The sequence below is a fragment of the Anthonomus grandis genome, chromosome 3 (genome assembly GCF_022605725.1).
Source record: "Anthonomus grandis grandis chromosome 3, icAntGran1.3, whole genome shotgun sequence".
NCBI lineage: Eukaryota > Metazoa > Arthropoda > Insecta > Coleoptera > Curculionidae > Anthonomus > Anthonomus grandis.
The window spans coordinates 28,334,400-28,478,578 of record NC_065548.1 but is presented as its reverse complement, the minus strand read 5'-3'; the positions used below and the strand labels follow the sequence as shown (position 1 = coordinate 28,478,578).

Here is a 144,179-nt window from a genome sequence, read left to right as displayed (position 1 = left end):
ACCACTTGAAACTTATCTTTTCTAATGTTAAAAGACATGAAAGATTTAGAGACAATTTGACAAGTCTCTTCATTTAAAATAGGCACAGATAATTGTGGTAAAATTGCAGACACTATATACTTATCCATAAGGCGTCTTTTTTTGTCTCTTTATTTAAACCTTTTAATAGCTAATTGCTTTATCTAGATATAAGAACTTTATAAAGCCCTGAAGCTTTCAATTTTTAAGGTTCTGGATCCTACTCTTAAAAATTCATTCAATTTCTTAAAATCTTACTCTGGGCCCTCGGACTTTCCTGGTTGAAGAGAAAACCAGAGGAGTAAACTCATTTCCTTATTACTAGAAGGAAGGCCCTTTGGCAGGGGCTCCTGTTATTATTATTAGTCAAGATAGATAAGATACCTACTTCCTAAAGAGCGGCAGATGCTACTCTAAGACGGGGGGTGTGCTCTTTGGAGCCATCTTTGGATAAGGGGCTGAGAGGTGTGACTCCTCGATTCATGTCTCTCTAAAGACCAACCTATACATAACTAATGATGCCCTATGGCGTTTCTAAGTTCTATAGCTTCCAAAGAAGTAGATCTTCTAGACTAATGCCTCTTTTTTCGACTTAAATATTCGCTCTCAGTCAAAATCATATCTGAAACACTTATGTTTTCCCATATTACTCTATTCTAAAAAGTAATATGATAAATTAAAAACAGTTTTACAAACTAAAAATTATTTTACGTGAAACTGCGTCGAGCAGACAAAACCGGAAACGGATGTAAACTAGAGTTAGAACTTAAACATTTTTTGTTTGCAAAATGTATTAATTTAATTTTGTTTCTTTTTATTACTTTCTTTCCTTTCGACTGTAGTAAATTTACTGTATATATTAATTTAAAAAATTCTATTTTTCTTGCACCAGCAAAAAATTTTAGAATTATCAATATTTAGAACGTTATAAGGTCATAATCTAAAACTAGGACACAACTATCATGTAAATATCCTCAAATTATAATAACTCTTAGTTTTTTTCAGATGACTAATTTGTTGATAATGAAATTCAAGTTGCAAGTTAAAGACTATAGGACACTAGTGGTATGTCCACTTCAACTATCTTATCAGGTAATGTCAAGTCAAATTCAGACTTTATCAGCAACTTATTGATGGGCCATGTATTGCATACTAAGTCTTTATTCTTATATTAATTTTTATAGAAATAAGACTGTAAGACTTTATATCAGTTATATCACGGAAAATGTGGAAAATCTCTCAGATTTAGGTAGAAAATAAAAATATATGAAACTTTCTTATAAAAAAAAAATCCTATAGCCCTCTCTACGAAGATACGACCCCTTAAAGACGCCGCTGAAAATCGGTTTTTCTTGATTAACTTTTGAAGTATAATATATATAACTTATAGGTATAATTTAATAAAAATTTTATGTGATCAACACTACTAAAGATCTCTTAAAACGTAGTTCAAGAGATCTTATATGATACGATTAGTAATTAACTAAATTCGTTTTAATGTGATCCCTACGGATTCCGCTGCGGATTTCACTGCGATTTTTACGTTACGAATCCGCTGCGAAATTTACGCGTTGGTTTAAGATATCCTTTACTTTAGCCAAATGTCAATGTCAAAGACGTCAACCCAGGCCGATAAAGAAGTTTCCCTATCAGTTCTTTCTGTTTATATTTTTGGGGGAAAATGGTTGGTTTTTTAGATTTCGATATTTTTCTTGAAATATTTAGTTAATCCTTTGATATTTAATAATTGTGAAAATTGGTTTATGTGTATTAGTAGTGACAAAATAAGTTTTAGTTAATATTTTTTGTAAAAAACATAATAGTGGTGTTTTAATTCGGGACTGACAACCTTTGAAGCAATGTATTGCCATTATTTTTCTAACCTTTTTTGAATACTGTTTCCCAAATAGTTTCCGAGAAATATAAAACTAATAAACATTTTTGTCACTATTAAAGGTTTTAGAATATACATTTGCTTACCAAATTATGTTTTTTTAGACGAAGGGTACTTCGAGTTTTGGTAAACGTCGCAACAAGACTCACACACTTTGCAGAAGGTGTGGAAGGTCTTCATACCATATCCAGAAGTCACAATGTGCCCAATGTGGATACCCTTCTGCCAAAATGCGTTCTTGTAAGTACTTATTTCATGTTGACATTAAGTTAAGAAAATGTTTACTCTTGATGTTTTCCAATGTCCATGAAACTCACTTACCGTACTAGTCTGCTTAATTCACTTAACACTTACCCCAATAGCGGGCTTAGTATAATTAGGGAATTTCATTTCAAAAAGTTGATAAAATGATACATTAATCTATGTGTGTGAAGCTAGCGTCCGATCGATATCCAGCAACCAAAATCGAGAACGCAGCATATGCCGGTTGCCAGCGACCAATTTATAGTCCGCGCTCCCTGTTATTTAATCAATATAATGCCCGTATCTCCAAAATATCCCAAGGGATTTTAATAATTTTTTGTCCAGATATTAACAATGAATACCTAGATCGACTGACGATGGTCTCAAACCTCTACAAACTAAGGTTTTGTTGTGAAAATTAATTAAAAAGTCAAATGGTAAAAAAATGAAAAAGGCTCTAACTCCCAAAATTCCCAAAGGATTTGGATAAAACTTTTTTTTATAAAAGATAATAAATATCTAAATTGATTTTAGATGGTTGCAAACCTCTACAAACGAAAGTTTTTTGGTAAAAAATTATTGAATTTTTAGATGTACAAAAAAAATTTAAAAGCTATAACTTCCAAAACTCCCAAAGGATTCGAATGAAACTTTTTTATACAACTAATAATAAATATCTAAATCGATTTTACATGGTTGCAAATCTCTACAAACGAAAGTTTTTTGGTAAAAAATTATTGAAGTGTTAGATGTAAAAAAATATAAATGGCTATAACTCCCAAAACTCCCAAAGGATTTGAATGAAACTTTTTTACGCAATTAGTAATAAATATTAAAATCGATTTTACATGGTTGCAAACCTCTACAAACGAAAGTTTTTTGGTAAAAAATTATTGAAATGTTAGATGTACAAAAAAAATTTAAAAGCTATAACTTCCAAAACTCCCAAAGGATTTAAATGAAACTTTTTTACGCAACTAGTAATAAACATTTAAATCGATTTTACATGGTTGCTAACCTCTACAAACGAAAGTTTTTTAGTAAAAAATTATTGAAATGTTAGATGTAGAAAAATATAAACGGCTATAACTCCCAAAACTCCCAAAGGATTTGAATGAAACTTTTTTACGCAATTAGCAATAAATACTTAAATCGATTTTACATGGTTGCAAATCTCTACAAACGAAAGTTTTTTGGCAAAAAATTATTGAAATGTTAGATGTAAAAAAATATAAACGGCTATAACTTCCAAAACTCCCAAAGGATTTGAATGAAACTTTTTTACGCAATTAGTAATAAATATTTAAATTGATTTTACATGGTTGCAAATCTCTACAAACGAAAGTTTTTTGGTAAAAAATTATTGAAATGTTAGATGTAAAAAAATATAAACGACTATAACTCCCATAACTCCCAAAGGATTCGAATGAAACTTTTTTATACAACTAATAATAAATATCTAAATCGATTTTACATGGTTGCAAATCTCTACAAACGAAAGTTTTTTGGTAAAAAATTATTGAAGTGTTAGATGTAAAAAAATATAAACGGCTATAACTCCCAAAACTCCCAAAGGATTTGAATGAAACTTTTTTACGCAATTAGTAATAAATATTTAAATCGATTTTACATGGTTGCAAACCTCTACAAACGAAAGTTTTTTAGTAAAAAATTATTGAAATGTTAGATGTAGAAAAAAATAAACGACTATAACTTCCAAAACTCCCAAAGGATTCGAATGAAACTTTTTTATACAACTAATAATAAATATCTAAATCGATTTTACATGGTTGCAAATCTCTACAAATGAAAGTTTTTTGGCAAAAAATTATTGAAATGTTAGATGTAAAAAAATATAAACGGCTATAACTCCCAAAACTCCCAAAGGATTTGAATGAAACTTTTTTACGCAATTAGTAATAAATATTTAAATCGATTTTACATGGTTGCAAACCTCTACAAACGAAAGTTTTTTAGTAAAAAATTATTGAAATGTTAGATGTAGAAAAAAATAAACGACTATAACTTCCAAAACTCCCAAAGGATTCGAATGAAACTTTTTTACGCAATTAGCAATAAATATTTAAATCGATTTTACATGGTTGCAAATCTCTACAAACGAAAGTTTTTTGGCAAAAAATTATTGAAATGTTAGATGTAAAAAAATATAAACGACTATAACTCCCATAACTCCCAAAGGATTTGAATGAAACTTTTTTACGCAATTAGTAATAAATATTTAAATCGATTTTACATGGTTGCAAACCTCTACAAACGAAAGTTTTTTGGTAAAAAATTATTGAAATGTTAGATGTAGAAAAATATAAACGGCTATAACTCCCAAAACTCCCAAAGGATTTGAATGAAACTTTTTTACGCAATTAGCAATAAATATTTAAATCGATTTTACATGGTTGCAAATCTCTAATTTTTTACCAAAAAACTTTCGTTTGTAGAGATTTGCAACCATGTAAAATCGATTTAGATATTTATTATTAGTTGTATAAAAAAGTTTCATTCGAATCCTTTGGGAGTTTTGGAAGTTATAGCTTTTAAATTTTTTTTGTACATCTAAAAATTCAATAATTTTTTACCAAAAAACTTTCGTTTGTAGAGATTTGCAACCATGTAAAATCGATTTAAATATTTATTACTAATTGCGTAAAAAAGTTTCATTCAAATCCTTTGGGAGTTTTGGGAGTTATAGCCGTTTATATTTTTTTACATCTAACATTTCAATAATTTTTTACCAAAAAACTTTCGTTTGTAGAGATTTGCAACCATGTAAAATCGATTTAAATATTTATTACTAATTGCGTAAAAAAGTTTCATTCAAATCCTTTGGGAGTTTTGGGAGTTATAGCCGTTTATATTTTTTTACATCTAACATTTCAATAATTTTTTACCAAAAAACTTTCGTTTGTAGAGATTTGCAACCATGTAAAATCAATTTAAATATTTATTACTAATTGCGTAAAAAAGTTTCATTGAAATCCTTTGGGAGTTTTGGGAGTTATAGCCGTTTATATTTTTTTACATCTAACATTTCAATAATTTTTTGCCAAAAAACTTTCGTTTGAAGAGATTTGCAACCATGTAAAATCGATTTAGATATTTATTATTAGTTGTATAAAAAAGTTTCATTCGAATCCTTTGGGAGTTTTGGAAGTTATAGCTTTTAAATTTTTTTTGTACATCTAAAAATTCAATAATTTTTTACCAAAAAACTTTCGTTTGTAGAGATTTGCAACCATGTAAAATCGATTTAAATATTTATTACTAATTGCGTAAAAAAGTTTCATTCAAATCCTTTGGGAGTTTTGGGAGTTATAGCCGTTTATATTTTTTTACATCTAACATTTCAATAATTTTTTACCAAAAAACTTTCGTTTGTAGAGATTTGCAACCATGTAAAATCAATTTAAATATTTATTACTAATTGCGTAAAAAAGTTTCATTCAAACCCTTTGGGAGTTTTGGGAGTTATAGCCGTTTATATTTTTTTACATCTAACATTTCAATAATTTTTTGCCAAAAAACTTTCGTTTGTAGAGATTTGCAACCATGTAAAATCGATTTAAATATTTATTGCTAATTGCGTTAAAAAGTTTCATTCAAATCCTTTGGGAGTTTTGGGAGTTATAGCCGTTTATATTTTTCTACATCTAACATTTCAATAATTTTTTACTAAAAAACTTTCGTTTGTAGAGGTTAGCAACCATGTAAAATCGATTTAAATGTTTATTACTAGTTGCGTAAAAAAGTTTCATTTAAATCCTTTGGGAGTTTTGGAAGTTATAGCTTTTAAATTTTTTTTGTACATCTAACATTTCAATAATTTTTTACCAAAAAACTTTCGTTTGTAGAGGTTTGCAACCATGTAAAATCGATTTAAATATTTATTACTAATTGCGTAAAAAAGTTTCATTCAAATCCTTTGGGAGTTATGGGAGTTATAGTCGTTTATATTTTTTTACATCTAAAATTTCAATAATTTTTTGCCAAAAAACTTTCGTTTGTAGAGATTTGCAACCATGTAAAATCGATTTAAATATTTATTGCTAATTGCGTAAAAAAGTTTCATTCGAATCCTTTGGGAGTTTTGGAAGTTATAGTCGTTTATTTTTTTCTACATCTAACATTTCAATAATTTTTTACTAAAAAACTTTCGTTTGTAGAGGTTTGCAACCACGTAAAATCGATTTAAATATTTATTACTAATTGCGTAAAAAAGTTTCATTGAAATCCTTTGGGAGTTTTGGGAGTTATAGCCGTTTATATTTTTTTACATCTAACATTTCAATAATTTTTTGCCAAAAAACTTTCGTTTGTAGAGATTTGCAACCATGTAAAATCGATTTAGATATTTATTATTAGTTGTATAAAAAAGTTTCATTCGAATCCTTTGGGAGTTTTGGAAGTTATAGTCGTTTATTTTTTTCTACATCTAACATTTCAATAATTTTTTACTAAAAAACTTTCGTTTGTAGAGGTTTGCAACCACGTAAAATCGATTTAAATATTTATTACTAATTGCGTAAAAAAGTTTCATTGAAATCCTTTGGGAGTTTTGGGAGTTATAGCCGTTTATATTTTTTTACATCTAACATTTCAATAATTTTTTGCCAAAAAACTTTCGTTTGTAGAGATTTGCAACCATGTAAAATCGATTTAGATATTTATTATTAGTTGTATAAAAAAGTTTCATTCGAATCCTTTGGGAGTTTTGGAAGTTATAGTCGTTTATATTTTTCTACATCTAACACTTCAATAATTTTTTACCAAAAAACTTTCGTTTGTAGAGATTTGCAACCATGTAAAATCGATTTAGATATTTATTATTAGTTGTATAAAAAAGTTTCATTCGAATCCTTTGGGAGTTTTGGAAGTTATAGTCGTTTATTTTTTTCTACATCTAACATTTCAATAATTTTTTACTAAAAAACTTTCGTTTGTAGAGGTTTGCAACCACGTAAAATCGATTTAAATATTTATTACTAATTGCGTAAAAAAGTTTCATTGAAATCCTTTGGGAGTTTTGGGAGTTATAGCCGTTTATATTTTTTTACATCTAACATTTCAATAATTTTTTGCCAAAAAACTTTCGTTTGTAGAGATTTGCAACCATGTAAAATCGATTTAGATATTTATTATTAGTTGTATAAAAAAGTTTCATTCGAATCCTTTGGGAGTTTTGGAAGTTATAGTCGTTTATATTTTTCTACATCTAACACTTCAATAATTTTTTACCAAAAAACTTTCGTTTGTAGAGGTTTGCAACCATCTAAAATCAATTTAGATATTTATTATCTTTTATAAAAAAAAGTTTTATCCAAATCCTTTGGGAATTTTGGGAGTTAGAGCCTTTTTCATTTTTTTACCATTTGACTTTTTAATTAATTTTCACAACAAAACCTTAGTTTGTAGAGGTTTGAGACCATCGTCAGTCGATCTAGGTATTCATTGTTAATATCTGGACAAAAAATTATTAAAATCCCTTGGGAATTTTTGGAGATACGGGCATTATATTGATTAAATAACAGGGAGCGCGGACTATAAATTGGTCGCTGGCAACCGGCATATGCTGCGTTCTCGATTTTGGTTGCTGGATATCGATCGGACGCTAGCTTCACACACATCATTAATCTTGACTTAAACAAGCTCAGTGGATTTTCAAACTAAAATTTAATTAATTTTGAGAACTAAAATATTGTTTTCCTAGTCATTCAAAGAAATAATAATATTGCATCAATTTCTTTTTAAAATAAAAGGTTGCCTATATAACAGTAGCAAAATAACATTCCAAAAGCTATAAAATATATCTGAAGAATCTTTTTTGCTTTATGCTGTGATATCCTGCAGAACATGTTCAATTAGATACTTTTCAGCTGATTAAAAAGGATCATGTTCTCAGAATTCCAAAAAAAAATTAAGGGAAATATCACATAAATATGTTCTCGAGAGGTCTTTTACATCATTTACTTAATGTTGCTGATTGTCAGTTTTTAAAAGATTCCCCATTTAGTAACGAAAAGATTAGTAAATTGGATTTTTCTGAACCAAATGTCCCCTATTTTGGATTTTTTTTCAGCATATTTATTTTAGAACCAAAAAACTTATTATTACAGTAAAACTTAAAAGAACCGGAAGCAATTCTCTGTCACCTAATATGAAATTAAAGAAAACTGCTGTTTCTAATTTTAAGTTTCAACCGAGGTACAAGAATTATTTGACACAATATAGGCATTTGTTAAGATTCCTAATCCATGATTTTATTAACTTGTCTTTCAATCTACATTTAAACTCCTAAAATAGCCTTAGTAAAACTATGGCTATTTTAGGACTTTAATGTTACTTTTTGCAAAATAATGAATTTATCAACATATACATCTGAATCTACAGGCAATAAAATTGGTATATATATATTTTTTCTCATCAATGACATTATGTCATTATTCATATCTTTAATTACCTCCTGGAAGATTTAGTCTTTAACATAAACCTAAAAACCATTATATAAACTTTGAGTTAATGATGAATAAATATTTTAACTTTAATTCTTTCTTGACCAGCTTTAAGAAGTAGAGTTAAATATATGTTTTGTAATTAATAAATTAGATAATTAATTATCAAGAAAAAATAAGACTATTTCAATATGCCTGAAATAAAATTATTCATTGATTCTTTTTCTAACTGGCCATTTTTTTAGTTTGACTCTTATTGTATACAATATGATATGCCACTGACATCATTTTCAAACCTCATAAAATACTTTTATCAATTCTTTTTGCAAGTATTTTTGGCTACCTATTTTTAAAGATTTGATAAGTACTTTAAATGTATAGACAATCTTTGTTTGTAGACAATTGGTCAATCAAAGCTAAGAGGAGGAAGACCACTGGAACTGGCCGTCTTCGTCACCTTAAAATCGTCCGCAGGCGTTTCAAGAATGGTTTCAGGGAAGGTGTCAAACCTGCAGTTAAGAAATCCACATAGATTATAAGTTGATCTTTCTAAATAAAAGTTAATTTTATGTTTTGGGTATTCTTTTAAATTACACACATATTCTCATACCTTTATTAATTTTTATACAATTAACGATGAGGTATGCAATGCTGATACTGAAAACATGGATAATAAATATATATTTGTTAGTAGTAAAAATCTTTCAAAATATCAATATTAATATCGGAATGTAGAAGACTTATCTTTTCATCCATGTTTATAAAGTTTAGTTTAAAGAAGAAATTTGCCAATTGCAATTTATTTTGAATGTCTAGTTGAGGAATAAGTTGTGCTACCTTTAAAGAAATATATAGATGATTTTAAAGAAATATATAGATATTTCTTTAAAGGTAGCAACACATTAGCCCTTTTAATTACTTAATTCCTTTTTTAAGAGGATTATTCACCCATAAATTTCTGTTTCCTGGATAACTTTTTTATTTTACAATATTTTTTAATGCGGTTTTCACTAATGAAATGTACATATTTTTGTCAAGAGTTGATAGGTGCCAGTTTTTCAAATTTCTAAAATTTTGATTTTTTATTTAAAAACCAAAAAGATAAATAAAAAAAACCTTTCCATATGTCTCTAGATACATCGATTTTAGAAACATTATATTAAAAAATCATTTCAAAAAAAATAATAAACCTTTGAGAATGGAAATACAAAATTCAGGCATTTTTCTTATAATTTCTTGAACCGCCGATAAGTTTAGTATCATATGACAACAACGCACGGCCGGGCTACCGTGAATCAAATCAAGAAACGCGCGACGCTTGTTCGGCCCGATCTGTGCAAGCGACGGTATCGGCTACTGTTCAACAGCAATAATTCAATATTATGCAAAATTGAAATGTTGATTGGCATTTCACTTAGAAGTATTTTATTGCGAAGGTGTTCCAATTTTCTGCACGTTGTTCTTTATACTATTAGGTTTTTTATGTTTATTTTTAAGAAATGGGAAGAAGGAAAGTCAAAAGTTTATTATTCTAAACGAAAAAGTAGGAAGCCAAAAAAGGATTAGTTTAGGCCTAGAATGGCTGCAAATATGGAATAAGAATGCTCTTACTATTGCTGCATTGCTTTTACTATTTATATATAAATGAAAATAAATGATTCATTTTGGAAAGAAAAAATGATAGAAAAATAAAGATTTTTTATTTTAAATGTCTACTGCCTGTAGAATCATAGATCCTAGGCATAATAGAGGCATGGAAATTCGAAACCCATCTAGAACTTGAGCTGTAAATGACAATTTTTGTATTACATTTGTTTGGTTTTTCTATTTTCATTAGAATATACCACTTCGTTGTATTATAATTTTCATTTTTGTATACTTACTTATATAACTGTTTAATATTGTCTTATATTTTATACAGCTTGTTCTAAAACATGTACCTACGTCATTATAAGTACACACAACATCCATAAACACAAAAAAATAAGTGTAATCTAATGTAACGAGTTCAAAACTGAGACACACATTTTTTTTTTTTAATTAATTGAACTTGGGGTTTATTTTATGCCCCTTTGATGAAGCTCACGCGTATGTTATAATTTACTTTTTGTATTCTGATTGCTAAGAACTGTTTAAGACGGCATATCTAAAGGCGATTAACATTAAAAGAAATTAATATTTATTTATTTTTTTATTTCTCTTTGACGAGAGCTGTATATACAGGGTGGGTAAACGTAAACGAAACGGCTATGTCGGACTCGTAAAGATTTTAAAAAGAAAACGCTCGGACCCGTCAATTTAGATTACCACGAGGAAACATTTTCAGAGTATAATACCACCCCTATCTGTCATCCCTTAGCCAGGGTCGAACTAACCTCAAAAATTTTAAATGGAATAGTGGCTCGAGTTATATCTTGTTTGAGAGGTCTTTTGATTTTCTTTACGGCTACGCCTAATTTAAAGGATTTTACTTCAGCGGTTCTCAAACTATTGACTATTTTAACATTTAATATAGTTTTTTGGAAAACCTGTATTAAATGTTGGGTGTTTGGAAAAACTGTATAAAATCGCAATTCTTTATCGACCTATTAATTTATAACAATCATACATAAACACTAGTCCAACAAATACTGAAAATGGCCATCGTTATAAGCCATGCAATAATACAGATTTATACATACCGGGTGGTGCGTCGCCGAGCGGAACATAGGAAAACCCATGTAAATTTTGAGGGGGTCAATTATTGGCTTCCCTGTACATTATATAGAAAAAATTTAAAATAACTTTTTGAAGAGACCAATCTGGCAAAGCCTTGTGCAAAGTTTCAAAAAATTTTAATAAGCTAATCTTGAATTATTCAATGTAATGTAATTGCAAAATTAGCAAATTTTCAGTTCAGGTAAAACCATACGAGCACCAGTAAAGTGAATATTGTCACTGACGTGAGGAAAAGTGTCGATAAATCAGTGACGATATTTGAAAACAAGTATGAATTATTCAATAGACGAAAAAATATTCATAATTAAGTGGCATTATGCGGGAAACAGTTTTCGAGCAGTATCTGAAGTTTTCAGTTTATTTCCCCACCAAGCCCATTCCGTCCATTTCAACTATTAAACGTGTTGTCAATGAGTCCAAAGGTACCGTAATAAATAATTGTAAATGTTCAGCTCAGGATATCGAAAATAGAGCCGAAGAAAGAGAGAACAGAGATCTTAATATTCTACTGAGTGTGGAGGAAAGCAAGATGGTTAGTACGAGGGTTCTTGGGCAAGAGGTAAATAAACAACATACAACGGTATTGCGCACATAAAAAAAACACAAATATTATTCGTATAAATTCGAAAAACATCAAGAATTGCAGGGAGGAGATGAAGAGCGAAGAATGGCATTTTGTTTTGAAATGATGGAAAGAGCAAATAATAGGAATTTTTTTTTAAATATTTGTTTTACCGATGAATGTACATTTACCCTCAACAATGAACCAAATGTTCAGAATTGCCGGTATTGGAGCCAAAAAAATGAACATCGCTTTGTTCATACTCGGACACAATATCCCCAAAAAACAAATATATTCGTGGTAATTATCGGACACCATATCATTGGACCCTTTTTTATGGACTATAACCTAACAGCTGAAACCTATTTGAACTTATTTCAAAATCAAATTGGACCCGCCTTGGAAGAAGTTGTTCAGGAAGATCAAATGATCTGGTACCAAATGGATGGTTGCCCGGCCCATAATGCCCGTATGGTTAGAGAGTGTTTGGAAAATGCTTTTAACGGCAATATTATTGGTCCACGGTACCGGATACTTTGGCCAGCCAGGTCACCTGATCTTTCACCGAATGACTTCTTTTTGTGGGGTCATTTAAAACGTGTCATTTATAAAAGTGTAAAATTTGAGAATCTAAACCAGTTACAAAAACGCTATTTCGTTAGAATGTAATTAAATGTCCCAATATCAACTTAGTAACGTTAGAAATGATTTTATGATCGGTTAGGATATTGTTTAGCTGTTCATGGGGGGTTGTTTAAACATTTGATGTTTTTATGTAATTCTCTATTATTTTTGCACTCTTTCAATGGGTAATAGCTATCCGCAATTATTTAAATGAGAACTATCCTGGTCGCTGTATTGGACTGAGGGGCTCTGTTTAATGGGCCGTGCGGTTGCCTGACCTCTGGATTTTTTTCTGTTTCTGTTTTAGTAAAATCTATGCTACCCAACCAGCTTCAATAGAAGAATTGCGCGAAAGCATTACATTTGAATGCCAACAGATAACTCCTGATATGCTACGAAATGTACGACGTCGATTTGAACAAAATCTGTATTATTGCATAGAAGTTAACGGTGGCCATTTTCAGCATTTGTTGGACTAGTGTTTATGTATGATTGTTATTAATTAATTGTTTGACAAAGAGTTGCCATTATTTTCTAAAAAACTGCATTAAATGTTAAAATAGTCAATAGTTTGAGAACCGCTAAAGTAAAGTCCTTTAAACTAGGTATAGCCGTAAAGAGAATCAAAAGACCTTTCAAAAGAAGCTATAACTCGACCCACTATTCCATATATAACAAATTTAAAGGATAGTAATACATTTTTGAGGATAGTTCCACCCTAGCTAAGGAATGACAGATGGGGGTGGTATTATACTCTGAAAATGTTTCCTCCTGGTAATCTAAATTGACGTGTCCGAGCATTTGTTGAGCTCGACATGGCCGCCGTTTCGGTTAGCCCCCCTGTAATATATACAGTGTATCCCAAAATGTATGTCTAAATTCATTTAAAATTCAGGGGTGTGTTCGAAAACGCTCGGACCCGCCGATTTTTATTTCAAGTTGCGCATTTTTGTACGTGAAGTTTGTATATACAGGGTTGCTCAAAAATAAATTACGACCATCAACTTAATTTTTTCAAATGAAAGCACCTTTTTTTATTTCATTTTTGAATTTCGCGTGGAATTTTACGTATGTTTCATGCATTATGTCCTATACCTAAAGTCAACAGTTATCGAAAAAAAAAACGACCAAACATTATTATTGAAGTTGACCTTACGAGTCACCTTATCTCTGAGATTTTTTATACAGAGCAAAATTCTATTCATTCGTGTTTTTTTATTGTTGGCTGGGTCCCTTTTTCTTTGAACAAACTTTAACGGGACAAGTGTATCTCGATTTTCTCCAATTTGAATTAGTTCCAGCATTACTAGCTTTATTTCCAAATCCATTGAACCTAGACTATCCTGACAAAGAATTAATTTTCCAGCAAGATGGCGCTCCTCCGCACTATGATGCCACTGTGCGTACATTTTTGGATGAAACCTTTCCCAATCGGTGGATAGGAAGGAGAGGACCCATCGAATGGCCTGCTAGGTCGCCTGACCTAACATCAATGAACTTTTTTTGTGGGGATACCTCAAGTCGAAGGTATTTTTTAATAGGCTAAATAATCTAGACGACTTGAAAGAGAGAATTCGCAGAGAAGTGGGTGCCATAACTCCGGAAATGATTGGAAATCTGCAATGAGACTTTATTGATCGCCTTGTATATTGTCAAGCTGTGAATGGCAACCATTTTGAACATTTAACTTAATTTTTGTTCTTTTTTTCTTTGTTACAGGAATCGTCTTTTTTTTTGATAACTGTTGACTTTAGGTATAGGACATCATGCATGAAACATACGTAGAATTTCACGCGAAATTCACAGATGAAATAAAAAAAAGGTGCTTTCGTTTAAAAAAATGAAGTTGATGGTCGTAATTTATTTTTGAGCAACCCTATATATACAAACTTCACGTACAAAAATGCGCAGCTTAAAATAAAAATCGACGGGTCACACCCCTGAATTTTAAATGAATTTAGACATAACTTTTGGGATGCACTGTATATATATAATAGTGTTAGGCATATTTGGAAATGAAATAATTTCTTTTTTCGATCTATAGGGTTGCTTCTACCCTTTTTTGACGGAAGTCTCTAATTTATTATTTATATCTTAATTACTAAAACCTGTTTTAGGTACATATATTTGAAAGTGAGACGAAATTATAAACATTTTTATATCTCATTCCTTCTCTCCCTAAATTTGTGATACTAATACCCTCCTATATAAAAGCATTTTTTATGAATAAATTAAATCCGTTAATTTGAATAGTGAATAAACTGTATTACCAGAGGAACATGAGGATATTTTGATTGAACTTATACAAAAATGTTATTTTCTTTACTGAGACAGACGTCGTGAAATACCAAAATACGCGTGCGACTTATTTGTTAGTAAACGCAAAAAAGTCCAACCGCATGCAAACTAAAAAATGCACGAATCGGTTCCACCCGATGAACCTCTCTGGTAACATTGACCCATAGATAAACAGTTTATAGGGGTTAATTGAAGTTTAAGGTCACCATCAGATTGATTCCCCAAAACTTTTGTATTTAAAGATTTTTTCTAGCGCCCATATTTCCCAAGATTTTTGGGTGCGTCCATACTTTTGGGACACCCCGTATATATATATATATATATTTTATTATATATATTTTAATTTAATTATTATATATATTTTATATAGAAACGCTTGCTAGGCTTATATTATAAATACATATATAGTATATATATATAAGTATACAAGTATAATTTTATTTTAGGATATTACAAAAATATAATTATAAAGGGGTAACACAATTTTTCGTTTAAAGTATACATTAAAAAATTATATGCAATTATATCTATTATTGTATAGTTGAAAAACAATATAAATTTGCTTCATTTTTTATTCATAAGGGCCTCGAAGCGTAATAGTGCTTATAAGAGAGAAAACTCGGATTCTTTGATAATTTATGTAGTAGACGGTAGATAATGTTAAAAACACAAAGCACCACTCTCTTAAGAAATTTATGAGACAATCGCTCCATTAAAAGAACTTATTACCAATAGACTCCTACTCTCTCGCTGTCTCGGTGAATTCATGGAAAATTCAAATAAAAGTTTCAAAACAACTGTGTGGGCTATGGCGCCGAAATTAATCTGCGGTGGAAAACAGTAGTGCAGTACATTATAGTACGAGTAGGCGTATACACGTTTCATATATTACGTTATATGTTTCGGAGCGATCAGTCAAGTGATGCATCGAGAAAGATGCGATTCTTCTTGAAATCGTTCAGAAACGAGCAAGAGAAGGATGTCGATATGAAAGGTTGTCAAATGTATGGGCAAACACCGCAGATTAAGAATAAATTGAATTTTTGAAAGGTTTAAGTAGTTCTAAACATTTAAATGCGTTTTTCTTGAAATAACTCTTTCTAAATCGAGCGGACTTGCTGTTCAAATTGAAAAAGGTTTTTTGAAAATCAAACTCGTGGATTTCTGCAAAAATCATTAAAAAAATTGTAATTTTAATATATACTTAAAAATGTGTGTTGTTTGAATCGTCTTTACATACCGTTTTTTTTTTTTAATTTTAGGGTCTGCTCAGAGATTTAAAAAAAAATCTAAAAATATTGTTTTTTTTTACCGAATTTCATTTTACCACATAAAATAAAAAAAATTCACCTTAAAGGTACTACAGGATGAAATATCTTTAGTTTTTACGCCACCAAACGTTTTGTTTCCAATCAACAAAATCCACCCTATATCGCTTTTCCACTACAGTGTAGAATTCCCTAACCCTTTCGGGTGACGACATTTTAATATTTCTTTAAGTTTTTTTGTTCTTTCTTAAATTGTTTTGTTCTTCAATTGGATAAATTGGACGCAACAATATGCTATATAGGATTTAATGTATTTAAGTAATTGATTTTTCCAAACAGGTCGATTTTCAAATAATATTCGAACATAATAATATAAATAATAATTAATGATGAAACCCCGTAACTCGACATCATAATTTTGGTATTTCAATCTATGTGATGATAAATTCGGACTAAAAGATAGATATAGAAGAACTTTTCATTGCATTTTTTCAGAAAATATATTTAATCCTTTGAGCAATGACTCATTACTTCAAGAAATAGACCTGTTTCTTGTTGAATAAAGAAACTATTTCCATGAGTAAACTAAAATAAAAGGAGTACTGCCAAAAGACTGATCGTCAATTTGCCAGAAGTTTGAGTGTCAGCAAGATTTGAAGTTCTTAAAAAGTAGTTATTATTTAAAAGTCAATAATATCAATAATTCTTAATTGATATTTAATTTTTTATTACAAATTCAACGATGTATCACATGTCACTTTTGCTTTGTTTCTCAAAATGAAAAATCCGCTTTTTCTATTTTCCTTAGTAAGTTTAAGGAAATAATAAATGAAAATACATTTTTGCTGTATCAACTACTATTTTTGTGGCACAAAATGTAGCACGTCAGTATACCATTTTTTTCTTGACAATGACAATATAACATTAACTGTTATATTGTCATTGTCACTGTTATATTGTATTGTAATAATAAACAAAATCAACAATAATACTAAAAAGACAACTCAATAATCACAGTAAGAACAACCTCTTCACATTTTATAAGATCAGTGATAGTTATTAACTTAAGAGTGTCAAAGTATCTGTTTGCTATGCATACTTCTGATACATCCTTGCATTCACAATAAAAACTGGAATCCAGATGCATTTTTCTTTTGGGCCTTTAAAAGACAAATCGTCGCCACAATGATGAATTGTCGATTTACTGAAAGTGTTTTTATAACTTTTCAATAAACTTTTAATTTTGAAAAAGATGTGGTTTATTTTTATGTTATACATACCTATACTCGATACCAAACAGAATATCTTAAGTTAAAAGTTTTAAACATAACAATAACAAACTTGAAACACCTCCGTGGAGGACGAGGAATGTAAGAGATGGTGTTGCATGTACAGATGATACCATTAGTGAAACAACAATCTGCGTGTTAGTTTAGGATAAATGACCTACGAATAATATTAAAACCAAACCTAAAAATGTGTGAATTGTAAAAAATCTGCTTTATGAAAGGATATTTTAAATTTTCAGTAAATTTCTTCAAGCAGATTTCATAAACTGGAAACATGGAAGAACTTGTGTCAAATGGTATGGCAGTGAAAACATAATAGCTAACCGAATAAGCTCGTCATGTAGTTAGACCAAAAAACCACAGATTAATAACAATCTTAATCAAATCAATTCCTTGAGAGACCAGATTTGTCTAGTATGGGAGTCCAGAGAGGCACAGGATTGTAAGACTCACCAAACCAAGAGTTGTAAAGTCAGGAAAGGAGATGAAAAATTGTCGAATATAAAATCTAAAAATACTCTCATGTAGTACCTTAAAAGGGCCAATGAAAAGGGGTTGTTACTTTTTTGATACCTCCAAAAATAGTCACAAAAAATATAATCGGTATTATCAAAATTTCGTTTTTACGAAGTATCATTTTAGGACATGAAGATTTTTAAAGTTTTTCATCGCCATGCAAATACGCTTCAAAGGACGCAATTTTCTCGTAATTTAACCTAAGCTGTATCTGCAGAACGTACCGAACTCCCCATGCTTAAGATTTTTATCTTATGCACCTTGTAGACAAATATTTAAAAAAATAATAAATAGATTCTTTATATTAAGCAATATAAAAAAAACAATAAAACAATATTTCGTGCAGGACGTTTTGGTATATACTATAAATATACTCGTTTTCTATTTTGACACACTTATCTATATTCTAATTAGTATTTTAGGAAAGGAATATTTTTATTATCAATGCATCTCTGATTATATTCAATAATTTAATTTTGATACACACCTAAAAACCTAAACAATAAACTTCGCATAATTTTATTTTTTTGGATGCCTATAATTTCACATTGTCTTTTATCTTAAAATCTGTGCCGGTCCCAACAAATTTTGAAGTTATTCTAGTCTGTATAAAGTAGTGAATTGGACGTTTATAGATAAAAGAATAACAAAATGTTTTTTAGGATGTATTTATGAATGTATTTTAGAATGTATTAATCTGTGATTATATACAAGGTTGAGTTAATGTAGCAAAAATCACCTACCACACTATTGATTTTTTTTTAAAACTGTATTAAGTTAAATGGTTACCGTTTAGACAAAAATTATTCGAAATTGGCCTCATTTATTCGATTAACATCTTGCTCGGCAAATCACGTAGAATCTACATATTCTGTCTCATATGTAGAGAAGCATCTTCTACTAAAATTTATAGTCAGTCAAGGAAGTTACAGGGTGTTTTATGAATCATGTTAAAGATGGTTTTTTTGTTAATATATCCGGAACGCCTAGTTGTAATCTTTTGAAATTTTCAATATTTACTATTGGTTTTATTAAAAACTGATATTGCAACCATTTTTGCCAAAATGTATACAGGGTCGTGTAAAATAAGTGGTCGGTAAAGTTTAAATTGTTAAAACTTTTTTTCTAGCAACTTCGTGATAATTTTGGTATTAGAATTGAAAAGAACAAACATTTTTACATAAAAAAGGTGCTCTTGTCTAATTTCGATAGGAGCTTCCGTTTTCGAAAAAATCAATTATTAATAAATCATGAATTGGTATATCAAAAAGTAACTACAAATAACATCTTGTAAAATAATAGTTGGCTATGTTTGTTGACAATTAATTATTTGTTAAATTTTGTTTAACGTTTTGTTGACATTTCACATTTTTTAAATTTGCTTTGGCAAAGTAAATTAGTTCTTTTTTGTGATTCATTTTTCAAAAATTATGGATAGATTTACAAACCAAGAGTTAGCTGACATGCATTTTGTTTATGGTTTATGTAATGGCAGTTCTTTAGTGGCTGTCCATGAGTATCGCCGAAGATTTCCCCTAAGACATGTTCCAGATCGTCAAGTTTTTATAAACACTCACCGAAATTTATGCAATAACGGAAGTTTTCAAAGAGCTCGTGGACAAGGCAGACCACAAGAAGATTATAATTTAGAAAATGTTTTAAATGTTGTTGAAGAAAATCCGGGGGCAAGTATAAGAAATGTGTCAAGAACCACACATATCCCTCGCTCTATAGTAAGTAATTAAAAAAATTACTTATTGTTACGATAGTAATTTAATTTTTATTAGATTGGAAGAATGATAAGATTCCAAGGGTTACATCCGTTTCATTACCAGCGGGTCCAAGATTTAGAGCCAGACGATTTTCCGTTGAGGATCCAATTTTGTCAATGGGTAATTAATAATCCAAACTTAATTCCTTCCATTTTATGGACGGACGAAGCCACTTTCACACGAAATGGTTCATTTAACATGCATAATATGCATTTTTGGGCAGATCAAAATCCAAGAGCCATAAGGCGTAGTAATTTTCAAAGAAGGTTTTCGGTAAATTTGTGGGCGGGATTAATCGAGGACCAACTTATTGGCCCGATAGAATTATCCAATCAGCTAACTTCGGAGAATTATCTTCATATGCTGGAAAATAATCTTGTAGAGCTTCTGGAAGAAGTTCCTCTTATCTTACGCCAAAACATGATTTTTCAACAAGACGGAGCGCCTGCTCATTTTGGTCGCAATGTGCGTGAGTGGATGAATAACCATTTTCCTGAACGTTGGATTGGTCGAGGTGGTCCTATAAATTGGCCTCCTCGATCTCCAGATCTAACTTCGTTAGATTATTATTTATGGGGACATTTAAATGAGTTGGTATATGCCTTGGAGATAAATACCCGTGAACAACTGATGCAAAGCATTAATTGGGCTGTTAATGAAATAAAGAGAAATCCATTTTTTGTTTTAAGGGCTACTCGCGCAATAACGCGTAGGGCAAGATTGTGTTTTCAGCAAAATAGAAACCACTTTGAACATTTGTTGTAATTTGTGTTTTTTTGTTTGGTGTTTTTATGTTTTTTTTTTTACGTAATAAATTAAGTGTTTTTTTTTACCTATTCAATTACATTAAAAAAAAAAACAATTGAACTCGAAAAACAATTTTTGATCTTAAATAAAGTATTTGTGATAGTCTTAGGTCATGTTTATCCCCAACGGATTTTTAACATGCTTTTTAATTTTATTAACTGTTACCAAAATAACTTACGCGTTCTCTTTGCAAAACATTTACATCTAATTTTTTCGAAAACGGAAGCTTCTATCGAAATTAAACAAGAGCACCTTTTTTATGTAAAAATGTTTGTTCTTTTCAATTCTAATACCAAAATTATCACGAAGTTGCTAGAAAAAAAGTTTTAACAATTTAAACTTTACCGACCACTTATTTTACACGACCCTGTATACATTTTGGCAAAAATGGTTGCAATATCAGTTTTTAATAAAACCAATAGTAAATGTTGAAAATTTAGAAAGATTACTACTAGGCGTTCCGGATATATTAACAAAAAACCATCTTTAACATGATTCATAAAACACCCTGTAACTTAAAAACGATGCACTTTTCAACCATACCAAAAGTCCATATACAGACCTTTTGTCTTATTTTTAGACAAGGATGCGGCTGAAAAAATAATTCGATGTAATTTCGGGACACCCTGTATACAACCTGCATGCTGCAGCTGGATTTTGTAGGCTCTTTTCAGTGGTAAGTATTATGTTCACTAGTTCATTGTTTTCATAAATAAGGGCCATTTTTTGGCACAAAATAATCAGACAAATGAAATAAGCACTAATAAAAGACTCATACAAATGATCGAACCAAAGATTTATACTGAAAACCACACAATAACACAAATTTTGATAAGTGCTAAGAGCAGTAAAACGGAAGATTTTGCACTGCATTCGCTGAGAATAACAACAGATTTGTCTATTAACATTCTTATTTTTCAAATTTCTGTTCAAAATGTTTCACCATCTCTTTTATTATGCAAGGTTTATATAGGAGATTTTTGGTATATCAACTCCTTTTGACGAGTCCTACAAGCAGTTAAAAGAACGGACTCAACTTTAAACACACATGTGTAAGAAGTCAGTTTATAAAAGCACTTTTTTAAAACGATTCTACTTTGTTATATATAAATTTCCATCACTTTTTTTGTTTGTTTTTTAACACGTCATTCATTTTTTTTTCTTTGTTTGTTTGATTGCTATTTCAAAGTCAGTTTATGTCTAATTAAAGTTTGACACCTAATTAAAAAATGAAACAAATTCATTAATTTTTTCCATATTTATTCCTTCAATAACTTTAAACAGCTTTAACACTGTCCAAAGTTACAAAACTTAAATAGTATCTCGGGCATTAATGCCTAAAAGTAAACTGTAATTGCTAAGAATAAATGAGAAATTAATAATATTACACGAAAACTCATAACAAATATTATAAGAACCTATAATAGTTTACAAGTTGACCTATTATACTTTTACACATATTTTTTTAAATTTTTAATATTTTTTTTTAATTTCCGTCAATTTATATTATTGTAGTATTTATTATATTATAGTGGGCCATTAAAAACGCTTGTTTCTTAATGTATAGACGGAAAATTATTGGAAACTGCTTAAAAATAACCTAAACAAAATGTAATCAGAGAGAGAAGAACTTTACTATGAAATACGCCACAACTGTACTTTAAAACTTTTAAATAGTACACAATATTTTGTAAACTTGTTCATTTTTATCACTAACGAATAAACTTTACAAAACATCTGCGCTATGTACACCGACAAAAGTAAAATCAGAAATTTTCTGGCATACAGAAGCACGCAAACTTACGTTACTTTAACTCTAAATGATAAATATAGGATCTAACTCATATCTGTAAAAAAAACTGTGTATTAAACAGAAAACAATCACAGGAAATTTTTTGTCAAATCAATAGAAGATATATATTTACAAGTATCTCAAAAAAGCATAATTAATATCACAAATAAGTGAGATATATGTAAACATATATTTTTAAATTTGAAATATTTCGTAGAAATTTAATTCAAAACCTCACCTTGAAAGTGTTGAAATCCCTTGGGTCAAAAATGTCTCGTGGTTATTTGAAAAAATTGCTCACCACTTAAAAACGAATCCACAACGATATAGAAGCACTTTTTATTAAATAGCCATACATAGAACAAACAAGGTGCGATGTTAAGACTATTTTTCATGTAATCGAAAATATATTTTAAGTTGAACATTGTGAATTTCCTACAAATTCACCTGTGAAGTTATTTTTACAAAGTGTTTGCCACCCTACAAATGGGGGAAAGTTTCAGGCTAAACGGTTTACTACTACATTTTGAGATGTAAATATTCCTTAGGCCAATTTATTTAGGAGTTTAGAAGAACAATGTCTATTATTATTTATTACAAAGAGGTTCATTGAATTCATCCATGTTTATTAGTAGATCTTATTACATGGTTTATGTATTGGCTTTGATTACATCCTAAATAAAACAATCTAGACTTGTTACCGTTGTTAACTATAACATTTACTTTTTTGTTGCTTCACGATGACACCATACTCTACACAAACTATAGAAAAAATCTTTTCGGAAAGATTTAAGGAAGCTGTTTTTTTTTTAATTTTCATATATATTTCATTTAAATATTGCCGTTCTTGCCTTTTTCTAAAATGATTGCAGTAAATAAACGAATTTTCTAAAACCAAAATACACTATTTAAATACATTAACTGTCAAACGGTACAGTAATATCTCACGAGACAAAATCCAGCAGTAAATGTAAAGCCAACCTCTAACTACTAATTAAATATAAACAGCCAGACTTGCATTCACTCTCGCTCTCTTCGCTCTGTCATACATTTAGCATTTATTCGGGTCGCAGTTTAATTTATTTGTGACGTTATTATTAATCTATTATTATTTTTTTTGCGGAGTGATGTGGGAGATGTAGGGATATTGCTAGTACCTAGAGGGAAGAATAAACACCATGCAAAAACCCTAATTGGGCTTATTTGTATTGCACGTTTGTTTTTTTTTTAATAAATACATTCTTTTCAAGAATCTCTTTATTATCTGTTTTAAAGGTGGTCCAAATTTAACACAATTATCGAATTATCTAATACCAATCACACTTTTCTACATTCTCACTCCATTTTGTTAATTATAAATACGACTTCAATATTATACTTGAAACCTCTAATAACAGACTAAACAAAAAACTATTAAATGTATGCTCACTTATAATTTTTTTTAAATCCTTTAAGATTATTAAGTGTTTAATGATTTTGTTTTATATAAAGGTCTTAGGATCCTCGAGAATACGAGCCTAAAGTGGGTAGAAACGGATTAGGTTTTTTTAGTAATGGGGTTACATTTCATGTAAAGATTATTGTGTGAGATGGAAGAAAGCCTCAAAATACCCGCTACTTTAGGTCGAACAGAAAATAATATTGTGTACAAAAAAAATGAACAAATATGAAAAATGTGTGGATCCTCGACCAACATGGATGGTTGGCATTAGCCCAGTCGATGCGTTGGTGCAACAAGACGGATCTTGCATTAACGGTTTCCTAGTAAAAAAAGAAAAAAATATGTTAGAAAACTACATTAAAATAAATAAACATGAATATATTAGTCAAGTGATAACATAATTAATTAATAAATAATGAAAATATAGCTTTATAATGAAAATAAAAGTGGTGAAAAAAATAAGAATAATAACGCAAGAACTTAAAAGGTTGAAATTAAGTTTTATTAGAACAATCAGCATTACACAAGATTATTATTGCAAGTTAGTATTAGACCAATGGTGGTAACGTTATTTTATTAGAAAATAATTCGGCTATATGATGAAGCAAAAAAGAAATAAAAGTATGCAAATCAGTTAATAAAAAAACATAACCATAACAAAATAAATGTATTCTTAGGCCTCTAATTTCTACTTCGGTCAGCCGTTTAAGACATTTTTACAAATGTTTAATCCATCACTGTTTGTAAAAAATCTTATAAATACTGAAACAAAAGCATATTTTTGTATCTGTATTTCAACAAAAATATACAGCCAGCAACCACTGTCGACAACTCAGTTTTGAAGACTAAATAGTAAAGTATTCATGTAAGGTAGTCTATAATAACGAAATATTTTTTTTCTAATAAAGAAACATTTCCCAACATGTTTTAATTAGCATCTTTAAAAAACTTATTCGGCGAATTTATCAATATTTTTTTTTTAATCGTACTGTATGGTTGAAAAAATCTACCCCTTTTTTTAGATTAAACACTGCACAAAATATTGTTAAAAAAATTGAATGAAATTGACGAATAACGGTCTTAAATAGTGTTTTTTGAAACAATATTAATTTACAAAGGGGTTTGATAAATTGGCGCTTTATATTAGTTCTAAGGCCTATTTAAAATCACTATTCGAACTCATTTATTTAAATCTCATTTAATACTCTTTGGTTTTCACGAAAATCAAGTCCAATCTCTGGAAAACCTTATGATATATATGGCGTTCTGTATTATATGCGCCGTACTCAGAATTTATTTGTATATGGGCCACGATTTTCCTATGCTGCTATTTACTTATGGACACAAATATTAAAAGTAAACTAGACTATTATCGTGGACTAATCACTTTTATATTGATCTAAAATATTTTTACTTTATTCATATATTAAATTTTAAAAAATATAATGATTAAAAACACAAAATTTTTCCAAAGTTGTTTACGAAATTGCCTCGTTTAATTTAGGAACGTTGACATTTATAAATAGTTGTCAAGTTATTGATATTTGACACACAACCTATTCAGGAGAATCAAACTACAATGTTGCTGGATTGTGAAGCTATTTTCTTAACATTCAATCCTTATATATTATTTTATTACATAAAGGTGTCAGGTCAGTTGGTCTACTTTGTTTAGTTTTATTTCCATGTCGATTTTATTATACAAACTTTATAGTAACTTGTGTCACCATCTTACATTTTGTTGCATGAGCCGCAGGCGAATGCGACAAATAAATTGAAATTATTTCAATTTATTTGTCGCATAATTGGGAAGGGATGGGTTGGGTCGAGTTGGTTTGGGATGGTATGGGTTGGGTTAAACACATTCTAGTCTTATATTATTACATTTCAAATGAGATTCTTACCAATTAATTTAAAAAACCATGTATAAACAGATACTGCATATTAAAATATAAACATTGAACAATAGGAAATCCACTTACAACTTGTAAGTTTTCCAATAAATTCCAAGTGAAAACCGAAATTTATTCCTTCCCTTAACTTTGTTAATAACCGCTGACTTTTATCTAAACTTTATGGACTTTTGTCCAGTATGGCAACACTGCCGTATATCCTCGTGCAAATTTGACATATTGGAGAGTTTTCGCATAGCAATGTCTTGAAAATGACGTCATTTAAGTTTTTTTGATTTTTTAGAGCAAAATATGGTTCATCCAAAAAATTTTTTGTTTAAAAATGTTCTATAGACTGTACCCCTTCTACTAAGCAAAAAAATGTTTGCAAAATCGTTGGGTCTTAAATTGCTCAAGCACCCAAATTTATATATTCGTAATTAGTTTTCAATATGCAGGAAAGTTTTTTTATCTAAGAAATGTTGAAGATAGACATCACACCAAAATTTATTGTTAAATTTAAAAATTAAATGTTTAAATGGGACTCACTTAGAACATTGAAAGGCTAGGATTAGTAAACAACAACTTTGTTTCAGTTCAACAGGGGCAAAGGAGGTGTTTTGTTTACAAAAATATTCATCAATTCTCTGTTGTCAAGTTTACACTCATTTTCAAAAGAGGAAATTTTCAGCTATATTTTAACTTATTGATGTAAGAGTTTGGATTAAAAATAAAAAGTAACAATAGATATATGTTATTCTAAGCGCAAAAATAACAACTTTTAAGCAAAAAAAAATTAACATTCTTATTTCTAAAACCGCTTCTAAAAAATGTTAAATGGCAACACCGCAGGCAAAAGCTGAGGTCGTGTTGCGAAATGTCATCTTGACAAAGCGCTTTGTGTTTACATTCGACATTTGTGAAGTTCTATGTTTTTTCTTTAGTTTTTGGTTGAAAAAGGTCTCATTTGAGTGTTTTTGTGAACTGTTACGATAGTAAAAACTTGCCGTTTGTGCCACACCGTGAGAAAAAGGCGATTTACGGCGATCTTTTCCCAAGTAAATACCGATATTATCATAACATCATATCAAGGGACAACCGTCGACATAAACATAGAATAATAAAGTTATATTAAAAAACTTATTAAGAAATGTATAATAATTATAAAATAACTCCGATAAAAATTATTTTTATTAGATAGATAAGTACCATTACTCTAATGAAGTACGTAAAAAACGCATAGAGCTCATAACCGGTAATACTATTTCTATTACTTCTGTCGATGGAATCAACAATGCGATCCAGCGGCGTTGGGACGTTGTTGCCTTTTTCTCTAATATAGGGACGTTATCAACATTCATTCATCAAAGTTAAGAATGTTGACTTCTTTATAGAGTATCTTGTGTGTTCTTTTTGGCATTTCGGGCAATGACAACTATGACATGAACCAGAGAGTTCATGTAAGAGGATAATGTGTCGACCTTACATGGAATGGTCGTGTTTGCAATAGACATGTAATCATACAATTTGACTGCAGTTTATGAGGAAACAATTTGATGAAGAACAAGAAACAAATTATATATGTAACTCGTATCTTAACTTATTATTTTAACTTCTGTCTTTAGTCAGTTTAAGAAACATGATATAAACAGGGTGTTACATATATTTTTTATTAAGAGAAATTGTTTGGTTAGTGTTAAGGTATTGTTAACCTAAGTATGTATTGTTTTTTTTTACTGCCTTGTAACTAAGTTTTTACCTGTAAGGTATTGTTTGTAAGTAAAGCTAGTCAATATAAGCAATATGTTATTTAATATGCAGTATTTCATATTCCAATAACTAAATTGTTTACTGCAGGATCTTCATCCATTCATCCGTAACTAAATCGTTTTTGTGAATTTATTGCTGGATCATTTAGATTGGAACAGCTCTTGATAGATTGAAATGGCTTTGGGGCTGCTCAAAGGCATTTAAGCCAAGAAAAATTGCGAATCCTTCAGATACAATAATGATTTTACTTTTCAAGGCTTGTTGAACACCTCTAGTGTGGCCTAGTATTATCGTCTAGATTAACCCAGCACGAGCAAGTGTATTGCGTAAGCATATATTTATTCCTATCAAGAATGATGAAATTCACCTATCATTGTAACGACTATTGTGAAGTAATGGAGTTCTTTTACAGAACATTCTGCTCTGGAATAGTTTTTAAGTCTCTTTGGACTTGGAGAAATTACACTAACTCCCGCATTCTGCTATATTCTACTTTTGATGCATTTGCACCAATTGCAAACGAGCTGTTCGGTGACGAGCAGTTAACTCTTTTGGACTGCAATTCTTGAATTATATATAGCACATAGTTGTTCTTCAAATAATATTCATTAATTTGGAAATGTGGTAGCGAGATAGCCCTCTTTGCCAGAGAGGAGTTACTTTAGTTCTGTCAAAACTCAGACAACTGATTTCTAGATACATTTCACCTTAATTGAACTAAGCGCTTTTGACAATATGGTATTTGAAATATATAAACGTGTCTGTTTTAGAATATTTTTTGATATGTTAAGATGTTTTAATGAGGATTTCTGGTACATATTTATATTTCTTGTACGGATTTTTATAATTCTCTACAACGGAGGCAAAACTTCTGAAAGTAAGTGTATTAATAACGGAAGGTAGTCTGAAAAGTTTCCGACCATACTGTGAAGATGACATCACTAGTCAATAAAAGTTAGTGAATGTTGTAGCCTATTTGACAGATACTCGCCATAATTTTAGGCATTTTGGAGGTAGTAGTTGTTTCGTTTAAGTGAGTAGATATATGATAGATCATGCTAATAATCAATATTTGTTTTTGAAAGGCAATACGCATATGCACATCAAATATGGTTGTACAACGTATATGGGGATTTTGTATCATCATTTACAACTAAAACTATAAAGTTTTGGGTAGCTAAATTAAAACGTGGCCGCACCCAGCTTCGGTACGTCAAAAGAAACGACGATATTATCGTTAGTAGATAATATTTATAGTGTCCACCAAATGGTGCAAAACGATCCTGGAAAAGAAAAGAGGCTATGAATAAGTAACATGTTCTTACGTAATAACAATATGCATTATGCATATATGCATTACAAAAGACAGAAACCGTGGAAAACATCCACATCTGGAGGGAAAAAATATGTTTGGCACAGACAATGACATCTCAGGTATACTTCAGCCATTGCCGCTTGAGCACCGTTCTTACTCACCAGATGCCCCAAGCAATTTGAGGACAGAGATTTTCTTTAAATGATAAAACAATAACACCCTTCGCAAACAATTATTTTGCAGAAAAAGACGCCGAGTACTATTTGGGTGGGTTAAAGGCATGGGGCCATGGTTGAGACAAGATAGATATATACATAGATATGCAAAAAGACATAGAAAATTGTAACTTTGTTCGTTCATCAACTTTTCAGACCGCCCTCGTAGATCTTAAGTATATATTAAACTTTAATGTATGTGGGCAATATCATACAATTAATATGAAGGTCTCATTCTTCATATTAAATGTATTCGATCTTTAAGTTTAATTTTTCTTGCACTTTTCCCACATGATGTTAAAAATACCTAATAAAGTAACAATTCAATATCTTTAAAAAAATCTCCCTTTCATAAAGACCTTGACAAAGTTTTTCGAAATTTACTGCAAGAGCGTCATTATGATATTCAATTTGATGATATCAGCGATATTCCTTGCTAAGTTTTAATGTTTTTCATATGTTATATGTAACTTCTTTTCAATGAAATTATTGTTCGGAATTGAACAGCGACTCTTACCTCAGAACTGTTTTTAATATTAAAAACAGTATATACCAAAACCAGAAAAAAAGGCATGCATGCATGTGCTTAAAAAAGCTAGAAAAAATATGGCTGGTTTAATTTTTAAATTAAGATGGATATGATATTCAAACATTTTAACGTTAACGAGAATACTATTATGGATTAAAAGTGTGTTAGCTGAAAACAAGCTCTAATCAATCAAATGAAGAAGTAATATTGAAACTTAAAATGTGCCCCTATTGTTCAACTCTTAAAACAATAATTGAATAATAATCCACAACTTTGAAATAAAATTCAACAATAAAGGCAATGGATGATGATAAGAACAATGAATGACTAAAAACCAAATGGTGAAACAAAAAGCAACTTAAAAAATAATAAAACGTGAACTAACTTTAAGTACAAGAGTATTATATTGCTTGTATTTGGCTTTGGCTGTAGGTACCTTTAGTAGAATTTTGCTTGTTCTTATCGTCGTCTTTTTTGGAAGCTGAAAAGAAAAGGGATCTTACTTCGGTCGAATCAATTGACGTTAATATGTTAGATAAAATTATTACTATACAATTTTACATTTTTTGTGTTTAATTTCAACCTCTTAGAACTCACTAGAAATGGTTTAAAATCTTGTTTCAAAATATACAGAATTTGAAAAAAAATATTTTTTAAATTATTTTTGTTTTTCAACAACATATTTTCCAGCGGCATTCCGTTCGTTTATTAAATGTTATTTATAGGGCGTCCCAAATTCGACTATTGGAATCTTCAAAATCGTAAAAGATAAAAGGTTGGTTACATTACGGTAAAGTTGCATAATTTGGTGCTTATTAAAATGCTACCCGAAATTCAAAAAAAATTACAAATTCTGCAGAAATCCGAAAAAAAAGAATTAAGATTCTTTATTTTTTTTCTTACGAGCAGTAAACTAATTTTTAAAAAGTACTGAAAAGATTTGGATACTGATCTATTTTGATACTTCCTACTATTGGAAATATTTGACCTCTTTACCAAAGAAATCCTTACAAGTTTTCTTGTTTTGGTGTTTAGGTATTTTGAAACGTTATATGATAATTTTCATTATTTTGTTTTATATGAAGCTGACGTGTTTCTTTACGAAAAAAGATATTCAAAAATCTATTATTTCGCGTACTTTCATAATACTTCTGAACGGAACATATCTATCACTGTTAACAAACGCCACTGAAATTTCTTCTTATAGGTCTATAAGAATTCTTTCATGCATGTCAAAAGTCTTACTCTATCTATACGTCTATTCTCAGTCAAGATTTTCTGTATTTTTAAGTACTACATTTGCCCTTTCGTACGTGCTCGTATTTTTGAATCTCACAAATATGCTGACGTTACTCAGTTATATTATTCATTCGGAAAATACGACTGGGAAACTGGAAATCAATTAAATACTGATCTATGTAACATTTTTGAGTTAACAGGCTCCGTTGCTTAATCAATCTAAGGCAAATCTACTTTTTTATGTAGTGATCAAAAGGTTTTAAGTGATTAAAATTATAAATCGATTTTCTATTAAAATGAATAGCACTAGAATTGCAAAAACAGTTTGAGACGCACATTTCATAGTTATTGCAAACTTAAAACTCTACATTCATAAAGAATTTTTAAATCAGCAAATAAGGCTAAAGTTGTACGACTCTATTTCTTTCCAAGGTACACTGTCGTCTAACATGTGACAATGGTTTATACGATATCTCCAAACATATTACGACCGCCCTATTTCAGTGCTTATTTTCTTACAACTCTGTCAAATGTAATTCTTTACTTTTATACAATACATAATACAATATGTGAATAAGTATTTAATAAGGTGCTAAAAATCTATTTTTTATTATGTAATAATTATGTCTATCACGTATCACGTGGCAATAAAATAGTGTCATGCAGATATTACTATGGATACTTTACGACTACAAAAAACGTCGAAAAAAATATTAAAAAGATTTAAATTTTCATTTCTTTTTCAGATTTCTTCTCAAATTAACGTTTTTTTTTTGTTAAATTGCATTTCCATAAGCATCAATATATACAACTTTTCCATAATTTTCCTCGAATTTGGAACACCAGGTATTATTAGAAAGGTCCGTTTTGTTTTGTACCACATGGAAGGTAATAGAGTTTAATGTTGGGGAAGATCTGCACCCACAAAATTTTGAAAATTGGTGACACCTAACCACTTAAGATATATATATATATATTTAAATGCTAATTTTATACAACACAGACTCACTCAAGATCAAATACTTACCGACAATAACATGCTGCGCCTGTTGCGCCTGCGCTGTTGGCTGAGCTTGGCCGACTGCGGTACTACTTCCACCGTTCGCTCCTCCCTTTTGTTTCAATAAGGTCCAATCGAACGTGTAATCGTATTGGTGGTTCAGCGTGCGGAACAGAATGCGGAAAAGCTGCCTCAGATACATGTAGTCGGGCGCCTCTTCGAAACGCAAACCGCGACAATAGTTTAGGTACATTGAGAATTCGGCTGGAAAACCCTAGAAAAACGAGTATCATTTATTAGGTAAAAGGAAAAATTCGCCAATTTTAAAAAGCACTGTATGTAAAGACTAATTTTTTAAGTTATAACTGACTTCATAAGTATCCTTCATATGAAAAGTTCAATGGAGTGGTGTGCTGAATCTTATAATATTTGCTGATGTACTGTAGTGTCATTTCAATCCGAACGCATTTAATCCCGTATGCATTTAATATGTGCAAGAAAATAATTAATGCTATTTTAATATTCTTCCATTTCACATTCATAAGATTTAAAATACTATATTTGTACATAATACAGGATGTTGCACCGCCAGCGGCACATAGGAAATCCCATAATTTTCATAATTTTCATCCATAATTTTTAATAGGGTCAAATATTGGCTCTCCTAATTATTTTAGAGAAATTTCAAGAGTACTAAAATCTGCAACCAACAAAAAAACTTTAATTATTTTTGGTTTGTCCGTTTAGGAGTAACAGCCAAAAATCTTAACGGAAATTTGTCTTTTTTTATTGCGTTGTATTCTCACGTATGCCAGCCAAAATTTATTACTTTGGTGATGAACATCAAATAATTTGTCATAATAAGTTCACCACATTAAAATTCTACATTAAAAAACTCAGCTATCAGTTAGACTACTAAATAAAAAGTACTAATGGTTAAATGGTTTTAACAAGGCAATAGGTACCAAGAAATTTCAGACTTTTGGATGGAGTAGTGTACTGAGCAGCTCTATAAAGATGCCCAATTCCTTCATATTGAGAAGATATACCTATTTAAAATAATTTTATACATACACTTTCTTGTAATCAGGTTAAAAAAATCTGTTATAAATTTTACTAATGTTAACAGTTTACATAACTATGAAACCAGACAGCAGAATCACTTAAATTTACCTGACCTCAATACATGTATGATACAAATCAATTTATCACAGAGGAATTAAATTATACAATGCTTTACCATTTTCCATTAAAGGAACAAAAGACAATAATAGGTTTAAAAGCAAATTAAAATCATTTATTTTAAGTACCTAAGACATTACTAATATTCAAATTTAATAGATTTGTAATAAGGGACAACTATAGTTCTGTGCATACTAGGATCGTTAATATATCGTTAAATAATATATGTATTTAAACCTATAAATGTGCAAGGTTTAAAAAAAAATCTGAAGACATCTATTTTAAGAGATATATATTTCCAAATTGCAATTTATACAGGGTGTCCGCTAATTAATGGTACATGAAAAAACCACAGACTCCTGATGTAAAAATATTACGATTTAACTATATTTACCTATATCCAAAAGTTGATATTAACTGAGATACAGGGTGTTAAACTTAAAACTTTTTTTTTTGTTTTTCCCCAATAACTTTAACAAAAGTTAACTTTTTTTCACAAAAAATTGTAGTTAGGGGTTTTTTAGGTCGAGAAATTCATTTTTTTAACAAATTGAGTGTACAATGTAGAGGGCGCTGTCTGCGACATCTTTTTCTCTTTCGTAAGGTCATAACTTTTTTGTGCTTAACTGTATTTAAGTTTTTATTAAAAATAATACTTTTTTCATATTTTTTACGTAAAAAAGGTATACTGAGTTGAAGTCGCTCAGAGTTACCGTTTTGGAGAAATTTGTATTTAAATTATTTAGTGCACCATGCACCTCGACCCCGGCTGAATAATTAATATAATCGGGAAATAATTCGCTTTTTTAAAGTAAGCTATGAGAAAGCAAATGAACTTTAGAGACGCAGTTGTTAGGAAACCGCCATGTTGTTGTTGTTTGTTGATTAGTTTAAAGTTGTCAGAAAATATTTATTTAGTGTTTTCTGTGATTTTGCATCCAGTTTACTGTTTTGTTGAATTTTTAAATTTTTCGTAAGTTGAGAAACAATGCCGAGGCTCAATCTTTTTTCAAATGCTGAAATGAGGGATATGTTGTGTGTATATGCGCAGGCAAATTTTAACGGACGCGAAGCCTATAGACGATATTCAGAACTCTATCCAAATCGAATACAACCTGATTTCAAGATCTTCAAAAATCTTTACGATCGATTAGGAGAAACAGGTACATTTCGTCCTAAACGGAATTCCGCAGGGCGCCCGAAGGTTATAACTCCAGAACAAGAAGCGCGGCTGAAAATCCGGAAATAAGTGCAAGACATGCTGCTGCGGCAACTGGAATAGGCAAGTCATCCATTTGTAAAATATTTCACGAAGAGGGTCATCCGTATCATTTCACTCCTGTGCAAAATTTATTAGAAAATGATTTTGCGCCCAGGATAGAGTTTGCCCGTTTTTGCCGTGCCCAAATAAATGCCGACCCCATGTTTCTGAATAAGATACTATTTACTGATGAAGCAACGTTTACACGTAGAGGCATTTTCAATTTTAGAAATAAACACACATGGGCATTACAAAATCCACATTCAGTACACGAACGTCATTTCCAACATGAATTCAAAATTAATGTATGGTGTGTTATAATCGATAATCATTTATTGGGCCCTTTCGAACTACCGCCCAATTTAAACGGGGAACTCTACCTTGAGTTCCTAGAAACACATTTACCAGATTTTCTCGATGATATTCCGCTGGACATAAGGCAACATATGTATTTCATGCAAGACGGAGCGCCAGCACACTTCTCTAGAGCTGTCAGAGAGTACCTGAACAACCGTTTTCCTAATCGCTGGATAGGTCGTGGGAGCCAGAGGCCATGGCCGGCGCGAAGTCCCGATTTTAACCCGCTGGATTTTTGTGTATGGGGCTATATGAAGTCGCTCGTTTACAAAGAAATACTGAATTCCAGAGAAGAACTATGGCAGAGAATTTTATATGCTGCACAAAAGCTACAAAACGAACAATTATTTTTTAAAATTAGGAGATCTTTCAGAAAAAGAACTGTTAAATGTATTGAAGTGAATGGTAGACATTTTGAACAGTTTTTGTCAAAAGCAGATCTATTTTTTTACTAAATCTCGTCACAGTTTCAAAATGGAAAAGTTATCAGTCGCATAGTTAAGTTTGTTTTCGTTAATGTTATTTTCTTTCAATAGATTTTCTAGTGTCATAGTTATTTTAAATAAATGATAATCCAATTTTTGTCTGCATTATTCTCAATGACTTATATACTAAAACATTATTTATGATGTAAAAAATGATTGGTAAAGAGTAACAAGACATTATTGCTTGCTTGAGCTGCTGTACTAAATAATTTGAAGGCAGATATCTCGAAAACGGCGACTCTGAGCGACCCGAAAGTAGTATACCTTTTTTACGTAAAAAATATGAAAAAAGTATTATTTTCAATAAAAACTTAAATACAGTTAAGCACAAAAAAGTTATGACCTTATGAAAGAGAAAAAGATGTCGCAGACAGCGCCCCTACATTGTACACTCAATTTGTTAAAAAAATGAATTTCTCGACCTAAAAAACCCCTAACTACAAATTTTTGTGAAAAAAAGTTAACTTTTGTTAAAGTTATTGGGGAAAAACAAAAAAAAAAGTTTTAAGTTTAACAGCCTGTATCTCAGTTAATATCAACTTTTGGATATAGGTAAATATAGTTAAATCGTAATATTTTTACATCAGGAGTCTGTGGTTTTTCCATATACCATTAATTAGCGGACACCCTGTATAGCAATAATAAGTGATCTTTATATTATTTTGGTTTACTGTTTATTTTAGTGAATAATCTTTTAAAGGATTTAATTACTATTATTGTAGTGTAGTTTCAAAAAGAAACGTTTTTATCATTATTAAAGATAAAAACTTTTGCCAGTCCTTGTTTTAGGAAATTCATCTTTTGACAACCACTTGACTCTATATACCTACTGCAACTTTAAGTAATATATCCTCTCACAATAGAAGTTACATTTTTAAATAAAAGCTGTTTTATCATATCTAAGAATTTTTAATAATTTGTCAAGTAAAATTCAGTCACAATAAACAATGTATACAAATGTAATGCCGAAATTAAACAGATTTTACTTAGAAGGACGCCTTATGGTTTTAATGGATTTTTTGACCAAATATTGTATATGTCCACCCTAGTACAATTATACTAGGGTATGTTACTTAATGCTTAAAAGATTTTTTAAGTGATGAATCAAAATTAAATTTTTCTTTTTGACCCAATGTATTAGATATGAAAAGAAGTATAGAAAACATGGTTTGATGTTTTGGGGTATTGTATCTTCATAAAATAGATGGTATTACGAATAGTCAAGTCAAGTCAAAATATACTTTATTTACTAACTTATTAAAGTCTAAAAGCTTGCTAATAGCGTAATGTTTGTTATAGGACCATCGTTTTTCAAAAAAATATCAGTACTGGAATAGCCATCATAATCTCCGGATATAAACAAGACTGGAAATTTGTGCAAATACCTAATATGCAAATAAAGGTAGAACTTTTCGCCACTCAGTAGAAGCAACTTTTTTGGGTAATCTGAGCTAGAATTTTTAATTCCTATATTACATTTGTAGATTAGTCTAAATCTGTGTGGTACTGTTGTTAAAATTCTTAAAAAAAGAAAGCGCTCAACAAAACGATAACTACTAAAAGTTTTATTTAATTCAAAGAACTTAACATAACATAACAAAATTCTTCACATCAAACGACCAAATTTTGAAGAAACAAACCAAGCTAGTGACGATTATTCACGTTAGTCATAGTTGTTAACCTTTACTGACAAATGATTACACAAAATAATTAAAATACTTTCTGGTGAAAAACATGCAATATTGGCCAAAAGGCAATACATCCGACCTACTTCAAATTACCAAAACATATACATTAAAAATAAATGTCAACACATATTTATAAAATAGATACTTATGCACTCATGGAACATTGCCAAAATCAGCTTTACAACTCATTTCCGGTAAATGATTTTCATACTTTCATAAGAAACTCCAATTAGGAACTTAATGTGTAATATGAGTTATCACGAATTAATAAAAAGATTTTTCTAAATTTGCCTCTACAATAGCTTTTTATAAAAAAATTAAAGCACCTCAAATAATATATAAGGTTATAAAATAATATAGATTAATCAGAAATATAAGAAAAATTATAAGAATATAAAAATAGTAGGTATATCCGTTTTGTACAAATATATATGAATATTGAAACTCGAATGCCGAAAAGATTAGTAATTCTTGTTCGCCGTAAAGAACTGAATATCAATTTCTCGAGTAAGCAAGTACACAGTCAATCAAACCATTAATGAGTTTAAAAATTAAGAACAAGCCGCCTAGATCAAGGGTCGAAATATTGATATTACAACTAATAAATAGAACACATACCCATATTTAGGAGCCAGAAGATCTGAGCATCATTGCATATATCAGAATTTGTATGTCTAACTGAAAATCTTCCAAGCATGTGGTGATAAGACCCTGAATTCCAAAAACCTCTTGGCCCTTGGGCAGTTGAAATAATATATTTATACTGTAATTAAGTCAAACTGTTTCAACGTTCTACAAAAAACAATGTATCTCTAAGTCATCTACAAACATTTAAATTTAGAGTAATGTATAAATTGCCAGATGTCATTAGTAAATAAAAAATAGCAAGAGACCACAATTGGATTCCTATAGGACACCAGAGAGAAAACCCTCCGTTCCAAAAACAAATCAACACAAAGAACGTCGGTGGTCCTTACAAAAACCCACTAATCTATCTTACAATAGAGTAGCCAATCATATACTCTCATGTTTATTGTTTAAAAGGTCTGATTCAATCTCTCAAATGCATTGGAGAAATAACTAGATACACTAATAACATATTAAGAGAACTAGAGAAAAGAAAAAAAGTCTAGAACTATTGTTGTGTCATTCAAGGTTTGTACTTGTAGATGTAATATGGTGAACAAAAACAAAGGAAATAACAGTACAGTGAGAGTTAAAGACGATTACAAGGACTTACTTGTCTGAGAATAACGGCAGACATAAAAACTTACCACTCAGCAGTTCTTCAAACTTTAACTTGACCTTCCGCTGAACGGGTATATAGGAAAGGAAGCTTGGATAAGTGCATATAGAGTTATTCAAACAAGAACCAAAGACAGGAACCTGACTGGTCACCTTAAGATTGTGAATGTCATACAGACAGAGACCATAACAAACCCAACAGAGAAAATGGAAGCGGAAAACTAATTTAAAGTGGTGACGACCACCACAAAACAGCGGAATTTTGGAAACAGGGCCTTCATTCTGGTATACAGATGGTTTAGAGATGAAAGAGGGTCCGAAGTCTACGACCTAGATGCAAGATATCAGCATCCCTAGGAAACACTCCAACCACCTTTTAACCAAAAGTAGATGCTATCAATTATTACCCCAAGAAAGATATACTGTCTGTTACTGACATGTAATATTACTGTTATTGACAAACAGTAATAAACTCTGCCTAATGTGGGTACTAGGACATGGAAGGTAACGAAGTTGCAAACCAACTAGCCAAATGGAGCTCAGCCTTCTGTGGGCCTCAACCATTCTGTATCACTAGAGGACACCTAATGCAAGGACTCAAAATGTAAAAAAAAGAAATCTTAGAAGATAATAGGATGCACCTGGACAGAGATACGCAAAAAAGATTCAAATCTTACGCCTAAATACGTAAGAAAAGCGTTTTAATGTAGAGAAAAACAATATTAAAATGCTCATTGATCTACTCACAGTAAACTAAAAAAAAACACATTAATTAATTAATTTAGTAGTTTAAATAGTTTATTTATTGCAATTTTTTAATAACAAATGATTAATAGCAAAATCGAACTAGTCAAGATTTTTATTAAGGTTATCAGGGCGCCAAGAAACAAATAAAAATTTAAAAAACAATCAATCAAAATTGAAGATTTTATTGATTTATTAATATGGGTATAGAAAGTGTTAAATGTAGACATTTACATGAATATATAGGTCAAGTTTTCGATTATGATCGATATCGCTTTTGATTGGATAACTAATTCATACGACACAAAATAAAAATCAACTAGGTCTATTAAAGAAAAGATGTTGATTAAACAATATTTTTGGCAGAAATGAAGATTACTCGTATTTCATTATATATTGCAGAACTAGCAAAAATGCAAACAGACAACTTCCATAATAACATCCAAAGCCTTAAAAAAATAGGTATGGTGTCCTTAATAATATTTGTCATATCTTTTGTTCAAACGATCCCTTCCTTTTCTATTACAATAGGAGATCGAAATTTTTCACAATTGTTTTGTTCATCTTTTATTAATTTATTAAGACAATATAACGTACCTTGCAAAGCACTTCCACCGGTGTAGACATCTTCTTCTCGCTGATTTTTTCGTATTTTTGTTTTTTGGTGGCAGCTTTTAGCCCCTGCCATGGAAGACAACCTCTGTTAAAGTACATGAGAACGTATCCGAGTGATTCCATATCGTCGCGCCTCGACTGTTCAATACCCAAGTGAGCGTTTATTGAAGCATATCTGGGAAAAAATATATTTATTAAGTCAAGGTTTTATAAATGGCGGTAATTCCATATATGAAAAAATTAAAGTATGAAACTGAAAAAAACAGCATGTGTAGGTAGATATGTAATTAGGATCCCAACGGAAATAAAACTTTTAAAATATAACAACATTATTTCACAGTATTTCAAAATCCCTATTGGTGTCTGAATTACTGATGCATTTACAAATATGAAATTCAATACAATGTCAAAAAACAATTAATTTTTTCTGCTCTGCAATGTGACAGCTTTTATGGATATTTCCTATTGATAGTTTGCCTACCAAAAAATATTTCCCATTATACAATGTGCCATCAAATGAAGAGCATAAAAGGAAAAATAATTAAATTTAAAATATAAAAAACATTTTTGATTAGATATAACGAGTATATTAAAGATACATAAAAATGTCTGAAGGTTAAAACAGTATGTCAAAATTTATTAATAATTTCAAGATAAATATTCCGGTCTGTTCATATTTTTGAAAAAAAAGTATATAAGAAAGGTTCTCATGTTTCTTAAAAAACCCTATTTATTTTTTCAAATATGTGTTTTTTTTTTAAAATGACTGTCATAAAATGGATAATACAAATTTTGTGCAATTTATTTACAGGATGATACAAGGTTTCAGCACATTTGATTGGTATGAAATGCAAAATAAAATAAATTAAGAAATATTATAAATAATAAATTTTTAACACAAAAGAAAATTCCTAAAGAAATTCTTAGCTTCTAATATTTCAATTAATTTAATGTTACCAAATTTCTTGTATGTTGGATCCCTATGCAATGCCAATAAAAACTTGGTTTATTCCTTCGTGTAATAATTTACCAAAATTGCTTGATTATACAGGATTAAAATTTACTATAAAGAATACAAATTAAAAAAAACTATGCCAAAAAGATATCTATAATAGTTGGTCTATTAAGAAACACGTTATAACTATAAAAAGCATCTTCAATTAAAAAACTTGATACACGCTTCCTAAATTGAATCAATGGAGGTTGTCTGACAAGGTAATTTATTAAAAAACTTGGCTTGTACTCAAGTTTTTTAATGTGAAACACTCCGTCTTATGTTCAGTTTAAACGACAAAAATTTGAGTGCAGATTTGATTTAAATCGTGTATCATGTATCAAGAGCATACAGTTATGTGTTTAATTTTTTATCAAAAACTGAGATCAGAGACAAAGAATGCCATTTTATCTCCTCGAAGGAGCTGTTCCCCCTTCCTCAGAGCGGGATTTATTTTTAATATTAAAATCAAAAGATATGATGAGGGTACAATTACAAATAAAAACATGTGCCTAAAAAAGTTAATTTTACATCGGGATCAATGTTTAGGAAGTCACATTTATGAAATATTGATCTGAATGTCAACATCTCTATATACCTGTACAGAATATACCAACTTAAATTTCAATAATAAACCTTAAAATGAATACCAAATCCAGCCAGTTTAAGTCTTTCTGCCAGATCTTTTGGCAGCTGAATATTACTTAAAATTATCAAAAAGCAAGGAACCACTAATAGCTAGGTCATTGAGTACCTAAAATCTCAAATGAAAAGCCTGTCTCAATACTGCCAAATATAATGACCAATTTGGAGTTTCAAATGTTTCTTAAAAACTATTTTACTTCTTGGATAGATTCAAGATTTTGAACAGCAATGTCTAATATAAATGTGAGCATTATAGCAGAATAATTATTTAATCTCTAATAGATTAATTTAACAAAAAGATACCGGCAAAATTACCGTTCTTTCATTCATTTGTTATTTTACTTAAAAAAAAATCTTTCTAAAATTTCTCTTCACATGCTTCGCTAACTGTAGTAGCATCAGAAGAACAAAAGAAAGCTATACTAAGTTACATAAGAAATGTTTCTAAGGATGACAACACTAATATTTAAATGACATATAATGTTGGACCATGCCTTACCAGATGAAAACATTTATATTAAAATTATTTAAAAATCTGGAAATGATATTGTCTTAAAAAAATTAATAAATAAAAGAAGAAGTCTATACAGCTTTAAAAGGAGAGTAGGCCAGATATAGGAGGTATCACTGTTTATTTTAAGACTACTTATTCTCCGTAAAATTTTTGATTTGAATTTACTGTTTACATACTTAATTGATCATTTTGAGAACATTTTTTTCTTTAATGGGGGTCCCTATACTCCATACCTTTGCAATTTTTATCATTGATTTATAATCATCACCAGTCAACGCTGCTTAAGACTAAAATAGCTAGGAACAACACTAAAATTATTGACACATTAATTACAAAATGAAAAGCCGTTGGTTAAAAACAAAAACCTAAAAATCTCTACAACTCAAAGAGATCAGTTCTTTACTTATACTTTCGCTAAATTTTTCAAAACATTTTGACATAAGCTATATGTGATAACATGTTTATTGTCTGTTTTACTTCGCTAAATGCATTGGAAATGCATGACTAATGCTTAACGATTGTAATAATAAATGCGTAAAAGATGAAAGGATGAAAATGAAGGTGACAAAAACTGATTTTAAGAAACATATAGGTCCTTAAAATATGCAGATAGGGTTAAAATTGTTCTAATGAAGTGAATAAGTTGTTTTTCATATTATTAGGATAATTTTTAGAACCCAAAATAACATTTGAAAGAACTATATTAACCAACAACTAATACCATTGCTTTTTACAGGTAATATTATAATGTTCCATTACCTGTTTTATCCATTATTGGGCCATTAAATATTTGTTACTTCTAGAATACTAACTTCTCAGATATATTAACACATTCTAATAAGATATTAAAACAATAGTGCAATGCGACAGCAAGAGCTTGATATAATGTTGTAGAAACTAATATTTTGAACTTTAAATGTATAGTATCAGATGTAGTTATAGACAATGTTTATATAACAACCATAATTTTCTGAGAAAGTTTGATAATCGTGTGATGACGACAATGAAAAAGTGTGTGAACTCATGCAAGAAGTTGCATCTGCCTGTTATGCTGTAAGGGCAGCAAGAATGGATTTGGGACAGGGTATTTTTAGGCAAGTATATTTTACCCTAGTGGAGTCTCACTTACAAGTGTGAGGTTAAAGTTTTTGGTGTTTTGGAAGTGGCCGATTATTGCCGTCAATTTTTGTCCTTAAAAAAAAGCTCCAATTCTTAGGGGGAGTAAGTAAGTATTAGGGAGCACTGCAACCCTCTGTAGTCAGGAAAGTTTTTTCATTCTTAATATTATGACAGTAAAAAATATTGTTCACAAGAAATATAAAAAGTCAATTCCAGTTCGCATCAGTTACGGAACCAGGTTTCGAATTGATAATTTAGGACTACCCAATAGTACCTTTTATTCTCATGATGCATTTTATCATGACAGATTGCATTTTTTATTTTGGCTCCTCTTTGGTCTATTTGATGTATTGTGTGTAGTGTATAAACCATAGAGTAAAAAAGTTTAAAATTTCTTCAAAGTTTCGGAATCAGATTATAATAAATAATAGATTGTACCTTCATGCTACTAAGTACCAGGTTTAAAAGGACGGTCTTACGTGCCCAAACGAAGTACTTATTACGTACGTTTTCAGGGGGACGTTTAATTTTTTAGATTAAGAGACAAAAATCTCTCAATCACCTCCAGCTAACCTCACTTTGATATGAAAAATGGAAACCCCCATCCTGTGACACATCATCATTGTAAGCAGAATTAAAATGTCTATTCAACAGGGCCAAAAAAAATTAATCGGCTGATGTATCAGCAAATAGTGAGCTAAGATGTCTGGTAATAATAAATAAATTATCGATGCCATACTTTGGTATGTCAAATAACTATCCTATGGTGTGATATATCATTTTAAAGGGCATACCACCACAACAGTGTATAAAAAATGTAAGTATATAGGCTTATAAACAGTGAAAGGTGGTGAAAAAAGGTGTTTAAAAAATAAACAATTTAATCAGTTCACAGAATTTATTTTATTAAGTGCTTAACATGTGTTCTGTTATTCGCGAGACAATAATAAAGTCTGTTTTCAAATTCCTCACGAACATTGGCAAGTGTTTGTCGGCTAATATCTCTACATTCGCGAGTAACTCGATCCTTTAAATCATTAATATTTTCAGTTAGAGTTTTATAAGCTTTGCTTTTTAAAACCCACAAATAAAAAAAAATCTAGTGGTGTTAAGTCTGGCGACTGTACGGGCCATTCAATTGTCCCACGCATACCAATCAACAATCCTGTAAACCGTTCATTAAGCCACTCTCAATTGCCAATGCGTAGTACGATGGAGCTCCATCTTGGTGGAAAGATTGTGGAAGATTGAAGGATGTATTGTATTTTCGAGGTCTACAAAAATTTGTCCAATTAAATTTTCTTTAAAAAAAAATTGCCCGATGAATTCGCTACCATAAATTCCTGCCCATTCATCAATTTTTTCATGATGTTTCATGTGTGGATTTTCATTATCCCAGTATCTACAATTATGCCTGTTTACCAGTCCATTTAGAAAAAAAAATCAGTTGTCACTGAAGCAAATGTTCCTTACACTAAATGGAGGTCCCCATCAATTCGCTGGCACATCAGTTCGCAAAATTCAATTCTCCTATCAAAATCATCTTGTCCTAGTTGTTGAAGGTTTTGAATTTTGTAAGGGCTTTTTTCAAAATTTTGTGTACAGAGCTGTTGAAATGTTAGTTAACTGTACTTAAATATTAGTTAATTATCACACATTTTTGCTTACTCACCACATACCACACATATTCGCTTATACATCAACCGATTTTGTTTTTTTTGCAGTGCTGAAACATTTTAACACTGCTCGCAATGTGTCACACGATGGAGGTTCCCATTTGACATATCATGGAGGTGAGTAGGTGATTGACAGAACTTTGTCAAATATAAAATTAAACATCCTCCGGTACATCTAAATTGACGTTAACAAATAAATACTCGTAAATAATTCTTACGTATTTAAGAATAATTTTTAAACTGCAGAGCTAAGTTTTAAGTGTCAGAAAGTTTGCCTTAAAAATGCTTCTTTTTATAAAGTAATTTATTTGAAAATCTAACTAACTTACCTGGCAGTTCCAGTTAAATTCTTGTCTTCCCTATACATAATATGCTGACGTGTACGGGCGTCCCTAAACTTCTTGGCCAGTCCGAAATCGATGAGGAACAGCTTGTTGCAGTGTCGTCCGATTCCCATTAGGAAATTGTCTGGTTTTATATCCCTATGGATGAAGGATTTACAGTGAACATATTCAATGCGCCCGATCATCTGATCGGCCAACATCAGGACCGTTTTAATTGTAAATCGCCGTGAGCAAAAATTAAAGAGATCTTCGAGGGATGGACCAAGCAGGTCCATGACGAGGACGTTATGCTCCTTTTCTTGGCCATAATATCTGAAAGAAAAAGAATATTAAATTATATTATGCACTGCATGTCCTGACGGAATAAGAAAATTTCAATAACAATCCAACTAAAAGATTTTTCAATCTAGTAATATAATAGTATATCATTAAACTTATCGCAAATTCGTTTCATTTATTATAATTACTAGTTATTATTATTCGCAATAAAGAAATCGGTTGCAATTTTATTAATAATGTGTCATTATTCAAGCATCTGAATCGCTACTGCGGCCATAAATGGAGGGAAATTTTATAAATACAATGGTAAAAATAACTTTTATATCAAAATTAAAATTAACTCAGCAAACATTTATAGCGTATTATTGTAATAATTTAAAAATGCGGATTGAAAGTCTATAGAAAAATAAATAAATACATGAGCACTCTACTCCTCCAAGGGTATCAAATTGTATACAGAAACATTGAATAAACTGCAAAAAAAGCTTTTGAATAATATAATCATACAGGCTTATCCACAGTGAGTGAATACTAAAAGAATGAGAAAACATCTTGTCGGACTTGCATTGTCTTACCAACCGAAACGTCGTGTTACAATAAATAAATAAGACAATGCAAGTCCGACAAGATGTTTTCACTGTACCATTGTCTACCACCTTCAAAAAACAAAAGAATGAGAAACTGGCAAATGCAAACTATTATATATATATTATAGGAATTTGTCTAACGGTAAAAAAATATTATATTTACTTTTATAATTATTTAAATAATACAGAACAGCTTTGTATTGCAAGTAGCTATAGCCGTTAAAGATTATGTCTTATATTACGTAGGTATTAGTTTCCTAAAGAATATATATTGCATGATGTAGCCCACAAATTATGCAATAAACATTTTGTGTTATTGAAAAATACGCAGGTTTTATAACAAGTACCAACAAAGCAGCTCTTACAATTTTTCACATTCAAATGCATCAATATTTTTTTCGTCTTTAAACACAGAAAAGAATGACAAATAAGAACTACTTATAACATAAGGGATAACATACGGGATAACATAACCGGATCCACAAACCTCGTTTATCTCGTTTTATGATTATAGTAGGTATTATAATAATACCGAATTTATGCGATATTTGTATTATTAAGTTAACAAAGAAAATAAAATACAATTCTGGTATATATGAGCGTAAGTAAACGAAATAATTTATAAATCCTATAGACAAGAAGTGCAAAGGTAATCAAAGGAAAGCACAATCCCTGTGCTCAAGCAAAAGAAGCAATGTTTTGGTTGTTAAAAACAATTTATATTTTGTTGTATATTTATATGCTGGCATTTTATTATTTTTATACGATCCTAGTTTTTATATACCTAAAATCACTTAAAGTCTGATCTAAAACCAAAAAAGCATTTAATCCTAACATGCCAAAACAAAATTTGCTGAGAAACCAAATTCATCATTCTCTAATCTAGGTTGAACATCCCTAATATTGTGCTTTTTGAGAGAAACCCCATTATAGAATCGAAGACAGATTTTTTTCATTACATCCTCACTGGGATTAATTTACTATCTTTAAGACATTTCCTGTTTAAGGTATCATGTCAAACCGGATATTCTCAAGACATTCTAATTTCGCTTACTTCATAAAAACTGAAAAAAAGCGAGTCGTTAAAAAGCAACAAGAGCTGAAACATGAACCATTTGAATGTAATAGTATACAGTGTAAAGACATTCTGGGGGTACATCTAATAAAAATATGGGTACATCTAATAAAAAGTTATTTCCTACTTGTTTTAAATTCAAAAGACACTATGTTACTAGCATCATTATTTTGCTATTTTTACTAAAAAGCCTTTCCTGCTGGCGACTTTTTTAGCACACGGCTTTTGATTATCTCTGAAAACATTTGAATTTATTATTTACATTTTGTTGCACTTGGAATGCTAATAGAAAATGAAAGCAAAAAGTTTAAAGTTATCAAGAATACTAGGACCTTCTTATATTCAAAGTGCTTTAAATAGTGAATTTGTTGAAGGATGAACCAATAATTAGACACCCACATCATAACCATTCATATTCTCCAAACTTTTTGCATAATTACTAAACCATCAAGTTAGATAATATTTTTGAAAGTCATAATTTATTCTATTAAAATCAATTTTGTTTTGTAGTGGTAAGTCCACCACGCTTGTCGCTAATGATCGAGCAACGTCAGATCTTGGGGGTTTGAGGTTACTTGGTTCTATTTTGGATCAAACAAAATCGTTTGATTTTGTTTTCAATTACATTCTGCAACAAAAACGTACATTTTATAATTATTTAATTTACTATATTATTTTTTAATTTACAAGTGGGATCACTGTCGCTCGCCATGATGTAGTGTGTGAGTCTAAGTCGTGAGTTGTCACGGTCGCAATGATAAATTGCTCACGGAGTTTTCCCTATTACCCAAGACATGTTTTTTTTCTCTCTCTCTCTTTCTTTCTCTTTATACCTTTAGTGACCTAGGAAGGTCCGAAGGTCCGTAAGTTCCCTTATACTGGGTGACACAGAAAAAAGGGAACACTTAATAACTTTTTTACTTTTTAAGATAAACAAAGGAAATTTGATATATCGATAGAATAGTTATAAGAGCATATTTTGACATATTTTATTGTTCTCCATCACTTCCGATTTAACAGGAAGAGACTAACTTTCTTATTTTAATTTCCCATTTAAATTAATAAACTTGGTATATTAGGTATTACGTATTTCGATAGAAAATTATATTCTGAAAACAATGATACTCTATTTGCTACTTTATATTTTATACTCATAGATTTTTTTTTAAATTTTAAAATAGGGTGCTATGAATGCGTTGAAAGTTTTAATTTATAATCAAGTAATCACGGAAAAATATTTTTCTTTGCATTTTATATGACTTAAATCGTTTACACGCCTATTTAAAATGTCCAATCTATTAATTTTGGCATTTACTTTATTTTTTTTAAATAGCACATTATTAAGAACAACCACTTTTGAAATGCGGTTTCTTTGTCCCAATAATTTGATGATTTTTTAAATCTTTTAAATCGGTTGATAGATAAGCCCATAAGAAAAAATAATTAACAAAAATGAACGAACAGGAAGCATTGTAATGACATGCCTGCTTATTTTTTTCAACTGACATAACACATCATATTTTGTCAAACTTCATATTACTATTTGAGAATAAAAGAACAAATTTTTCAATGCAATATTTTTTCAGTATCTTAATACTACATATTTTATTTAACATTTACCTAACATAACATAGGTACACACAAGCGGTAAACAAACAGAAAAAATATGAGGTTTATAAATTATTTTAATATAAACTTTTTATATGTATTGTTCGAAACAACCACCTTCTTGTATAATGAAAGTACGTATGCGCGGGAATATAATAACATTTCATATTAGCAAATTTATTTAAATAACAAATAATAATTGCGTTTAACGAGATGTCATGTATTATGTCAATTGAAAAATAATTGATGAAGAACGCGTCAAAACGCAGCTTTATTCAAGAAGTCAAAACCTTCTATGCTATTTTTATTAATTAAATGCGTTTATTTATGTGAATTAGTTTTTTCTTCTTATGGACTTATTTATCGACCGATTTAAAAAATAATCATATTAAATTATTGGGAAAAAGAAACCGCATTCCAAAAGTGGTTGTTCCCAATAATGTGCTATTTAAAAAAATAAAGTAAATGCCAAAATTAATAGTTTGGACATTTTAAATAGGCGTGTAAACGATTTAAATCATAAAATGCAATGAAAACTATTTTGCCATGATTACTTGATTAAAAATTAAAACCTTCAACGCATTCATAGCCCCCTATTTTAAAATTAAAAAAAAAAAATTTTTCTATGAGTATAAAATAAAAAGTAGCAAATAGAGTATCATTGTTTTCAGAATATCATTTTCTATTGAAATACGTCTCTCCCTGTTAAACCGAAAGTGATGGTAAACAATAGAATATGTCAAAAGATGCTCTTATAACTATTCTATCGATATCCCAAATTTCATTTGTTTATGTTGAAAAATAAAAAAGTTATTAAGTGTTCCCTTTTTTCTGTGCCACCCGGTACTCTGAACTTCGTTAAAACTAAAAAAGGAAAAAAAAATGGAAATGGGTTAAAAGTACTTAACCCATAGTGATTAGAATATAAGCACCATTGTTACTAGTTTGTAACAAGTGAGTGAAGTTACCTGCTAAGAAGCAAAAGTGAGTGTAAATAAGGTTAAATTAAGTACACAGAAAGACAGCAAGGACAATCCCTAGTTTACAACTGCTTTAATGAATAACTTGCATTTTCCTGTTTTTGAAGGTGGTAGACAATGGTACAGTGAAAACATCTTGTCGGACTTGCATTGTCTTATTTATTTATTGTAACACGACGTTTCGACAGTTTACACTTGATAACGGTTGGAGATACTTACCAACCGAAACGTCGTGTTACAATAAATAAATAAGACAATGCAAGTCCGACAAGATGTTTTCTTTGCATTTTCCTATCTTCGGATATAATAAATGAGCATATTTTGCATTGTAAAGGTTTGTTTTATTTATTAAGTTAATTGGATCAGGGTCATATAAGCTGTGGTCCTTCGATGAACAAAAAAAGTAAATAAATACAGTCCCCTACTCTCCAGTGGCACAATTAAACAATTGTATCTCAAGAAATACATATTTTTCTTGATTCTCTGTGGTTGTTGAGACCATAGTCTTATGCTAAAAAGGATTTGTTGTCTTGATATAAATATAGATCAGATATAATATTACAGGTTTGTTACTACTATAATATACGAACTGAGGACTACACCGTTCACATGATGACGTTCGCCATTTTGTAACTAGTTATAGGGTTATTACTCTCATGGCTTCCACAGGCCTTTGAGAACCATGGATGGTACTAGTAACTTAGGATTAACCTTTGTTATCGCCTTTCTGATAATTGATGTTCTCTGCTGGAATATATAGTTAACATGTTGTAAATCACCAATAGGCAAGTGGTTTTACATTATAAGACCTGTATATTTAAGTCTTCTATAAAACCAAAACAGGCAAACAGAAATTATGTTTCTTGAGTATTTCATAGAATCTGTTATTTAAAAAACAGGGCAGATTTCTGCTTAAACCAAGATGTTTCGAAGTATCAATGCAATTTTTTTAACGTGCTTTTCTTTGAATTTTACAATAGGAATTTTTCCTGAGTCAAGGGAAAATTGATTAGCATCACACCAATTGTTGATATGTTTAATGTCCACAACGATACTGTTTTGTAGATCAGCAGTTATCATGGCACCATAGTGCAGTATTATCATCATCAGCAATCACTCCAAAGTCAGTACTTGTCAATATAAATAAGGAAAAAAAATAAATATAAACAAATTCGGTTTTATAACTCTGGTATAAATTCGAGTTACGTTGCTTATCTATACGGTTTGACGCTCGGAAGCCGGACTGGTTTTACGCGACCTCCATTTCACTGTGTGCGGGTGTCGAAACGAGGACAAAGAAACGAAATTTACCAAACTTGAGCCCACAGGAGTACTATTGTACAATGATCGTTTGAATTAAAAAAAAAAACAGAAATCTGCGCAACGATTTTAAAAACCAACAATTAAAGACGTCTGCGGCAATTGTCGGTATAAATTTAGAAACATAAGCAACGTAGATGCCTATACCGTCAATTTGTAAATCTTGCAAGGTTGTTTAGGTTTATAAAGCGGTTTTTTTTGTTGAAGTATATAAAATATTTTTTTATTTTACGAATGGAAAGAGAAGCCCTTGTTTCAAAGGTCATTGTGCGCCGAATATAACCAGGTGTTAAAAAGCCGTATAACATTTTTGTTTTAACCTATTCAAGGAAATATTATATTATGAAAACAGGTACAGGTGGAATTTATTAAGGAAAGCTATGCTGTTTTAATGAATATTCAAATTTCTTTGTAAAATTAATAGAGAAAGTTCATTTAAAACACTATGAAATTATTGAATACGAAAATATATCTGTGGCAAGTCCAAGGATACTTATTTACCATCAAGGTTGTACTAAACAAAACGCGTGAAATAAAGTAGACATTCTAAATCAATACATCCTTAGAGCTTTGTTGTAAGATTATTGCAAAAGACTCGATTGTATTTCCGTTTGTTTTCTCTCTTCCTACTCGCAACGTGGTAAGGTTCAACCATTGCCTCATTGTGAGAGATTAAATCAATATGCGACTTGGAACCTGGTTTAAATATTTACAAGAAAAAAATTATTACAGTACATTTTTTTACTTTGTGCCTCAGATCTGCAGCTGACTATAGTTCATTAAACCACGTTCTTTGGGGTACATATTGACTCCATACCTTTGGCTGTACAAGAAAATGTGCATGGTGGAAATGCAACTCCATAAAAGTTTAATCTTATCTTGGAAATAATTTATTCCATAGCGCAGTAAAAACTAGCAAGTTTTGCAACTTTCCCTTCACAATTATCTTATGCCTTACTTGTTCCCCTTTGAAAAAGATATTGTTATTAAGTGCCCGTGCTCTTAATAACAAAGATCTTTTTAGGTTTCAGAATATCATAACTAAAAATAGATTAATAATAATTAAGATGATAAAATATAACTATTCATGGTTTGGGGAGTGCAACTGTCTATCATCCTCATAACTAGCTTCGAAATCGTTAAAATAGCTCAAAAAGAAAAAGCGGCTAAGAACGTAAAAAAATATCAAACTAAACATTAAAATGTTATGAGAAAAAAATATACAAACAAATATAAAAATTGAGTTAAAAAATATGGTTTTTTGTGGGAAGGTTTTACATTTATTTGGTAATAAAAGGTAATGTAATGGAAAAAATATAAAATTATTGGAATTAAACTCCTTAGTCAAATTTTGATAATTTGATGAACAATAATAATGGTACCCTTAAAAGATGAAAACTAGGAAAATTTACCCAAAATTAAATATTAGTTAAGAACAGTTACAAGAAGTTAAGTGTAAAGTGATTAATTAGGGTTGAATTGGAATTCTATATTATTGTTTAATATATTTCATAAATGTTACAGAAAGATATAGTTTAGTTTGTTAGCAGCAGGAAAACAATTATCATATTTATTAATCTATTATCGATATTACGATCATTTTTAAAATAGATAAATGTTAAATTTTATAGGACACCAACGAGAAACAAAATAAGGTAAGGGTAAAAAGGATAATCTTTTGCTTTTTAAGGGACATCAAACACTTCTTTTTGAGAGAACAGCATAATGTGATAATTTTCTGTGTAAATCTCGGAAAGATGTATAGAATTAAAAAAACTAGATGTTAGAAAATGTCAACCAAATGCGCAATACGATCCAAAAAGAACAATTGAATGAGATTAATTTAAAGATATTTAGAGAGCTGGAAATGAGGGCAAAAAAAAATAGGATAATGTACAGCCATTAACGAAAGTTATTAGAGCTGCTCGTATATTAACTGCGGCGAGGGTTGGCTGGAATTACTATAACACTGAGACAAGCACACACATAAGTTTCAGGTAAACGATGTGTGTGCTAGCTAAATATTAAATATGAATTATGTGTTATACAAATGGCGTTAAAGTTAAAAAAACAGCACAATAGAGTTAATAAATAATAAGATTTAAAAAATTACGGAAGCTACAGTTACTTAAAATTCATTGCTCTTAACGATTTTTTTGAAAAAATTATTTAGGCTCCACATTATAAAAGCTCAATTTTATTCTTAACGTGAGTCCAAGCGTGTGTTCCTACTAAAAATATCAAATCAAATCCATCAAATTTTTCATTAATTCTTACTAATCTACAAACTTGCACTACTTAATTATAAAATAGGTTACAAATTGTTCAACACAGCAAAAGAAAAGTATTAAATTAATCTTTATTTCTTTATGAATAAAATTATTTAAAAGAAAACACAAAACAAGTGATTCTATTTCAAAATTTTTAATTTTATAGAAAATTATAGGATTAGAACATGACGTAATAATTTATAGTTAAAAAATTAACTATATTCCACTAACATACAAATAAGGGAAAAAAGTATTTAAAAAAATAGTCCTAAAAGTGGACAAATTATGCATATTGTTCAGTTTATCAATGAAAATATGAAGCGTGGGTTGTTAGTTGACTCGAAATACCCGATTCTTTTATGATTGGGTGGGTCACGGTCTGATGATTCATTAATTTAGTTTCTTATAATTGGAGATCCTGTTAGAAGATTTACTTAATGCACATTAGAGTTAGTCTTCATTATTTTGCTTAACTCCGTTAAGTAAAATAGAACGAATAGGAAAATATCTTGAAAGATATATGTAGTACACAATAGTCTGTACTATATAGGAAATGGAATATTATATCGGGTTATGGCATAGAATGGGGCATAATATGACTAAACTAATTTAAAAACGGCATAGAATAGACTTACTAGACGTACATTTTAAAATTAGTTTTATTGTATATCCAGGTGGTTCCAAAGTTCGTCAACACAGGATATTAAGAAAAATATATATAATTACATATATTATTTGACTTTTGGCTTCAACATGAATGGGATGAAAGGTACATTATATTTTATTAATGTTTATCCTACTAAAATTTAAAATTTATCTGACTATCACAGAAATTATTCATCTCCAATTAGTTGAACTATTTACTGTTTCAGACAAGCTGTAACATGCTTAATATTACAAATGCAAATACGAGCAAACGGCGACCGGTTTTTTAAATCAGAGTCAGTTTCTTGGGGTATTATTTGTGCATTTTATAAATTATGGTGACCATGTTTCTAGCTAGATATTTAGTAATAGAAAAAGGATCTTCACAAGAGCACCATATTTAAATACTTTAGTGGGATAGGTAATTAGAGATGGAAACTGTGCTTTTTAAGTCATTAACTCACTTAGACTTTTAGACTAGAAAACAAAAAAGCTTTAAATAACTCTAAATCATAATATAGCTTATTACCTATTATAATTTATATTTTGTTTGCAGAAATTTTGAGCTAATTTTTGAAAGTTTTACTTGTGATGAGTACATATTTGTCTATTATATGCATCAGGATGTTCCACTGATCATGTTACAAATTTCTAGGGTACATAGAAAAAGTGAAAAAAGGAAAGTTCATATTATGAACATGGGTACGGAAATGCTTCCTCAGGGAACTAGATCTCTTTGAAAATAACCTTTAAAAACTATAGTTTTCGTTTTATAGCTTCGGACCTACTTTAGCTACCGCAACCAATTTTGTGACATAAATTATTGTTAGTACGTTTATCCTTTTTAACCTATTAAACAAAAATTATTTTAACCAGGGACGTGCGAACCAAGAGTGGTATTGAGTAAATTTAATTTTTTAATAAAATAATTTTAAATTAGATTCTAGTGCTGTATCTTAATTTACTTTTAGTCAATTTTTACAAAAACGGTGATATTTAGTGATTTTTGCTAAGAGCACCTTTTTTATATAAAAGGCATAGGAGCGTCATAATTTGATACCCAAATAGGCACAAATTGAAGTGTTAGATAAATGGGGTTAAATTTACCAAATACCCCCCTGGTTAAATTTATTTATGTTTAATAGGTTGAAAAGAATAAACTTACTAACAATAATTTATGTCCCAAAATTGGTTGCACCTGTACATGTGTATGTATGTATACCCTATCTACCCTAGAAATTTGTAACATGATCAACAGAACACCCTGTATATGTGTACCATTCAAATAAATGTATATTTAAATGAAGGTATACAATGTAATTTTGAACGTTTAATAATCATTTTTTGAATTTATATCTACTTTGGAGAGAAAGGTATGATATTTAAAATAAATGACAAAAAGGATACATGTCACATAGCGTGTGAAAACTATATTTCGAACTCGTTACAAGTCATAACTCATTACATTACAATCTCATAAGTAACCATTAGATTCAAATCATTTGGTTTAATCTAAAATATATTCATGTATATATGATTAAATCTAATTTTGGGTGAATCATTATTTATTTTTATAATACTTTAGGATATATGAGGTGTTTTATTAACTACAATAATTACATAAAACACATATGAGATAATACAAATTACCATTCTGATTCGAAATTTTTTTATTGTAAATTATAAAATAGCAATTATACCCTATTGTCGAATGGGGTTGAAAAGAATTTTCAAAATAAGTTGCGTAAACCTAAACTTCATTAAACTAACAATAAAAAAAGCTCACTTATAATGTAAACAATTACATATTATAAATTTTAAAAAGCAGTTGCGATGTTAATGTGCTACTATTAAGGTCAAAGTAAATGTTTAGTTGATGGATAATTGAGAAAAAACCTATTAATAACGCGCTTTAGGTATTATGGTTTTTGTTTTTCGAATAACGTTGGCCGTGATATTATGAGTTTTTGCCTATTTGATAAAGCATTGAGGTTATCAATTATCATGCGTGTTAGTTAAAAAACCAATAGCCGTTACCAATTTTGGAGACCGTATTTCATTGGTGTTGTGGCGGCCCAATCAGAATAATATTTTTAAAATATCACTCTTCAAACCAGTTAATATTTTGTTCAGGAGAAATAAAATAAAAGTGATTTATAAAATGTTTCTGTATTTTTCTGTAATTTTAAGGGTTTGTAATGTATTGTTGTATTGACCTGGATGCTTAATATATTATAGTAATAATCTATAAATATAAAACTGATCATTCATTGATCTTTTATTGTTTTTTGTTTACATTTCGAATAATATATGTGAGGTAGGCTAGAAGGACTTTCAATGAAGTGTAATAGAATCATTGTGAAACAAAAACAGGCTAATAAATGAAAATTTGAATTTTTGACATTTTAAAAGACAATTAATATGCACAACTTCTTTAAAAATTATTAACTTCTTTCAGACACCCTGTATAATTTTTTCCAGGTCTTCAAAAAAAAAATTAAAAAGCAATATTAGTTGGATACATTTAAAAAAAAATTCAACACAATATAGTATGCTCATTACATTTTGAGAAATGATTGTCCAACTTTTTTAAGCCTTTATGAATAGTGTAAAACATATTTGATTTTTATCATTTTTATTATATTATATATTTTTTTTTATTTTTTATTTTAATATATGTATTCTCATTTAAAACAAAACTCTTTTAATGATCTATAATAATTCTATCTCAATTTAATTAATTCCATAATCAATTAATAACTTGATATATTTAAAATAACGTATATTGCTAAAGATCTCTAATATTCATTGAGTTAAGGGGACACCCAAAAATATTAATTGGGAGGCAGTCAGAAAGCAACGTTTTGAGAGAAATGTGTGTAAGGTGGTGTGTTGGAAAAAGAGTTGTGTTTACTGGTTAAACCAGGCTGCTAAATTTAATAGTGGTGAATATGTGAGAAATAGTTGATCTTGAGTAGATATGTGGCCATTATGAGAAGTTTGTACAGATCTGTTTGCGCATCTTGAAGATGCCCGCACAAGTAGGTGTGAAAGCCTCTGTTCAATTAGGAACGAATGCGCAATTCCTCGAGTGCTGTCTGGTAAGACTGGGGGCCTTACCTGGGGCTCGATTGACACGAATAAACAGAAGGATATAGTAGAAATATATCCTTTGTCTAATTCGTTGAGATGCTTGCTGTTTAGCGGCAGTGGAGCGTCTGGGGAAGCCCTTACTATTTTAGGTGACACTAGCTAGTCGTCAAATAAAGGAAGATAACATGTTTGACATATGTATATATTGAAATGTGACATTGTGTAAATTGATGTTGACTGAGATGATGCAAGGGAACGGAAGTTCCCCGGTGAGTATATTTTATTATTGCCAAAAGTTGACAGAACAGTAAATATTGTTTTTCTTAATTATTTTTATGTGATGTTCGAGTTTATGTCTAACAATATAAGAAGGATGACTGTTGAGTGAATTTGCATTGTAGAGACCCATTGGCTAAGAACAACTATGACAGGTAATAAACCACATTTTAAAGCGTATTTTACAATAGCAAAAAATTCCTGGCATTATCTAGGAGAAACATTTTCTTTACATAAAGACGATTTATTTTCAGAATACCTAACCCGACCGATGCATAATAATATCCAGTGATGGTCTGGTCCTTTTCCAAATAGTTAATGAAAATAGTACCACATGCATCCTAAAATACAGAAGCAATAAACTTTCCAGCTGATTTCAACGAATTTGCCTTCTTTGGAGCCCGTTCGCCTTTAACAATCCACTGTTTTGACTGTGCTTTTGTCTTGGGAGTGTAGTAGTATCCGTGCAGAAACTCATATAGGTTACGACGCATGCACTCCAAAGGAGAAATTTAAAATTCTAAATAGAGTAGATTATCGAAGATGTATCCCTTCGAAACACTTGGCAGTGTTTAAAAAGATACTTATAAGTTATTGTTGAGCAAGTTAATATGTCGAGGAAAGTCTTCCTTAGCAGTATTATTGGGGCGTATTGGCACATAAATACGCAAATGAAAAATAATACAATGTCATTGACAAAGCACGTGATATTGTCCCTTCCACCACCTTTAAAAAGGTCATCGATATAACATAAAATATATTGAATAAAATGGGACCAAGTACTGTTTCTGGATGAGTGCCACAATTTGCTATTAACGCATTGACAGTATTCGGCTAGTATCGATTTATTGTACTGTGGCTGCTAGGTAGCTAAAACATTTCTGAACAGCAATTTAAACTTTGAACAACCAATGTTTGTGATATGGTGTTGCACAAACACACACACAGTGACGAAGTATTTTTGCCAAATGTATCATATATGAAATCCGCGAAACCGCCCACAGGTAGATCTGCCGGGTATTGGTTGACCAACCAAAAATTCGCAGCAATTAATTCATTTTTTCACAGACTTTATAATATTCCTTTCTTCAAAAGAATTTCAAAAAGAATTAAAAACTATATTTCAAATTTCCAAAAACAACGAACATCCTGACAACGTCATTAATAAAATGTATTTTAAACTCGCTAAATAAAAAACTCTCATGTAAAGATAAAAAAAAGTCTCCGTTTATATTACATATTTCGATAAATTATCCAACCAACTTGTCAAAAGTTTTTTGTGACACTCAGACAATCAATTACATATGTGTTGATTTTACAATTACTTGTAATACTTCTTCTCCTTTCACTTAGCATATCATTGAGGCTAAACATATGTAGATTCGTACTAGAGCCAGACACAGAAGTTCTTCATGATTGTTAAAACTGCTTAAGGTAGGACCTTTTAGAGGTCCTCGAAATTAATAAAGCCATAAAATCACCAGATATTGTTTGTGTGGATGAAGTTTGATAGCAATATATTTTTTAAAGCTTTAAGTACTCACAACCTTCCTAGTTCTAACAAATAAATACTATCCTTCTTGAGAAATACTTATATTATTCATACCTCTTCCTCCCTTTTCGTCTTAACTCACTCTCTTCTTAAATATTCTCCTTTATAGTACACGCAAAGATATACCCTACTCCTACTACCATAGATCAATTAGACCATTTAGCCCATTGCGCAAGGTCCAACGTTTTTAAGAGGTAATAAAGGGAACAGGCTCGGCTTGAAAAGGATTCTAAATGAAACTTACCAATTAAATAAAGAATAGTATTTTATTAAAAAAGGTTAATAAGTACAAAAAATACATACATATTTATTATTATTTTAATAGTATTACTTAGTTCCTTTTCTAAGGTAAGGCAAAACTAGTGAAATGAGATAGTTAAATAATATTTATTTATAAAAGTATATAAGAGTAAATAAAATTAATCATAAACTGGGAGCATAATATAGAATACAAAATTCAACTATTTTTTATAAATTCAAACATTGTTTACTAACTTATTCTACCATACTCTAAATTTAATTCTGTTTCACTGCTACTATCATTATCTAAATTTATTATTAAGGGCTGAACGTTGGTATTTAGAGACGCGTAAGAATTTTCTCCCTTTAAAACATGTATGGAATTTTTCCAACTATAGGTTGTAATATTATTTACTATACTTTTTATTAATTCCACTACAGAAGCCTTTAATGTTAGAGAAGTATTATTTCTTCGATTATTCGATATAGTTATATGCCTATATATATAGGTAGATAAAACACTGTATTTCCATTTTCCATTGCGAGTTTATCACACACATACTCTTTATTTATTTTAAAAGCTGTTAGTACTTCCAAAAGTTCTCGTTATTTGTACGTCTTTTCAAAATATATGTTATTGTCTACCATGAAATATTGAATTTCTGCGTTAGTACAATTAGAACATGCGGTTACTTGACTACTTGACAACTATGGTAACCCGCATTCTCCAAACAATAACACCATTTTTTTGAATATTTTTAAGAAGCCTAGAATATTCAAACCAATTTTCAAAAAGTTGTGAGTCAGTGTCTTGGTGGTAATCAAGGGAAGAATGTGCTATTATAGTAGACAGTTTGGAACAAAGCCACTTTCTGAGCATGTATTATTGTTATCCCCTTCCCTTTATTTAAGTGTACATTGTGCAATATCTTTTAGTGTCGAACTAAATTTACTCAAGGTACATTCGAAGATTTTCATCGCTATATTGTCTTATAGCCGTTAAATATTTCTCACGCCATTCCCGTAATCGTTGAGACTCCATTATTGTTGGGCATTTGTTAATCGTCTTATATTTCAAACCCATTTTAAGCAAAATGTTTCTTAAGCTAAAGGTTAAGAACTTAAGTAGAACTAAATTGTCATACTCAATTTCTATTTTCTTTTCAATTTCTTATTTATAGACCCTAGGTAAGTAGGACTAGTACTTACAGACGTTAAGGTACGTGTAATACTTGCAGACCTAACATCACAAGTTTTAATTCAGATTAAACTTAGGTATAAATAAAACACATATTTACATTTTTTGCCATTAATTGTACCTACTTAATATTTTGCAATGCAGGTAAATATTAACTTTCAAATCCGGCTCTGACCACAAATATAATAATTTTGGGTCTTTTTATAACCCAACAGATAATTAGGGTTTTATTGCGGTCAAAAGATCAACGGTATATCTTTGAGTGAACTATATGAACCAGCATTTTCATTTCCACTAAATCCTCTCCCCGCGCTACTATAGTACTCTGGCGACCTTCAATAATAATTCGAGTTTATTCGCATTTATCGTTAAAGATTTATGATCTAATGTTTCAAAAAAAAAAACGCAGTTAAACCTTAGTTTTAATTACTTTCACTAGATTCAAAGAAGTAGTACATTTTTCTCAAAGAGACCTCTTAATAATAAAAGACTTTGTGTCCCTCCAATCTCTGAATTTTTCTTTCACTATATGTCGCGACTTACACCATTTGTTAATTTTATTATCATAATTATTATTTTTCATGTAAACATTTTAGCTTTGTAGTATAAAATAAGGTTTTTTTTTAAACTTAAAAAAATAATTAATAACTTTGACTTTTAATTGTAATTTCGTTACTTTTAATTTTGACTTAATGACTGTTATTTTAATGTGTTTCTCTCAAAAGAAAAAATAAATTTCAGAGTCTGATGAAGATGAATGAACTTATCGAAATGCATAACTATTGAGAAAAAGATTGGCATTTGCATTTGTGGAGAAGTCTTTCACCCCCTTCCCAACCCGATATATTTTTTATATTTTTTCAAATATATAAAAGCTGTGTGTACCTACTATTGCTCACTAGTACAATAGATCAATAATTTCATACTTCATAATTGTTTCCTGCTTTAAATATTTTAATTGCTTATTTAATTATATGTGGATAAACACTCTGTATAAATAACCTGCTGTTTAACATATATTTCTAACACTTTCTTCTGAGAATATATTTTTAATAAAATTAAAAGAAAAAAAATATTAACAAAATTGCTACACTTTTTTCACCATATATTTATTTCTATTTAGCACGGAATAAAAAAAATCGATGTTCAAAATGAAATACAAAATTTATTAATGATTACTTGAACTCTTAAGTTTTATAATGCAATAAATACAGCTACCTACAATATCATAATTTTTAAGACCAGACCTAAAAATTAAAACCGAGTGCAGACACGAAGTCGGTCGTCCCATGGTCAAACTGTACAAGTCTTTACCGTTGTATAAAATCGAATAAAAAGCTGCATGAAAGTGGACACTAAACCCGAAGTGAATTTAGCCGAATAATGGAAGCCCAACGCAACGAAAGAGCGAACAGTAGACGACCAGAGATTATTGTTTCTTACTGCTAGTTAAATATTTAATAATGAATGTATTATTAAATGCGAAAATAGGTAGACAGAATTTCTTATTCGAAACACGGCTATTAAATGGGCTGCAAAGTTGTTAAATATAGACCTCTTGTATTTACTTGAACGTGAATGTATAAATAAAACAGGGAATGAATATATGGGAGTTTTAGATTGATTTAATGAGCATTGATCAGAATACATACCGTTGTATGTTATGCAATGGAATTAATAGATTGCCCTGAGTAGTAAAACCAATTTACGTGTCTAGAGCCGTCTTTCTCTGATAATATGGAAAGTTTTTATTTATATGCAATTAGGCATCTTTGTGACATTTAAATGTAGAAGCCATTTTGTAATGGATAAGTTCTAAAATATATTTATTAGTACAACAATGTGAACAGAATTATAATTGCCGACTGCTTTTAACCAATTTGCCCAGGAGAAACAAGTAAACATCTTAAATAATAAATCTCAATAAAAATTAAAAAAAAACTAAAATAAAAATAAAACTTAAAACAGTATTTTGACAAAAAAATATAAATCTTACTAGGTGTTTAAAAATTGGTTTTAGAAGGCGTTTAAAAAATTGAATATGTCTTAATTAATAATGGTGATTTTTCAACTTAGGTTGTGCAACTCAAAAAGTTGCACAACATAAGTTAATTGATGGCTAAATAAGTTAATTAATCTTCATGACAATATTAGACTAATTTTGAATTTAAGTTTAATGCTTTGATTTTATCTTTTATATGTAACAATTTTGTAATTTTTAATATTATAATCATCTTGGTGAAAGTTTGTGCTACTAGGGGTCGCTTTGCGTTGTATATACATTTGACATTTGAAAAATAGAGCTTTATTTGAGCAACTTACCCATCAAGATTTGTATTTGATAAATAACTTATCTGCCTCTCATGCATTAAAATGCATAAATTATATTTATGAAAATAAAGATAAAGGACTATCAGCGACATAAGGCACATTAGAATTCCAGTGGTTCAAAATTATACTTGATTTTGTTTCTTGTTCTTTCTAATTTTAATTGTTGTAAAGTTATTCACAATGATTTTATTGATCAGGAGGATAATTGCCGTATTCAAAGATTTCAAAATGGTTGGGAATATAATATGCTCTTTAACATTAAAATAGAGTTAAATATTTTAATGTGTTAGAACTTAATTTTAGATTCTTTTATGCGTAAAAAATTACGATGATACGGCTTTTATCGAATTTAATTCAATTAAAAAAACTGCTAAATAAATCTGTTACATGCTAGTATTCTGTTACATACTAGGCCTAATAAATGTTGTTAGTTTTACATGAGTTCATTGCACTAAGATATTTAATCAAAATTCACAACTTCATACACTACTCTTTCCAAAATAGAACATGAACGACAGAAGTCCAAACTGCTATTTTTACTTAAAAGTAAAAGCCTAAACGTTTTAAATCATTAAAAATATTTGCTTGCATCTGGTTTTTGACTTTTTTTTTAATGTTGAACCATCGGTATATCCATCTTATAAGAAAAACGATTTAATGGCCAGGCAATGCAAGTTTTAAAACAAAGATAAAACGTATTAAATGTCAATTAGCGTCAATAAACGATACTAGAAAACCACTATTATTTATTTGGTGAAAACAAGTAGTCGTGCATTATACAAAGTAATTAATTATCAAGAGATTAATTATCTTTGAAATGTTTATTGTATTTATAATAAAGGAAAGTTCATAATAAGGTGAAACTTATCGTTAAAATTTTTTTTTGGGAATAAACACTATGCTTAGAGTTATCAGATTTACATTTTTGCCAAATTACTTTCATTTAAATGAATAAAGGAAAAACTATGAAATATTAAAGAATCTGATAAACTTTTAATATTTTTAATCTTTATTGGTTAATCAGCATAATACAGGGACATACCAAGATCTAAAAGCTCTTCAAGCAATAAATAATACGTAGTCTACCTGATCAAAGGCCTTTGTATAATCTATAAATGTATCCAAATAGTACAAAAGGTGTCAAATTAAAAAAAAAATATAATTTCTTTTAAAAGCTTGCTAAATAATTGTTCCTTTCTGGTAGTCAAAATCAAGAAGTTTCGGTCAATTTCAAGAAGATTATTAAAGTCGCCTTTTAATTTTTTTCTCTTTTCAATTGTCATATAAGATTCAAATGTTCCCAATCTCTTGAACATCTTAAAATCCTGTACTCACTGCCCCCAGAAATTACCTTCTTAAAAATCGGAAATAGGAAAAATATTTCCACTATACTTAGCTAGATATTTAGTGAGAATAAGAATATGAAGTGTACACCTATTTTATTATATTATTCTTTTCTTTTTATTTTCAATTTTAATAACATGTGTTTGTCTTTTAAAACCAAATTTTTTTAATCTATATTTATTCTATGTCAATAGAGATGCTATAATCAATAACTTAACAAAAATATATATATTTAATAAACTGCATATGGCTAAAGCTCTAATAATTCGTCCAGATGATACACAAAAAAGGTTGATGGGTGAGTCAGTCAGAAAGAAGTGTGTGAAAAAAAAGTTACTGGTGGCATGAGGGTGCTGAATATGAGAGAAATAGTTCTTAGAAGTATGACAATTATGAGAAAATTTGTACAGATCTGCTTTATATTGCGCACTTTTAGTGTCCGCACATATAGGTGCTTATTTGCGCACTTGTAGTGCCCGCACAATTAGGTTTCAAAGCCTCTATTCAATTAGGAACGAATGCGCATTTCCTTGAGTGCTGGCTGGTAAGGCTGAGGGCTTTACCTGGGGCTCGATTGATACAAATAAACATGAGGTTATAATAGAAATATATCCTCTGTCTAATTTGACTGAGATGCTGACTGTTTAGCAACAGGGCAGCGGACAAGGTTTAGCGCCTGAGGAAGCCCTTACTATTTTACGTGACACTAGCTAATCAAACAGAGAAATCCTATTGTCATATATCTAAATATTGGAATGTGAGTATATTTTAATATTCCAAAAGTAGACAGAACAATTGTTTGTGTTATTTTTATATGGTGTTCGAATTTTTGTCTGACTCTAAGGTGAGGATGAGTGTTGAGTGAATTTGCAATTGCAGACATCCATTGGCTTAGAGCAACTTTAACAGGTAATAAACTAAATTTTAAATCTGATTTTACAGAAGTGAAGTATAGTGGGAAAAAAAGAGTTGACATTTTGACATCAATCCTAATGCTTTTTAATAAAATATTGCTCTTGCAACTGAAGATTCGTTCAGATCTGTATAAATCAAATCGAAACTTCATAAATTACATTCTTATGTATTAACTACAATTTTGATAGGAGTGTTCGGTTTTTCTGTGAATATTATACAGGATGATTCGGGAGAAACGCACCGACAATGGTGCAATTAAAGAATCAAATTCGTTTATCGCCTCATTATAGTTTCGTTGGGGCATTTATGGGTCTTTAATGTCCTCATGTTTCACATTATTTCAAATTTAGAACTGGCTGTGATGATCTACAGAACCTAATATGTTCAAAACTAGAGTATTAAAAACTATTTAATGTAATGGTTTATTAACTATTTTTTATAGTCGATGTTTCATAACTGCAACCTGACAACTAGCAATCTGAAGCGGTGTCGATGAAATACAGTATGAATTTGACATTTTAATTGGCAGTTACTGCCCTTTTATGTCAAATTCATTTTCAAAAAAATCAATTTTGCTTTAGAAATTTTTAGTTCTTTAACTGGGTTTAAATACCCAGAGCATTGAATTTCGCTTAAATAAACTGTTTTTCATTTTAACCTAAATACATATGTATTATTTATATTAAAATGACAATATTATTTACACGCTGTTATTTATCATATTGCGGTAATTAAAAGGGACTACCCCTTCACGTCTATGTGATTAACAGTAAAAATAAAACGGTTATCATACTTTTTGTATTGTAACCATTTATAATAAATAAGCGCTTTATTTATTCTCTATACATTTAGTATATGAATCGTGATATAGCAGACCAAACTCTTCCCTCGCCGATAGAGTCTATTAAGTTATCCAACACGTATATTGCAACAAACACGTTTTTCCGGGTATCCATTTATCGGACAGTCAATACATATAGCCGTATAAGCTCAACCGAATAAGTAATTAATAAACACAAACAGTGCGTTTCTACAATCTCCAGTCGCTTTTATAACTCGATACGAATACGTAAATACGGGGCTCGACGTGCTCGCTGCCACGTGAAATTGTTGGCTACGTCACGTGCATTGGCCTGTGTTGATCAATACCGACCGACACACTATCTTATTTTACCTAATCTGTATAATCCGAAATAGAAATACAAGGTTTTATTTTTATTTATTATCAGGGTAGCACTAAGAGAAAAGCCTATAAATGATTTTAACAAAATGTTGAGAGCACCTTTGATGATAACATTACTCTTTACCTTCCTCTATGTTTGAAATTCCTTACATGATTCGAATTATATTTTTCTCCAGCCCATTACTGGAAAATCGAAGCTTTAACAAGAGTTTTAAAGTCTCTGTGGTTAACTCCCTACCCATTAGTTTAAATCAATGTGTAAAGTCTCATATTTGTTAAAGGGTCTTTCTGTCAGGCTTTTCTTTATTAAATAACCCAGTTCAAGATATAATTGATTTTAATTTAAAAAGGGGTTCCTCAGAACTGCCCAGGACCTTATGTACTTAAGGCTTCTATCTTGGATCTAATGGCTAGGAAGGATGGATTGAATAATGTTACAGTTATTGGAAAAAGTTTGGATTCAATTAGTCATATTCCATCAGTACATTAGTCAATATCAATGATGCATTGGGGAAAAAACAGAAGAATCTTTCAGGATAAGTGGAATTTTTTAGGTACGTTAGAATTTCTTACATGGTTGTCTGGGAAGTGTACATGCTAATTATTTTCTATCAGCTGTATTTTTATACCTTTGGCCATTATAGTGGTGGAACCGCAAACGACCAGGTTTTTTGCACCTAGAATTTTAGGTTTTGTGCCAGTTTTTACTTGTAAAATACAAATTAGAAATGTTATCCAATGTTCAAATCACTAAATCGGAAAAATAATATTAATTTAATTATTGCTTGTAAGAGAAGATATTCGTTAAGGCAGGATATATTAGAATTATGGTTAAGATAGGAAGCATGGCCCAATACATATTATTAATCTTGCACTTTTTCAGCTAAGTTTGCATTTCATTTTATAGTTCTTATTATTTTTATTGAACTTTTGGTAGTTAGTCAGAGTAAAGCTATAATGGTGTTCATTTTAAATCACTTAGAGTCTACCTATATTTTACAAATTTTATATTTTAATAAATATGTTTTGTTTTTTTTTTAAGAGATTATAGTGTCGCAAACCCTCATCATTTTTTTTCTGTAATTTTACGACAAAATCGCCACCTGAAGTCTTTCCTTCCCATATAATGGCTCTTAGAATCCTCATGTAAGTAAATGCAGCCACTGTTGTATAAATACGATGTTGACGAATTCAGTGATTTATTAATCGAACTTTAAACTTGCTCTGGTTCCGTGTCTCAATTGTTGAAAATGTTCAATTCTCGTGAAGAAAATTTTGAAGAAAGATTTATTGTTTTCATTGTGCTTTTCGTTAGTCAGTAAAGCCATAATGCTGTTCGTTTTAGATCACTTTAAGTTTATATGTATTTTATAAATTGTACATTTTAATAAGTAAGTGGTGTTTTAAGATTTTTCAACATGCGGATAAAAACTTCGCTTCAATCCTTAATAAAACCTACATAATAATCTTCATAATTTTTGTTGTCGATTTTCTCATTATTTGTATTTATGCTAACTCAATCCCTTTCTACCACATACATTAGACTGTTTCATCTGCAAATAAAATCGTTATTTTAGTAACATCGTTTATATAAATTAAAAACACTAAAAAAAGCAAAGATCCTATTTAGTATCCGATAAGTACACTGCTTTTAAATCTTATTTTCTTTCTTTTATATAGATCAAACTTGGACGACTTTAAAAGTGCATCTCTTTTTCCAATTTTTTTAATAATAATACCTGTAATAACAAAATAATCATTTCTGGAAAAAGTACCGTGTTTCACAAAAATTTTTTCGGCATCTACTCATAGATCGAACCGTCTTCAAAATTTTTAAAAATGATAAGCCCTAATCTAATACTGGTTTGCGCTTTAATTGCAATTGTATTTTTTTTTGGTTTACGTTTATTTTTTTTACACTTCTTAATAAATCATATGTCAAGGCTAGAATTTGTAAACAACAACTGAGTTCAACATGTGCACAGAGGCAAGGGGGGTGTTATGTCTACAAACAATAGTCATCCATTCTCTGTGGTCAAGTTTACATGCATTTTCAAAAGAGGACATTTTCAGCTGTTGATATATTCAACACATATAATAATGTTAATTTAACTTATTGATGTTAGATTTTGGATTAAAAATTAAAAGTAAAAATAGATGTTATTCTAAGTGCAAAAATAACATCTTCAAAGCAAAAAAAAATATTAACGTTCTTATTCCTAAAACCACTTCTAAAAAAATTTTAATCGCAACACCGAAGGCAAAAGCTGATGTCATCTTGACAAACGGCTTTCTGTTTACATTCGGCATTTGTGAAGTTCTGGGTCTTTTCTTTAGTTTTTGGTTGAAAAAGAAGGCCGAGTCATTTCAGTGTTTTTGTGAACTGTTAGGATGGTAAAAACTTGTGCCGTTTGTGCCGCACCATGGGAAAAAAGCTATTTAAGCCAATCCTTTCACAAGTAAATACCGATACCGATATTGATCATATCAAGGGACAACCATTGTCTTAAATGTAGAATAATGAAAACTTATTAAGAAATCTATGAAAATTATATACATTGGACTTCGGATATAACAAACCCGTTTAAATTGAACATTCAGTTATAGTAAACGCCTATTCAAATACCCAAAAAAACTACCATAAGAACAATGTAATTTTTTTCCGTTTATAGCGAACCCGGTTATAATGAACTCTCGGGTAAAGTGAACTAAATTTTATCAAGACCAAGAAAAATATTTCGCTTATAGTGAACTTTTCGGGGAATCCCACGGCAATTCTCCGAGAATTAAATTTAGCACGATCGCCGTTATTTTGTTTTCAGTGGCATTTCACTTCACGCGTTACTTACTGTGAGTTATTTATACGAGTGTTTTGCTGTTTTGTGCTGGGTGCTGGGTGCTGGAAGTCTTGGATAGTCAAAATGAAGAAGCAAAAGCGTAAAGCTTTAACATTAAAAGAAATTTATATTATATTATTCAAAAAATGAAAAGTGGTGTTAAACAGAGTGATATTTGTCGTGAATTAAATTTGCCAAAATCAACCGTTTGCATAGTTTGGAAAAAGAGGGAAGAGATTTTATCAGCATATGGTAAAGTTAATGCAAAGTGTAAAAGACTTCGAACTAGAAAATCGGCTCATGAAGGGGTTGATAGAGGACTTTTACAGTGGTTTACACAACAAAGAAAGGAAAACGTTCCATTAAGTGGTCCTATTCTTCAAGAAAAAGCTAGTGAAATTGAAGGAAAAACTTTTGAATGTTCTAGAAGCTGGATTGAACGTTTTAAGAAGAGACACTGTATTACTGGAGGGAAAATTATTGGTGAGTCTGCGTCAGTTGACATGGATGTTGTTAATAACTGGTTTACTACTGTTTGGCCCGATCTTCGTAAGAATTACAGCAGTAATGACATTTTTAATGCTGACGACACCGGACTTTTCTATAAACTAACCCCAGATAAAACTTTAAAACTTTGTGCTGGCGGAAAATTTTCTAAAGTTAGAATAACAGTGCTAGTCGCTGCAAACATATCTGGAACAGAAAAAAGAAAGTTGCTTGTTATCGGTAAATCCGCCAATCCTAGATGTTTTAAAAACAAAATGTTGCCAGTTAACTACAGAGCAAACAGTAAGGCATGGATGACATCTAATTTGTTTACTGAAGAGTTGCTCCAGTGGGATGCAGAGTTACAGAAGAACAAGAGGAAAATATTACTTTTAGTCGATAATTGTCCAGCACATCCCGAAGTTCCTCTAAACCAAATTAAATTGGTCTTTATGCCTCCTAATACCAGTTCAAAGCAGCCTATGGATCAAGGAGTAATTCATTCATTGAAGAGTCATTACAGAAAAATAATGATAATAAAAATGTTACAAGCAATTGATAATGGACAAGATTTTTCAGTGAATCTTTTAGATGCTGTAAACATACATCATTATAATAATAATAATACATTACAAGTAAGTGCAAAAACCATTGCAAACTGTTTTAAGCATGCAGGATTTTTTGAGGTCGAAGATGAATTTTATTCAGACGATGACGTGCCCCTAAATGAATGGTTAAAAAAACATAGTAATCAAGAAAATACTGACATTCAAAGATCCGTTGAAGAGGAAATGAGAAAAAGGATAAATGACTTTGACTTGCAAAAATTCATTTCTATTGATGACCATGTTATTTCAACCGAATCTATAACAAAGGAGCTGATTATCCAGTCAGTTTCAAAAGGTTCTATAAAACTAAATAAAACTAACTTTAGAATAAAACTAACCTTTTGTCTTTTATTTTTTTTAGCAGTAAATGTAGAAGTCGGAAGTGATGATGACGAAAACGATCAGGAACCTAATAAGGATGTTGAAATAAATATACCATCAATTAGAAAAATGACGCAGAAAATGACGGAAATACGCACTTTTTTGCAATCACATGAAGTTCCAGAAGAAGTCTGGAATAGTTTTTCTACCCTAGAGGGATATATAACTAACATAAGTTTTTCAAACAGACTTATACAAACCAAGATTTCTCATTACATATACTAAGTAGTTACAGACACATAGATTATGACTTAGTAGCTATGTACATATTGTATATGTGTTAGAAAAATGTATGTGCTGTTTATCCTTATAATAAAAGCCAGTTATAATCTTTATTTTATTTAATGATTAAAATACATATACATACATATTCTAAAATTAACACCATGCTGTGTTTCTTTTAACGTGAACTTCGACTATAGTGAACCTATTTTGATGTATTTTTCAAGTTCACTATATCCGGAGTTTACTGTATTATTTAATTTCCGTAAAAATGCTTTTTTCGTAAAAGTACCTTTACTCTAATGAAGTACATTAAAAAAACGCATAAAAAGTTCATAAACGCTAATGTTTTTTATAATTTAAAGCATAATCCATTGATAATAAATATCTATCTGGTAAATATTTTTTGACGACGTCACTAAAGATTACTTGTGTCGGTGGAATCAACAATTCGATCGAGCGGCGTTGCAATGTTGTTGCCTTTTTCTGTAATATACGTTATCCACATTTATTTAACTTTGAAGTTTAGAGTAAAATTCAACTTTTCATCAATGCCTGTATAACAATAAATCAGTTGAACATTTTTGTAGCTTCGATAAAAAAATATATCAATAAAACGGCCTATACTCGGCAAAGAATTCTCAAAATCGATGTAATACTGAAAAAGTTATCAAGGATTGAATTTGAACCAAATTTTCGTTGTCCGGTTAATTTTGCGGGCCAGTGTATTTTAATTGCAACTAAAATTAACAACCTTGGAATTTATTTTGGCCCTCACTGAAGCTCTAAGTCCTGTAAGTCCTATCACCTAAATAGAGATTTCTTACCTAAGACAAGTATCATGAATTTAAACATCTATGAATTATTTGTGAGAAGCTAGATGTTTTAATGCTAGAGCATCCCTTCAAAAAACATTGTGTTTTAAAGATTTTTTTACAAATTTTATACACTAGGTATATCTAATGCGTGTTGCCTTCTTTCATTTGAGAAGTACGTCGGATCCACTTTTAACCTGTAGTGCCGCTTCATTACCTTTTTTTTATAGTTTTCCAATTTTACTCTAAATATTCATCAATATTGCATAATTCTATTTGTTTCATTTAATATGTTTAATTGAGTTTGACTTGTATAAGTACTGAATTTGTATATATTATACCAATAAATTATTTATCTATTTTTCTTTAAAACTAAATTTTTCATCACACATCATCGGACATAAAAAAATATATAAACGGAAAACTATGACAACGGTGCTCTGTAGAAAACTGTTATACCCAGCTTTGTAGTATCTAATTTCCCATAAAATTGACCACCGACACCGGACGCTTATTAGCGCTTTACAGACGATCAGTTACTTTGATTTTACACAGCCTATATAACAAATATAACAATATGATGTGACTAATAAAATTGCACATTACATAATATAGAGACGGGAAAAGTAACTCAATTTAAGCATTAACCTGAGAACAAATGAACAATGGGAAACATTGATTTATTTACATAACAAGACTGTCTAATAATGGATAATGAAATAAAATGACCTCAATAATACAACAAATTATCTAACTAATAAATTAACTTATATTATTGTAAATGCCCACTTCAGTGAAATGACGATTAATAAAACGTTACAAAATAAACAGCAGTAATTCTGAGTATTTGTTTTAATTTATTAGAGATATTTATTAAAGATTTTACAGATATTGGAAAGCGAGCCTAGGCGCGGTTTTATAGAACAGGAAGAATTGCAAAAATGGTTATACCAGCCCTAAACCAGATTGAAAGACTATTATAAACATCATCACCAGTATACGCAATCAACGAAATTATGATTGGATCTCACATTTTACTGAATTATTACTATTGCTAACCACCAATTATTGATGCATCCAGAACCAATATGTTCCATATTTATAAAATTATTAAAGAGTAAATCATTTTTAGCTAGACGATTGTCATTAAAATGGGAAAACACTCGCGAGGCAAACATGATAAATAAATTAATTATAGAGTGATTTTTTTCATATGAGATAAGAGTTTTATATACGTTATGAAATACCTAACTACAGGACATACAACAAAAACCACTAAAATTACAGTACAAAAAAAAATCTTCAAAAGGCTTTTAAAGTAACTAAAATTATGTATAAAAATAAATAAAGCAGTGACATATTACCATAGTTCTTTAGGATTCAATATTTCAGCTATAATATTTTATATTATGCAGGGTATGGTGTGTGTCCCAGAAGCAATATTAGCAACCTCCGAAAAAGAAAACTTTAATATTTTTTTTTCTTACAGAGTTATAAGCTCTTAAAAGACACCTCTGAAAACCAGGATTTCTTAAACAACTTTTAAAATACTTTCTATAATTTCATAAAATTTTAGTACGAGTATGATCAATCGAAAAGCCTTAAACCTCCTTAAAATGAACCCATTAGGGACATATCAGGATAATTCTGCTTTTCAGGGATGGGCAATTTCTAACACATTCTTACCATTTTTCTACAACCTGCATAATAATAGTAAAAAACATATTTCTCAGATACCATAAATCTCTAAAAAAAAACTCTCTTGATCGAGACCGGTAAAATAAACGATGTTCGATCAAAAGTAAATAAAGTAAATTTGGTCTTGTATTGTTGTAGAATGGCTTTTTATTGTCTTTCTGATGGGTTGGCATTTGCTCCTATGCTTTTCAAAGACAGATTTGAAAATATTTTTGTAATCTGACATAAATATTTTTAGTTAATATCTCTTAACCATAGACTGTATACTTAAACACTTATTTGCAGTAATTTGTCTTATTATAATCTTTATTTAATTTACTTTCCAAAATGGAATTTACGTTTTCTGCATATGACACAATTTGTGATAGGGAGTTTTGGGTAGATATGAAAATAATGCAACTTCTTTCAGTCAATTCTTTTTACTAATGAAGGATCCACAATTTACATTTACAAGTAGGCGAAAATTCACATGGATACATTATATCTCATCACCAACTTCAACCCATTAACGTCTGGGCTGAAATCATCGTTAATTGGACAGTTTGTCTTATGTCTTGCCAAGAAGACTAACCAGAAAATTTAATTTGCAACTAGGAATATATGCTAATATGTCGTTCATGCATGATAGACCACTACCAGATTTTATCGTGCTAACTGCGAAGAAATAAGGACCATATTTAACAATTGTGGAGGCAATCACTTGGAGGAGGTCCTGTTGAACCTGTTTGAAATTTTTGATGCATAATCACATTTAAAACCAGGGTTCTTTTTAATTCTTTAATATTTCTTTATTTGCGTATAATTCTTTTTTCTTCTGAAATCTGGTTAACATCATAAAAATATGTTTTTCATAATTTTACGAAAACGGAAAGTCGCGAGATGATTCAATAATTTCCTAGCAAAGATCTAGGACACTAAAAATGGAAAAATAATAGTTTAGGATTACTAATTTTTACCCTTCAACCTGAAAAGAAAAATAATTAAGGAAATTAACCATAAACGGCCTGTCCTCTCAGAGTGTAAATGACCAAAAGAAAAACTTCTTTTGCAGAACGACTATAAAGCGACCGGTTTTTGTTCATGCCTGTTGGGTCAAATTGGCGTCATGTGGCTGAATGTTTTACTTACAACTACTCTGAGAAATTAGTTTAACATGTTGTCAATTGCCTCCCGTGTTAAGTATTAATGAAATTTGGGATATAAAAAAAACAGTCTACGCTTCTAATTTTTTATTTATTTTGATTTCAATTGCATTTAGTTTTTCTCAATTCATGATATTGATAAAAAGTTAACAATTCAACACATTCTGAAATTCCTATTGGAAATGTTATTGTACAGATGTGTACAGTATGTAAGATGCACACCGGTCATTTTAATAGACGGTGTTACAAAAAATGCAAGTGCAAATCCTTCTGGCTTCAAAAGAAGTTTTATTTTATTATATTTTTGTATGTACAGGGTGTTTTGTTTGGTGGAAATAGAAATCAACTGTGCCATTTTAAATGGGGTACTTTAAACCGGGAGATTCAAAAGTAAGCGGCATCCTTTCGGGGGCGTAATCCCCGCATAAAAATAAGACAAAAAACTCCTATTAACATGGGTCCGCAAACGCCCTATACGGGGGTGGCTAGGCGTTAAAACATCCCTATTTCTTGTACGCTCTGCGTTATTGCAATTTTATTGGAGAATTATAAATTTTTAGAGTTTTTACGTAACTTAGTTACTCTTAATTCATTTCGGTAGAGCGGTCCATTTACGAGAATTCACTGAAAATTTTCTGAGTATGTATCTAGGTTTATACAACATTTAAAATGTGTATTTAAACTAATAGCTTTTTATTCCATACTATATTAGCAACCTGTTCTATTATGAATTTGTTCCTATATTGGAACACGTGGCTAAATGTGCCAAGCACAAGGCCAAAAAACGAAAAAAAAAAAAAAAAAAAAGCTTTTTATTCCTACTCCTAAGTTCCGACGAATCCTGCCATTTGCAAAGAATTTAAAATGAAGTTCAGTACCTAGTGTCAAATCGTATATCGTAAATACCTTCCTTAACCTTTTTTATTATTATGGACAGAAGAATGCATTTAATACCTTACGAAATTTAATTTGTTGTTTACATTTTAGATAAATAGATCACCGATGATTGTCATTGTAAAATACGCTTGACCTAGCCATAGTGATCAGAGTGTTAGAAGAGTGTTTTTCAATTAATTTATTAATAATAAGAATCGCCTTTTTTAACTTGGTTACTAAGTTTAAAAAGGAAAAATTAATTTTACGTACGAACAACAAGCTGATATTTATATTATGTATGGAAGGGCTCTTGGTAATTAAATGGATGCAAGATGGTTGTATGAAGAGCCATTTCCTGATCGACGAGTGCCACATCGTTCCGTTTTCTTCAGATTTGATCGTAAATTAAGGGAAAGAGGTTAATTATAAAAATTTTGGAAAAAGGTGTTGGATAATACCTGCTTAGATTTTATTTTAGGATCTTTTCAAAGACAGAAAGTTGTTGGGCGAACAATAAATGTCAGAATTCTAGCATTGGAAGAACGAGGGTTAGATTGTGTTGAAGCAGATCCATCATTAAGTACCCGCATCATCGCAAATCAAGAAGGGACCTCTCAGTCAACTGCATGAAGAATCTTGCACAAGTTGTTATTGTACTCTTACTATTATTAATCAGCAGCAGTTTTCTTTAAATGTGTGGGCGGGAATTATCGATTTACATTTATTAGGACCCGTATTTTTACCGCAGCGACTAAATGGAAAAACCTTCACATTATTTTTACAAAATGAAGTGAATTAGCTTTGATAACTATTAATGATTTGGATTAATAAACTAAGACTCATTTCCTTAATTTGTCTTGGTTTGGTTCTTAAAAAAGTATACAGAGTGTTAAATATTGACCAACTTTTGTCAAAAATATATAATTTTGACAATGTAATATCGGAAATATCGGAAACAGCTAAAATGAGATATATGACTTGAAAAGAGGATTTCAAGGGCTTTAAGAATTTATAAAAAAATAATATGTGTTCCATAAGAAAAAAAAATTATTTTGGAATATCAACTTTATGAAACACCCTGTATAAAAATATATAACATAAAAATATTTATCATTAAAAAGTACTTTGAGAAAGTGTTTTCAGAATTCAATTATCTTTCATAGCAAAAAAGTTATGGCTAATTACCGAAATCGACCAAATTCAAGAAACGCCCCCTAGCGGCCAAACAGTTTGACATAGTAAAATTTTGATAACTTTAATTTTTTTTTTACAAAATTTGAGCTCATGACATATAAGTCAATTTTTTTCTATCTGTTCGGAAAATACGAGTTTTCTGTTAAACAGTCGAAATCGCACCGCCCTGTACAATATTCAAGAGTATTCTCCATACCCCTGCAATGGTTTTTTTTTATCATGGCGAAACATAATGACACATTTATCAAAAATTAGTGAACATTTGAAAGTTGCTAAGTAAATACAAACTAAAAATCTAAGAAAAACAGAGCAAATTTTTTAATAATTTTGCAGTATCTTTAAACTTTGAAAAGTGTAGGTAGTTTGGGTAGAGTAGAGAGAAGAAAAGCTTAAAGTATTTATAAGTGTAAGCCTCACGGATCTAAATATAAATATGACAAATTTTTTTTCTTGTCATCTATATTGAATAGAAAGCTCTGTTTTTAAGATCGTTACACAAATAGTAACAATATATAATTGATCGACTATTAATGCACAACAACACCAATTAAACACAAATAATTTGACCTATGAGTCTATTATATAACTAACTAATACATTATTGTAATCCATGAAATTGTTTTTAACAATATTTGAGGTCAAAGGCATTATTTATTGATCACTGTGAGATCAGATTCGACTTTGAATAATTCTGTTTAAAATACTACTAAGTTAAAAACATAGTCATTATAGTATACTAGCTGAAAAATAGTTAAAGAAATAATATAGCTCAGTTACCGTCTTACTGGATAACTGAAGACAAGATCTTAAGATAAAGTTTGATGGGATGGGGGTTATACTTAATTTTTAATTTAAGAAGGTTTGATCATGTCTCTCAAGGCATTTATAATTTAAAATGACTCAAAATATTGTATTTATTTAAGTTTTTATTGTCTACATTTCTATACCGTTTATATAATACCCGAAGCCCCAAATATTTGTATGAAAAACTTTTACCTAGAAATCGAGTACATAGTCGAAATATTAGACATAATACCCTCACTATGCCACACCATTCAATTGCTCTGTTTACCCGTTCTTTTACGTACAATATTGTTCTTTTTTATAATAGTCAAAAACCTATGTTTAATGACAGTTTGTATACATTTAAAAGAAATTTTAGAAATTTATTTTTGGAAGAATCAATGGGATGATGTATCTTGTTTAAGGTTTATTGGGGGACTGCTAGTATGGAGGTTGGTTGTTGTTGCTTATAGTGAACTATAATGTAAAATTATAGTTGCAATTATTATTTATTTAATTAATTGATTAATTTATTTTTTAGTTTTTTTAATGAAGGTTAAGAGTTTAAGAGTAGCTTGTAGCTAATCTTCGCCTTTGTAAGCAAATAGGCATTATTGTATCATTTGCTGAATAAAGACATTTTATTATTATTATTAATATTATTATTATTATACTTATAGTGCCAGCTTTTAAGAATTACCAATTGAAATTGATTGCTTTATAACCTCAAGAAACTTTTAAGGAATGGATGAAGTTGTTAAAATTCTAGACATAAACCTAATAATAAATACATCTTGATGACAAAAAAACTGTGTTGCTGGATTATTTTCCAACAGGTATCACATAAACTTGCCTTGTATTTTAACAAATGCAAAAATATATGTATTCACAATATTTAATAGAAATAGCAACTAACAATGTGTCATCTTGTCAAGCAGAGAAGTAGATTTTTAAAAAATTATCGTACATCTATTTCAAAAGTCATACTACTATACCATATAATTATTAGAAATTCTTTTGTATAAAATAAAACGTTGATGTATTTTTTACACGCCAAATTTTGAAAATAATAGAAAGTTGTGCAACAAGTAATAACTGCATAGGGTAAATTAACATGGAAAATTAGGTTAATTTTCTAATAATGGATTTTTAATGCGTCGTGCTACCGTAGCTATTTTCTTCAAAATAATTCATATTTAATTGTAATTACTTTCTTGAATAATATGTATTTTAAAGATTAAATAACGTTATACACGTTTAAATTAACGTAATTATGTATACTTTTAATATAAAGGTAAAACACTCATTACTTAATGCTAATAGATAAGTATCAAAATAAAAATCTCAATAAATTTTATAATAGGTTATTTTTAGTTTGAAAACAACGCCACACTGCCATTCTAACGTTGAAAAACGTTCGCTGACGGCACTTTTTAATTACTTATTATCTTCCCTCGTGACGTCTAATATTTTATTATAAACATTTCTGCATATTACGCATTTACTGAAAACTTAACTAATTTCCACATATATGAATTATAATTTTTTTATTAATGAGCAATTAAAATATAAAATTATCTCTTTAAAATTTCACATACAATAACTCCATAGTATAATTTAATAGTATGTGTAAGATTTTATAACCAAAAATACATTGAAGGCCACATTTCATAGTTTTTAAATAATGGTAATGATCATTAAACAGTCAATAATGATTAAATCATTTTTTAAATTGATATTTGACTTTGATAGAACTTGGTTTCATGGATCTAGTATAGAAAGAAACTCTTATTTTCTATATTTGTTTTTAGTATTGAAAAGTCAAACATTTCAATACCCTTCAACCAGTTCAGATTTTTATCTGGAAAATCTATAAAAATGGCTATTTTTCATGCACTATCAAATATTATCAGAAAATTTCCAAATTTTAACAGCATCAAATTTCTGGAGACACACATAAACTCTTTACTATTTTCAAGTTGGGAGACACACATCTTACCGCTCCAGTAGCTTGGTAGTGCTTTTTGGATAATCACAAGACTGGTTGTGTTGTAGATGGTTTAAAGACATATTATTTTACATATGTACTTTTTTTGGGAATAATCTAGATTTTTCACCAAATATCTTCATACCACAAAGAAGAAATATTAAATGTATATTGAGACTTCCTCCCTGGACATCTTATAGGCCATTTTTTGTTGAAATGGGGATTCTTACTGCTCCAGGGTTGTACTTCATGGCATTAATACTGTTTGTTAAGAAAAATACTACTATTTTTCGTACAGAGGGAGACTTAAAGGTTCAGCCTGTGCATTTGCAAAGGAGAAATTCTTCTACTGCTTTGATATTAATTAGATATATTTTATTAAGTACATGTTTTTTTCCTAGAATTTGTGTGTACACTATTGTGACATTGCTTTTTTACTTATATCATATTTAGATAACTAACAATGTATAAGTACAATCGATACGGCACTATGGCATTATGCCACTCTACGATTTACCTTCTAGGAGTGAATCAAAAATTACATTTGGTTGGAGGCAAAGTGAATGAGGTATCAAACTTGCAAAAAAATTAAAAAAAAAAGTTTAAATAAGTGTAATAAAAAAAGAGACTAAAAAAATATTTTAAAACAATTTAAATGTAATTGAGTAGCTCCAAAGTTACAAAAAAAATTAAATATTTCAGTGTAACTTTGTTTGTCGAGAATTTAATTATCTACATATTATTGTTCTATAAATTTTTCTGTACAACTGTATGTATATCTCAAGCCTAAGGACATTTTCGAACAACCATACAATATATTTATCATTAATAAATCTTGGTCATTTAGGTTTGAATTAAAATACTTTATAGAATAATTTAATCCCACTAGATAAGTCAGTGTGAAAAATAAAACAAGAATTTTTATTTTTTCTCTAAAACTCAACTTATTTCAAATTATTTCTACATAACTGACTTAGAAATATCTATACTCTTTAAAAAAGTTTACTCTTCTCTTTCTATGTCAAAATTATGTAGGCTTATATACAATTTGCAGTAATGTATAATGCCAGTACTTCCAAGAGCAAAATTTACACTGATACTGAAGTGTGTGACAGTAATTACATCTATGTATAATACTAGTAATATAATTGCAAAAATATTTATATATCTACCTGATATGTGGAATTCCTATACCTCCATGAAGTATTCTGTATAACTTGCTTTCATAAAGCAACTGGGGATGCCTAGCTCTAATTGATTCAAGTTTCACAGCTACTTCCTGAAAAAATAAAAAGTAGATATTAGTAATTAAATAAAACTCAAAGACACAAAGTATAATTTATTTTATTTTCCCAATTTTATGTTTATTTAATATATAATAAATATACATCTTAAACTTCATGTATATTTATTCTGTAGGATGTATATGAAATTTGTCCATAAAATATGACATTTTATGTCATGAGTCTAAAGAATTGCAATTTTAATACTTCTAAATTACAATTATAGGTGATCCAATTGATTGATAAAGAAAAATATAAATTAACAATTACATAATTAATTATTTATTTATTGCTTATTAATGCTTACACTGCCAAAAGAAAAACCCTTACATAAGTCAATATTCAATAAATTAAATTTAAGCATCCTATGGCATTAAAAACTAGAGTAATGATTAATATGTCATACAATAATACAATAAAATAAAATAGTACAATAAAACAGTAATTAAGAATTAATTTTTTTAAAAGAATAGACTAAATAAAAATTAGGTACAATAAAAGTAATAATTAATAAAATAGTTTTTAAATTGCAATGGTATATAACAGTTAAAATTTGTGTTTTAAAAACTTGTCTAGGCTGTAGATAGCTTTACTGACTAAAAGAGACTTAATGTGTCTTTTAATAACTCAAAAGGTAATCTCTTATAGCTTCAGGCAGCCAATTATAGAACCACACTGCCAGACACCTAGGATGAACCCTGCATCTCTCCAAGAGCTGGTAACTCTGAACAATATCTTGTTTGTTTCTGGTATTATGAGAATCTACTTGTTTATGAGTCTGGTATTGGAAACTATGGTTTTTAATATATATGAGACTTTCAAGGATAAAGACTGAAGGAAGAGTCAAAATCCCTAGGGCAATAAAAACATGCCTGCAGTCATCCTGATAAGCAAGACCCGCCACAATCCTAACTGTTTTATTTACTTTAGGGCAAGGAGAACACCCTAGAAGCTTCTGGACTGTGACCCCACATAACAATCGCATATGTGAGATGGCAGTGACATAAGGAATAGTAGGCCTGCTTAAGTATTAGAGGGGAAACACAGTTTGCCAGACATCTTAACAACAATATATTGCTTCCCAATTTCGCAATGCAAGAATCAGCATGAGCATTCCATCTAACCTCTGGCTCTAGGTGGATGTCAAGAAATTTACATTTTTACCAGTGCCCTCTATATCCCTAACACAATAAGAAAAGGTAATTTCCCGACTTTTGGAGGAATTTAGAAAAAGTTTGTTGCATGAGAACTATTGCTCAGCCCTTGATATTGTTTCCCTCCTTATACCCTCTGCGCTACTTCCAGCAGAGCAGGTAATTGTGGTATCAGTGAAAAGAACAAAGTGCAATCCAGGGAAAACTTATTATTATTTATTTATTAATGTAAATTACATTTGATGAATGTTACAGTTTACAATATTAATACTAATTCTAGTTATCTTAATCTTAACGTTAGTGGCGCAATGAACGGTGTATGTGTCCACAGAATGGAAGAATAGAATATCAAAAGAAGTACGTAAAACAGCCATAAAGAGAAAAAAAGAAACATCCAATTATTTTATTGCTTAATTGTGCAGAACAGTTTTTTGCTTCACTCTTAAGTTTATTTGGGAAAGTACAACTAAAATAATGTAAAACATTACAATATTTATTATGTCATTGATATAAATCAGAACAATATAATATAAATCACAGTGGTCCAAGGACTGATCCCTGTGGCACCGCAATTCCCAATGGTTTCTCCTCCGAATCAACCCCACCCATACGGACTGTCTGGTACCATTGACTGAGGTCACTTTTTATGAGAGAGACACTTTTTGTGTCAAAGCAATAATGAGGCAGTTTCTTAATGAGGATGTCATGGGAAACACAATCAAAGCTCTTACTAAGTTCGCAAAAGTCAGCAGCCACAGAATCATCTCTCTCAAAGGAATTTTAGATATAATTTGAAAGATCAAGTAATCAAGCAAAGTGTGTGTCTAATGTTAGTTGTATCAAAATTAGGAAAATCCGGTTTTATTTATTTTAATTTCAATTATCTTAATTATTATTATTTTATTTCTGCACCTTGAGGATGCAAATATATTTTGCGAAACGGCGGCAAATTTAAATCGGCTTGGACTTTTATTTTATTGACCCTAAACCTAACAATATTCAAAATGATATAGCTTTTTATAATCCATAAAGATTTTGAAATAAGTGACTAAGTGAAAAAGTTATAAAGGCTTTTTGGCTTGGACTTATCCTCAAGTCTTAGCCAAAATTCCTAAACAGTTGTGCCAAGCTCTGTTAGAGTTGCCCTTCAGATATAAATTAATACTAATATTATGAATATAGATAAAAAACTGATGGTAACATTTTTGGCATTGAAGTTATAGTGATCTGAAAATGGCTATGTTGATCAATCTAAGGTTAACTCTTCCATTTGTAAATTTTACAATAAACAACATAAATTAAATTAAATAGATTAATGATTTAAAAAGAATTATGTCACTGAGCATGAAAATGGCATTTGCTAGTGCATTTGATTAATAAGAATGGATAATTTAGGTGATGTCAAAAGATGTTAGTTCATAATGCTACGAAATTCTGAAGCAAGATAAATGACCTATGATAAATAAATAGTAAAATAACTCAAACATGTCTATTTAATGATATTTACTACTATTATGTAAAAATAATTATGTACTTAATGATATAGGTTATAATGTGTTTGTATTAAGGGTTTATAAACAATTTTAAAACTGAGCTGAAAATAAAAAACTCAATGAATTTAATTGTTTGTTTGGTAAACAAAAGGGAATCAAATTGGAATCCACCAGGTATTTTATTCTGCAATCTGCACCTATTTTTTTGATATCCTAGGTGTTTTTAGCCATTTTTGAACAATTTTGCTTCTTTCTTAGTTATTTTCATGTAGCTTTATGAAAACATAAGATATTTTTTATTAACACTAGGCAAAAATCTTTATCTAGTTTTCATTATAACAAAGCCATATTAAACTCATGAGACCATTATCAAGCCTATTAAACACAAAAGGGCTTTCTTATTTATCACAGGCTTATTGTTTTATATTTTCTTTATGTTTATTGACTGTGTTTTATATGTTATATACCATGGTGATAACAATTTTTTTTATTAGAGGTTACCACTTTGTAGTAACTTTTAAAGGCATTTTCCCAAGTTAAAATTTTTAAATTTACTTATACTTTTAGAATTATTAAATATTTTGTGACTATTTCAATATGATTAAGTTACTTATTATTCATCATGCAGACTGAATAAGCAATATCATTTGCTTCTGTGAAATATTTTGCATAAGAATGATAACCTTATAGAGCCTATATGCTAAATTGTCTGGAATGGTCTTTATATAATAACAACACAGTTGGCTTTAGCTTTTTAGTAATAAAGAAATCAAATTAATCAGTTTAAATAAGGTCAAAAATACATTAATTTGGTTTTGTCAAATTGAAAGTACAGCTGAATTCAAAGTTTGATAAAATCGAAACCTAAATGTATTATACTCAATATTAAGCTTCACAGCCAAACCTACAAGACATTGAAAAATTAATATTATTATTATTATATTATTTGTAAAAGACATTAGTAAAACCACTGTAAGTTGAGCTAATTTGGGCATTCCAAAAAAATATATTTCAGTTACTCAATATTTACAATATTTACTCATATAATGATGCTTCAACACACATACATAATCACACTAACAACACATAAGTTTAAAGGAGAAATTATCTTAGAATGTTGTACATATATATATATGTACATATATATTTCAATAGACGTTGACGTGAAACGAACGTGTTGTGGTGTGAGCTCATGTTTTGGAATCGTATTGAGTGATTTGGATCCAGAAATAAGAGAAATACTGGATGTTAGAAGTTACCAATCTGTGTTGTGCTTATGAATACTAAGCTGCTGTTTTAACTAGCTGTAATTTTGTTTAAAGATAAAATTGCATAATATCGTCGTTTTACAACGTTGCCAACGCATTTCTTAAAAAGTTTTTACAACTATGGAAGGAATGCAATGCGGGTTTTGTACCCAAGCTTGTTATTTTAAGGAAAGTAAGACACTTTTGTTTGGATGTGCATGTGACAATTGCGGAAAGGTTTCTTGTAGGGATTGTAGTAAGATATCATCACAAGAGATTAGATACGCAATCGCTAAAACTAGAACCGTCTTGATATGGTGCAAGGATTGCATAGATAACTTCACTAAGTTCACTTCTGAAGGCAATTTGGAGAATTCTAAAGAACCTAGTAATTCTGGTGTGTCCACACAGTTAACAAATAGTTTGATTAATACTTCTAAATGCCTTATAAATGAATCTTTGGAAGGTATAGAAGAACGCCTTCAAAACAAACTGGAAAACTGGGCCAAGAATGTCATCGATAGTAACAAGGACCTAGTAAGATTCTTGCTGCAGAATAAAAATGACAACCTAAATACCCAGGCAGTTCCTGACAACGTGACACCGCCGCTACCGTTTCTGCAACAATCCAACAGCAGAAATATCTTTGAATCAGCTGTTCAAAGTAGAGTGAAACAGGTAGATGCCGCTAAAACTTCCTCTTCTTCTTTGTTTCCTAAAAGAGCAACGGCGGAGAAACGTCACTCAGACAATGACAAGATAAACATAAACAATGAATCAGCTGGGACTGGGAACTCTGGAACAACGGATGTTGGGGGCGACCATCTGCAACAGGGATTTACTTTGGGACAAAATCGAAAACGTACAAATACAAATCGTAATCGGAATCTGGTTTTAGGAGAAGCGGACTTTCGAGGTGATGAAAATTTCGCAGGTTCAGTAAATAGGGAATATTTTTATCTGGGATGTGTTAAAATGGGAGTGACCCCTGGTTTTATTGAAGAGCACATTAAAAAGCGGTGCCCTCAGATTAGGGACCTTAAAGTAGAATTGTTGCCAGTTAAGGGTGAGACTATTTCTTTTAAGATAAGCATCAACGGCGATTGTAGGGATGATTTTTTAAGGCCGGATAACTGGCCTAGAGGGGTTATCTTGCGAAAATTTTGGTTAAATAATAAACGCAAGATAAATTTTCATCAAAATCAAATGAATCAGATAGTTTAGTGCGGGATGGCCCTTCTGGTTCAGGTGTTTGCGTGTATTATGCTAATACAGGTGGTATGAGAACTAAAATAAAAGATTTTCAGCAGGCACTTAGTTGCCGCTGTTATGATATTGTTATGATTGCAGAGACTTGGTTAACATCTGAATATTCAGATGCTGAAATTGGTGTATCAAACTATGATTTATATAGATATGATCGTCAAATGGGTACGAATACTACCAAGGCTCATGGAGGTGGTGTATTGATTGTGGCTAAAAAGAGTTTATGTACACATAGAATTGGTATCCCACTTGTTGATGTGGATATTTATCAGATCTATTTGACTTTTACAATAGACAATCAAAGCTTTGTTGTTGGTTGCATTTATATACCATCTCCATCTCCACTTCAAGCCTATTTAAGCCATTGTGAATCCGTTGAACATGTATATAGTAGATATTCAAGTAGTTTGTTGGTCTTGGCAGGTGACTACAATTTACCACATGCTAGATGGGAGAATGATGATCTTGGTTTGGTGGTTGGTGGTTGTCTGGAGAGTGACAGAGAGTCTGTGCTTTCTCTGGCCAACTGCTTTAGCTTCTATAACTTTTTCCAGGTAAGTGGGGTTCTAAATACCAACGGGGTTGCCTTGGATCTCGTATTTAGTAGCTCAGATTTAATTAGTGTCAAACGTGCAATAGACAAAATTTTTGAGAATAGCTTACACCATACAGCAATTAGTTTCGACCTTTGTTGTGCAGAAAATTCTGATGATATGATATATGAGGAATATTTTTATGATTTTGGTAAGGGAGATTACATAGCAATTAACGATTGTCTTGCTGGGATAGACTGGAATCAATTGTTTTTGGGAGAGACATCTATTGATGTCATAGTTTCAATTTTCTATAATGTGATCTACTCCTCAATGGAAAGGTTTATTCCTCTAAAGAGGTACAAAAGTTCTTCTTTTCCATCTTGGTTTTCTTCAGAGCTTCGCAGTTTGATCATAAGAAAGAAACAAATTCACAAAAAGTTTAAAATTAGTGGTCAACAGCAGGATTATGATGAATTTGTATTGTTGAGACAACAATGTGAGTACTTAAGAGAGTTGTGCTATCAACAATACATTAATAAGGGGGAAATGAATCTCGCTGGCAATCCAAGGTACTTCTGGTCATATATTCAAAATAAAAGAACTGGTTTTAGTTTTCCCTCCAGAATGACATAGATTACAATAACAGGATTAGTATGAATATCTCGGATACTGCGGATATGTTTGCAGAATACTTTTCATCCGTCTATTCGGATGAGCAAGTCAATGACATACCATCTTTTGATTTTGATAAATCAATTTGTCTGAGCACTTTAACTCTGTCAACACAGGATGTTTATGAGGTTATTACTTCCTCTAAGAATAAGCTCTGCTCTGGACCAGATGGGATTCCGGCATTCTTCCCAAAGAAATGTGTTTGTGTTCTTACAAAACCAATACTGTTCATTTTTAACAAATCTCTAGGTACTGGTTCTGAGCCCACTCTCTGGAAGAGAAGTTTTCTAAAACCCATTTTTAAATCTGGTATTAGAAATGAAATTTCCAATTATTGGGCTGTGTGTAACCAATCTGAGTTGCCAAAGCTGCTTGACTGCCTGGTCAGTCATAGGATTGCCTGGAGTTTTAAATCTTTATTTAATCCTGAGCAATTTGGATTTATAAAAGGCAGATCTACTGATGCTAATTTGGTGCTGTATGTCAACTACCTCTACCGCTGCTTGGAGAAGGGACTTCAGGTTGACTCAATATATACAGATTTTTCCAAGGCTTTTGATCGAGTTAACCATGGGGTACTCTTGCAGAAGCTTAGGGCTTTAGGTATTGTGGGGCCTCTTCTTCAGTGGATCTCGGGATTCATCAGAGGTAGAACCCAGATTGTTAATCTTGGAGGTACATGTTCCTGTGAAATTTTGGTACCATCTGGGGTGCCACAGGGCTCTCACTCGGGCCCTGTCTTGTTTTGCCTCTCTTTGATTGATTTAGTTTGGAAACTTGAAAATTGTCGTGTGCTAATGTTTGCTGATGATGTGAAGCTATTTAGGCTTATCACATCCCTTTCTGATGCTGTGCTCCTGCAAAAAGACCTCAATTTATTCTTTGATTGGTGCCACTTGAATAGAATGTCCCTTAATATCAATAAGTGCCATAAGATTACTTTTCTAAGCAAAGAAACCCTATTGCTTTTCTTTATAAAATAAATAATGTAGCAATTGGTGCCAAAACAGAGGTTTCTGACTTAGGAATATTTATTGACTCCAGGTTGTCTTTTAAGTCACATCAATCAGGTGACTGGTAGGGCAATGAAAATGCTGGGTTTTATCCACTGGTCTACAACTGATTTGTCTTTGTTTACTTTTAGATTACTTTATTGCTCTCTTGTTAGGCCCATCTTGGAGTACGGCTCAATTGTGTGGTCCCCATCATATAACCGCTACATTGAGCAGATTGAAAAAACTCAAAATAAATTTTTAAGGGTGGCGGCTTTTAGATGTGGTTACAGGAGACAGGAGTATTACTATCAGTGGGTCAGGGATAACCTGAACTTACCCACATTGGAGTCACAAAGAACATTACTCGACTTATGTTTTATGCATAAGGTTTTAAATGCTACTATAGATTGTCCCGAGTTATTGTCTCTTTTTAAACTTAGGGTGCCTTCCAGATTGAATAGACAATCAGAAATATTTTCAGTCCCATTCCACCATACCAATTATGGCATTAATGAGACAATTACATGAATGGCTCGAAGTGCTAATGGTCTGTCAGGACAGATAAACTTTTTTGACTCTAGGATAACATCTTTTAAGGGGCAGTTAAAGAATATTATTTCATAGAGGCTTTAATTAATTAACTCATCTACACCTTACACTGATTTATAGATAGTTTTGTATATAATGTTTCTGAATATATATGTTTGTATGGGTATGCTATGTAATACTTTTGTAAATGGATTCCGTTAATAAATAAATAATATGTTGTACATAAAGTTTGAATTTATGTATTATGGATATAATCATAATCATAATCATAATCATAATTTTTATTGATGCCAGTAATATAAATTTTACACAAGTCAAAAAATACATAGGTAAAGTCAAAACAGACTACTTAACAGTACTAACACTAAGAACATTAAATTAAAATTTGACTATAACTAAAACAATAAATGATGTTATAAAAACACAGTAAAATCACCTTAAAATATGTGGTTAAAAAACTCCTCTAATGAATAAAAAGCATTCACTAATAAAACTTTTTTGATTTTTGTTTTAAAACTGTTTAGAGGTAAGTATTTTATTTCAGAGGGAAGAGCATTAAATAATTTTATTCCCCAAAAGCCCGGTCCATCCCGACACCTTTCCAGACGGCAGTAAGGAGGTACAAAGTCAGTTCTATGGCGAGTATTATAGCCATGTATATCTTGGTGAGTAGTAAAAGACTGAGTATTACGTTTAACATACAGAAGGTTTTCCAAAATGTACACTGAGGGCAGGGTGAGAATGCCAAGTTGTTTAAAGGCTGCCTTGCAGTCCTCCCTATATGCAAGATCAGCTAGTACCCTTATCACCCTTCTCTGTATACCGAACACATGTTTGGTATCAGATGCATGATGCATAAAAAGAATATAGGCAGAAAGGGATTTTTAGGCCTACCCACTGGACACTGTCTTCCCACCATTACTCTTACTTCTACTAGTCAAAAGATAAAAGTCTTCAGGAGAAACCTCTACACATACATAGGCCTACATCAAATCAAATAAAAAAGTCTAGGTAACATAAAGTATTTGAATCAATGTAGGCAGAAAGGGCACATGTCAAAAAAACACATTTTTGGGAAATCAATAAAAACTGTTTTTTCATCAAATTAAGTAAAATTATTCATATTTTATTCATTCATAGCACGATTTGTCTCCTTATATTTTAAATTTAAAAATTGATTTTAACTCCCCCAGAAGACTTTGAAAGAATTGACATGTGCCCTTTTTGCAAATAATGCTATTTAGTAAATTTAAAAAATATATTTTTTTTTTAATACAGCTTTAGTTATGTAAAGTACAAGTCAAAAATAAACAGCTAATTTTAATAGAAGAGTACAATGTTTTGGAAAAACTAATCTTTGGATCACTCATTGATTGTTGATTGTAGGCCACTGAAGAATAGCATCAAAATATGGTTTGTGTTCTTCTGCAACAAAAGCAGTGCATTTCCTTATATGCTCCATTTTGTTGGCCTTAATAGGAACTTTTCCTAAGGGATGTGCAAGGCTCATTGGCAAAGTTGGGCCGGCCATTCCAGGTTGTGATAAATTAAATGTATGTGACACCAAACCGTCAGTAAAAGGATAGGCTTGAACAGTGCCTTTTTGTTGGGTTGTGTATTTAAAACATGAAAAGGTGCTTATTTGAAAGATTACCTTTTCGTTACGAGGAAAATGTTTTGTTTATTCAGAGACACAGGTTTTTTTATAAAATTTTCGCCACCAGTTTTTAAAATCTAATATGTCACTTGTTGCGACCTCTTTGACTGAAAATTTTGTATAATTTTTTGTACTGGTAATAATAATCGTGGAGATCTCATGAATGGTGCATATTCTATCATGTTTCCATAAATTTTTTTCACAAACGCGAAGTCCCTGTAACATGGGAGAAATGAATGCCCCCTAACTAGGAAAAAGTGCCAAATCATGCTAAATTTACCAAAATCTGTGAGAGCCAAAAGCATCCTGACCATAGTATGATTCTTGTTTTGGCCCCAGCAGTTATCACTGTAAAGATGAAGCTCCAATTGATTTTCCTTGAATTCATTAAGATATTCAAGAACAAACATACAAATTTCGTCAGCTGTTTTCTTTGCCCGTCCCTCGTGGTAAACGTACATCCTGGATTTTTGTCTTAAGATTGTGAATACAAAATACGGACACAGTAAGCTGCTGGTAGTAAATTACCTCACCCACAGGCATTGTGGGTAACTGGACATTTTGCATTTTTGGTCTTTATTTTCCTTTTCTTCAATATCTTTGGTTATTTTTTAATAAAATTTTTTAGCCCTTTGTTTCTGAACTATCAATTCTGCGACGGCAGTACACTTGGCCATATCATTCAAATTTTGGTCTTTTATTTTGTTATTTAGTAATTGACAAGTCAAATAAACATCAACTTGTGGTCTTCCGAAAGAGAGATTAAAATTTTCACGAAAAAGCATCTATAAAATAAAAAGCTTACCTTTTGGTTTGGATACTTCTCTAGGTAAAGCTGATGCATTTTTGTCAAATTTAGCTGGCTATTCAAATAATGTTTTTCACGTCCTGAATAGTGGCTGATTTTTGTAGGAAATGATTGTATGTGTTCCTTTACACAATTCCGAATTTCTTCTGAGAAAGTATTAGCACTTGTCATTTTTCCGCATAAGTCATTCTATGACTTGCCTTGTGAGGATAAGGTGTTAATTCTCCTGATGCATTTGTACATGATAGCATATAAATTCAAAAATGCTTTAACACAAATCTCTACTTTGGAACTTTCTTTAAATAAGTAGTACTTGAAACTTGTTGATTTGGGTTTATTTTTGTCACCTTGTCACCGCTGCTTTACTTCCATCATATCCACAAGACCTTGTAGAAAAATGTCTTGTTCGTTTTGTTGAAAAATTGCCAATCTATCTGCATCAGAGAACTTTTCAGACCATTTCATTCTACAACTAAATAATGAAATTAACCGATGTGCCAAAATACTATGAAAGAACCTACCTGCAAAGGACTTCATTATTAATTTTTTTCTCACAAATGCCTGTCTTCCTTTACTGTTTTTATAAGACTTTCCTTCCAATCTTGCCTTTTTCTGTATGTTGCGAGCATACTTAGAAGGCTCTGCTTTTCTTTCGTCTTTTATTAGGTGTTTATTCAGAATTGTCATCCATGTCAAATGAAACTAAAATCACGTGCAACTGTCCCCGAAGCAACCAACAGATTAACTGAAGTCGAATTTTAGGTGATGACGTAAAACGCATGACAAACACATGTTGACCCCACCATTTGAAACACTAACATTTCGCATAAACGGCACATGTCACTGATGTGTGCCTTTTATGCATAATATTGACTTGTACCCTTTCTGCTTACACCGGTTCATTTAATTTAATAATTGTTATATTAAATATAAACTCTTTTTCATTATTAGTGAACTTTACTAATTGGAGGAGGTTTAAGTTCCTTTTATTTTATTTAATCTTTTTATTAATGATGTTGTTCATTGTTTTGATTATTGTAATGTGTTGCTTTTTGTTGATGATGTTAAGATTTTTAGAATTATAGACAGTAACTTGGCACATCATGAACTTTGTTCTGATCTTCACAAATTTGAATTATGGTGCACGAACAATAGAATGGTCCTAAATGCTAAAAAATGCAAATATATTCAATTTACCAGGAGTTTTAGTCCACCATTTCATCAGTACCATCTAATGAGTTCACCTATTGAGAAGGTATCAGAGATACATGATCTTGGGGTGCTTTTTGATTGCAGACTAACTTTTTCAAAAAATATTGAAAACCCTCTCTAATAAGGCTTACAAAATGTTGGGTTTTATTAAGAGGCATACTCATGATTTCAGCAGTATTGATTCCATCAAACTTCTGTATTTTTCAGAATTCAGGTATATAGTCACCTTATAATGCTAAATATATAATGTCTCATCAAATCCATATAATTATTTTTTATATATTTTTTTAATTATATGGATTTGATGAGACCGTGACTTTGTGTTTTTACCTTTGTTTTGTTTTCTTTTGGTCTCTTAGAGAAAAAATGGATGATATGTTTCTAATTAAATATATAATGTGTCTAGAAAAAGTTCAACGTAAATTCATAAGATACATTGCTTACAAGCTTAATATTCCTTGTATTGATATTAATTACAGTGAAATGTATAGATTGCTGAACATTGAAAAGCTGGAGACTCGATGTAAAAACTACGATATTGTTACAACATACAAGATTCTTAACAATGTAATACAGTCTCCTGAGTTGTTGTGTTTGCTTAATTTAAATGTTCCTCCTACTACAGTGCTCAGACAGACTAGATATTCACAGACACTTCAACGAGTTTTTAAATCTGCTTAAGTGCAATATAATTTTATATCTTGACTTTGCTTAAAGGATATCTTCTTTTCTATTGCAGTTACTCTGTTTTAAACCATTGTTGTCATTACATTTTATTTAATTCTATTGATGTTATCTGTTATTTATGCTAGATGCTAGCTATTTAATGATAGTACTAATACTTCAAGTGCTTTATTGCGATATAAAATCTTATTTTGTTGAATATTTTATATACTATATTTATTTTGTAAATTGGTTAATTACCATAATATATACTGAATTAGTAATAGTTGGTAAAAACATGCAATTCATAAAAAGTAACATAAAAAGAAAATTGACTGTATAAATAATACTGATTCATAGGTATATGTATAAACATTTAGTGTTTTATTTTAATTATTATTATAAATATTTAAGCTGTATTATGTATGCTGAAAAAGGATGATCATACAGTTGGAGAAAATAAAGTTAGTTGTCTTCTGCGTTTATAGCATGTTTTCAAATAGCACAAACCTGACTAAGTTGATTTTAATAAGTTTTTCCTGAGTAGCATATCAGATTACCCAGCAGCATAACACACATTCACAGTATTTGAAATTTCTATCTAGTTCTATTTAACAATGTTTCACAGGTTCTGTATTATCTAACTTTATTTAACGATGTTCACAATTATTGTAAACAGTTGAAAAAATTGAAAAAAATTAAAGGAAGGATTTAGTAGTTTGTTTATGATACTCACAAGCTATAAACATATTGGTCAGATGTATGGTTAGAACAAATAACTGAAATTGAAAAAAAACAACAAACTATATGTATATCAAACTATACATATAGTTTGTTCTTAAAATATAACACAGAATTAACTCAGGTTCATATAAGAAGTTTCCTGAAGGGAATTTATATACTTTTCTGCTAATAAAAAGTTAAGGTCAGCAGCATAGCAGATCCTTCACAAGATTTGAAATTTGTAAGTCATTTATAAAAACTAAAAATATATATAAAAGCAATGTAGCTATATTTAACAATGTCTTAGTGGTATTGCTTAACTGTAAATAACTTAAACTTAGAGTTATTATGTTTTTGAAATAGTCATGAGCTTAAACTTTGTCAGTTGTAGGGATTATAAATGAAATTTCTACATTTTTATTAGTACCTGCAAGCAAATTAGCTTTATCTAAAAATAGAGCTAGATATAAATATTTGTGTTAGTTTAATTGTTAAACTAACAATAGGGGTTTCATGGAATTTTTAGGAATTTTTGGGTAGTTGAGACTATGTATATTTTTATTAATATGCATTCCACCATGCCAACTGCCATCAACCTACTTTTTCATCTCAAAAAAGGTAGTAAAAAAAACATAAAGTTAGGATTGTTATTTAGGTGTACATATGAATTTTTGCCTTCTGTTTAAAAGAAATGGAGGCAGCAGTCCATTGTTTATTTGTACAACTTAATCAGATGGGGAATTTTGATATGGCTGCCATTTCTGTTTGTCAATGGACAACACTACACAAAGAAAACCTGCTGCAAAATTATTTTCGCACAAAGTTACAAAGTGCAAACTATAAAATAAGACTCTTACCTCTCCATTTGTAATATTAATTCCCAAATAAATATCACCAAATGAGCCACTACCGATTTTGCGAACTAAACGATATTTGCCACCCACTATGTACTCCGGTTTTCCGAATATATGTGTAGCCATTATATAAAACTGAAATAGTCTATTTTGCGTAAATGGTTTGTGAATTTAAAACACTAAGAAACCCGATTTCCAGTACAAATAATTATTTTAGTTCCTCTAGCACGCCGACATATTTCTTTCTGAATTTTTGATTTATGAGGAACTGTTGTAGTGACTGTTCCTTGTTTGTGACATCAGATCACACCGACAGAACGGAAAGTTGGTTAATTACATTAGTTAACTATAGATAGCGCCATGTTCAGCATTTCGGCGCTTTGGCCAATTAGAAGTAAGCCGATCGATGACGTATAGTTCTGCGTTAAGGTCTGTCCTTACAAGCGTATATTTTTACGCGCATTGGCAGCACGTGGCGAACTTCATGTTTATTAAGGTTTGGCAAATACGGGCTGTGTTATATATCCTTGGTGTGTTTGCACCGTTTTAAGGATTTTTGGTTTTGTAAATTTATACAAAAATTAAAGTTATTAGATACATTTCTAAAAAAAATATACAAAGGCGGATGACACTAAACTAAAAGCACAGTCAAGGTAACTAAAGGTAAGGACACTGATCTGTATACTAAACGTGTGTAACCAAAAATGAACGAAAACTAGTTTCAGAAAGTTGCCACATCGGCGCTGTTGGTCAGAAGAGTACCTCACTCTGATTAGTAGGACATACTTTTCGAAGTTATTGTTTTCGAAACCGTAATATTAATTGTTTTGTTTATTATATCATTATAAAAATGTAAATATGGCAATTATGTAACTTTTAGTTTTTGTACTATTTTATTCGTATTTTGTAGTTAAAGTGGATTTGTAGGGTTTATTTAGGGTTCGAGTAGTATCGTAGTAGTCGTGCTGAACGGTTGTGTTTTCGTTCTACGCGCTTGCCGGTAATTGCTCAATTGTTTTTGATTTGTTTTGTTTTGTTCGGTCTGTTTGGTTTTCCGCGGTTCACCGCACTCGTGTGTTTGTTTTTTTGACGTGCGTTTGTCTCGTGTATTTCAAAACTGACCTGCCATCCCTGGAACTTGGCCTTGTCCTGCCACTGAACTGAGTAGGTGGTTGCACTGGGCAAAGTTGCTGGGAATTTGTTTGGCATTTAAATAGTTTTAGTTTGGTCTGTTTGGTATTTCTGGGTTCATCGCACTCGTGTGTTTGTTTTTTCGAAGTGCGTTGGTTTTTCCTGTATTGCTGGACTGACCTGACTTCCCTGAAAGTTGACCTTTGTTTTGCCACTGAACTAAGTAGGTGGTTCCACTGGGCCAGGCTGCTGGGAATTTATTTGGCGTTTTAAATTACATTTATTATTATCTGCTGAATTGAGTAGGTAGATCAATAATTTTATGTAAATGTATGTATTAAGTTTTAAATCAATTTAATATTTTAATAGTACAGGATGTCTCGCAGTTTTAAGTGTTGTAAAAATAAGCTCTTTTTAAATTATATTTGTATAGTCCGCAACTCTGTTTTGTTCAAGTTCAAGTTCATTCATCCAAGTTGTTTGGAAAGAATGACAGAAGTGGTGAAAATAGGAGTTTACAAAATTTTATGTTCAGAGCAATGTCAAAATAGTCACAATGAAAGAGGGAGTGAAAATAGGATATATGACGAAAAAATTAAACATTTGCTAAAGGAGCTGGAAGGAAAGGACAGGTATTTAGAGAGACTGCGTAGAAATAGTCAAGTATTTGAGGACGAGGTTTCACAGGCAGAAGCTAATTTTTCTTTGCATATTGCAACTTTAAATGAACAATATAATGGGTTAAAGAATGAAATTCAGAATCCAAAAACTAAAGAGAAAAAAGTACAGCTACAAGTGGATTCATATACTAGGGTAAATGAGGAACTTTCAGAGAAGATAAAAGAGCTAAGTGATCTTGTCAAAATTTGATTAATACCATTACAATGCTTGAAAAGGAAACTGAATATCACAAAAACAAGATTAAGAGTATGCAGACAGAGATTGAAAGCTTAAATTGTATTAATACGCACATGTTAACATCAATTAAAACTATTGAAGCGGAGAAGGATATCCTGTCTCTCAATAGAAATGCTAGCAGTAACTTAAAAGATTTGACGACTACAAATCTTCGATCAAAATCTACAAACTGCTTAGCAAAAGCGTATTTCAATTCACGAGCAAAATCAAATGTACTAATTTATGGTGATTCTAGTGCTAGAGGTTTCTCTTCTCTTCTCTCAGGTATTCTGAGCTCGTCATACAACACCTGTGGTTATGTGTTTAGTAATGTTACAGCCCAGACCTTATGTAATTATGCATTTCCGCTAATTGTTAACTATACGAAGAATGATGTTGTTGTTTGTCTTGATTTTTCTTGTACATTGCTATCTTTTTCCCAAATAAAATCCTTGCTATCAATGGGCAGGATAACTAATGTAATTATTTGTATTAAATGCGATTTTAATAAGTGCTCAAGAAGCAGATATTACAATACAATTCATTTTATGAATTCTTTCATCTGTAACCGTAACTTTTCTGTGAGAATAATTACTAATGTCAGACAAAATTTTAGGACCGTCACTCTGCCAAATCTATGTGCAAACTTATCTTTATATGTTAAAAATAGTTTTCTGTCATCCAAATTAGTATTAGCATCTTTAGGTATTAGCGATAGTGGGATAATCAGCGATACACCCTTGATCGAGGGTAGGTCTTCGGTTACGCCTCAACTAGACCAATCTATAGACACCCTTGCTATTGGATCTTCTTTTTTAATAGAAACTCCCACTATAATCAAGTTTCTCTAGCATTTCTTAATGTTCAATCTGTGCGTTCAAAAGTTAGCGAATTGGAACTATTTTTAGAATCGATTAACTTTCCTATTGTGTTAATTCTTGTTGAACACTGGTTGAGGTCTGACGAGCCTATTGATATCCCTGGTTATGTACTAATTTCCAAATTTTCACGCAAGCAATATACACATGGTGGTACTCTTATTATGTTAGAGAAATCTTTTTTAACTAAATTTGTGTTTATTACTATTGACAGATTTAATCATCTATTAATTGAAAAGGTGTGCGAGTTTTCTATTGTATTTAGCAGTAAGTTAAATTTGTATATTTTAGGATTGTATCGATCTCCATCTGGTAATTTAGATTTGTTTTTAGAAAAGTTGGAGATCCTCTTAAGTGAAATTTCGGTTAATGCGATGTTGATTCTGACTGGCGATCTTAATGTAAATTTTTTAGACAAATCTAATGGATCAAATCGAATGCTTTTTAATCTGTTAAACTCATTTAATTTTAAGATGCACGTGGATCAGCCAACCCGGATTTCAGCATTTTCTTCCTCACTGATAGATTACTTCTGTACGAATTTTAACCAACACGAAAATCAGTGTACAACAATCAATGCCGGTTTGTCTGACCATGAGGCAATAGTGGGATTAGTAAAGCTTAATAGTGCAGCTAATGAGAATAACTTTTGCACGCGATAGACTTTATACTAGAGCTAATTTCCGCAAATTCTCTTTGCTTTGCAATATGTCAAGTTGGAATAATGTATTGACTACTGTTAACCCACTGCATAGCTTTTATCAAATAGTATTAAACAATTTTAACACTGCTTTTCCTGTTGTCAATATTAAGAAACGAAATAGAAAATCTTGGTATACTAAGGGTTTACGAGTATCTGGGAAAAATATGCGCTCTCTTTTTTTCATTAGGAAATACGTTATGAACAATGCAACATTTTTAAATTATTATAACAGATACCGCAAGATTTACAGAAACTCAATCAAAATGGCTAAGTGGACCTACTTTCAAAGGAGGATAAATAATTCCTCCAACAGAGCAAAAGAGTCTTGGAAGATTTTAAATGATCTAAGGGGCAAAAGTAATGTCTTGGTTATTCCAAGTACTTTAGATTCCAATGTCCTCAATTCCTTCTACTGTGATATTGCTAGTAACCTTGCAGCCAATCTCTCACAAAAAATAGATCCCAGGAGCTATCTCAGCAATGTGGTAGTAGCCGAATCTTTCTTTTTTGCCCCCACAAGTGTAGAAGAGCTTAAACAGTTAATGGTTAATCTTAAGAATAAGAGTTCATCAGGTTGGGATGGGCTTTCTCTTAAAATATTTTCTGCTTTACCTCTTGCTGCTTTGCAAGTCTTGGCCGAGTCAATTAACTTTTCATTTATGTCTGGAGTTTTCCCAGATTGCTTAAAAAGAGCAATGATTGTTCCTCTTTACAAGGGTGGCGATCGCGACTGTCCTTCTAACTTTAGACCTATAGCATTATTCCCTACTTTAGCCAAGATAGTGGAACGGCTCGTTAAGGTGAAGATGGTTTCATTTTTAAATAGGTTTGGCCTATTGAGTTTTCAGCAGTTTGGCTTTCGTGAATCTGTGAGCACAAATGATGCTATCTTTAGCTTTCTAGAGCACCTGTACAACCGACTGAATGTTGGTGAAGTTGCAGCAGCGGTATTCTGTGACTTGTCCAAGGCATTTGACTGCGTGAGTCACAGAGTGCTGCTGATGAGCTCTATGGTTTCAGAGGAACTGCCCTTGAGTAGTTTCGTTCCTACTTATCAAATCGTGTCCAGGCTGTCAAATTTAATGGTGGTATCTCTAAGGAACTTAATATAAATGTGGGTGTTCCGCAAGGATCAGTACTTGGTCGTTTACTTTTTCTCATTTATGTAAACGATCTGCCACAACTGCAGGTAACTGGCAAAATTTACATTGTTTGCCGATGATACCACCATCCTCTGACACGATTTTATTTGTTAAAAATAAAAGACTGGTGTGATGCAAATTTTTTGACATTTAATATTTCCAAAACAAATATCTTTAATTTTAAATGTAATACAAATGATATATGTTTGAATAATGAAGCCATCACCATGCCACCGTTCAGTAAGCTTTTGGGTCTTTCCATAGACAAGTTCCTTAAATTTGAAGACCATATTGTGAATGTATGTAGAAAAGTCTCATCAGGCTGCTACGCCCTAAGGGTTATTGCCACCAGTCTTAATTTCTCCATCGCCAGATCTGCATACTTCGCGATTATCGAGTCGCACCTTCGATATGGAATTTGCTTTTGGGGTTCATGTTCAAATTCACTTTTTAGTTCAGTGTTTGTACTCCAGAAAAGGGCCATTAGATATCTATGTGGGGCCAAGCCTCGTGACTCATGTCGCCCGCTTTTTGTAAGTCATAATATTTTAACCCTGTGTTGTATCTTTATTTTGGAAACAGTTTGCTTCGTTTTTAGAAAATATAAACAGGAACTCCACTTAGGAAGCCACTATAATACGCGAGAAAATTATTTGTTGAGGCTACCCATTCCTCATTTTGAACTTGTCCGTAGCTCTATCATATATGGAGGTAGAAAGCTGTTTAATAAACTTCCACTAGAAATAAGACAACTTAAGACTGAAAAAAGCCTACGTACAAGGACGAAAATATTTCTTGCTAGTAAAGCGTACTATAGTTTAAGTGAATTTTTTAATGATTACCATTTAAATATTTTTTAAAGTTTTATATAATTTTATTTTATTTCAAATTAGTTTCTCGTTTTTATTCATTTATTGTACAGTCTATTGGCTTTGTCTACAACCGCTATGTTTATATTGACAATAAAGCATTTTTGAGTTTGAGTTTGAGTTGAGAGACTTCCTCAACGCGAGTTAGGTTAAGAGTTTTCGACGTTGCCAATAAAAGTGTGTTTCTGAATTTCATGACAATATTAACAATAATTGTGTACGGTTTTGTAAAAAAGTTTCATAAGAAAAAAAATAGTTATTAATTGCAGCCAAGGTGGAAATAATTTAACATATGCTTAAAAAATATTACCATAAAATTGATTATTTACCAATATTCAAAAAAAAAACAAAATTGTTCTCAAAGAATTACTGTATTCTATATGTATATTAGTACAAAAACAACTTACAATGATGATTTAATATTTCCTGGTTCATTGAATGACATGCCATTCTTCTTAAAGTTGGTTTCGTGTCTGATAAGTAATATTTCATAGTCTGATAAGTATTCCATCAGGATCAACTACTATTATAATTAAATACCTTTTGTAATTTTCGAAATAGTTTCGAAGTTGTGCTGTTTCAAGCCAATTTTAATCGGATGCGATATTAACTTAAAACATTGAAAGGCCTTTCAATGTTCTAAGGATATTAAGATCCACGATATTTACTGGGGTTTTCAAAATATCGAATCTAAAAATTAGGTTATTAGACAACCTGCAATTACATCACCATCTTGATTTTAAGAAAATTTGGTAGTTTTGGGTTATCTACTATGGCAAATCGATTGACGTTAACGATATTTTTCTAGGCATTTGAGATTTTTTGCAACTATAGTCAACTTTGTTATTTCTTATGGATGCTATATTTAATTTATACGTCATTAAATTACACGTAAAAAGGCCTTTTTAAACATATATAACAGTTTTATCTTATATGGTGGAAAACATACATTTATTCAACATTTAAAACATTTTTTCACTTAGTTGGCTGTAAAAATAAATGCTGCTAATCAATTATTTTGTTTTTTTTACTCAAACAAGAAAGTCATTTCATTAATATGAAAAACAATTATATCTAACTTACAACGAGAAATGAAATTAAACAAATAACAGTCAACAATTAACCAAAATAAAATTACCTAATAAAGTGTTCAAAAAACCTCCGTTTTTATTAATACACAATGTACGTACACCTCTCAATCATTGCCAAACAAGCATTTTTGATAATTTATCGTGGTATTTTTTGAATTGCTTGTCAAACGGCTACTTCAAGTTCTTATACTGTAGTATGATTAGGGTAATACGGTTGATTGAATTTTTGGGAAGATACGCAATCCTGTGTTTTAAAACGTACCTGGTCGACTATCAACTGCCGTTTAGTCTTGTTGACAGCGTGGGCTGGAAATCTAGGAACGATTCATTTAGGCTTCCTGGACTTGGCTTCTATGACTGAGGTTTTCAACGACGCTGGAACCTCTGGCTACGCGGCAGTGTTGGTTATTTCTTTAAAACATGGATGATGCTGTTAACTAAGTTTTTTTTTAACATTCAACAAACACAGTTATGTCATTTAGGTGGTCAAGTGATGAGTGATGTACTTAAGGGTGGAGGCATGCTAAAATGTCTTACAAGTTAAATTTTATAAACATATAATTAATTACTTACCAAAATATATTTTTGAGATAAAAATTAATTAAATAAATATATAAAAAGCTGTTATTAATCTACAAAATTATCAAGAAAGTTTATAATAATAATACAAATAATAATAATAATTTATAATACAAGTTATAATTCCAACAACAAACATGATATTTTCTCCATTTTGTGTTCAAGAGGGTCAAGTTTTTAAATAAAAAGCCTGTTGCACTTAATTTACTAAAAACCAATACACAAAAAATATGTGGGACAAATTTTAAGATATAAGTTTGTTTCACCTAAATATAATTAACAATTGAAATAATTTATCAGCTCCAATATTTGTGGTAATATAACATCTTAGTCATTAATTTTTTGTAAAAAGTAATAACCCATTTTGTCATAAGATTTAATATCTGCAGAACTGTGCAGCGTTGTAAGATCTGTAAAGTACACCTTTTTTGGATGAAAAATATTGAAAAATAAATACCTTTAACTAAAACAAAAAAGTTAAAGGGATTTTGAGTAAGAATGTTAATAGCACTTGATAAAATATGGAAAATAGACCACATTTAAAGCGTTACAGGCAAACCCCTTATTACCAGTTGTTACAACTACACTTAAAACTATACAAAGTTAGTAATTTGGTTTAAATACCCCGCATTATGGTTATACAGAACGTCCAAAATAAGAATAAGCAGTATGGATCTCGGAAATGGTAGAAGATAGGAGGTGGTATAATTAGAGGAAAGTTGCGCAATATAATTTATTTTTATAATAAAATATTATAAATTCCAAATACTTCCTAGATTTTGGAAAAAGCTGAAATTTCGCAAAATCGTTTTACATTTTTTCTGGCGTTATTTGAAAATGTATAGCAAAATTATTTTTCCACCTTGTCTCGCCCATATGATGACACTTTTAAATTTAAAATACGACGTTCTATCTTTAGAGAGCCATCATCAACTTTGTTTTTCCTTGTCGACCCTATATTGACCATTTACAGTTTTGAATAGCCCTTTTAATTACCTTTCCAATGAGGTACCTTGTATTTTGAATGAGGATTTATAGTCATTCCTAGACCTCTTTCGGTCCTACCTAACGCCGATTTTAATTACTTCTGGGGAACTTAAATGGTTATTTACTTTAGTGTATTGCTTTCATGAGGATAAATAACTTTCGGCCTTATGAATTGGAGTTAGTAAGGAGGATGTTCTGTATCTCCATATCTTCGTAGGTATTTAGATCGTCACACATTTTGGATGTGTTTTTTGTTAGTTTGTTATCTATTTTCGCGTTCAGTGAAAATATTTCTGTTGCTTGGGTTAAAATATTATTATTTAGTTTGTCAATTCGACGTCGTACATGAATGATCAAAGTTCAATACAATTACAATTACATATAGTAATTAATTTTTTTCATAGTAGTCTTACCTTTGGACAATTTTTATAAATTTATTTTTAATAACGAATTTTCGTAAGAATTTGTTGATTTATTAAAAAACAATTATTGTCAATTAATACTAAAAAAGATAGTTTTTTTACACCTTAATAAAAATAAAATAGAAGTTTTCTGAATTTATCGGATAATTCAAAATCAATATTTTTTTTCTAATAGATTTACTTAATTGATCTATTTAGTTTATAAATCGTTATTGGCCAATATGTCGGATAAATTGAAAAAAATTTAAACATTTACGACTTACTCAAATAAGCCGAATTGGTGAACTTTATGAAGTAGCAAAATCTTCAAGAAATGATAGATACAGTCTGCTTTGCAAGTTCGTTATCAGCAGATTAAACTTATTAATGATGCTTTATCGCATGACGATTATGCCTTATTTTTGAAGCAAGATAAGATAAGGGCTGATTTCGAATCTCATTATTGGTTCGTTAAGGAAACATATTTCAAATGTAATAATTCTAATAATGACACTCATTTAAATAATGGTAATTCATCTCATACCAGTGGTTTTTTTTGTTAATCTGTATCTTTCTCACCCTTGTCAGTCCCAACCTTTAATGGAGAAATATCTCAATTTCCCACTTATAAAGATTTATTTGAAACAATAGTGCATAATAATAATTCAACATCAGATGTTGAAAAATTTAAATATCTATTAGGGACAACCCTTAACTTTAACTCAAAATTTACCCCTTACTGAAAGTAATTATAAAATGCTTATGATAGTTTATGTAAGAGATACTATCGCCGGCCAATCATTGGGCTGCTATTGAAAGTACCCCAAAACTCTCCTCTGATAGCTTACGCAACTTTTGTGTTGCGTATTAGATATCTTTTCGGATAGTTAAGAAGCTTTGCGTAATTTGGGACAAACAGTTGATTCCTGGGTCTTTGTTTTAGTACAAATGATGCTTAAAAGGGTAGACATATCTGTGGTTAACAAATTTAAGTTACAAGTTACAAATTGAATCAAATTCGTTCTTTTCAACAGCTGATTGAAAAACACTGATAAACACTGTTTTGCCCTATATAATATAAAAACTACTGGGAAGGAAAAAAAGATGGTCCAAAAGCCTGTTACCTCAAATGCACAGCATAAATAAAATTTTTCTAGACCCTCTACACAAGTATTTTTCACTAGAGGTAACCCAGTTAATAGCACTCATTTTCAAAGTAAACAGAACAATAAGTTGAGTTGTAAAATATGTCAAAAAGGTAGTCATTCTATTTTTAAATGTCAAGATTTTTTATCAAAATCACCCAATAAACGTTACACTATTGCAAAAGTGAACCATCTTTTCATAAATAAGTAATTCTCAATCTGTTAAAAACTATACTTCTACCTTTTGTTGTCACAAATGCGGTCTTAAGAATCACACTTTGATTCATTTCATAAACATTTCTGGTTCGTCTAATGAACTTTCCAATAATCGCAATATTCAGGGTGCAAATGTACAGCAGGATCAAGTTGAGTCACATTTGTCCACCCCTAGTAACACGATTGTTGGTCTAAGTGTAGACTGTAACCAATTTTTGCAATCTTCAGGCAGTTTGAATTCTTCTCTTAGCTGCCGCTTTAGTAGCGTTTTTTGATAGTAGAGGTAATTATGAACCCGTCCGAGTTTTGGTAGACTCAGGGTTACAGCCAATTTTATTACTAAGGCGTTAGACGTCTTGGACTAATTGCGTTAACTGACTTAAGTTGCGTTAAACGTCTTGGACTAATTCCTTACAAATTGTCACATAGCGTTCACGCGATAGGACAGGTTCCCGTATTCAATAGCGTACAAGGAGTTTCATCGATAATTCAACCATTAGATTCAGGTTGTTTTCGTCAGAGCATAGAAGCTATTGTCATTCCAAAAATTTGTAGAGATCTTCCATACTCGAATATTGCGGCCACCTCTTGGTCGAATTTGAAAAATTGCCAACTGGCTGATCCACTTTTCTATAAATCACGTCCTGCCGATGCCTTACTTGGCGCAGATGTATTTGCTCGCATCCTTAGACATGACAGATTAATAGGAGGTCCAGATGATCCTGTAGCTTTGAATAGTGTTTTTAAATATTTACTAATGAGAAAAACACGCTCTTCTCTCAATCTATTTTTGCTAAGTCAAAGATTCTGAAGTGTTGATGAAGTTCCCAAAGTCACTTCAATGTCTCCCGATGACTAATTGGCAGGAACAATTTATTTGGAAACAACTTATCGAAATGAAGTACGAAGAATTTGTTGTATCATTGCCATTTCGTTCAACCCGGCCTTCCCTTCCAGGTAGCCGCGAGCTTGCTCTTAGACATTTTTTATCTTTAGAGCGTAAATTACAAAAAGATCCAGATCTTTATCAACAATATTCTGCAGTTATGAATAAATATTTGGAATTAGGGCACATGAAAATTGCTTCTAGTAACTTCATCCCACAAAATGTGTATTACATTCCTTATCATTGTCTCATTAAACCTTCCAATGTTACTACTAAATTGCTTGTAGTATTTAATGCCTCTGCTAAAGTTCTGTCTCAATTATCTCTAAACGACCACTTGCTTTCTGGGCCTAAACTTCAAGCTGATATTACTAAATTGCTATTGCTTTTTAGGTATGACCGTTTTGTTTTTACTACTGATAATCGTCAGATGTTTAGACAGATTCTTGTAAATTGAAAGAACTCGTCCATTATCTCAAAGAGACTTACGTAACTAGAGAAAAAAATGAAAACTCCAAGTCTCAGTCTCAAAATGTCTTTTTTTTTTTTTTTTTTTTTTTTTTTTACTATTCAGGTGACATGTTTCGCTAATGAAGCATCATCAGACCTATAATAAATAGAAAAACACACGTAACTACAATAAAACCTTACACTAAAGCAAAATCAAATATTAAAAATTAGATAAAATTACCTTATAGCTAGGTGACCTGCTAAGTACTGACAAATATAATTTAAATATGAGAATACCCACATATTTTGTAATAAAAAACAATAACACGGCACAAAAATTCAACAAAAAATATAAAAAAGGGGAAAAACGTGACAGGTGTAGGATCTGAACCCACGCTCTAAAGTCGATCTTAGTGAAACATCAGACCGTTAACCAATCGGCCAGCCCTGCCTACGAATATTGGAGTCAAAGGTATATATGCGTATCGTGAGCAGAAACAAGAAGTTAGATAAGATTATTAAAGATAAGTCCTGGCTCAAAGGTGAAAACATCATTAACGCATGTCAAATTTGGACTCTTTTTGGCTTTGGTGATTTCCATTTTCTCCAAGAGATCCAACTTTCTACTCTTAGGGCACTCGTGAACAATGGAAACATTTTCAGGGACGGAAAAACTATGACCCGTTGATAATAAATGGTTAGCAAATGCTGACTTAGTTTCTGTGGTGTTGGTGTCCCTGAACTTATTGACGAGGCTGAGGTGTTCCTGTACCCTTGTGGATACTCTCCTTCCTGATTGTCTTACATAAACGGCAGGGCAATCCCTACAATTAAGACAATATACACCCGATTTAGATAGAGGATCACTTTTATCCAACGTCTTTACTAGGTTCCTTCTTAGCGAGTTAGTCGTTTTGAAAGCTATGGAAAGGCTGAAAGGCTTAAAAAATTTTGCAAGTTGTTGAGAAATTCCGCCGAAATAACTAAGGCATCTAAAATTATTATTGTTGGTGATGTTGTTCGGTGGGTGGACGATGTGATAGGACAGTTTATATTTATTATAAAATTTGTAATATAATTTGTTCAAGCTGTGAAGTGAGAAATTATTGTTTACAGCAATTATTTTTATAATATTATGTTCTTTTTGAAAAGCGTCTTTGGACAGAGGTAATTTAAATAAACGGTAGAACATTGAATTAAAGGCTGCATATTTGTGTTGATAAGGGGAATTGGAATTAAATTGGATTATATTATCTGTTGCAGAAGGTTTGCGATATACTTCAAAAGAAATACTGTTATTATTTCGGTATAAAAGAAGATCTAAAAAGGGTAATTTTCTGTTTATCTCTCTTTCCAGCGTAAAAGAGATTTGATTATGAAGGGAGTTAATGAATGACAAGAAATCTAATAAATCATTCTCGTCACCAACCCACAACACGCACACATCATCCACGTACCTCTTATAAGCTCTCAAAAAGCCCGCAAAGCGACTTTTCATGATTTTCTCCTCCAAGTGACTCATGAAGACCTCGCTCAAAAATGGTGAAAGACAAGAACCCATGGCGAGACCAGTTTTTTGCCTAAAGAATTGATCATTAAATTTGAAGAAATTTTGTTCCAAAACTAATGATAAAAGGTGGATAAGATTATCTACCACCAGTTTTGGCAAAGTACTATTATTGTTTAGCAGGATCTCAACCAATGTTAAACAATCTGACGAGGGTATGCTGGGGAACAAGTTCTTTACATCTAAGGAAAGCAAAATGGCATTGTTTGGAACATCTATTTGCTTTAGATAATTAGCAAATTCAATTGAGTTTTTAATGGAGAATTCGTTCCGAAAACCAGTTACTTCTCTTAAAGTATTGTTAAGCCAAGAGGATAATTTATAGCAAGGAGAGTTTACGAAGGAAACTACTGGTCTTATCGGGTTTCCCTCCTTATGAATCTTAGGTAAGCCATAGAGCACAGGAGTACGGGAGTTCATAGGGTATAGGTTAGATTTAGTGGTGTTAAAGTATTCTAGAGTTATAAGACATCGATCTAGAGAATTCTTAAGTTTTGAGAAAAAACTAATCGTTGGATCCCTAGTAATAGTCACGAAGTCGTCAGTCGATAGAAATTTCGTCACTTTAGCCACATAGTCGAGTCTATTCATGACTACCAAACAAGAGCCTTTGTCTGCTCTGGAAATTAGAAGATCGTGCGTTTCAATTTTGTTTTTTTTTCTTTTGTCAAAAAAAAAGACATTTTGAGACTGAGACTTGGAGTTTTCATTTTTTTCTCTAGATTCTTGTAAATCCTAATGAGACCGATTATCAGCGAATCTTATGGCGATTTCAATCAGGTGGTCCTATTGAAGATATGGTATTATGTACTCTTATATATGGTCTTGTCCCTATACTCTCTATTTAGCTATTAAAACATTGCTTACACTGGCCGAACATCAAAAGTCAAATTACCCGAAAGCAGCTGAATTGATTCAGAAGTCTCATTCATATGTTGACGATATCCATGGAACGAGTTTCACCATTAAGGAAGCTTTCACATTGCAAAAAGATCTGATAAATCTATTCTAAAAAAGGGGGTTTTGCAATTCGTAAATGGAGTGCCAATGATCCTAGATTATTAAGTCACTTTCCGACTTTATATCTATGTAATCAAAATTTATCATTTGACATAGATTTAAACAATTCTCATAAGGTGTAAGGATTAGAATGGAATTCTTCTTCCGATGTTTATCAGTTCTCCATTACCTCGATGGCCACTTTGTGTACCAAACGAAATATCCTTAGTAATTTAATCTTGTTTTTTCTTAAAAATTTGTTATGAAATCAAGTTGCTCAAAGGCTTTATTGGCAAGTTCATATTTCTTTTGTCTGAACTTTCTCTAGGAAGAGGCACTATTTTGTTAAATATGCAGGTTATTCTGGAAAAGTTTGAGGCACTGCTGAGCAAACTAATCTTGCTTTAACTCCAATCTTAATGAGTGTGCCATCAGGTAAAAGATAATCATCTTCACGGATCATTCGGGTCAAAATGGCACAAACCACATAATATGGAGTAGGAGCCCAATTATCTGTAGGTATGGCTTTTAGCCTTTTAATTTTAAGTTGTTCATCTTTGGGGAAGCCAAAAACAGAATTACTTGCCTCCCCTGCTCTTAAACTACTTTTATAATGAGATTTACATCCGGGAACACAGCAGGGACTTGGCATGTTTCGAAAGGCAAAAAAATACTTTAAGGAATTCCTATATACGCATAAATTCCTATATAAATAAAGCTAATAGATTTACCTATACTTACTAATACTATGGGTATTCCTTACCAGATTTCCTCCATTACTACATTTTTTGATGTGAATAAAGCATAAACCTAGGCTCTTAGGCATAAGTTTCTGGTTTTGGTGGAACACAAGATATTTACAAAAAATCCCAAATAACACAGATAAGAGCACAATACAAAAATCTTAAAAGTTATATGTAAAATAAACTTGAAAATCTATAAATAGCACAATGATCCAGTTAAGAAGCCTGCCGGTTCCACCGTTTCTGTTTACAAACAAGGTGTTTCTCTTTATAACCATTTATCACTGTTTTTATAGTATATAACACACCGACACCGGCTGGGAGATGTTACTAAGACTTAGTAAGTTCTTAGTAATAACTACATTCACTTTCCTTTCCGAAATTTCACTTAAAAACTCAAATTTAAAAGAGGAATTCAAACGATTCCCATTAAGGCCCTTCGCACATTAAGAAACTAAAAAGAAACTCAACTAATTGGAAATTTAAATCACAAACTAGTTACCAACTAAGAATCGCACACGATGCAACTGATAAAATCACTTCGCTTCTGAATTATCGGGGGAATTTTGTGCTTAAACTATTATTTTAGTACAGTGCGCGTTAAAAAAATGTCTAGTGATTCGAGTGATGAGGATATTATCCTTTATTACTATTATAGAAAAAAGAGAAACCTACAGAAGAAAAGGAGATATTGGATTGACCCATTGATACATTGAGAAAAATATAAAATGCAGAGCTTTTGTTGCTGCAAAAGAACTACAAGAAACTGACGCCAAGTTTCTGGCCTTTTATAGAATGTCAAAGGAATCATATGTACATTTAGTACAATTGCTTGTCCCTGCTATCGACAAGAAAAATACTCCAATGCGAGAATGTGTTGGAGCAGAAGAAAGAATTTTAATAACCCTCAGGTAAGAAAAACAAATTTATTTTCTTTAATATAAAAACTAAAGAATTATAAATAAATGTTATTTACTAAATTAAAAATTATTATTATTGAACATATTTCCCACAATTTCATAATAAGACGAGGCTCTCTGTGGATTATGTGTTGCAATATGTAGGGGGGTCAAGATATTTTCTTGTTCTGTTTGAATTGTTGAGGTTGTAGGTTGCAACTCTGCCGAGACTTCAGACCCTGTCGATATATTTGAATTTGGGCTCAAAATCTTTGGCGTACTATGCACTATATCATCAATTAAATCCATTACTTTTCGCTTAAACATTCTTGTTTGGTGGGAAGACATCTCCTTCAAATCAGGCAGTAGGCTCAGTAAAAACATTTTATTGGCCTCCTGCAGCGGATCCATATTGGCATCAAGTTTTTTTTTTGCTTTTAAATATTCATCAAAGCTTTCATCCACATTATCTTTTGATTGTTTATTATCTCTGCGCTTTGAAGATGATTTTTTTTTATGAATTGATGATTGTGGAGGCTCAGATGGCAAAGCATACGAGTGAGGAGATGGTAATTGCAATGAATTTGATTGTGGGGATGGTGCTGACAGGGACACAGAATTTGTCCGTGGAAGTGTTGTCTGGGAATCATCCGACTCTTCTTCTTCATGATCATCATGAACTTCTTCTTCCGATTGTTTTGGCAAATTCCCTGAAGTCGCGGAATTTAAAGCTTTTATATATGGTAAAGCAAACTGCATCGTAGCTGTTAGATAATAAGCCTTTTTTAATTTAGCTGAAGAGCCACTTGGAGCTGGTTTCATATGTCTCACAAATACTGTTCTCGAGTTTTTCCACTTCTCCTTGCATTCGGTCCCTGAAATAAAAAATATATTTAGAAATTATGTTTCTGATTTGTGTTTTTTGCCTATCTTTTATTTAAATGAAAACTATTAGTCCAAGGCAGGTTTTCGCAAAAAAGTATAGGGTAGAGTGTGTAAAAAAATTCAAAATAAGAACAAAATATGTATAGTGTTATTTTAAATACATTTTTGTTTCAGATATCATCATCAGCGACTGGAGGAACATTCGTCAGTCTGGCTTTATATTTTGCTAGAGGGGACAATACCGTTTCACAAATTGTGACCGAAACCACGTCTATTATATGGGATGTATTAAAGGAAGAATATCTGCCCATTCCAGATATGGAACAATGGAAAAAAATTGCAGAACGCTTCGGTTTATTCTGGAATTTACCTAACTGCCTAGGCGCTATTGACGGAAAACATATTCGTATTGAAAAACTTCCAAATTCCGGATCCACTAATTTTAATTATAAATCGTACCATTCTATCGAACTGATGGCATGCTGTGACGCTGATGGTCTATTTACATTAATTGAAACGGGTTATGCAGGCAGAAATAGCGATGGCGGAATTTTCCGTGCTTCAGCTATTAAGCATTGGATTGAAAATGAAGTCCTAAATTTTCCACTATCTTCAAAATTTCCCAGTGACGCGAGCAATAATCAATTCTCTCACTACTTTGCTGGCGACGAAGCATTTCCCTTACTACGCTACTTAATGAGACCATATCCACAACGTACATTGGATAATGTAAAAAGGATTTTCAATTACCGATTAAGTCGGGAAAGACGTATCATAGAATGTTCATTCGGAATGATGGCCGAGAAATTTAAAGTTTTAGATACTGAAATAAAATGTCATTCGCCCGAGAAAATCATTAAAATAATAAAATCTGTGTGTATTCTACACAATTATGTACGAAAACGGGAAGGCATGCCATATAATCCACAGCAATTTGAAGAAAATAATAGCCCGGTCATAAATCCCGATATAGAACCCCAAAATCTTCAAATAAGTGCTCAATTTTCCGCATACAACTTAAGAAATTATTTATCTAACTATTTCATAACTCCAGCAGCTACTCTTCCATGGCAATGGCAAATGGAAACACTGTATAGCTTATTTTGTAATAATTTAAATAAATCTGTATAAATCAATACATACCTGATAAATTTAGTTCCTTTCCAATAGCATTCCAAGACTTTTCGGTTATGTCTTTGCGCGAATATTCATTTAATGTATAGTCATATAGATAGGGGTATTTTTCCACTTCTTGAACTAATCTAATATTCAATGATTGTTCTGCCATTTTCGACATTTTGAATGTTTTCTCATAAAACACATTAGAAACTAATCGCGAGCGACTCGCATGTTCGGTTGCTGCTGACAGATCACCGACGCGTTTCAAACTGGTTACCAACTAGTTGCGCTGTGTGCGAGTGCTCATAGAAATACACGGCCGCAACTAATAAGCAACTGATTGACGATTTAAATTTGCAATTAGTTTCTTTTTAGTTGCCTAATGTGCGAAGGGCCTAAGTCTCATGAGAACTGAAATGAAAACGGATCTGAAAGGCATGTTGCGAATATTATCATTTCGCGGCTTGAATAAAGTCGGCTGTGCTATGCATTATGCAAGTTTGTCTGGGATGTGCTTAATATTGTCAGCTGTCAATTATTCGTCAAAAGACATGTGACTTTTCGCATTGCCTGTCAAATTTCATGAGAGGTTTTGTTTTGTTAGGGGATTGGATATTTATAAATAAAAAAGAATTAATATAATTTGTAAACGATGTGTATGTTTTTTTCTACCGGTCATTAAATAGGGGAATGTACCAACATATCAAAAGCTAATTGTACAATTGATTCTAAATTTTAACCTCAAAATGTTAAAGGTAGGGCCCTTTCAGTTTATTTTCTCATTTTATTGAACCCATTTAATTATGTTTAGGAAAAAGGCCAAGTTAAGTTTGAAGACAAATGGGTTTCCATGCGCCCAATTGTTTTAAAACTTCTTAAGCAAGAACCAGTCTCTCCAGGTGAGTGGCAAGAATTGTTTTATGATGTTCACCTAGTTTGCCTTTGGGATGAAAAGGGACCTGCAAAATTAAGAGACCATCTCCAGGATGATATTATTCAATTTATAAAACAAGCTCAAGCTCGAGTTTTGGCACAGCAACAGGAAGAAGCTTTGTTAAAAGCTTATATTGCTGAATGGAGAAAGTTTTTTACCCAGTGTAATTATTTACCAACTCCATTTAAGTAAGGAAATATATACTTTATTTCGTGAGTATTTATGAGTAAACATATTTTTGTAGACAATTAGAAAGCAGTTTACAAGGCAAAACAACATCTACAAGTTCAAGTATGCAAAGCAATAATAATAAAAAAGGTTCAGCAGATGAAAGTATAGTCAGAAAACTAATGTTGGACAGTTGGAATGAAAGCATATTTATGGATATTAAACATAGACTTCAAGAAAGTGCCATGAAACTGGTACATGCAGAAAGAAAAGGAGAAGCTTTTGATTCTCAATTGGTCATTGGTATAACTCAATTTTAACTGTAATATAGCACAGCTGTATAAATAAATTTTATTTTAGGTGTAAGAGAATCTTATGTTAATTTATGTTCAAATCCAGAAGACAGATTAGAAATCTATAGGGAAAACTTTGAGGCTGCATACATTCAAAGCACAGAAATGTTTTATAGGATGAAAGCTCCAGAACACTTGGCCACAAATGGAGTACAGGCTTATATGAAATATGCAGATTCAAAACTTAGAGAAGAAGAGGCTAGAGCACAGAGATACCTAGAGGGTATGTTGGAAATTGTTTTTCACTCCATAAAACAGATAAATAATAATAGTTAAACATTATTTGACCATATTTCATAATATTTAGCTGGAAGCAATGGAGTTATACAGTGCTGTGTAAAGGTGTTGGTAGGAAATCCACTGCCAGGACTATTAGCAGAATGTGCTCCACTTATAAAGGCTGGAGAAACTGAGAGATTGCAGCTAATGTTCAGGTAAGTAATAAGGTAGTAAAACAAAATTTATTAGTTCTTATCTTAAAGTTTAGTACAGATTTTATTTTTCCACCTTACTTAGGACCAATATTTATCTTACTTATGAAAATAAGAATTTACATTTTATAAAGTTTTTGCTATGCATTTGAATGGAAAGGTGTCACAATAGAGAGTGCAACCACTTGACTGACAAGGTTAGAATTTTTTACAAATTTTTATTTTACTTTATTAAAAACTGAATTAGTGTCATTTACCATAAATTTGCTAAAGTAATATCAAGAATAAGCTAAATTTAACAACTAAGCAAAAAAAAAACATCAATGTATAGTGGATTGGTGTGAAACTAGACCCCAATTTCACAGGGATTCTTTTGTTCCTTCAGCAGCAAATGTTTGATTATTTGGTATACCCCGATTTGGAAGTCTTTGCCTATATACCCTAACACTTTTCTGGCTATTTCCTTGACAATACCCAAAAACTAATGTTTTAAACTAAACATATTTCTGCAAAGCTGTATCTTTCAGCCATTTTAACAAATTAGAGATTTAATTTTCACTAACAAGCTTAAAACACTGTATTTATTTTTGCAACTAGCAAATTCTCACTGAAACACTTATCATACAAAATCAAAAAATGCTTTTTTCTTCCGAACATAAGGGTGCTAACGAAAATTCTTTTCAATAAAAATTATTTGTTTATTACTTTCTATGTACTTTCTTATACATGCAAGACTTAAAAAAAAATCATTTGGCACTAAGCACTGACTGAATTTTATTACTAAAGCTAATAACTTAAAAAAATATTTTTTTAAATTCCAGTGCTGCAATAAACGCTAAAACATGAAATATCTTGATAACAGTTAATTTTTATTAGCAGTATGTCGCAAAAAACGATGTTTATTTTTTAAATTTAACACCCTATAACTAAGAAACAAAACAACTTTGCACTAAGGTAAGTTGCTTTATTGCTTATTTTGACCTCAGGAATATGTCTTTTAGAGACCTTTTTTGGGCTAAAAATAAAAAGAAGAAATAGATATATCTTATTCTAACCGCAAAAATAATATCGCAAAGCAAGAAAAAAAATTAGTAACATTCTTATTCCTAAAACCGCTTCCAAAAAATATGGAATGGTAACACTGCAAGCAAACGCTGATGTCATCTTGTCAAACGAATTTATATTTAATTTTTTTGCAATTTCTACATAAGCATTTCACAAACTGTCCATAGTTCCACGACAATGCTAATTCTAACCTTTCAATGTTCTAAGTTTAGCAGCTCCAGTGCTCGAAAGCGCGCGTACGGCGCGTGTTTTACTACCCTATGACATTTTTCTATTTTTGAAGACTAGGTATGCCTTTAAGGGAACCGGTTCGAGTTGATGGCACAGGTCAAAGTCAAAATATACTTTATTTGCTAAGTTTACAAACTTGTGCTAAAAGCTTCCTAATCCTAGAATTTATAATACCAGTATTTATTTGGTTATACAGGATACAGGATAAAAACAGAATACAGAATCGATTTTGATTGTACATAGAAGCATATTTTATTTAATCAAAGAAAAAACCAAAAAAGAAGAAAATAAAAGGCAAGAACCAATATAAAACAAGAATAATAAAAAAAAAATCTGATCAACAGATATATAATTAATTTTAAATATTAAAATGAGTCGTTAAAATACTCTTCAATGCTGTAGTAAGCTTTTGGTAAGATTAATTTCTTTAGTTCTCTCCTAAACTTTTTAAGGTTTGTAACAATCCTAATCGAAAAAACGAACATGATTAAATATTTTACAACCAATAAATATAAGAGGGTAATAAATATACAGGTGTAACAGGTACCACATCAACAACCATTGACTATGTTGCCTCCAATATACAGGAGAATGTAATTTGTAATGTATTTGATCCAGCTTTGTCTGATCATAATGCCATCCTGGCTCAGGTGCCATTCAGAAAAAGATACAAATCCAGAGGTTTGGGTAGAATTTACAGCACAAGGAACTTCCGGTCTTTTGATGCAGGATGTCGGTCTTTTAATTGAGACTCGATATTTTGTGAGCAGGATGCTCTTGCTTCATTTCACGCATCTCTTTCAAAGTTAGTTGATAGATACTTTCCCGTTCACACATTAAAAAATCGATTTGGGGACCGGAAAAGATGGTTAACTTCTGGTATTCGCATCTCCGGTCGTAATCTTAGATTTTTTGGTATTTTAAAAAAGTTCTACCCGATAAATAATTTTGTATTGTCGCTATTCTCGGGATATCGAAAAGTTTACCGGAAAGTTGTGTGTGAGGCGAAAAGACTCTATTATTCCAAACGTTTGAAATATTCCTCCAATGAGCAACGCGAAGCGTGGTCAATTGTTAATGAGGTTGTGTCCGAAAGTAATGGCTCTCAAGAAGTGCAGATTAATTCTGACATATTGAATAAGTACTTTTGTTCGGTTGCTGATATCCTCACAAAGGGTCTCTCTTCCACTTATGACCCTCTCAAATTTTTACCTATCACTAGTGGAAATTCATTTTACCTCAGCCCCACTACTCCCAGGGAGATTTTTTGCACTATACGATCGATGAAAAAGAAAAGGACATCTAGTGGTGATGGTATTTCAGTGAATTTATTGGAAAAACTTCCTTTGAGTGCTATTCAGGCTCTTTCTGATGCTATAAATATTTCATTTCAGTCGGGCACATTTCCTCTTTGCCTAAAATTAGCAAAAATTTTGCCTCTTTATAAGGGTGGTGATCGTTCTAGTCCATCCAAGTATAGGCCGATTTCAATTTTGTCTACTTTATCTAAGTTGATTGAAAGACTTATGAAGGATCGTCTTTTAAGGTTTCTTCTGGGGAAAGGGGTTCTTCGAGATGAACAATTTAGTTTTCTATCAGGGAAAAGCACCTCTGACGTTATGTTTGATTTCTTGTCCAAACTTCTCCAGGGTGTTAATGGAAGAGAGGCGACTGCGGCGGTGTTCTGTGACTTGTCCAAAGCTTTTGATTGTGTGAGTCATATGATACTGCTTCAGAAGCTTTCTGCTTATGGAGTTAGGGGTGTTGCACTGAAGTGGTTTGAGTGCTATTTGTCTGGTCGCGAGCAGTCTGTGTACCTTAATGGTGACTTTTCTGGTAGGGAGTCTGTGGATTGTGGTGTTCCACAGGGGTCAGTTCTTGGTCCCCTTCTATTTCTTGCATACGTTAATGATCTTATTACTCTTAGCATATGTGGACATTTTACATTGTTTGCTGACGACACAACGGTTTTATGGTCGAATAAAGATCCCAAGCAGCTTGTCAGAGATGTTGCAGCCGATCTCCTGAAATTAAAGCAATGGTGTGATTCCAATCAACTTTGCTTAAATATGTCAAAGTCCCATATTATTGGTTTCAATTTTCAAGCTGAGAGTCTTGATTTTGGTGAGAACGCATTGGACATGGTAGACAATTCCGCATTTCTTGGTTTAGTCATTGATAAAGATTTAAAGTTTTCTGACCATATAATAAAGTTAAATAAAAAACTTGCTTCTGGCTGCTTCTCTGTTAGGGCAACCGTTCATGAACTGGGGAGAGATGTTGCTCGTGATGTGTACTTTGCTTTGTTCGAGTCGCATTTAAGGTATGCTTTTCCATTTTGGGGTGCATGTTCAAATTATCTGTTTCAGTCTGTTTTTGTGCTGCAAAAGAGGGCTGTCAGAAGTTTATTTAAGGCCCATTCTAGAATGCATTGTGGTAATCTTTTCAAAGAGAGCCGTATTTTGACCCTACCATCATTATTTATTTTGGAAACTGCATGTTTAATATTCAAAAATAAGAACAGTTTTCCAATCCGACATCACAGTTATCCTACCAGACAGATTAATAATATTCCCCTTCCTATTCCTCATTTTACATCTATCAAAGATTCATTTATATATCGCGGTTTAATGATTTATAATCACATTAGCGTGGAATTAAGAAGTGTTCAGTCTTTGCGCCAGTTTCGTTGTAAACTGAAGTCATATTTGCTTCTAAAAGCCTTTTATTCGATTGAAGACTTTTTTAAGGCTGAGGATGTTGTGTAGTAGATGCTAAGCTTTTAATCTGTTAATTTTAATTTTGAACATACCTTTATGTGTCCCTTTATCTCTGCTACCTTTGTCTACATGCATATATTTTGTTTTATAAAGATTTTGTTTGTAAGATTTTTCTCTTGCATTTTTTTTTAGGCATTTTATATGTTGTATAAATGTTTTATATTTGTTAAGTTTTAAAGTCTGATTTGATTGTATTTATTTTCTGAAGCTTTGTCAATAAAATTCGTGTACATGTACCAAATTTTCGACTATAAAGTACTTGAAAAAAAAAAAAGATGAAGCGAAAATCGGCGGAGCTTCTAAACGCCCTTACAAGACTTCCAGCAGTATTTTGACCAATCTTAAAAATGAATAGAAAGTTGTGTGGCCAGAGCAGTGGAGTGCATGGAAGAGCATTTGATAGTACAATAATTTTTAAAACAAAACTCTTCTTCATAAGCAGTATCATTATTTAATAGTTACCCCTTGTTATGGGTTATTATCTTTCTGTCTAAATGGTAAAAATGTTTATTATTAGACTTCTAGAACGAGTACCAGAAGGTGTACAACCAATGCTCAGAGAACTTGAAAACCACATAACACAGGCTGGTTTGGCGGATATGGTTGCCGCAGCAGACATAATCACTCAGGATTCAGAAAAATATGTAGAAAGACTGTTGGATCTCTTTAGGTAAAGTACCAAATGAAAAAATTATATGTAATTTATCTATAAACTAAATTTATTTCAGAAAGTTTAGTAAGTTGGTTCACGATGCGTTTTCAGACGATCCTAGATTTTTAACTGCCAGAGATAAAGCTTTTAAGGCCGTGGTCAATGATACGACAGTTTTTAGGCAAGTAACTGTTAAATGTAAATGCGAATTAATATTAACAATTTCTATTTTAAATTTAGATTAGAATTAGGTACCGGAAGAAATATAGCCGGTAAAATAGTGACACCTGAGAGTAAATGTCCAGAATTACTGGCCAATTATTGTGATATGTTACTTAGGCGTACGCCTTTATCTAAAAGACTTACCAGTGAAGAAATTGAAACCAGGTAAAATAACCATTTTTTAAACTTGAAGTGTTATTTCTCATGGTTAATCTTTACAGATTAAGAGATGTTTTGCTAGTCCTTAAATACGTTTCGAATAAAGATGTGTTTATGAGGTATCATAAGGCGCACTTAACGAGACGTCTCATATTAGATGCCAGTGCGGATAGCGAAAAAGAAGAAGATATGGTAAGGCAACATTTTTTTATGCTTTATTCATGAAAATAAACACAACACTTGTGTTTTCCATTAGAAGATCCAATACTCTTTAATATTGTTACCACTCAACAGAGCAGCTTTTTTTCAAAAATCTATACCCTTTAATGGCACTGTGATACTTAACAAGCTTCCAACTTTGTTGAAAAGATTACCGTATTACCGATTAAAAGTCTAAATTTTTCAGGAAATATCCTATTTATTGGCTACGTGAGCGAAATACCGATTGTATATTAGTCAACCAAATTTATTGTATCACCTGCAGAGTAGACCATTTCCGAAAAATACTTAATACGGTAGTTTTTATTTTTTTTTTTAAACGAAAAAAGTCTGTCGGAGCCATACCAGGTGAATAAGGTAGCTGTTCGGCGGATCAAATTTGTTGAGTTTTTGGCAAGAATTACGTTAATATTCGTATGATAGCTTTGTGAGATGATGCGTTATCGTAATTTCAAATTCATTATAGTTTTCCAACGCTGGTTACCAATATAGCATTAAAAGCTATAACTATTTGCCAAGGTATTTAACAGCCTTTCCTTTCTTCAAGCTATTTAGGAAAAGGTTCTGTAGTTTTCTAGTTGATGGGGATTATTATAGTCTGAAAACATTTAGCTGAAAAACTATATTTCAGTTTTTATTTTCTCTGGTTACATTTTGTTTAGCTTATTTTTTTTTATTTAACACTGATTTTAACCTTTTTTTATATTTAAAAAATCTAGTTTATTTTCCTGCGTTGTCAAAGAGACGTTTGTCGTTAGATTATAAAGCTTATTTTGACTTTGATACCTTTTAAATTTTATTTGTGATCAACCAACTTAATATACATTTCTACGAATATGTATACTAGGTTTTTAAAAATAAAATTTACTTTATTTTTTACATGTGTTTGTGAAAATACTATATATTGCTGAAGTAGTAAAATGTCCTTTTCGAACTTCCATTGCCTTAATATTAAATTTAACGGTTAATCAACCGTTATCAAGTGTAAACTCACTAGAATACAACGTATGTAGGATTTTAATCATTGTCTAGGGTGTGTCATGAAAGTCGGACACAAGAAGACAGCTCACAATTAAATAATATATAGCTGTGTTACACAAATATTGTCGTCTTGTACAATTAATATCGTCTTAATATAACTCACTCGTCGTTTACACTTACACCCTTTTACGTCTTACACATTCAGTCATCATCTTCATAATAATTTGCGAGTGGTTTCCCGCGTCCGTCTTTTACTCAAGTCGTTGAGGGCTCTAGTTGTAACAGCGTTATCACGTCTTTTGTCCTGATTTACAGTGGTCGCCTTGTCTTACTATGTATGACTCTGCATATTCACAGGAGATTTGATATACGCAGTCTTTAATACCTAGAAGACATTCTGGCTTGATCTTGTATGCTAAGCCTCGAACGTTTTCTTCGAAGTCTTCTAAATGTTTTAATGATGATTTTTCTGGAAATTCTCCTGATTTTCTGCGAAGTTCTCTTGATGTTCGGAATTGGTAAAACTCCTGTAGGATCCTCCAATTGCTATGGCTCTTTCCTTGTTATCTCTGCTGCTTTTCTAATACTTGTCTTTATTAGTTTGCATGATTACCCATTCTGTTGTAAGCCTTTGGGATGCTTTTTATTTCCCTGTTGAGGCCAACATTATTTTTGCATATTGTGGCTGCGGTTCTATACAGGGTTTTAATGATTCCTACCTTTGTTGAACCAGAATGATTGATGTTGCATTGTAGATATTGTCCTGTGTGTTGGTTTGTAATAGACTGATGTCCTTAGGCGACCATTTTTATTCTTTACAAGATGAGGGCAGTGATGACTTAGTTTCCAACTCTATCGTAAACTTAATGCTTGGCCTAATATTATTATGTGCTCCAGAAAGTTTGCTAGCTCTGTATCGCTCTTGTCCCAAATTGTACATGCGTCATCGACAAGTCGAAGCCACACCTTGGGTTTGGATTGATCTGTTCTTCTTCGAAGATTCCAACTTAAGTCACGCAATGTTAAGAAATCCTCAGCCAGGCTAGTGTTGATATTCCCCATACCTAGAAACCTCTACTTTCAGGACACTTCATGATCTATGCTCTTCACGCATAACCAGACGTTTTTACACACATCTGTAGTATATAAGCTCGTAGAATAGTTATTGTTATTAGTTTACACTTGATAAAGGTCGTGTTAAATTTAAGATAAAAACAATGGAAGTTGGAAAATTATATTTCACTTTATTTTACTTGTTGCCGAAAATATTTAAAAATAATTTTTCATTATATTCAATATAGGTCGAATGGTTAAGAGAAGTTGGTATGCCCGCTGACTATGTAAATAAATTAGCTAGGATGTTCCAAGACATTAAAGTTAGTGAAGATTTAAATGCCCAGTTTAGGACGTCGACGGAACGACACGATGCAATAAATATAAAAATCTTAAATGCAGGTATGCTACACTTCTTTTGAATAAAATGAATACAAAGAAGAGTTATTTATATATTTAATTAAAGGTGCTTGGGCAAGGGGATCTGAAAGAGTTACCGTTAGTTTACCAGTAGAACTAGAAGATTATATACCAGAAGTAGAAGATTTTTATAAAAAGAAGCACTCTGGAAGAAAGCTGCAATGGTAAGTGTAAAAACTCCTTAACACATTAACAGCAAACACATGAGTAGAGAAAATAGTTTTTGTCTCTTTATATGTGTTTTTTAATTATTATAGGCTCTTTATACATATTTTTTGTTCCATAGTTTATATTTATATTTTAAACTAATTTTAAACAGCGAATTCTTCCACAATGTCTTTGTTTCCGAGCTAGTGGACATAAACCGGATGCGCTGGTCGTTCTTCTTCTTCTTCTTCCGGTCTCATATGCATCCTACATGTTGGAGATTTTCCGCACATTCCTCAAATGATTGTTAGACTGTTGTTCTCTAGCAACCATATCTCGTCGGCTAGTTGTACTGATACTAATTTCAAGGAGATTTCTTGCCAAGAGATAACTCTGTATATCATTATCATTTTGTATATCAATTGAATATCATTTTCGGTCCTGAAGAGGTATTAACTTGCTTCTTTTAATGGAAAAGTATAAAAGAAATAAAATCCGTCTTTTAATAAAAAATAATTTATAATTAAATAGAGATTATTAATATTACCCGGTTGTGATGTAATAGTTTGTATTAAAAAGTATGTTTTTTAATAATAACTGGCTAGAAATAAATCAAAAAGTGAAAATTGAAACTTTATTTTCTCTAAAACTATTGCGGTTATTTACGAAATGTGACTTTCTGCTACTGTGATTTATGAGAAATATGAAGAAACCAAAAATATACGGGGTCTTCGGAAAAAGTCACAAAGTGCTAATCAGGCAAGTCCGGCGACATTGGAGTGCCTCTAGCGGCTAAATAACAGCTCGATATGCGCAAGTGCAAGATGCACCACTTGTTTTTTCACTTCTGCCGGTTCTTTCAAACTCGCTTCTATGCTTTTTTCATTCTTGGGGATGTAGCAGTGCATTAATTTCCGCTTTATTTCACGTGGTATTGAGATATACAGTTTTTATCGCAAGTGATAATGTTTTCATCAATTCAGGGTCTTTACATAAAACTCTTGAAAAAATCTGACCCGATTTTTTGACGAACGAACTTTTGGTCAGAATTCAAATTTTTTGGCACCAACTTCGCACAGACTTTTTCATGTTCAATTCGTCATGTAAAATTTTTCATCCGTCGTTATGAATCTTTAACGTTTATCATTTACCAAAGTCTTATCAATCATCCGAATACTTAACGATTTTATGATAAAATGAGTGAGAATAAAGGGGTCGGTGTTGTTTTGGCAATTAAACAAACTTTTCCTATTAACGTAAATCTGGTTCTTCCCAAAAATTTACATAGTATTGTTGAACAAAGGAGGGAGAAGGTAAACTGAAAGTCTAAGTCTCATAAATCAAGCGTCTATTTTAGGTTACGCGTTTCGCCGTATTAGGGCATCATCAGACCTAAATAAAATTATTAAAATTAAATGATACAGGACAGAACGCCAATTAACAGAAAAGACATACCTATCTAAATACAAAAGCCACACAGTAACATCAATAAAAAATATAAAATAAAATGAGTTTACACCATCGTGTATCGTTATTGACTAAAATATGGACTTTAAAACGCCAAATATCACATCCAGTACATATTATACATATTATTATCTTAAAGGAAAAAGGAATGAAAACAAATACAATTATGAAAGGACAAAAAATAAAAAAGCTTTTTCAAAAAAAAAACTAAATAAAATAAAATGATTTAATTTAATAGGGATCGAACCGGAGACCACTGGATCCGAAGTACGAAGCATATACCTTATCGCCAAATCGGGGTAATGATGTAGTATGCAAATAATTATATTATATGAGACAAGATTAAAATCTTATTGGAGATTATTGAAAATGAGATTAGGTTCGAAATTAAAGATATCATTGACACAATTTAATGCTGGGCTTCTCTTAGCTCTTGTAATCTCCAGCTTTTCAAGGAGATCTAGTTTTTTACCTTTTCCACACTCATGTAATATAGTTACGTCATCCGACACCGAAAAGTTATGACCAGTCGATAAAGATGATTTGCAAAGGCTGACTTTGTTTCTTTAATATCGGTATCCTTATAATTGTTGAAAAGACTTATATGTTCCTTCACTCTAGTGGAAATTCTTCTACCAGACTGACCAACATACACAGCGGAACATTCACCACAATTCAAAGAATACACCCCAGATTTTAAAGTTTGTTCTATTTTATCCTTTGTGTTTATCAAGTGTTTTTTCAAAGTGTTTGCAGTTTTAAAAGTTATTGAAAGATTTACATTATTTTTAAAAAGTTTTGCAACTTGGAAAGACATTGAACCAAAAAATTTTAAAGATCTGAATTTGTTAAGATTTAAAGAATTAGAGTGTAAGATGTGGTAGGAGAATTTATATTTATTCATGTATGCGAAAAAAAGTTTATTTATGGTAGAAAGTGGAAATCCGTTATTAACTGCAAGCTGCTTTATTATGTTAAATTCTTTATAAAAAGATTCCTTGGATAGAGGAAGGGTGAACATCCTATATAACAAAGAGTTAAATGAAGCAAACTTGTGGGTATGTGGTGAGTTAGAAGTGAATTGTATGATGTTGTCAGTTGTGGATAGTTTCCTATCGAATATATCGAATCCGATTTTATTATTATTCCTGATTAACAAAAGGTCTAAGAAAGGCAAAGTTTTGTTGTGTTCCTTTTCTAAGGTAAATAAAATTCTACTATGTAGACTGTTTGTAAAATTTAAGAAGGTGATCGTCATTGCCTCCCCAAACAATACAAATGTCATCCACATATCGTTTATACGCTATTATATGGTCGGCGAAAGAACTGTTCATAATTTTGCACTCCAAGTTGTGTATAAAAACTTCACTTAAGAAAGGGGAAAGGCATGATCCCATGGCTAAGCCAGCCTTCTGTGTATACATTTTGCCATTGAATTTAAAAAAGTTTTGTCTAAAACAGTTTTTAGTAGCCAAATTAAGTCTGAAGAAATTAGCCTGGGTAGATTAGAATTTGCAAGTAAAGATTCCATTAGTTCAATGCAGTCGGTGGGTGGTATACTGGGAAAAAGATTTTTCACATCTAAGGAAATTAACATTGCATGGTATATATATATGCCTTTTAAAAAATTAGCAAATTCGACGGAATTCTTAGTGTGTGGCTTTTGTATTTAGATAGGTATGTCTTTTCTGTTAATTGGCGTTCTGTCCTGTATCATTTAATTTTAATAATTTTATTTAAGTCTGATGATGCCCTAATACGGCGAAACGCGTAACCTAAAATAGACGCTTGATTTATGAGACTTAGACTTTGAGTTTACCTTCTCCCTCCTTTGTTCATATACTTAAGTCTCTTTGAGAGTAATGGATGATTATTTTGAATTAGTATTGTTGACACTATAGGCGTCGTTGTAATCTCTGTATAATACTAATTTACATTCCACCCTTCCTACACACCCATCCTATAGGGTAAATAATCTGATTAATCTATTAGAATTTTTCAACAAAAGTTCTAAAACAATTTAAACAAAAAAGTAATAGCGGTAAAATTGATAATATCTTTTATAACTATAAAAAAGCTCACCTTACATTATATGATAACTTTCTTAATATTGAAATTTTAGAAACTATATGTGATATTAACACTGGCGGGCAGTTCTTTTATGATATCACTTGTCTGGCTTATCACTATCTTGATAGTTTTGTAAAAATTATAAACGTTATAACTTTTGGAAACTAATTCAAAGTTTACAAAACAATTACTTGTTACCTCAAAACATGACCTATCAATAAGGAAGACTGTTGTCTGATTCTCAAACAATAGCAAATGCGTCTGCAGAATTTTTTCAAAATTCATACGTTTCTTCTACAAACTTTATTGACCATATGTCATATTAGATCAGAGAACATAATTTTAGGTACTCTAACTATAATTAGATTTACGGAAACCGAGGTACTTAGGAGGCACTTAGGAGAATTAAGCCAATAACAACCGTTAGACCCGACAAAATTCCTGCTTTTCTCATAACTAACTGTGCTTATGCTTTTGTTAAAACTATTGACTGTTCTATTTAATTTAGCATTAAAATAAGAATCCTTTTCCGACCTTTGGAAAACATCTTAAATTATCGAACGAGTACTGTTTCTGCTGCTGTTCTGCTTTATATCCCTTAATGAAAAATCTGATTAATACCAGACAACATGGCTTCGTGAAATATAGATCTACAACAACAAAGCTGCTCTCTCTAAGGGAATTTATTTCAGAATCAATAAACGTTAATTCACAAGTTGACATAATCTATACCGACTTTTCTAAAGCCTTTGATAGCTTTGATAATGGTATTCTCATTAAGTTTCTTAATTATAAATGTTCTTGTATTTTATATAACTATCATTTTATCTAATTAACATCTTTTCTTATGTAGAGTTCTTTTTTGTAGCGATAATTCATGATTTCAATAATCGGATTTTAATAATAGAGTGATGTAAATAAATAAATAAATTATTTGCGGCGTTAAACCAGAAACTGGTTGACCTGGTCATTTTTGGCATTTTCGGCTTCTTTATTCAGAAAACTATTTATTCCATTTGAAAAAACGTGTAAAAGATAGACTTCTCAAAACATAAGCCTCTTTGAACAACTTATAGCACTCAGTCGGAATTCCTAATTTTACGAGAAATTTCAAATTAATTGATCCGTTCGTTGTGCTTTTCATCACATTTTCTTATCAACACGAGAAAAAAACACGTTAGTTCCTAACCTCTTCGAAAAAAGTACTACTACAGCGATAGCAAACGCACTTTCCTACTGGATTAGCAGATACTTCCACCTAACCTTCAAACCACCTAATGCTTCTTCAGTTTCACCCATGCCAGATCTCGTAAATTGTTGAAATATTAGTTCTATTAGTATATAATAGATATGGGAGTTTCTTCTGAAACTTATAAGTTATCGACTGGGTTGTAAATTTAGCCTGTTGGCTATACCTTTTATTTCTAAATCATTTAGCTCTCATTCAAGTCCTGTGGCTTATGTTTTAGTTCAAATGTATTAATATATGAATTGTATAAACAGTATCCGCCATAATGTTTTTAATTTTTACCCGAAACTGGAAAACTACTGTTAAAACTAACATCCTTTAAAAACCGTTATTATTCACTGATATTTACCACCATAATATTTTTCAGGTACCATCATATGAGCAACGGAACTATAACATTCGCCACGAACGGAGGGAAATTCGATTTGGATGTTACGACATTTCAAATGGCGGTACTCTTTGCGTGGAACCAAAGACCGCATGATAAAATCACTTATGAAAATCTCAGGTAGACTTGTTTGTTTAAAAAAAAAATGAGGTGGTTAAAAAAATTTATTTAAGCAAAATGAGTTTTATCATTTCACCGATTTCTTTTTCAAAAGAGCACTCTATAACTTTTTTTTTGCAGAAAAACAAATGAATTCTACTAATTTATGATATGTAGATACTATACTGCCGTCCTAAGCCAAAAAGACGCATCTCAAGATTTTAAGTTTTTGAGTTATTGCGATTTATCGGTTTTTTATTACAGCACTCGTATTTATTTAATTTTTGAATTTTTTTTTTAGTTATTTGTAGTAATGTGTTTGAGTAATAAATAACTTTGAAGTTTTATTTGTTTGTAAAGAGATTTTTAGTTAAAAATGAGATGCGTCTATTGCGCTTAGGATTTTAGTACAAATTTTAGATACGTCAAGAAGGATATTGCATTTTGCTAATATTATTATTAATTATTTGCTAATATTACAAAAGAAATGGACAGCTTTATTACATACTTTTTAAACAAAGGTTTATTGAAAGTGAATAACTTTAACATATCAGCTTACAAAAAAATACTAACATTTTAGTTTGAGTTATCGTCTTGGGAAACTAGAAGGTCTTTCCAAAACTGAAGCCTGTTCTTCATTATTGCACCGAGGTTTTTTAACTCTTTCTTTTTAGATGAAATTCCAAGGACTTTTTGTTGTTTTTTTGGTGGTGGCAGTATTTTATTTTTTGTAATTTTGGCAGTAAGAAAATCAAGTGCAATTTTTGGACCATCGAAGTCATCTTGGTATGTCATAATATGGGAACCCCTTTGGACAGATACTTGGACTATTTCATTTAGATATGGCCGGGGGTTAATTCTACTAAGTTTATATTGCGAGGTGTAATCCTCCCAAAGAAAAAAATGCTGTAACTCCATTGGCAGAACTTCAGTTTGCCGTGCGGATTGTTTTACGCCTTGAACAAAATCTGCAAAATCGTATAGTTTGTTGCCCATCTTTTTCATTGACTGTTCAACTTTGTGATGAAAGGAATCCGCGGCCATAAATGTATGGCCGGGCTCGAAATATTTTATAATAATTTCATTAGCATTAATTTCATGAGAATTAACAATGTAGAGCAAAAATGAAAATAATGACCAATTTTTATTTCGCGCGGAGCAATTATCAAGCCATAATGTTATTTTCACAGCGTCTTTCTTCACAAGGAAAAGCTGGTAAAATGTGCTTATTAATTCATCTTTACTGCGTTTAAACAAGGCGTCATGTCAAAATGCGGCAAACGTTTTGTCGTTCTTTTTTTTTGCCAATTGGTACAAAGCTCTCATTGTAAGCTGTTAGTCTGTTTGTGAAAATTGCAGTTTTAAATGTTTCCAGTATTGGCAGCATAATAACTTTTTCAAGATCTGCGCAGTATATAATCTTACCTGGTTCTTCTGGTTGACTACCACCATCTCTGTAATTTTCACGCGACTTTGTTGCTCTGTCTATATGTTTTTTCCAACTGTTACAATTATCACAGGTTTCGTCAAGATTATCTTTTGTGTGACTTTTATCATGTAGAGAAAGTTCTTCAGAACTTTCACATTCTTCGTGTCTAAGATTTGCTAGCGAAATATTCATTTTCTTAGCTACTACACGGTACTTTTCATAAGAAATTTGTATATTGGGATATTTAATTAGAAAATCCTGATGCATTGCCGCAAAAGTAAGGTCACTAGGAAGGTAAAGACGTTGGGGTGCATGCTCTCGCCGATAGTGTGAGATAGTTGGGTTGTAAGAATTAATATGATTACGAATCACTTTATCGTCTATTTTATTGTCAGGTTGCTTCGTGCATCTTAAGTTAGCCACAGGTACTACAGAATTATTAGCATTACGCAATGCTGTACGGATAACTTTGTCACTTTGTTTATTAAAGCCGAGAGTTGTCAAAAAAAAGACCTTGCATACATTTTCAGATGTTCCTTTTTCATTTTTAAGCGTATAGTTAGTATTATTTCTTTGATAACCGAGATCACGTTTTGAAGTAGTTCTCTGTTTCAGAGGTTTTGATGAAACATAATGTAAAATAAAAGATGTCTTTAACATTTGAAATTTTCCAAAATTCATTGTTTAAAAATGTTCTTCTTTCTTCTGATATCTTCAACAGACATTTTTTTAAACAATCTTTTCCACAACCTTCTTTAACGCTGTGCTTTTTCGCAAGTGATTCATGCTTAGCTTTTTTTCTGGAACTTACTGATAATTCGAACTTCTTTCTTTTTCGAACTGTTCCCTTTTTAGTATATTGAATGACAGATGCGGTATTATTTACTCCAGTTGCGTCGGTATCTACAAAACCGTCAGAATCCATGACATGCTCGTCTTGAATAGGTTCATGCATCAATTGTGGCTCGGCTGCTTCTGTGATTTGATCACATAATTCAGTCAAGCATAAGTCTGCTTCTTCGAGAGCCTCAAACTGAACTGGCATAAAAGACCTAGAAATATCGAGAAGAACTGGGCTTTCTGATTGTATGTGTATGGCAGAGGCGATTTCTGTTACACAATTCCCAGAGTTTATGTCATTAATAATATTAAGTTCTTCACTGCACTTACTTGCCGTGTCGCTACTATCATTTTCCGAATCAGGGTCAGTGGATAATAATCTAAATCTTTCGGATAATAATCTAATCTAAATCTTTTTATTTTTTTCCTTGGGTTGGAATGCTTGTTTAGTTTCCTTGTTCAGCGCCAACATGACCATTTTTTTCCTCGAAATCCTTGTGTTCTGTCCATTGAATCTAAAAGGGCAGGGCAGAGTTAGTTTTAAGTATTTTTAATAATAAAAACTATTTCTGGATTTTTTAAAGATGTACACCTTATTAAACGTAAATAGTAAAAAGACGAATAAACACAGACAAAAGTGCTGCTCAGATAAAGACGGCCGCCGAAAATCCGATCTAATTGAATAAACAAAATTAAAAATAATTACTTACCGGTCGAAGGGGTCTTGTAGCCGATATGTCTTCTGTTACAACTTTATAATAGGCCCTGTATTAAGTTAGTCTCAAAGTTTATCACCCCAATAAAACAAATTTGTTGAAACGATTACTACAATTCACATAAAAGTTAGGTTATAAACAGCCGATAACGAGTTGCTCGTGTGTCTTTAGCACCACTAACTCATTACAACACAGAAACTGCCATGTAAAAACATAACTAATTTGCGTAAATAATAATAAAAAATAACTAAACCCATCTAAATGCACACTACATTACGCGCTTAAAATTACCAAAAATCCTAAGCGAAAAAGGCGCATCTTTAAGAACAGTCATATTCGCTTGGGAAATTGAGATACGTCGAATCGGAGTAGGATTTTGTATTCTTTTTTAAAATAGACGCATTTTAAAAAAGAATACAAAACTTTGTTACCAATTTTTAGGCACTATGGAGTTAAAATGCGTCTTTTTCGCTTAGGAAATAGGTTAAACATTGTATTTGGGGTCCTTAAGAACCATAATATAAAAATTGAAAAATTTTGAGATACGCTCTTTTGGCTTAGGACGGCAGTATATGTATTCAATAGTTTTTTTCATTAGTTCTGATAAGGACAATTTTCATATTTCAAATAGGACAACTATGTAATTTTCACATATTCCTATAGAAACGAATATAGGGTGCATTTTTTAATTCAGCAGGATTCAACCATTGGATGGAATCCATTAAATAGTTGACAGATTGATAGCTGCTTGACTGATGACGTAAAACAGCTGATTTGTTATGGAAAATCAACCGATGAAAAAAGAAACGCTTTTTTTGTGTTGTTTTGTTTTGTTTTCCTGTTTTGATTTGACTTTTCAGTTGATTTCCAAATTTATTTTTCCTCCTTAGATTTCCACTTTATTGTTATGTTTCAATAGGATTTCACGTAACGTGCCAGGGTGCGAAAAAATCTTACCCCTATGCCCTTGCATCTTTCACTTGTAAAAAAAAACATTAAATTGAATGAATGCAGTTTAGAGTTAATTATCTTGTTTGTTTTGGTCAAATCAAAAATTATTAAAGAAAAATTATAAAATGTCAAAGTCAACGTCAACATTTCCATCACACCATTTCACCATTTCACCAAAACGAAAATACGATGGACCAGTGATTGCCATCAGCCAATCATTGATGGACCCATCATATAATAAAGAAACATGATGTGATAAAACGCAGATAATTTAGAAACGAAAATAGCAAATTTTGCTTAAGCGGTAGATCGACTGCTGAATTTAAAAACGCGCCCGTACTCAAAACAATGGTGTATCATTGTTGTCACCTGTCACTTTTTTACCCTTAACATCAAAATAATTTAATATCTTTAACCTTAAAATGATCTAGCAAGATCAGTTAAAGGCTTTTCATCTTTTGTTTCTTTGATACCTAAAAGTACCACGCACACAATATATGGGATTTCATAGCGAAAAGTTTTAGAAAAATTTAATAGTAGATGACCCCCTGACCAAAAATGCAAGTGGCCGCAACTTGAAGATTAAAGATTGAATTGAGAACTTTGTGAACCTATTGAAACATATGCTTTTCTTTAATCTCCTACTCTATTTAAAAAATTGAAAGTTGATTTATTTTTACTATATTTTGGTGTGAAAATTATAGTTTATTTATTTATCTATATTTTTCCAACAGACTAGAGCTCAATTACAGGAAAATCAAAATTAGCAATGGTAAAATATAACATATAAGGTAAAAACTAACAAAAAGTCCAAACTCTGGATTAAATTATTTAAAAGAGCCAGAGTTGAAATTAAATTACAAAATGTAATACCAAGTAAAATAAAATTCTGAGTAGCTTTTTTTAAAGAAAGGTACATATAAAACAAATGGAGATAAAGTCATCCCATCCTTCAGCGACTGCCCAACTCCCTGTGTAACATCCTCATGATTACATGTGAAACTAGGTGCCTCAGGGAGCATTGAAAGATATCACAGGTGGAAGCAAATTTGTTGAACTTTTTGCACATGATAAAAATAGGATCGTGATATTTAATGTTAGTTTAGAACGATCAAGAACAAAAGTAACATTTTTTCTGGAGGAAGGACGCGGACCCTGCAAAGAATTGTGACCAAGAACAACAGTTGGAGAATCTATGTGGCCATTGAGCAATTTCCACAAGAATGCCACAGAGTAAGTCTCTCTCTTCAAAACAAGAGCTTCTAAGTTATGATAATAACCTCTAACTGGATAGGCACCATCATCTCTAAGAAGAAAAAAATATATTTTAAAAAGCGCCTTTGGATGTATTCAAGGGAGTTAATATGGCATTCATAAGATGGATTCCAAATCAGAAATCCCATATTCGAGCTTAAATCGAAGCAAAGAGAAATAGAGCGTTATCAAACAAAATGAATTGCTAAAAAGCCTGCAGTTCCGAATAATAAACCCCAATAGTCTTAAGCAGCGAATATTTAATCAATATGAGGGACGAATGTAAGCCTATCGTCAAAAATAATTCCTAGGTCCTTTTCAAAACAATTTCGCTCTGCATAAAGTGCAATTGCCAATGTATAGTTAAATGTTATTGGGGTTTTGATTGTGTGATAAGGCAGAGATAAGCATAAAGGAAAGGAAATAAGGAATTGTGAATAATAATCTTAAAAATTTTGCAAAAGTTACATAGAATAGATATAGGACGATAATTTTCAATATTTTGTAGTTCATCCTTTTTGTGTATGAGAAGTATTTAGGTAGTTTTCCAAATAAAGTAAAACTGGCTGCTTTTGAGGATTAGGTGAAAAAGATGACATAAGGGGTTACACAGAATAAATGTACAATCTTTAGCTATAAAACTGGGAATTCGATCTGGGCCAGCGGTCATTTTGTTTTTTAATGTTTTACCTGCAGCAGAAATTGACGGAGGGGGAAACTTCAACAATCCGAGGAACAACAGCAAGAATAGGTTTTATCTGCTCGAATAGAATCTTATATGCAGTCTGAAAAAAAAATTCAAATGCTAAAACAATATTTACAGTACCCTCAAAACTTCTTAGAAAAGAATCTTAAACTGTTGCTGGCACCAAAGATTGGCCGCTTCTTGCCCTCATAAAGGACCAAATAGAGGGAGGGTCCTTAGAGATTCCTTCCTCTGTTCTAATGATATAGATTTTGAAGGCATCCCAAGCTTGATATTTTATTGTTTGGTATAAAGAGTTAAATTTGCGGCGATAGCTATTAGTACGATAACATTTAACATCCATATATGCTTCTTCCTTTTTAAAAATATTGTTAGTTACGTTTTTGGAAAAATACACTGGAAACCGCCTACGTCGCCGATGCTTCAAAGGAGTTGATATCATTAAGGATTTTATAAAATTCGCTACAGCATGCATCAAGTGGAAAGTTGGCTTTCCTTAAGTTAAATTGAGGCATAATGTTTTTCTGCATTGTGGTATTTGAAATGTGAGGTAGTAACTTGTACAGAAACCATCAAGGCAGGATGATGCAAGTCCTCATTCAGTAGAAGAACCTCATTCTTGCTGACTTCAATATTAACATTTGCAAAGACCAAATCAAGAAGCCTGCCATTCATGTTCGGAACACGGTTGTACTGCGTCCAAGAATTTCAGAGAAGTTATTTAATAGTTTACTTTAAAGCTTGATTTACTTGAAACGTGGGTCAATAAGTCACTTGGAAACAAGTAGATCTAAGCAGGTTATTAATTCACAGAAAGTCTCAAAGTCGCTGTCACAAGTGGAAGGTGGGATATAGACAACAAGTAGATAAAGTACAAAATAGTTAATAGTAATCTTACAACTTTGAACAGAATTGTGTATGATTCCAAGATCAATTTTCTCCGATTTGATGGGGTTGGAGATCGGAGGAGCGTGGCTTCTGCTCTCCTTAGCTGTCTGTTAGCTCAAAAAATAAAATATTCTCCAGTAGAGTCTGAAATGTCGGACTGGAGCCATGTTTCTCTCAGAGCGGTGATGTCAAAACCACAAACAGCAGCAGATGTTAAAAACGTAGATGTTTTTGTACGCAGTCCTCGGATGTTCTGATGAGATAGCGATATATAAGACGAAGTAATGGCTTTATTTGTTTTTTTTGTAGCAATAAAGGTCCTACAATGCTCATACTTAATTATTAAATTTGTTTTACGATTGGATCGCCGCTGTTCAATCGTAAAACGCATAACATAAATCGCAACTCATCCTTGACTTTCGGAAGATCGCTCTTTGGGCAGGACTCAAATGAGTTTCCACATAGATTCTCCTACTAGAACCGAATTTCTTCCGACTTCTTAAAATATTTAGAACTTCAATCAAGATTGCCGTTACTATTAGGGCTACCCATCTTGATTACTTTGGTGACTTGCATTTGTTTACCAGTAATTTTGCTTAATATGTTGGATACTTGAGTAGCGTCAGGCTCGTTGGGCAATAATTTTATGTTAAATAGCATAACTTTTTCATGCGTTTCTGACGTTTAAGCACCTCTTGCAGAAAATCACAGTCTTTAGGTTCTGGTGCAACCAAACTCCTAGGAAGTGTCGTGTTGTCATCCGATTTTTGCATGTCAGTACACTGAGTAACCACTTCATTGATTCGTAAATTTATATTAGATTTCAAAGAAGATAACTTTTCTTCAAGAGATTCAATTTGCCTTTGAAGTATTGTAATGAGTTTCAGACCCTCAAGGCAAGCGCTGCAAAAGTATTTTAGACTATTTTTATTCTTTAGCTTAATTACTCTAATTTCAGAACCGGTTAAATCTGCGCATTCATAGTGAAACCTTTGTCTGCACCCATCGCAGTCAACATATTATCAGTTCTTATCCTTGTCGGTTGCATTTAAAGCACGCTGCCATTCCGGTGACTCAGGCGTAAGGCGATAAGTAAGATTTTTGGAAGTTGACAATTTTTAGAGCGCGTGTGAGCAAAACAAAAATCTACTATTTATTATTGGGGTACACCAGTACAGTTCAGCGGAAGGATTAAACGTCATAACACACAAACGAATGAACAAATAAATTTGTACGATAAATTTCTCGGAAAATGACTTCATGAAAACCAAAAAGTTCAAAAGAGAACAGACAAATCTAGCTTCAGAGAATGACTCACTCACTGGAATCCTATTATTATATTCTATTGTTGTTAATTCTTGAACAATGGCTTTAGGGTTTTTACCTTTTCCTAAGGTCCTGTATAATGCAACCTGCAATCAAAGAAACTGCATCGCGTGATCAAAACGAAACTTATTCAGATGACAGAAATCGCCAGAAAAGACCAAAAAATATAAAGAGATGAAATGACGCCGAGAACGTAAGCACGAAATCGTAAATGATATAATGAGTAAAATTGGTAGTCGTTAATGAAAAAATACCAGTTAAGCATCATCTTGAAATTAGTTAGAAAAAATAGCATAGAAAGTTTTTTACCAGTTATTTCTTTTTAAGATTTGGCCAAGCGCCATTTTTGTCTCTTTCTATTTAGCAATTTCCTTACGCGAAGTTTCCGCTATTCAAATTCATTGAACCTTAAAAATTTTAAAAATGAAATAATAGTTTATATAGTGTTTTGGTTTAATACATATATACCAAAACATAGTAAACTTAAATATGCCAACTTGCTTTCATTTCCATTTTTTGAAAATACTATATCTGTATAATCCGGAACTTGTTAGTAAACATAATAGAATTAGGTTTAATGGAACATATACTTAAAAGATCTATTTTGTCAGTGTTATCATACCTATTAAGCAATCGGGTTTCAGACATGTAGACAGACGACACGCGCTTTTAAATAAAATTACTCTTTAAATAAAAGATCAGTAGAAGTCAGTAGATGTAAGAGATCGTGATGCGTTTGTTGATAAGTTTAGTTATTTTGGTTGTGATAAATAAGGTGTTATCTTTCTTTAAGTAGCACTTTCGCAAGCGTATGTAACGTGCACAAACTAGATTTAAAACGAATAATATCATGCGGGGCTGAAGGCTCCCCACGCGAGTTTTATTCTTAATGTACACTTCTGATTTACATAATGTGACGACGAGTTTTGAAGTATACTTGTATGCTAGACCTATAAAATAAAATTTTACTTTTCTAACTTTCTACTTTACTAATTTTTGATTTCGCGAACAGAAATCAACGTCTCAGTATTGTAAATTGACTTACCCTTGAATTGGCTAACACTGCTATTAATTTTTCAGACAGTGTGAAGAATTTGCGTTTTATTATTGATACCTCTTTTAGGTTTAGAGATCAAGGTTAGCTTGCTTTTGCAAAAACTTTTTTTGGGTATGCGTACGCTATTCAAATAAAAATATTTAAAATCTTAAAACAAAAAAATTTTGGTTATGTGAGTTTTTAATTACCGCATAATTGTAATTATCCCCGTTTAGATAAAATTTCATTGCAAAGAGTGCAATATTAATGTTGTAGTTTTATTAGCAACTTGAGGGAATATCATCACTTATCTGAACATATCCAGGTTAAGATTCCCAAAGTTTTTAAATTCAATTTATTATTACTTTTTGTATAGTTTATTTAAAAGTGACATACTTTTATACTTAATTCTGATTGGTTTTTAACGTAATTAGGCTTAATATTTTATACTTTGCTTACTAAAATGTTACGATATAATCATACATATGGAAAAACGTATATATCACTATCTCTGGAAAAACAAATTATTATTTATTAGCATGTATTATTTATTGTTTAGCTCTAAGATTTTTCCTTTTATATTTGTGCCCTAAAGGCAACTAAGATAAAGGACAAAAATCGTATGAGCACTACACTATAATTTACAATTGTGTAGAAAAATAAGGAAGAGCAAAAGAGGGCATAGCGATAGTGGTTCACAATAAATACCAGAGAAACATCGAAGAATGACTTTGTCACGGTTATTAGCAGTAAAATTAGTCGCAGAAAACCAACAGCTAACAATAATCTCGATCTACGCACCAGACGATTAACCTAAAAATGAGAGGAATGATTTCTTGAATCACATAACCAACCAACAGTAATCCTATAAAGCAGAGATTTAACGAAAATACACTAAATAGTAGCGAAGAACTAATCTCTGCTCACTCAACGAATTGCGCATCAGCAATACTTTCTTCGACCATAAGTACCAAGTATATAGACTTTGGTAGTACCATCAAATTGAGGCGCATCTGTGAAACAGATTTGGTATTGGCACAAACTTCGTTCTTGCGGTCCATTTCCGAAGGCCTACAGAGCAACTCATCGACAGTGTTGACGTCCAATGTTGCAATTTTGTTTTGCATTTCCTGGATTCTGTCCTCCATTAATTAAAGAATCTCCTTTTACAATAAAGAAGAATTTTCTAGAATAATTCATTCAAATTGGGATTGTTTTCTAAAATCTTTTCGAAGAAAGAAAAAAAGGTTTTAATAATTCTTTGTTTCCTAAGTTCAATCAACAATTTATTGATTGAATAATTATAATTGTTTATAAATTTTCGAATTTTCATTATTTTAAAACTTGCGGTTTCAGAATTCTGAATTTTGCTTTTTAATTTTTAATTTGGTATTTGATAGATAAATCCTAAACACTCTATCAAAAATAAGACTTTAAACAATCTAAAAATATTATTAATCTACTTTTGTCAGAATAGTCCCAAAAGGAGTGTTAACGAATAGAGTTTCCGGCCAAAACGGTCAGAAGCACTGCTCAATCTGCTCACCAAAAAGTCAATATGATGTCTCCTCTATTAAAGAGGCGTTAAAAGAACTGAAAAAATGTTAAAATTATCTACTAGAGGAATTGGAAGAAAATGGTTCATGGTATTGTGAATAGCCCGGTTTTTTTTATACAAAAAATCCCACTCCCACTGAATGCTTTATGCTCCTAGAATATTAAGTGATTACTTCTACCCATAGTAAAATTGCAGCCTTTCAAAATCTTATTTTTCGCCTTTTTATATTTCAGGTACAGTAAAGACGAAAATTTGATAGAGGACCTTTATTAAAACATGTTGGAAAATGCAGTAGAACCACTGATCTTTGGGATTAAAGACAATCCTTATGAATTTGAGATGGAAACAGTTTTTCAACTTAATCAATCAATACTTATCCTAATCGGTGGATTGGTCGTCGAAGGCCTACCGAGTGGCTAGATCTGATAGCTGATCTCTGGACTTTTTTTTATGGGGCTACTTGAAACAAAGTCTACGTCACCCAGTCAGAATCTATCTTCGATCTACGTCAAAGAATAATTGATGCATATCGCAATATTGCTGTTTCCACTTTCCAAAATGTTCGTGAAGAGTTCTCTAATAGATTATTTTATTGAAGTTCATGGTGCACATTTTCTTTGTAGTGAAATAGTTGTAAACTTTAGTATAGTGAAAACTTTGAGTACATTTCTGTGTTACCTAAAGTTTACTTATTTTAAATGGAAATAGAAATGCGAAAAATAAGATTTTGAAAGGCTGTCATTTTGCTATGGGTAGAAGTAATGACTTAATATTCCAGGGCCTTAAAGCATTCAGTGGGAGATCTTAAACGATGTATCGCATGACCCCCCCCTGTCTATTTAATTTTATTTTAAAAAATGGCGTCCCGCCGGTATTTTGAAGTTTTGCAAAATGAGCCAGGGACCAAAGTAGTATTTAGATTACTAATGATGAGTTCCAAATCTCTTAAAGTTATTTGTAATCGAGGCTTCAAATATTTACGTGTAAAAGAACGTTATTTTTTAATAAAAATTGTATCGGTTCGTTTTTTTTAATAGGTTAGCTACAGAGTTACCAGACGGTGAATTGCGCAGGACATTATGGTCATTAGTTGCATTTCCAAAGTTAAAGAGGCAACTGCTTCAATTCAGCCCAAGCGTAAGCGCTCCAAAAGATTTTGACGAACACACAGTCTTTTGGGTAAATCAGGGACTTTGCCCTAATTAAGAATGGCAAAATACAAAAAAGAGGCAAAGTAGGTTACATTTAAGGCGTATCATTAACTTTTTTTTATTTACTTTTGTGATTTATAGGTGAATTTGGTAGGAAGACTACAACTAAGTACAGAACGATCGCAAATGGAAGATAATCAGTCTATTGTACAATTGAGAATTCTAAGGACCCAAGAGGCTATAATTAAAATATTAAAAATGCGAAAAAGAATATCGAATGCGGCTCTGCAAACTGAGTTGGTCGACATTTTAAAAAATATGTTTTTGCCTTCCAAGAAAATGATTAAGGAGCAGCTCGAATGGCTAATAGAGCACAAATATATGAAGCGGGACGACGACGATATTAATACGTTTATCTACATGGCATGATATTGTTAACTACAATTTACATTTAAGAATAAAAGTGATTGTTATATTGTCATTTTTTGGCCTTCTGAGCTAAAATCTACTGTTTTTTTTTTTTTAATTTAATTGGTTTAGATGGTTTACCGGTGATACTTACGAATTTGAAAATGTCTTAAGTCTTACAAGTTTGGGATAATTTATTTTGGTTTTTCATCCGTAAGCTCGGATGATACCCTCAGTTTTTAAGGTGGGTGAGAGCACATGTATTGAGTAGCTTTTAGACAGCGAAGAAAAGAAAAAGCGTAGGCTATTTTATTATCTACCAAATATTAAGGAAAAACATAAAGATTAATTTGAAATAAACCCAAAATAATTAGTTTCGCAGTCTCTATCTAGTATCTACTCCCCTACAAAAAATATTGTGTTTTGGAAAAGAAACAGTATTTGTAAGTAAACATGTATAATATGAGAAAGATGTACCGGGTGACCCAATAAGACGATTTCTATATCTCGGGAACCGTTCGTCGTATGACTTAGGAATAAAAAAATTATTGGGTAAATCAATCATTAAAAATCGATGAAAAATATTTTCAAGTTCTAAAAATGATTTAGAGAGAACCAGTCTGTCATATTTATAAAAAGAAAAATCAGTAACTTTAAAAATAAAGATGGTGGTGTTGCGTTCAATTGTTTTTGCAATAATCTAACGATTTTAACAAATTTGGTATCGTTAGAAAGAATATTCCTTGGGCAATAAGAATCAATCGAATTATCGTTAATTTAGTTGAATTCTTCTTTGCAAGAGGGTGAGTTTTGACACCATGACCCATTATCCTAAAAAATCAAATGGATGATTTTTTCTCTGAAAAAGAAGCCAGTGAAAACCGTTTTTTAAAATCTCATTCCTAACCTCAAAAATTGGAAACATGGGATTAGTGGATTTTTGAAGGCCAAGGATCGATCTTAATACCATCCGTCTGAGGTAAGGCATTGCCCAAGATGGCCTGCCTGGTTCTCTATAGTGCCGGATATCTGCATAGGGTGTGCTCTGCAGCATCGTCCGAAAGGTAAGACTGCGGAGACTTCCATTTTGTCAATGCGTACAGAATTTAGAATATTGCGAAATATTTAAGATAAAACGGCGATACCATAAACCCAGAAAACGACGTAGACCACGCAGCTGGCCCACATAAAACCGCTTCTCCCCTTTTACAAACAGTACAACCCTGCCAACAAAATTACCTTCAGGATGTTTCGTGTACCTAGTGACCAACCTAGGTCACTATAGGGAGACATTTAGAGATAAGGACAATTGTTTTTAAAAATGAAAAGAAAAAATATTTTAGGGAAAATGTTGTAGCGTTTTTATCCGTCGTTAGGTGAGAATTAAAACACTCGATGCACAAAAATAGTCGACTTATTTATTTGCATACTTACACTACTAAACATGATCACTGAATACTAGAAATACTTAATTACACCGAATTTATTTATTATTATTATATTAACGTCCGATTTAAATAACTCGCCAATATTCCGAACTAATGCGTCAACAGCGGCGACGCGGCTCCTTATATACTCGGCTGACCAACAGATAACAGCTGAAACGAAATAACGGTTACGCTGCCCCCGCCCTATGCTCGGATGTCGATATCGGCGGACGAGTTGTAGACGAGTCGATATCGGCGGACCTGTTGCAGAAATAATAATCAAGGCTTTTTTTCAGAGAACGACATCGATGAGTACATCAGCACACCAGAATGTAGTCGCCTGTAAAACTGAAGACCGCATTTAACATACTGCGAATCCTATCCCCATCCAAGTTATTGAGTCCGATGCAGTTTGGAAATTGCTCGGCTTTTCCAATTACCAGCAAGCAACTCCTCCTTTAGATAATACAACGCGTCCGAAACGTTCTTATTGCTTGTGAGGTGACGCCTCCTTGGTAAGCAGGTAGAAGATCTTTCTATCGGTTATCTTAAGTGCTTGCCCGACTCTGGGACTAAGCTGGCATAGTAAACCAGTCTTGCTGACTTTGAAGTTCACAAGTCACGCCATACCGACTTTTTCGTTCATTAGAATGATGGGCCATGGATTCATCGAATGTCAAATCCGACTCTGATTTGATTTGCCGCAGCTCAACGTCTTCATGGTTTCCATTGTTGTGTCAGGGCGTTTGTCTGCTTCTAGATCTAGATCCCTAAAATGCGGCATTCCCCAGGGTTCAGTGTTGGGACCACTGTTATTTTTACTTGTATGACTTGACTTGTATCCTTGAAGACCTTCAGATTTTATCAGGGTGGTGTGCTTCCAACAGGCTCGTGTTTAATGTAAGAAAGACGTCTATTATGGGGTTTAAGTGCGATGTTCAGGGTCTGACGTTTGACCAAAATTCCCTCTTGCAGAATAAAGAGTGCTGCAAGTTCCTAGGAATTACCATTGATGGTCGCCTTCGGTTTGAAGATCATATTTTACATTTAGCTGGGAATTTATCTTCTGGATGTTTTGCAGTAAGAATGGCAAAACAAGAGCTGGGAGGGGTGGTTGCACGTGCGTTGTACTTTTCACTTATCACTTCGTTTAACCAATAAGGTGCTACTTAACATTGTCTTTGTTATTCAAAAAAAAACAGTTAGATACCTGTTTTCTGCTTAAGTTAAGAGATTCTTGCAAACCCCTCTTCATTTTTGAAAAAATCCTAACTCTTTTTTCACTCTTTATCTTAGAAACAGCTGCTCTTATTCATAAAATTCCCAAACTACTCTCTGACACTGGCCATTTGACTCGTCGTGTAAATGATGTTCCTCTACCTATTCCTACGTCTTCCCTTACCAAAAACTCATTAATTTACATAAGTAAAAAAATGTACAATCATGTGTTAGACATATATCGGATGTTAAGAAATTAAAAGAGAATTAAAGACGCTTTTATTGACTAAGGCATATTATAACCTGGATGACTTTTTTAATGATAGGTTTTAACCTTGGACATGTTTTTTTTTTCCTTTTTTCTTCTCTAGTTTTGTAAACAAGTTTACCTTTATTTAGTAATTGACTGTTTTATTTAGTTATCTTTAATTCAAGTATGTTCAAAAAGTTTTGTCTTCTTGTATTTAATTTTGTTCATTGTTTTGTCAATTTTTGAAATTGTATTTTTGTTTTGTTTTTTTTTAGCTTGTAGGATACTTGTACACAAGATTATTTTTACGTAATATAGCACATTTTCTTTCTTTCTTTCCATTATAAGGAGGCCGAAGTCGGTTGAAGTAAATGACTCGAGCTTTAACGCTAGGCGGCTTTTTTACTCACTACTTTTAAGATTACCATTGGTTGGCATAAGATTGCTTGTAAATACGGTGTGATAAGATGTTTGTAGATTAATGTATTGTAATGTTATGTGTGTGCCGTTTTTTAACCTTTTTATGGACATTTTGTGATAATATCATATTTCCCTTGACAATGATTTAACAACCGAAACGCGTCGGGATTCTTGAAATAAAGATTGTGAAGTAAACAGGACGCTTCGTGTATTATTTTGCTTTGCAGTTTCGGTGACAAACTCTTCCACCTCTTAGGGTCATAAGCCCAAACCAAGACCCCGTTGCTGTCTTGGGACTGACATAATATGCGTCCTTTATCCGATCGCTAGCATCTTGAATAAAAATGTGCACTTAATTATAAATAACATCTACTTTTCTACGCAGCTCACTAATGTAGTCCTCCCCGGTAACTTGGTTTCTGGGAGGCAACCAAACTTCATATCTTCGTTTTCTTGATTCCAACCGTCTTACAGATGTTCTGTAATAAGCTGGATTTAAACTTTCGTTCTTGATCTAAACCATCTCAAAAGGTACACCAAATTGGCAGATCCAATCTTTTATTAAGCCGTTGACGATAGTAGATGCTTCCTGGTTTGGGATAGGGTACGCCTCAGCTTATTTGCTGAAGTAGTCCATCACGATGTACTTATTCTCTGTTTCTGACGGACCACAAACGTCAATAACAATCTTTTCAAAGGAACTTCCCACGTTATACTGACGCATCAAAGCCTTCTGCTTTCTCTGCGGCATTACTTGCCGCAAATACAATTCATTTCCTGCACCAGTGTCTTATATCTATTTTCGTGCTATTGACCCAGTAAAATCTTTATCTTACTTTTCTTATGGTCTTTCTTATTCCAAGATATCTCTTGACCCATCGACATCGCTTTTGTCTAGCAACTCCGAAATTCGACATTTAGGTACAATGATTTGGCTTCTTTCCTCGTTGCGTCGTGGTCAACTATTTTGTGCCGCAAGAGTCCATCTTCCAAAATTAGAGAGTTCCATTGCGCCCAATATGACTTGATATTGGGAGAATACTTGGCAACTTCTTTGCAAGTTGGATATCAGAATTTTCCTCTTGGTCTGTTACGGCATCCTTATTTTGCCAAATATCATCGACGATGGTGGCTCTTAACAACTGAGCAACTTTCTCTTCTGCCCGCTAACAATATATGCCTTCTTGATAAAGCATCTGAATTTCCATGGATTCTCCCTGCTTGATGTTCAGTATCAAAGTCCTGTAGCCTCTCTATTCATCTTACCACTTGACTCTCAGATTTTTAAACTGAAGGAGCTATTTTAAAACTGCATGGTCACTTCGCAGCAGGAACTTCCTCCCATAGAGGTATGGGCAGATGTACTCCATCGCTTTTAACAGTTAGCAACTCTCGGCTTGGGCAGCTTATTAAATATTATAAGCAGCTTATACTAAAACAGCAAATGACTTTTTCTTCTTGGTCATTTTGGATTTTTTACATCACGGCTCCTATGCCCATATTGCTAGCGTCAGTATCCAGTATAAATTTTCCTTCAGGTAGGGGATAGCTCAGGATAGATATGCTTGTCACAGCTTCTTTCAGATGATCGAAACCTTCCTGATAGTCTTGGGACTATTGGAATTGTCCTTGTCCTTCTGTCAGCCTGGGCAGCAGTTTTGCGATGTTGGCAAATCTTTTCACATAGTGCGGTAGTAAGAATATAATCTCAAAAAGCTCCGTATGGTACTGGTAAATCTTTAATAGTCTAGATCTTTACATTGTCAACAGCAACTTTTTGACTGAATACGACGTGACTGCACAGCCGTTTGAAACAGATGACATTTTTTTTGGGCTCAACTTTAGTCCAGCACCTCATGACTTTTTTTAGATTTTTCATGTGGTCCTCAAAATATTTGCCTTCAAATAATGTAATCAAGACAAACGAGGCAAGTTTTCCAGGATAAGCCTCTTAAAATCGTTTCTATAAGCCGTTTAAAAGTGGCAGGGGCATTGCACCGTACAAGTGGAATCACTTTAAATTGCGATAATACAGTACACACCATGACATCCGTCTGTTTCCGATCTTTAGGAGCCAACTCAACTTCCCAGTATCGACTTTCATCAATGCGAGAATTACTTGACTTTTTAATTAATTTATTAGGCTGCCGGTAACATTGTACCAGTAACACCGTCAAACATGGACTGCTATATGGTTCGACGATACCTTCCTTGGCCATACTTTCAATAATCTTATCAGCCTCCTCTCTCTTGACCAGTGGTGGTCTTCAAGCTGTCCTATTTTTTAATAACACAGGATCATAATTGACATTTATTATCCTCACAGTAATACTCCTTTCAGCAGTCTTTCCGAC

The 144,179-nt window shown here is 31.5% G+C and overlaps 4 protein-coding genes and 1 long non-coding RNA gene across 8 annotated transcripts; 2 read left to right on the top strand and 3 right to left on the bottom strand.

Annotated features, from left to right (window-relative positions):
- The first annotated feature begins 1,627 nt into the window (after positions 1 to 1,627).
- LOC126734506 (60S ribosomal protein L37) lies at positions 1,628 to 9,188 on the top strand. The gene is made up of 3 exons (XM_050438165.1): positions 1,628 to 1,702; positions 2,017 to 2,152; positions 9,018 to 9,188. Exons 1-3 carry the CDS (start codon positions 1,700 to 1,702, stop codon positions 9,149 to 9,151), a joined length of 273 nt encoding a protein of 90 aa, XP_050294122.1. The 5' UTR covers positions 1,628 to 1,699; the 3' UTR covers positions 9,152 to 9,188.
- A 14,442-nt stretch (positions 9,189 to 23,630) lies between these two features.
- Positions 23,631 to 93,885, bottom strand: LOC126733730 (casein kinase I). Of its 3 annotated transcripts, none has more exons than XM_050437112.1 (7): positions 93,576 to 93,885; positions 79,633 to 79,739; positions 44,521 to 44,847; positions 39,226 to 39,418; positions 31,694 to 31,940; positions 29,813 to 29,908; positions 23,631 to 24,026 (listed from the first exon to the last, which is right to left on the bottom strand). In XM_050437112.1, the coding sequence occupies exons 1-6, from the start codon at positions 93,696 to 93,698 to the stop codon at positions 29,829 to 29,831; spliced, it is 1,077 nt and encodes a 358-aa protein (XP_050293069.1). In that variant the 5' UTR covers positions 93,699 to 93,885; the 3' UTR covers positions 23,631 to 24,026; positions 29,813 to 29,828. The 3 variants fall into 3 exon arrangements, with proteins under 3 accessions (XP_050293069.1, XP_050293070.1, XP_050293072.1); XM_050437113.1 differs by having other exon boundaries at positions 29,864 to 29,908; XM_050437115.1 differs by lacking the exon at positions 29,813 to 29,908 and having other exon boundaries at positions 93,576 to 93,883.
- On the bottom strand, positions 42,203 to 44,503 carry LOC126733731 (uncharacterized). 2 transcript variants are annotated; one of them, XR_007659841.1, is made up of 3 exons: positions 44,188 to 44,503; positions 43,850 to 44,141; positions 42,203 to 43,789 (listed from the first exon to the last, which is right to left on the bottom strand). It is a non-coding gene; the product is annotated as an uncharacterized LOC126733731 (long non-coding RNA). The 2 variants fall into 2 exon arrangements; XR_007659840.1 differs by having other exon boundaries at positions 43,850 to 44,122.
- Positions 93,886 to 109,168: 15,283 nt separating the features above from the next.
- On the bottom strand, positions 109,169 to 111,421 carry LOC126734298 (uncharacterized). Its single transcript, XM_050437859.1, has 2 exons — positions 111,184 to 111,421; positions 109,169 to 110,030 (listed from the first exon to the last, which is right to left on the bottom strand). The coding sequence occupies exons 1-2, from the start codon at positions 111,335 to 111,337 to the stop codon at positions 109,237 to 109,239; spliced, it is 948 nt and encodes a 315-aa protein (XP_050293816.1). The 5' UTR covers positions 111,338 to 111,421; the 3' UTR covers positions 109,169 to 109,236.
- Positions 111,422 to 111,723: 302 nt separating this feature from the next.
- LOC126734189 (cullin-5) lies at positions 111,724 to 138,583 on the top strand. The gene is given in 15 exon segments (XM_050437731.1): positions 111,724 to 111,914; positions 111,971 to 112,281; positions 112,338 to 112,564; positions 112,622 to 112,837; positions 112,922 to 113,048; positions 117,639 to 117,791; positions 117,850 to 117,954; positions 118,014 to 118,160; positions 118,217 to 118,346; positions 120,656 to 120,809; positions 120,874 to 120,991; positions 126,128 to 126,268; positions 137,989 to 138,139; positions 138,141 to 138,185; positions 138,244 to 138,583. Coding segments are annotated over 15 exon segments (2,322 nt in total). The 5' UTR covers positions 111,724 to 111,905; the 3' UTR covers positions 138,532 to 138,583.
- The last annotated feature ends 5,596 nt before the right edge of the window (positions 138,584 to 144,179 follow it).

Coding starts and splice junctions, on each gene's coding strand:
- LOC126733730 (XM_050437112.1), bottom strand. CDS start 93,698: ATGGCTACACATATATTCGGAAAACCGGAGTACATAGTGGGTGGCAAA. Junction 79,740..93,575: donor TTAATATTACAAATGGAGAG/GTAAGAGTCTTA, acceptor TTATTTTTTCAG/GAAGTAGCTGTGAAACTTGA. Junction 44,848..79,632: donor ATAGGAATTCCACATATCAG/GTAGATATATAA, acceptor TTTTTCTTTCAG/ATATTATGGCCAAGAAAAGG.
- LOC126734298 (XM_050437859.1), bottom strand. CDS start 111,337: ATGTCGAAAATGGCAGAACAATCATTGAATATTAGATTAGTTCAAGAA. Junction 110,031..111,183: donor AAAGGAACTAAATTTATCAG/GTATGTATTGAT, acceptor TTTTTATTTCAG/GGACCGAATGCAAGGAGAAG.
- LOC126734506 (XM_050438165.1), top strand. Junction 2,153..9,017: donor TTCTGCCAAAATGCGTTCTT/GTAAGTACTTAT, acceptor CTTTGTTTGTAG/ACAATTGGTCAATCAAAGCT.